The sequence below is a fragment of the Cololabis saira genome, chromosome 3, assembly GCF_033807715.1.
Source record: "Cololabis saira isolate AMF1-May2022 chromosome 3, fColSai1.1, whole genome shotgun sequence".
NCBI classification, from domain to species: domain Eukaryota; kingdom Metazoa; phylum Chordata; class Actinopteri; order Beloniformes; family Belonidae; genus Cololabis; species Cololabis saira.
Genome location: NC_084589.1, coordinates 27,718,065 through 27,830,234, shown reverse-complemented (window position 1 = coordinate 27,830,234; position 112,170 = coordinate 27,718,065). Strand labels below are relative to the sequence as shown.

General features: G+C 38.8%; 9 protein-coding genes across 17 annotated transcripts; 4 read left to right on the top strand and 5 right to left on the bottom strand.

Annotated features, from left to right (window-relative positions):
• Window positions 1–6,253: 6,253 nt before the first annotated feature.
• On the bottom strand, window positions 6,254–17,438 carry LOC133433652 (protein shisa-7). The gene is made up of 6 exons (XM_061716991.1): window positions 17,242–17,438; window positions 12,936–15,285; window positions 12,108–12,262; window positions 11,635–11,700; window positions 11,172–11,357; window positions 6,254–10,503 (listed from the first exon to the last, which is right to left on the bottom strand). Exons 2-6 carry the CDS (start codon window positions 13,700–13,702, stop codon window positions 9,539–9,541), a joined length of 2,139 nt encoding a protein of 712 aa, XP_061572975.1. The 5' UTR covers window positions 13,703–15,285; window positions 17,242–17,438; the 3' UTR covers window positions 6,254–9,538.
• Window positions 17,439–20,635: 3,197 nt separating this feature from the next.
• On the bottom strand, window positions 20,636–26,217 carry ube2s (ubiquitin-conjugating enzyme E2S). Its single transcript, XM_061716990.1, has 4 exons — window positions 26,038–26,217; window positions 23,302–23,449; window positions 22,309–22,499; window positions 20,636–22,217 (listed from the first exon to the last, which is right to left on the bottom strand). The coding sequence occupies exons 1-4, from the start codon at window positions 26,038–26,040 to the stop codon at window positions 21,849–21,851; spliced, it is 711 nt and encodes a 236-aa protein (XP_061572974.1). The 5' UTR covers window positions 26,041–26,217; the 3' UTR covers window positions 20,636–21,848.
• Window positions 26,218–29,003: 2,786 nt separating this feature from the next.
• Window positions 29,004–35,321, top strand: josd2 (Josephin domain containing 2). 2 transcript variants are annotated; one of them, XM_061718417.1, is made up of 5 exons: window positions 29,004–29,137; window positions 29,456–29,578; window positions 33,846–33,971; window positions 34,471–34,665; window positions 34,921–35,321. In XM_061718417.1, the coding sequence occupies exons 2-5, from the start codon at window positions 29,457–29,459 to the stop codon at window positions 35,030–35,032; spliced, it is 555 nt and encodes a 184-aa protein (XP_061574401.1). In that variant the 5' UTR covers window positions 29,004–29,137; window position 29,456; the 3' UTR covers window positions 35,033–35,321. The 2 variants fall into 2 exon arrangements, with proteins under 2 accessions (XP_061574401.1, XP_061574402.1); XM_061718418.1 differs by having other exon boundaries at window positions 29,127–29,255.
• Window positions 35,322–38,054: 2,733 nt separating this feature from the next.
• On the bottom strand, window positions 38,055–62,656 carry ttyh1 (tweety family member 1). Of its 7 annotated transcripts, none has more exons than XM_061716984.1 (16): window positions 62,315–62,656; window positions 61,630–61,787; window positions 58,523–58,688; window positions 56,896–57,125; window positions 53,738–53,849; window positions 50,686–51,023; window positions 47,435–47,530; window positions 47,247–47,319; window positions 44,994–45,069; window positions 44,767–44,822; window positions 44,403–44,495; window positions 43,483–43,575; window positions 43,251–43,390; window positions 41,708–41,881; window positions 39,351–39,429; window positions 38,055–38,305 (listed from the first exon to the last, which is right to left on the bottom strand). In XM_061716984.1, the coding sequence occupies exons 3-16, from the start codon at window positions 58,655–58,657 to the stop codon at window positions 38,228–38,230; spliced, it is 1,773 nt and encodes a 590-aa protein (XP_061572968.1). In that variant the 5' UTR covers window positions 58,658–58,688; window positions 61,630–61,787; window positions 62,315–62,656; the 3' UTR covers window positions 38,055–38,227. The 7 variants fall into 7 exon arrangements, with proteins under 7 accessions (XP_061572968.1, XP_061572969.1, XP_061572967.1 ...); XM_061716985.1 differs by lacking the exon at window positions 62,315–62,656 and adding an exon at window positions 62,120–62,237; XM_061716983.1 differs by lacking the exon at window positions 62,315–62,656 and having other exon boundaries at window positions 58,523–58,727; window positions 61,630–61,949.
• Window positions 62,657–63,137: 481 nt separating this feature from the next.
• leng9 (leukocyte receptor cluster (LRC) member 9) lies at window positions 63,138–70,055 on the bottom strand. 2 transcript variants are annotated; one of them, XM_061716981.1, is made up of 8 exons: window positions 70,024–70,055; window positions 69,030–69,159; window positions 67,384–67,483; window positions 66,921–67,057; window positions 66,497–66,823; window positions 66,157–66,403; window positions 65,612–65,732; window positions 63,138–65,523 (listed from the first exon to the last, which is right to left on the bottom strand). In XM_061716981.1, the coding sequence occupies exons 2-8, from the start codon at window positions 69,121–69,123 to the stop codon at window positions 64,882–64,884; spliced, it is 1,668 nt and encodes a 555-aa protein (XP_061572965.1). In that variant the 5' UTR covers window positions 69,124–69,159; window positions 70,024–70,055; the 3' UTR covers window positions 63,138–64,881. The 2 variants fall into 2 exon arrangements, with proteins under 2 accessions (XP_061572965.1, XP_061572964.1); XM_061716980.1 differs by lacking the exon at window positions 70,024–70,055 and adding an exon at window positions 69,862–70,016.
• A 63-nt stretch (window positions 70,056–70,118) lies between these two features.
• On the top strand, window positions 70,119–83,078 carry flcn (folliculin). The gene is made up of 12 exons (XM_061716979.1): window positions 70,119–70,533; window positions 72,446–72,658; window positions 73,467–73,613; window positions 73,771–73,992; window positions 74,108–74,274; window positions 74,380–74,471; window positions 77,992–78,155; window positions 78,337–78,450; window positions 80,542–80,665; window positions 80,762–80,884; window positions 81,882–81,984; window positions 82,059–83,078. The coding sequence occupies exons 2-12, from the start codon at window positions 72,446–72,448 to the stop codon at window positions 82,264–82,266; spliced, it is 1,677 nt and encodes a 558-aa protein (XP_061572963.1). The 5' UTR covers window positions 70,119–70,533; the 3' UTR covers window positions 82,267–83,078.
• Window positions 83,079–84,210: 1,132 nt separating this feature from the next.
• Window positions 84,211–87,629, top strand: zgc:174888 (uncharacterized protein LOC558116 homolog). The gene is made up of 5 exons (XM_061718416.1): window positions 84,211–84,715; window positions 85,050–85,144; window positions 85,519–85,590; window positions 85,882–86,028; window positions 86,216–87,629. Exons 1-5 carry the CDS (start codon window positions 84,703–84,705, stop codon window positions 86,567–86,569), a joined length of 681 nt encoding a protein of 226 aa, XP_061574400.1. The 5' UTR covers window positions 84,211–84,702; the 3' UTR covers window positions 86,570–87,629.
• A 1,316-nt stretch (window positions 87,630–88,945) lies between these two features.
• Window positions 88,946–95,791, top strand: grwd1 (glutamate-rich WD repeat containing 1). The gene is made up of 7 exons (XM_061718414.1): window positions 88,946–89,175; window positions 90,664–90,781; window positions 92,226–92,391; window positions 92,482–92,692; window positions 93,166–93,311; window positions 93,850–94,041; window positions 95,262–95,791. Exons 1-7 carry the CDS (start codon window positions 88,953–88,955, stop codon window positions 95,568–95,570), a joined length of 1,365 nt encoding a protein of 454 aa, XP_061574398.1. The 5' UTR covers window positions 88,946–88,952; the 3' UTR covers window positions 95,571–95,791.
• Window positions 95,792–96,160: 369 nt separating this feature from the next.
• On the bottom strand, window positions 96,161–100,727 carry cdc42ep5 (CDC42 effector protein (Rho GTPase binding) 5). Its single transcript, XM_061716978.1, has 2 exons — window positions 100,587–100,727; window positions 96,161–99,813 (listed from the first exon to the last, which is right to left on the bottom strand). Exon 2 carries the CDS (start codon window positions 99,809–99,811, stop codon window positions 98,891–98,893), a length of 921 nt encoding a protein of 306 aa, XP_061572962.1. The 5' UTR covers window positions 99,812–99,813; window positions 100,587–100,727; the 3' UTR covers window positions 96,161–98,890.
• Between the last annotated feature and the right edge of the window lie 11,443 nt (window positions 100,728–112,170).

The following is a 112,170-nucleotide window of genomic DNA, read 5'->3' as shown; positions in this document are numbered from 1 at the left end:
TTAAATTTATGTGTCGACTCCATGAGTCAGAAAATTGTCTAATAACTGCACTCACTAACATCAAACGGAGTGATACAAGGTACACATCTGGACTATGGAAACATTGGAACAGATGTTTGCATGTATTTTAATGTGTGACCTGTAATTTTTATGTATTTTATATGGAACCTTTTGAGTCTGTAATAAAGTATTCATTCATTCATGAAAACATTGATATTAAGTTCTGAAAATAGATTTCAGACTGTATATTGGGACTGAACGAGTTATAACACAGATGGTTGGCTGTAGTACCTTCTTCGCTGCTGACTGACTGTCCACCAGACCTGATTTATGTGTTTTTAAGAAGTGCAATCATTTGGGAAAAATTGTTGTCATGACACTTACTACACATCTGCACACAAAATGTTGCGGCTCTGGCTTTTATTTATGGCGTTATTTGGTTGTAGTTTAATTTGTATTACACATTTATTGTGTGTGCAGTTTTAAAGAAATAAACAGGAAAAATTACATCTTGATTATGGTTGCCAAGTCCCTGAAAACTAAATAAAGGACACCTCATCGGCAGGGCCGGCCAACCCGATTGCCTTCACCTTTCATGACATGGTGAATTTTTTTTTGCCCCTTTTTTTGTGAGTGAAACGATTTTTTAACTATTTGACTCGAACCTGAATTGAATTCGATGCATATTTTTGAATGCCATGAACACATGGAAAACGAATTATTATCCAGCAATTAACTTCAATACAACATAACAAAATTAACTGAATAAAATAAGTATCTTTCTTAAACAGAAACCTGTCCTGCTTAACTTAAAATTGTATAAATTAATATAAAACAATAGAAAGAAAGCAGAACATCCATTCTGTTATAGTGCACATTTTTAGTGCAATAACAATAGTGTAAACAGAAAGTCTGTAGAAAACTTGTAAACATATTTGTGCCTCAAAGGTCATGACTGGAAGCTACAGTTGTAGTAAAACAGAAAAAAATAACTTATGAACTCAACAGCTCAATGCCATTTTCCATTGGCATTTTATGAAGATTTTTTGACTCTCACAGTAATACGTGACAAAGTGCGTCCCTTTTCAGCTCCATACGGGACACGTACTTACAGTTTTTTTCAATTGTTTACACGCTATTTTGAAAACTGGGTTCTTTTTTTCAAAATATAATCACAATTATCCAAACACAACACTCAATTTGTATAAGTCCTAGATTGTTTGCAAAATGACACACTTCAGTCAAAACATACACACTTCAGTCAAAACATATACACATATTTGTGAAAATGTTATTCGTTTTCATTTAACCAACACAGTCCTCAATGATCAGACATTATTGCAGCCAGTTTCACACTGCTGTGATAAATAAAAAAAACATTTGTAAAAAAACTAATTTTAAGAAATAGCATGTGCTAGATTTTTGGCCCGACATTGTTATGTAAGGTATAATTTAGATGTAAAAAAAAAAATAGTGACAAACACACAACATTCTTCATGATTAGTTTGAGATATAGGGAGAATGTACACAAATAGGCCTACTATAAACTTACCAAGCAGCACTGTGCAACACTGATGCTGCAGACTGAATATTTCAAGTATTTATTTCAATACTTACAGTATTTCTTACCATAATCATTTACAGTAATCAACCAACAATGAAATCAATGAAACAATACAATCCGTAAACAAATAAAAATTACTGCATGAAGTACATACACTTTGACTCTGAAAAAAAAAAACTACTGCAAAAGCAAAAAGAATACTGTAACCATTCATCATCTCTCCATCTGGCTGGATGAGGCCATAAGATTTCATCCACATCACAGGCTACAATATGTCTTCATTGGCAAGGCACCGTTGGAAGAATCGCCTCGTGTGACGAATCCACCCCTGCACAGAAGCTGCTTCGATATCATCACAGGCCTGCTCCATGGCCCGAATGAGAAGCAAACGATCATAGGGCCGCAGGTCGTACACCTTCCACCGCCATGCTGAAAAAAACTCTTCTATTGGATTCAGGAATGGGGAGTAAGGGGGAAGGTATAAGACTTCAAATTCAGGGTGCTCATGGAACCAATTCTGGACCAGAGCAGCCCGATGGAATGAGACATTGTACCTTGTACATTGTACGACAATGTACCGCATTTGGTCGACTTGGTTTAATGCTGTGACAATCTCGTGCAGTCTGTCAAGAAATACAAGTATTAGATTTGCATTATAGGGTCCCAGATTTGCCTGGTGGTGGAGGACCCCATTTTGTGAAATAGCAGCGCAAAGGGTCGATGTTACCCCTTCGCTGCCCTGGCACATTGGTGATTGCCCTGTGTCCAATTACATTTCTCCCTCTTCTTCTTCTTATAGCTCCTTCCATTTTTGTTGAAGACAACTCACCTGCTGCCTTTTATAGCACACCTGAGTGCTGCGTTTTCAAATTAGCACATGTGTGCTTCCACACTTGGTGGATGTGATTATCCAATTTGTTCATGAGTGTGGTCATTGGCAATCCGGGGCTTTGTAATGACAAGAAAGTAACCTCACAATCCTTATCTGTGGAGTTTTACAAATCACTGGGTGTAATGTTTTGCAAAAAGGGTGAATCAGACATTGTGTGTAATGTTGTGCAAATCTGTGGAGATGTTTTGCTCCTTGGAGTAGAATTTCGCAAATTGTGTGGAAATTTTTATTTTAGTGTGTAAACAATCGTAAAAAACTGTAAGTTTATAAATACGGGAAAATTACGTTTTTCAAGGAACGGTTGGCAACCCTAATCTTGATAAAGGACCTATTTCAATTCTGCACTCTGGATACTTGATGCCTTTCAGGCCTGTAGAAAAACTATATCATTTATTGAATGGCTTTAATATTTAGTCAAAATACAGAGTGGTAAGATCTTCCCTACAGCTGATAATTGATGACCACAGTGTGCATTTCTCTCTCCTACCTATGTGGTTTGAGAAAGGTGTACCTCCAGCTGGAAAACATTGTGCATGATATAATAAAAGCTTGTATTAACATTTGATTCTGTTCACTGGTTTTCTTATGGTGCACCAGACAAACGAACACGAGGATCTTTCAGTATAATGTGTGTGATTATTGGATTGTTACTTTTTAAATCTCTACATGTTGTGCATACTTGGAAGCCAAGAAATCTGTACATACATCTTTCCAGATTAGGTCTGATCCATCAGGCTACAGACTTGACTGTTTGGGTCAAAGTTAATCAGGATTTTCAGACTGTTTTAAATTTACTGTCCAGTGATTCCTTAGCAAAATATATCTCTGCTAATCCAACAGTAAATAATCATTATTGGGAGCTACTATAAGTGAGGCCTTAAACCAAAGTGTTAGCCCAAGTGTTATTTGCTGGCGATGTTTGTTTTTTGTTTCTTTTAGATATGTTATTGAGCGGAAGAAGTAAATTACACCACAGAACAGTGCCTTCTTTTTTTGAAAAATCAATTTCTTCTTCTTCAAAAGCATTTGATGTAAGATTTCAACCTAAATAAATTTCAATTAAAAAAAAAAATCTCTCCCAGTATCAATGGCATTAAGGCCATGTTGTTGATAGTTTTTATTGCACAATTTGTCTTGTATCTACACTGTGCAAAACTATAGAGGGACACATTTTAATTATCATTTATTATGGAGATATAAGATAATAATATTTTTAAGCATATCCTCAGAATTTGAAGCATGTTTCAAATTATTGCTTTATTATGAGTAACAAATCTTGTACCCACAACATATTGGGCCCTTAACACTACAACTGAAACACACGCAGTAGTTCGTATTTCCCATCTACTTTTTCATCTCTGTCAAGTGTGAGATTCCCATTGTAGATAAAATTCAATCATTATGCCTTCTTAGTTTACAGTATAAATTTGTAAAGAGATACGGCAGTTGAGAAAGGGCATCATATGAGAAGGCCAAGGAGTCACAAACATTTTCTTTAATCTTGACGGGTTCCCCAAGTATAGTCAAGAAAATCATCAAGCACTGATGAAACTAGTTGTTTCTAAAAAGAAGGGGGGGGGTAATTTTCCTTAGAGAAGTTACCAGCATCAGAAATCACTAGGTAACAGCTCCTGAAATTAGAGGCCAATTAACAAAAACATCTTCCCATTTGGTGTTCAATGACTCAAACCTTCATGATCAAGCTACTACAAAGTAACCACTATTGAAGGAACCCTACAAAAATAATTAAAAACAAGGCTAAACAAAGGAGAGGGCAGCATTAGATGGCCTTCACCTTCACAGCCACTGAATCTTTCTATCTCAGACATTTTGGGATGAGTTGGATCATTGAGTGGAGATCAAGTCCTCAAGTGCTCAGAACATGTGGGGACTTCATCAGCCCATGTCCAAAACTTGACGTTACTTCCTTATTTATTACATCTGTTTTGAAAAATCTGTCAATCTATGCAATCTGATTGACTCACAGACGTGCTACTGATTCTCAAATTGCACAACTTGAACACCAAATTGCGTCCTTTTTGAAGTCAATCACAAGCAAGCATTAAAATAAAACAGATAATCACATTTCAGGACAGTTGCTGTATTGGCCAGACTGCAGAAAAATAATAGACACTAAAGCCATGTTTTTGGGGTTGTGTGATTTCAGAATTGATATAATAAAGGGGTAATTGAGTGTCATGCAAGTTTGGTCTGAAGTTATACTTGTGATTTCAAATTGAATTCCTACTGTGTGCCCATTCAATTTTTGAAATTGTGTATGATTTCAGACCAAATTACTCCTATTTTAGTGCCATCGCAAAGCTGGTATTTTTTTACATAACTGTGAAAAACTATCATCAAGATGGTTTAATGTCTAGAAAATAATAAAAATAAAGCAAAAAATAGTGCGCCCAAATATTTGACAAGTCTTAAATAATCTCTCCGTTGTGTGTTGACACATGCTCAACAATGATGTGTTTGAGATGTGTTTAATATAAAGTCAGACCAGTTTAAACCAGAAAACTACAATTACAAAGCAATGTCTGATTTTCATTTGGCTTTATTTAATAGAAAGGTAACAACAAATGTATCCAGGTCTGTAAGACACCCTGATCAACGCCTTTATTCTCAGTTCACACCTGAGCCACTGAACCTCCTGGTGGTGAAAAGTGCGAACTGCCGCAGCAGCTGCAGCTGTAGGAGCCCGCGGCCTAAATCAATCATATTTGAGTGTGTTGTGTCTGCTTTAAAAAAAAAAAAGTTTCTGTATGAGCACATTGGCCATCACTTGTTTTTATTTAAGCCTTGACTCATCTCAGTGCAATAAAAGGATCCACAAGAGGTTTTAGAAATGAGCTGCATAGCCCTCGCCTCCCCGTAAGGATCCAGCAGGTGAGATATGATATAACGCCGCGTTCAGATGATCGAGAGAGAATTTCATTTAAAAGTAGAAGTGTGCGCTCCCAGCTGAACTGTGGTTTATACAATATCTGAAAGCCCGTTAACATGGGATTTTAATACAGACCCACTCTATATGTTTACAAAAGCACAGAAAACTAAATGGCTTTTTTGTTAATGTATATGTAGCTTCTGATTTGACTCCTCATACAACGCTGTGACGACTGATATTACAATACTAATTTCATAACATATTGCTACCGACCAAGCCTGTTATTTACAGGCTGTCCACGTTTGCAGAAACCGTTCTCATTCTGGTCTGAATATGTTTGACACTTGAAATCTTATTTTGTGTTTTGGCCTAAATATGGAATAATAACCTGGCGGTTTTTGTCTTTTTTGTGAACTTTTAACCCCGTTTTTTGCACTCTGCTTAATTTATCTGATTAAGATATCTACATATGAAATACATGATGGACTTTTTAAAATTTGATTCACTGGAGCTGCTCAGAATTGTTAAGACTGTTAATTTTAAACAGTTTCACACAGTTGCACATTATTCCTTCACTAGTAATAATCTGCTTCAATTGATATTTAATCAAAAAGAAAAAATGGCTTGCTAAATATTGGACAGATACATTTGAGCTGACATACACTTGACAGCTGTAACAATGTTTTTGTCGGGACTCAACAATGAATATGAATATCATGCAGAATTTCTCAGTATGAATGTGTGACTCAAAAAAAAAACAATAATAATATTCTAATAATATCAGAAAATACTTTATATCTGAAAGAATAGACCCAAATTGCTCATCGATTTAGTTCCGACTCTACCCTGAATTATAACCACAATAAAAATGACATACCTCACACTCCACAAAACATTTTTCCCACCAACTTTATTATGCAAATTCTTTGTAAGTCACTGTCTTATCCAAGGGGATCAATGCATTGAACAATAGCAAAAACGTGTTGAAATTTATAGGCATGAAAATAAATTCATGAATTTTCATTACTGGACACAGTCCCAGTTTATTTCAAGTGGCCATTAAGCATCCTCCCTCTAAAATGAATTCATAATGGTAAAAACACACACCATATTCATTCATTTCTCACTGAAAACAAGCTTCTCGGTGTTCCTGCCTGCGTATTAGTTCTCCGTTGTGAAAAAAGAAGTAACCCCTGTAGCTATCTAGGAGCCCATGACGATAAAAAGACAACAAAATGTTATGAATTTGGCACTCTACAATTCATTAAATACTAACACATATTTTTTTTTGAATCCTCAAATTAATGTCGAAGAGATCACTCAAAATTTCTGATTGTACTAGCTATACAAAATACAATACTTGCACAAATTAGATTAACTATTTATAAAATTGTGGTGATGAGCTTTGATGGTTATGGCTTGTGAGATATTACAGACTTTGCTACAAAACTTTTGTGGCTCTATTCAAAAATAAAAGAAAATCTAATACAACTGTATGTCGTCTGTCCTATTTCCCTGAAAAAGAAACTGCACTCAAAGCTTTCAGTTTTCCATTAGGGCTTTTGTTTTTCTCCCAGTTATGAAATAAAAATCCATCCAAACATACATACATTATGGCATCATGGTTATAACGAGTATAACGCACGATAAATTAGAGCGTCAGGCTGCTGCAGCAGAGACAGCAGACCACGGCCCCTCCCAACCTCACCTATCCCTCACCAGCTGTTGACGCACAGAAGGCTACAGATTTTCTTCAATCCATACTTTTGTCAAAGAGTGGAAACCTAAGTACTCACTTGAGATCAAGAAGTCATAAGGCCGGTGTCTAGGCACAGCACATACAGCTGAAAAACTGGCCATGTAAGTATCGATGACCTTAAAATCCAGGCATGCTGTCAATGCCTCTTAATGAAATGGAGCTGGCATGCATCAAGATTTGGAATGTTTTAAAAACTTTGAGACCAGATGTATGAAAAACCAACTAGTCATGAGGATGCTAGTTATCTAAAAACAATAAACACTTAAATCCCACCAAGTAAAAGAACATCACATCATAAGATAATTGTTAATAATAACCATAACAGTTATAATAATTACTAATAATAACACTCCATCATATTTATAACAACTACATTTATCACTGTGTATAGGAAGATTGTCCAAATGTAATCCATGGTTCTGTACCTATCTCTGTATCCTTTCACATGGCTGAACAGAAAAACAAATTTCCTTCTTTTAGCTGTGTAAGAATTAAAAAAATAAAACAAAATTAAATCAGATTTTGGTTGATAAAGGAAAAATAAATAAAAGAAAACACCTCTCTCAATGCAATACCCTCCATCGATCAGTCGCATTCAGCCGTGCTCGTGCAGAATGTAAACCTCAAGGACACGACACAAAGCAGGTTCGCATCAGGTGCAAATATCAGGGGACTGATTTGTGCAAAGTTTTGTCTCTGTGGGTCTCTGAACTGTGCTTAAATTGCTCTGGTTCTTTTTTTAATCCCTTTTTTTTTTCTTTTTTACACATTAATACTTAATACGTCATGACAATATCAACACAAAATCAATAGAAATAGTATTTTATATGGACCACATATATCACATACTAAAGTATATAGGATAGGTTAGCCCTTAGTATAGATAAGCATTGTTATTGATAAAGATTTTTTTTTAAAGATTTTTTCCTTTTCTTTTTTTTCTCCTTTTTTCAGTTGTACTGGCTGAAGTGCGTTATTATACAGCAAGGTCTTTGTCTTGGAAATGGGAAGGGCTTCCTAACCATCTGAGTCTCTTGCGGCACGTGAAGCCTCAGGTCAGGATAAGGCCTCGGGTCGCCCTCACTCTTGACTCTTGACATTTTTGGCTTGTTCTAAAGCCAACCCTTTAACTGTACAAAACATCACTGACACGTGTAATTTGTCACCTGGTGATAATAATCAAACGGTGATTGTCAGACCACCTTCCTCTCTCAAATTTTCTTTGTATTTCCGTAGATGGCTTTGAAGGACAGTTGTGGAAGTGCAACCTCTGCGTCATGCTCTATTATTTGTGCTCTGTTTGAGAAAAAAGAATAACGAAAAAACACTTTGCTCTTCACATACAAATTATATTACAGCAAGTTGCTTCTTCATTAGGTAAACTGAACAGATATTGTTTTTAATCTCTTGATTCTGTAACTTTGTGTCAACATCTTTGCGTGACGTCACGGCTGATGGCTCTGTAATATTTGGTAGCCCACCATTTTCACTGGTACGTCCTGATCTGTAAATGGGAACATAACAGAAATATCTTCCATAACACGGTCTAATATAAGCTTACACCCCTCTAGCTTAACAGTGATCAGAGCGCGAGATCCTCTGGTGCTTTTATCTAAGGTCACATGGAAAGCGAGGCAACCTAGGCAGCAGACTGTTAATGTGGGAATGTCCACAGTTTAATTCAGGTGCCAATACCATCAGGCTGTGGTGTCTCAGTTGAAAACGGCCCCCACCTTGTCCACTCAGTTACACAGGAGTCTTCATTAGGAAGAAACAAACTCAGTTCAGTCTCCCTGTGTCAGGATGACGTTTGTTCAGGAGAATGACAGCTCTCAAATCCCCCACTTTGTCTTTGTGAATGACCTGGTCCGCTGGCCTTTTCTCTGACGACATCCACTTTAACCAATCATCGTCAGCCAGGGCTGAGCACGTCAAGAGTTCAGGTAGTTGGCTCAGTTCTCTGAAATTCTGTAATGAAATATTCCACATGCTCCTCTGCTTCTTTAAACCTTTTTTTTAATATATTGTATGGTTCCCTATCTAATATGGCTCCTGAGTACTTTTTGAAAAACATGTATAAAAACTAAATCATGAACAAATCATCTGTTGGTTTTGTATCACCCATTCAGTCAGTCTTTCTAGAAGTAATGGCACTGCTGCATATGGCAATATGGCAAATTCTGATACAAAATATGGCTAACGTAGGCTATCACAAACATGGAACAGCTGTTCCCAACCTAGATTTTTAATATTATAAATAGTCATATTCAAGCTAATTTAATTACAAGAGGAAACTAATCTGAATAACCTGAACACATACTGTTACTATACTTTATACTCCTAGATGTATTTCTTGTAGTATTATCTAATATTTAAATGCAATCTATTCCCATCCGTCTGATAAGTGTTAGACTCTACAACTAGGCATAAACCTCACACCGTCACCTCATTTTTACTCCCTGTCCTGATCCCCTGACTGCCTCCTCCACCACTTCCCGCTGACCCCCCACTGCCTCCTCCTGGTATGAAATGTAACTGCTCAATGGTGTTCTGCCTTTTTGCTGCAAAAGCCATCCTCCTGGCACTGTGGCCCCCTAGTGTTCCCGTTCCCATGACGACCCCAGCCCCAGGCATCTCCCCGGCCCAACCCATGCCCCCACTCATGTGCCCCGTCACGCCCGTGTTCCTCTCCTGCTCTCGTCCAGACGTGGGGTGAGAGTTCATCTTGATCATGTGATGCCGGTCAAGGGACGGTGTGGCACAGACGTTCTGCTGGGACTGGGCCTTCTGCTGGCGAGGCAGCGTGGGGACAACCCCTCCTGCTCCTGCTGTGTGGGCATATGGATCAACAACACCCATCCCACCGACTCCCATTCTTTCCTCCAAATGGTCCGGAGACATGAGCAGCCTCTCTTGCCTGTCTTGCCTCTCTTGCCTCTCTTGCCTCTCTTGTCTCTCCTGCCTATCCTGGGTCTTCCTGGAGAGGGTTTGCGTGTTGGAATTCTTGTTGGAGGCAGCCATGGCTTTGTAGTACTGGTGTTGCTGGTTCTTGGACAACCTGGACAGCGTCCCAGTGTTGCCTGGGACGTCACCCATGTTGAGCAGTTGGTCATTGGATTTCACTTTTCGAGGTTTGGAGAGCGTGTCGTAGTTGGGATTGTACTGGGATTCCGGGGGTTCCAGAGGGTATGGATTAGGAGTGGGTGAGGCCGGCATGCCAGACGGTGGCGGTGGGATCCAAGGACGGACTGCGTGCCTGGGGAGGGTTCCTCTCCCACTGAGGGTGTAGTCTCCACCCCAGTGAAGGTGGTGCTGAGAGGACTGGAGGGCCGGCTGGGCCGTGTGAGGCCGACGCTTGGTGGTGCAATAACCAGACGAGTACTCGTCAAGACCTTTTTCTGGAAGCCAAAGACATTTTTTCAGATTTAAAAAAAGTAAAAATAAAACATACCGTATTTTCTGGACTATAAGCTGCACCTGCATATAAGCCGCATCCGCTCTATTTTTAAAAAAATAATAAAAAAAAGATATACAAGCCGCACCTGCTCTATTTAAAAAAAAATATGCAAGCTGCAGATATTTATGTTGTTAGATTAGATATTTACTACATTTACAGAAGGATTTTGAACTGTAAATGATGTACATGTTTGTACCTAAATAGATCCTTTCCTTACAGTGTCTTTTAACACGGCAGCAACTTTGCTGATTAAAACGGGACAGAACCAAGAGAAAATAACCGGTATTTATTTATCTGTTTGAAATCTGCTTCTACCTACTTCTATCTGCTAAAGAAGAAGTAGCGTATTCTTCTTTGCATTTATTTTGTCTTAGTTTTGATTCTAATTCCGGTTAAAGCGCCCCGAGCGGTGCAAGAAAAATCCACAGAATAGAAACCTTTGTATAAGCTGCATGGTTCAAAACCTAAAAGTAGCGGCTTATAGTCCAGAAAATACGGTATATAAGAAATAATGATGCATGTTGCATCATTGTAGGAGTCTCCAGCGTTCGTAAAACAGCAGAGTAATGAGAAGGTGTTTCATTTGTGGAAAAGCATGATGGCACCTACCGAGGCGTTTGAGCGAGGAGTATCTGTTGAGCTCAGGCTTGGTGGCGCTCTCATAGGAGGGTGGCAGCTGGGCCAGGTTATGCAGAGAGTGGTGGAAGGCAGGCTGGGATTTGGTGTTGTTGTGCTTACTGGAGAGCAGAGTGCCTCCAGCTGCCAGCTGAGCATTGTTCATCCGAGGGGTGCGCTCTACAGAGACCACAGTGAGAAAACGACTGTGTTAAATGAGATTTGCTCCTTTGGCTAGCGCATCGCATGTAGCAGAGTGTGAATCTGCTGACGTTCAACACATATATATTTCCACTAGCTTTGAACACTAACACAAGAACCCGGAGCTAAGATAATCATTATCATTGTTGAAATGAATGAGTCTACTTTAGAGCTTAAAATGTAAGTGAATGGAGTAAAGGAAAAATCACAGTGATTATCATTTACACCGAAGCCCTGATGTTACCAGCTGCCTTACCGATGGTTGCGGTGTGTTTGGGGCTGGAGCCGGATGAGTGGATGAAATTGTGTTGCAGATTGCCCACTGCAAGTCAAAGGACAATAAGGTAATCAGATCAAAAACAGGCCGTTTGAAACTGAATGGAGCTCTAACATAACAAGATTGAAGCTTGCTCAGTTATCTTTACTCGGTTATCCTCAGATTCATTTGCATTTAACTACTTCATTTTGGATTGAAAAGTTAACAGTTCTACAGAGGGAAGTCAGAAGTATATTTCCACCGTCATATATTTCCACAGTCATCAGAAAAATACAGAAACTTTCATAAATCCTGGTAGTGAGACGCCGTAGAAAAAATAAATAAATAAAAATCCATTCATGTACAGATCTTAAAAAATAATGTCCCCCTTAATACAGAAGATGCTGTTACAAACACTCTGCCAAATGATGTCACGTGTATTCATTAACACAGCAAAAGCCCTAGGCTCTCACATCTGTTGTCTTTGCTAGGCAGTCCTGGGGCGTAGAGATTTTTTGGAGCTCTTCCTATCGTCCCGTGTCCGTCCCCAACGGTCAGAGCCACGCTGTTGTTTCTCTCGTCCTGCTGGACGGGGCTGGACTGGTGCCGCAACATGTCAACCAGGGCTCTACCGATGCAACAAGCACAAGCAAGAAAGGAGAAACTGAACGAAATCTACAATAAGCTGAAAACCGCTGAAATCAATACACTCTATTTACCAGCTTGATACCACATGACATTCATCAGGAGGAAACGTGGGAAATACTTTGATGTTATTTGATTACCACAAAACACACGAAACATAGCGAGAAATTCTACAGAATTTGTTCTCACTATGGAGATATCAAAGCATATAAAATGTGAATGTTATTCTTTTTGTAAGAAAATCAGCCATCAATAAAATCATATAATTCAGTGTGCAATAATACAAATAAACCCTGTACAGGATTAAAAACGGGGATAGAAAATGGATGGATGAATGGATAATACAAATAAGGGGCCATCAAATGCTATAATTACATCGACAATTATCGTCCTCCATATCCAAGACAAAGTTTCACCTTTTCAAAGACCAAACAGTACATGCTAAATGAAAAGCTGGTCCATATACAGTACAAGATGAGAGCCATAAAAAGAATTAGAGCGACTACTTTCATATGAAGAAGATCAAATATCTTTCAGATGATGACTAATAACATTATGCTAAGCCCAGTTCTAAAAACACATCCTTATTACACCATCGGATCAGGCAACAAATCCAGCAGTCTGAAGTGATGAAAGGAAAAAAAGCGGAGCCTCACCTGGGCATATTAAGGTCTCTCTGATTAGCTTCCTGTTGGACCTTGTTGAAGACCACCTTGATGCCCACGGCAACAGCCACCATGAACACGATCACACCCCCGATGACAAAGCCAGTGTTGTGGCTCTGCTGTTTCAGTGGATCAAAGTCTGGGTCAGGACCTAAATCCTCAGGTAAGATCATGGCATCCGTCTGTGGCTTGGCCCAGTCTGGAGAGTCATAGTTTTTACAGGCCTCCTGGTCCAGTTTCCGGCCACGTTCTGGACAACAGAAACGGTAGTGGCAAGTTCCACAGCAGTAAACGTAGGAGTCCTTGGAGCAGTTGAAAGCACTGTCAAAGTGTCCCATTACATCATAGTAGCCCCTGCAGACCTCAGTCCATGAATCCATCATGCGCGGTGGAACGGGTGCTACCTTGGCAGCACCTAAAGGCGGTGCGAGGGCCTCTGATGATGTCACATTCTTGGGGAACATTACCTGGGGCATGGGTCTGGGAGGTGTCTCCAGAACTGACTCTGAGGTTTGTGTCAGCTTTTCGGGGGGTTTGGGCCTGCCTTGGAGAGCAGCTGGCCTGAAATCAACCTGGATGGCTAGGAGCAGAAGCGAGGGGCTGGACTCAGACTTGGGCTGCTCGGTAAATGGTCTCCCTGAGTGGTCTGTGAGCTGAGGAGGTGGGGACGGAGAGGTCTCCACAGTGGTGGTTAATAGGGCGATGAAAAGGGAAAGAAGGGAGACAGAGAGGACTCGGAGATTGGTAGTGGGCGTCATTTTTACATGACTAAGACATCTATTTTCTGTTGTTGAGTCAATGCAGTTACAACGTTGTATCCGCTTTTGCAATTTAACCCACTAAAATGTCATGTGAACTATGCATATAGCATGTTCAGCCTATTGGGTATTGATAATGTATCCGTGCTTTTATTCAAAAATGCCTGATAATCAAATTGGATTTATGTTTCTTTTTATCTCAGTATTCATAATGGCTTTATATTGTTAGAAATAGATCTGGAAGAATTTTTGTAAATAACAAATCAAACTATAAAAAGTTTTGTGTGTGTCAATAATTGGTGATGGGAGTATATTTTTTTTTATAGAGAGGAACAATTAAAATGTACTGATTTCATCTCCTTCCCTCTGAATAAATAAGTCAAAATATAAACAGAGAAGTTCATACATTTACTCGCCACTGCTCCGTTCCATACATCCCACTGAAGATCAAATATTGGATGTACGAGTGGATGAAATAATTACTTATAAGCAAAAGGTTCAGTAAAAATTAGCTGCAAGTTTTATTCAATATGGCATCCTGTACATTCCTGTGCTGATCGGGGCACTTGAACGTTAGTGTATGGCCAGCGTTTTGTTTAGCTTTGTCACTCCTGGTTAACTATTATATTATGGCACTGTGTGGGCACTTATTTATCCTGCAAGCGATTAGTCTCTGGGAGGGGGGTGGGGGATAAAACATGCATGAACTGTATTTGTTGATATGAATTTGGTGCTTCTCAGCCTTTTAAACTATTATTTGTGACTGCACCACTGATTGGTACTGTCCATTAATGCTGTCTAATTTCTTTTTCATGTTAACTTGCTCCAGGCACTCATCACAACCATCGATGCAGGATCTAAATCTTTTCTACAAGTGGAACGCTTTGCTTCGGTACTTCCCTGGCACAGGCCATTACTGTGACTGGACTGTGGGTGATAATGAGGATGGGCTCTGCTTATGTGCAAGAAGACTGCAACAACAGAAAACTAGGACTGAGCGTGAACCAAAAAAAATCACTCCCAATCTACAAAATATACTGCAAAATCGGGCAAATGTCATGAATTTAGTCAACTGTTTGATGCAAAATGTTGCCCATGTCACTCGGCTATATCACTAATTAGATCTGAGATAAATTGCACATCGCTTCGACATGTGACATGTGTCTGAGGGGTTCAAAGAATATCACTTTTGTTAAGAAATATGTAAATGCGTGAAGTTATTGTGTTGGAAGTGTTTGCAATAATAGACAGAGGCAGATCTCTCTCCCACAGAAATTATAATTATATGTAATTATCAAAACGTCCCTATCTGTAGCAGAGAATGTGGGCACAGATGGGGGAGACAGAATGCTGAAATCACCGAGGGCTCCACTTGTTTCAGTTACATGCTCCTCTAACCTTCTGAGGAGAGTTCAGTGGAGGAGGAATCAGAAACAACAAAGCAGCACTTTGTCCACTGACTATATTTCCAGCTGGGAATATCTTGTCTCTGCGTCTTTGAGAGTTTGTGCTTGATTTCCAGAACCGTCTTCTGGGTTTATATGTCGACAATCAAATCTGGAGCATGCCGCCCAAAGTGTCCACTGCAACACAAGTGACAGACATTAGATTAGATCAAACTCACTGGCTCTTGCACGCACAGGTATGGATAGAACAACAGATGTTTTCATTAATTACACTTCATATGAAGATGTCTGTGTCAGTGTGCTTGTTTGTTTGCAGAAGAAACACTCCTGAAAAGCCAGCGATGGAGAGAAAGAGAGCAGGATGAAAGCAGGGTAGGGATTTAAACGAGCAAAAGAGATGGTGGCGAGCGGGAAGAGCCAGAGGTATAGATGCAGAGACGACCACGAGTGGGAGGGCACCGTGTGGGTGGCATAGAATCAAGTACATTTCTCCCAGCACTTACCAATACAACATCGCACAAACAGCACCACCAAACAGATCTGCAAATGCAGGTCTGTGCAGCACGCAAGAACAGAAGAGCGCTAATCAAGACTGTACATCAGCCTCTGCTTGAACAATTAAAGATGGTAGAATTTGAAACAAAAAAGAAGGAAAAGGTATTGTGTGCATGTGACACACTACAATGGGCTTTCTGTAAACCTCCTTGTAGCAAGTCTCTGCCTTTCTCCTTTATTTCTCTTGCTCCCTCGTTCTCCATCATTCTGCCTTTCTCTCTTTCTCAGATTCTATGCGTGGGTTGAGGCAGCTAACTCTCTCAGAATAGCAATGCAGCTCTGTCTGTGTGTGTGAGTGAAAGAGGCATTGAAAGAGATGGGAGGCAGGATCCAATCTACACCCATTAGCCAAACCAGATTTTATCACATCTGCCCATCTTTTGCTCAACAAGATGACACTGATGCCTTTCACAGTCATCTGTGAACATTTGCTCAATTTTCTTGTATCATATCCTCCGCCCTCTGTTTGCATTTACTTCTGAGCAAATGCTCCAATAAATGTCTATCTTAGAGTTTTGTAACAACAAAGGTCCCAAACTTGAAATAATAATTACATTTATGGAAGACCAGCAGTAATGTTCCCAAAATCCTCAAGTCTTAGATTGTGTCACAACCTAGAAAAGTGTCTCAACATTCCGAGCCTTTATCTCCCTCCAGGTCCAGCTATATTGCAATGCAGTGGAGAAGCCTGGATGGGGACTAAAGGATGAAGTCAACACCGTGAAGATGCACATCCCCGAGGTGCACGGCCACTGGATGGGGAACAAACTGATTTCCACGGATTCCTGAATTTGCAAGTGACTGTATCAAAGCAAACCAACCACACAGTTACTTTCACTGCAGGCTGCTGTCGAGCCGCGTGCACGCTCGGGCTTGCAATCATTTCAACAGGTGTTTGTTGGAAATGACACAAAATGGCCACTTTTCTTTCGCACACGCCGCTCCAAACCGCATTGTGGCGAGAATCAAAGAAAAAAATCCTGCATGCATTCCCCTCGGGTGTAAAGGACATGTAATTACAGTAGAAGGCGTCTTATCAGTTAATGAATGCTGCGCAGTGCCTTTCGCAGCAGCCGACAGATTTGGACATCCCCCTCCTCAGACCACATCATTAGGTTGATAAGTTGCAACTTGCAACAAATAAGCAAGAAGCGGGTTAGGGACATGACTTGCATGTATCAGTAGGATAAAAGTGCGTGGGTGTCGCCGTGCCGGTGTGTGCGTGTGCATGCACTTCAGCTGGATCCGTCCGTGTGTGCGTGTGTGCGTGTGTTGGTGATCTTTAAATGTCCATAATGTCTTCAATGTGTCGATTGTTGTCGATGAAAGAGTTCAAGTGATGGAAAAAAACAAACTCGTGTGTCCACAATAAAGCCTGCGTGCAGATGTTACTGTGGCGCAGCTTTCATCCAATTGTTTTGTTTGACTGCCTCCAAAACAGCTGGCGCGCCTCAATAGATGCTACATTCTTATATTTTCATGCACACAGATACAAAATGAAAAAGAAAAACCAAAGCATCGCTCAAGTCTGCTGCTGATGTTGCATTATGGAAGAAGGTGCATAATGTCGTGTCTTACCTGTGCGTTGCTCTGAGGTTTGATGCTGGAGAGCCTGCGCACTGTATCTCTGAGAGCTTCTCCGATGGCAGCCTGTTATTGTAGGAGATGATGAGGACAGATTGAACGATTGCAGAGTTTACCACCTGTTTTAAATGTTCGTGTTTGCCGATCTCGTTCGCTCTTGTTGTGTCTCCATTGGGCTATTGATAATCCATCAAAGCTTGTGAAAAGGGGGAGGGGGGGAAGAAAGAAAAAAAGAAAGAAAGACAGAAAGAAATAAAAGGCGTGCAGGAGTCGAGAGAGGGAGTCAGTCAGGGAAGATGTTCTGAGATTTTGTCATACATGTGACAACTTATCTGACACTGCATCGGAATAGCTTGCAGCACAAGTTTGGAGTATAGGCTGTAACTATCCTGCAGAAGATGCGCAAAAACAAAAAGAAAGCGCGTCACCGAATTATTCCGCGATAATTGAACTTTCTCACTGTAGAGCTGTCAGAAGCTGTTTCTCACAATCATTTCCAAGGCGACAGGTCTTCCAGCCTGACTGCGACTGGCCTCACGGAGGTCCGCTGGTGGGGGAGCGCTGTGATTGGTCCGTCAGACTGGTGCTGAGGCTGAAGCCTGATTCATGGTTCCGCGTTAAAGCGACGCAGAGACTACGGCGTAGGGTACGGTGTAAGCAGTACTGGAGTTGAGGGGGGATGAGGGGGGATGAGGGGGGATGGCATCCCCCCCTGAAATAAAAACGGTCAAAATCATCCCCCCTGTAAAACTGCCATCCCCCCTTTCCATCCCTTATGTCATTTCATCAATGAATGTGGTATTACTGCTATTTCAACATTTAGAGTCATCACCAGAAAAATAACACCAGAAAATTAACTTATTTGACAATTTTCACCTGTTTCAAGTATATTTTCACTTGAAATAAGTAGGAAAATCTGCCAGTGGGACAAGATTTATCTTCTTATTACAAGCAAAATAATCTTGTTCCACTGGCAGATTTTCAAGTGAAAATCTACTTGAAACAGGTGATTTTATTTCCAGTAATGAGTCTTGTTTTAAGTTTAATGAGATTTTTTTACTAAAATTAGACATTTTAACTAGAAATAAGACAAATATTCTTGTTAAGATTTTAAGTTTTTGCAGTTATCCATTTTACTTATCCTGTGAAGGACAGAGGCATATTGATTAGTTCAGAAAACTGTTTTTTATTGTTGTGTTTTGATGTATTTGATGTAAGCCCAGTGGATATTTAAAGCTTACAGAAGGCTGCATTTAACTGCTGCTATGTCATTCCTGCAGTATTTCTGCAGGGGTTTTGGTCAGTGCTATTATTTGTAATATATTATATTATTTGTAATCAGCACAAATTATCTGTCCCCATATGAGAAAATCCACCACCCCCCCTGATTTTTTTTTTTTTTTTTTACAACTCGAGTACTGGGTGTAAGCATTGCGTTGGTGTAACGCGGAACCATAAATCAGCCTTGAGGTCCGGGCTGCTCGGTGCTGCCGGTCATTAGGCCCATTCAACTGGTGGGGATGAGCATCTTCTCTCCCCTCTGCTCTCCTGCTTACACTGACTGACCCCAAATATCTACATTTCACTGGCTCCGATAAAAATGTCGGTCAAGACTTTCATATGTCCAAAAAGTAATAAAAAAAATAAAAAATTTAAAAAAAAGACAGAGAGACGGGAAAACACACAACGTACGATTCAAAGTGCAAGAAAACATTTAATATTTATTTTAATATTTAATGGAAGACCTCCAAGATCCAAAGATTGCATGTGCTATTTTTCTTTTTCTGTGCACACGCGTGAGGGAGAAAAGGACACACTGTTGCCACAGCAACTGTGTCATTATGTTGGTGGCAATTATGAAAGCGATGAAAACGGGGAAGGGGAGAGGACTGGCGCAAAAGCTTCAACATACTGAAGCGTGAACGAAACTGTCAATTAGACTCAGACCTTCACCGACAATTCAGGTCTTTTTTTTTTTTTAAGGCCAGTTTGGGCAGGGAGCAGAGAGAGAGCCACAAAATGTTGAGGAAGGAGGTATTATTTGAGATCCTGCAAGATGAAGTCTTGGCTCTTACTTGCTATGATTTCACCCGTCCCTCGGCTCAGTCACGATCTTCGCATCAATGGCACTCTAATGAAACTGGATTTAGGTTTATTGATAAATCTGGAGCAGGGATTGTTAATCGGGATCTTACACCAGGCTTAAAAGGATGAATCGTAACACAGAAAGAGGGGCATCAGTCTGAATGCTGTATATCACATATATAATAGAAGTGAAGGTATGGAGTTCAGTATTTATAGAGTATTTTCAAAAGGTGGACACCAGGTGGTGAGCACTTCCAAAATGGAGCTCAGGGAAGATGTACATGAGTATGTGGAGCCCCAGGTGTCTACGAAGGGCCTGATAATTACCTGCATGGCAGGCTGCCATTTCTACATAGGTGGGTGGGCTGCTGCATCTCTGCAGCAGAGGCCAATAAAGCCCTTCATTAGATGATCCAATGACGCTCTGACTGTACATTTTCACTTACTGGTTTGCTGGGGTGGATGCAATTAGTTTTCCCCTCATGATTATTCCATCAGAACAAGAGACCACTATAAACACAATAACGTGCCATTTTATATTACTGCACAGTAAAAGCATCACCCCCCCCCCCCCTATACATTCACTGCACTATCTTTAACATGAACAATAACACAAACCAGCTGCATTAAATAGTAGGGGTGGGCAGAAATATCGATATGGCAATATATCGCGATACTTTTCCAGCTGATTCAATATCGATATTCAAAATTTGAATATCGATTTTTTTTTTTTTTTTAAATATTCTTTATCCCCGATTTTTTTCCCATTATATCACCCAGTGCTCCTACCTAAGTGACAGTCCTGGGCATTGCCACTCTCTACCAACCCCGGGAGGGCCCTGCACTGAGCTCAGGTTTTATTTCACGTGACTGATCACTGTGCCTGTCCTTGGTTTTAGTACCCATCTTTCTTGTGTTTATTATCATTTGCCACATAATTAAAGCAACCTCATACTAAATTTAATGTTAATTTCATATGATGTAAATAATATGAAAAACATATACAAATATGTTGTAACTTTAGCTTGTATAGTTATAATAAAACATTGTTTTGACTCAGTTTGTCCCATGAATTGTCACTATAATCTGAACGTGCAACTCGGATTTTAAGATCCATCACTATCATCTGATGTACATATATACAACTTGGATTTTAAGATGTGTAATGCATTTTAAAATTTTTCGGTGAACTATGTAGAATATAATAATCGGGATATCGCAATGTGTATCGTATCGTGGCTCAAGCATCGTGATGCGTATCGTGAGGTCCTTCCCAATACCCACCCCTATTAAATAGGACTCATTTTTCATATCACTTCTTGTATTTCAACGTTTTATTAATTTAAATAATTTAAAATGGACACAAAATATCCAGCCAACAGTTTGCACCTAAACATGAGTTTAAGAGGCAATTTCCATCCACACTAAAACAGCATTTGAGTGCATAACCTTGAAAAGTGTTAGCCCCACATGCATTTAAAAAAAAAAAAAAAATCCTGCCAGTGAAATGGATGGGGGGAATAACTGTCAAACATGGGTGGCTTCTCCAGTATCCACATGGCTGATAAGAGAGCAAGGCATTTGAGTACACACTGCGTTTTTGGGGAGCAGGGGCTGTAGATGAGTCACACCACAGGATATGTAATACAGAAAACAGATGGTTTTTTTGGTATGTTTGTTTTGTTTTATAAAAGTTCTTCAAAAACCTACCCTGTTCCCTTCCAGCCACTGTTCTACGTCTTCGCGCACAAGCAAAACACTTTATTTAGAAATTTAAAAAAATACTGGACAGTGAAACAATTTCAGAGAGAAATGAAATAACAGACTTCATATACTCCATTGCTACCTTTTTTCCATACCTTTACTAAATTTAGATTGTGAAAAATACATTTTACAAAAGATGTTACTTTTGCAAAATAGTAGCAATATTTATCTCCCAATGGTGAACCATGCATACATTTAAGCAACGTTTTCCATATTTTCTTGAAGCTCATTTTGAAAACCTGATTTTAAATTTACTTAACATCATAGTTGAGACTCAAGAACAAAGCAGGCTGTACAGTACACAGTACCATCACAGCAGCCGTAATAAAGAAAAACCTTTAAAAATAGCTGGTATTAAGTGTAAGACAATGGGACTTATGTCTTGTTTTTAGACATCAGAGGCCATATTTTTTACACAGTGAAAGCCATTATATGTCATTCTGTAAGAGTGGGCCAAATGAAAAAGACAAGAAATGACAGGATTTTTGTCGTGAAAGTGTGTACTTTCTTTTCAAAGAGAAAACTGATATTTTTCATTATATCTTCAGGTATAGAAACAATTAAACCTTTAATGCCAACAGGACAAGCAAAACTGGTGGCAAAACAAAGGGTACAAAATCTCAACAATCTCTTCTCAGAGTAGAGTGAGAAAAAAACAACAAAAATTTGGTTAACACACTTCAATATTTATATTTACACACTCTCTCTCTCTCACTTACACACACAAACAGACAGATTATTTGAATGAAGTATTAAAGTCGCCTCAGCGCACGCTTTTTATCTGCTTTCTTTTTCCCTGCTACATTATTAAGGCTACTACTGCTGTTACTATTGCTGCTGTTGGTACTAGCTCCATTAACTCCGTTACCCAGACCTGCTGGTAGAGCTGCCACGCTGGGTCCCGCTCTTTTTGTAGGGTCACCTGCATGCTTCTTCGGCTGTGGGCCATCATTTGGGTCTTGAGGTACCCCAGAAGTACCACCAGGCCCACCCAGGGCATGGATTTCTGTAAGAAGACGGGCACGGGACTCATATTCTGCATAGTCCTCTAACAGCAAGCGCCCAGCTTCTTCATTCAGAGCCGATTCTGGGTTTGGATGGATCAGAAGACACTTGATGGTCTGTTGAAAAAGATTTTAAAGATACATTTATAAAATCACGAGACCGACACATATTATACTCAGAACAGCAAAAAGAGATGATTGATCTTACAAGTAAGACATGTCTGAGGCCGAGTTCTGCCTTCCAGTCCCTCTTCAACACGTTGACACAGATCTCTCCTTTGTGGCCCACGTTGGGGTGAAAAATCTTGGTCAGGAAATACCCCTTGGGTGGAACAGCAGGGAAGTCCTTCCCGAGGACCAGACGCATTCGGAAAATGCCACCAGCAAATGGAGTTCCCTCTGTCAGAGTATAAAGAATTTATCACATGAACAGTATGTCCTGACTAGTGATGTACCAATTACAATTTTCCAGGCAGATGGTGATTGGATTTTTGTATGTTTGACTCACCAATTCTGATAAATTCAAAATTTTTTCTTAAAACAAAATAATGGATAAGATCATTTTTCTGATTTAAAAATCAACCATGTTCATATAAAAACTTGACGATCAATTATACATTTTTTCCAAGCAGCAAGAAATTAAAATGTCTTCTCCGATTATCGCTTGAAACCTATAAATAAAATGCTCCAGGTTATTGGATAGAGGTATTAGTTAAAAGAAAATGTAACTGAGAAGGAATTACAGCTTATGCCTCTTTATATATCAGATTGTTAAAGTGACCAGTGTTTATATTAAAAGGTATATGGTATTTTCAAGAATAGTGTGCATGAGGATTTGAATGTTCAAATTGTTGATTCCAAAATGTCTGGCACTCCCAAGGAGAAGCTGCTGAACAACAACTCGATAGGATGACCTTTAATTTTTTTTTTTAAACTTTGTTTATTCTTAAAAGTCTTGATAAAACGTGTATGTTTGTACTCCAATGCACCCGTGTCAACTTGACATTATGATAAAATAATGTTTGTGTCTGGCAAGAAGTTCAGAAAATTCTCCACTGCTCAGATATTGATTACAAATATTAGTCAAACTGAAGACCTAAATGAATAAAAAGGATAAGACAGATATATTGATAATACTCAGTGGTGAAAATAGTAAAAAGGATCTTTCTGTCAGCCTGATATGACACATTAAAATCTTTACCTGGTCCTTCAATGGACGTGTGGAGTTCAGTTATGTCTTCGTCACTGGGATAAATCTTGATGCCCTCAGGTGGGTCTGCTGCTAAAGCTGAAACCTCTTTGTAGACCAAGCGAAGAACATGAGGTGGCAAATTCTCCACATTGGAGTTCTGCAGAAAGACATAGCAGGGATTAGCACTGAAGTAGTTTTGTACAAACAAAGATTCACTAGAGGGCTTTTTTTTCCCAGTGTGGGGAAATCATCAAGTGCTTTCCTTAAACTTTTTGGATAAGAGGATGAATTTTACAAGTAACTAAACTGTAAGTCGTATATTGACAATGGCTGCCAGATCAAGTTTAGTTGCACATTTCAGTTTGACAGACAGTCAAACTGGGTTAAGTTAGGCTAAGAGGTGACATGCTTGGCTGTGGTTTCTCAAAATTGAGTTAGCTCTGGTATATTAGTGGGTGCCCGATTTGGCTAGGGTTTGGGTGTTTGGATCAGGGCCAGTCTGATCTGGGAACTGGCATTTTAACTCAATGCAAACTGAAAATACAGCATGTGTTGTGACCTGAGATTTGGTTAAGTAAATATGGTTTCAGCACCCAGACCTGGGCATGTCATACTCAAGCTCAATTTCCTCCTAGTGTGATGGATTTGGCCCACCTGGCACCTGAACACTTATTTCTAGAACATTTACACTTAATGCTAAGAAACTTAAGTATGATCTGTTTCCCAACCCTGGTCCTCTGCCCCCCCTGTCCTCTATGTTTTAGATGCTACCCTGCTCCAGCACACCGTGATAGAAGTAGCTGTGTCATCAACAGAGTTGTGCAGACCTTGGTGACAAGCTAATGAGGACCATTCATTAGAATCAGGTGTATTTGGTGCAGGGAAACATCTAAAACATGCTGGACTGGGGGGCCCCCCGAGGACCAGGGTTGGGAAACACTGATCTAAAGTCTTAAAAAAACGGTTGGGAAATCACCTTCAATGGGCCACATACAGGACTGTCTCAGAAAATTAAAATATTGTGATAAAGTTCTTTATTTTCTGTTATGCAATTAAAAAAACAAAAATGTCATAAATTCTGGATTCATTACAAATCAACTGAAATATTGCAAGCCTTTTATTATTTTAATATTGCTGATCATGGCTTACAGCTTAAGAAAACTCAAATATCCCATCTAAAAAAAATAGAATATTCTGGGAATCTTAATCTTAAACTGTAAACCATAATCAGCAATATTAAAATAATAAAAGGCTTGCAATATTTCAGTTGATTTGTAATGAATCCAGAATGTATGACATTTTTCCATTACAGAAAATAAAGGACTTTATCACAATATTCTAATTTTCTGAGACAGTCCTGTACACGTATTTATCACGTTATTTGCTATTAGATCTCATATGTGTAACAAGCATAGCAAGACATTTGTTTAAGGATATCCACACACTGTTGGATACATTGCTTTTAAAATATTTTTGAGACACTCAAATCAATCAAGTTCCATCAGCGATTACTTTTCATAATTTTTTTCTGTTATCAGATATTCATTCTTATTCCGTTAGAGGTGGGAAGAACTTTCATTTACCTCTTTGTCGTACCTGCAGTCACCAATCCTTTATCAAATTCCATGGCCCTCAACTCTGGAACTGTTTAGATAGATCTCTTAAGTTAGCGTCATCCTTAAAAATGTTTAGAACCAGCTTAGTGGGGTATCTTTTATATAGACAAAATTAACAGGCTATTCGTACTGAAATGAAATTGCCATTCCATGGATATTTTTGTTTGGGTGTTTATTGCGTTTTTCTTTTACCTTTTCTTTTTCCTTTCTATTCTTTTTCTATTGATTGATTTGTTTTGGTGATTTTGTATTGAGGGGAGGATTTTTGTATAAGCCCTTCCGGCTTCTTTTCCTCTCCTGCACAAATTATTTGTCCTTGTATGATAAAATTACTGTGTTATCATTGTGTGCAAATAAATAAATAAACAAAACTGGCAAAATAAATAAATAAATAAATGAATATGATGATCACTTCAGACGCTCTTTTCATCTCTCTCTCTAGCGAGGGGGGAGGGAGGGAGACATTAGCATCTCAAGAGGAGTGAGAGTAAAGGCTGATTTATGGTCCCACGTTACACCTACGCAGAGCCTACGGCGTACGGTGCGCGTCGCCGCGTACCCTACGCCGTAAGATACGCGTAGGCTCTGCGTCGATTTAACGCGTAACCATAATTCAGGCTTAAGAAAGGGAGAGACAGAATCAGTTTTTCATCCAAATAAATTGACAAATAACTACAAAGATAACCATAAAGTCAAAACTGCATTGTTTATCTCTAAAATAGCAGCCTTTACGATACAAGTGCCTCCATGTAAAGATAAAAACCCAAGGTAGCGGTACTCATTTAGTCTTTTCGAGCACGAAAGTCATATTACACCCTTTAAAAATGAAGATATTTGTAAATTCTGTTTCTCATCATCACCAAGCCGAGAAAAACCTTAACTTTACGATAAAGTTAGCATTACAAGGCTAAAGTCAATGCTTCTTGCATGGTTTTAAAATTGTGATACAGTGTAAGTTGGAATAAACTAATTCCTTGCCATATTTACATTGGGATAACATCTCATATTAAAGACCACAGACCTAGATCCAGTCACAGAAATAAAAGTAAATGGACTAAACCTTCGACGGCTGAATAGGAGCTAGCTCCCAGCGCTAGCCGCTAGCTCCAGCTCGCTCGTCTTGTCTTACCATCTTCGAGAAGGAGATCTGTAGGGCAGCGGCTTTCTGGCAGGCTTCAGACAGAACAAGCCGTTTCAGTTAAAGTTTTTTTAAAAATATCTGAGGTATAAACTTGGCCCGGTTCCACTGATCACTGCTCTTTTCTTCTTTACGTTGACACAGGAACAAAAATACGATCTTCAGTTTAAGCGAGTACAACCGACCAATGGGAGTCACGCTGGCGGCCTACGTCACAGAGGATTATCCAATGGCGAGGCCGGGTTTTCGTGACGTCACATTGAAAAGACCTATCAGATACACACGGTTAAAAGAACGACCGTGATTGGTCCATTCAAAAAACTCACACATCTGATCAATACTGAAAGAAAAAAAATGTGATTGAATGAGATGCAGGCAAGAAGCCAAAAAAATTGAACAGAGAAGAGCCTACAGCCTATCAAATCTATCAGAGACCTAGATAGAAAAATAGTTAGCAGAATATTTTGATTATTAGAGCAGCACTGATAGAAAAGATAATTGAACTTGTTAGGATTTTATAAGATTAAGATTCAAGATAAGATTCAATAAGATTATTATGAAATTTTTAAAGGTTTGAAGGGTTTTTCTATAAGATTCTTCACTGGTGGTTGCTACTGTTAAGACTTTTCAGCTGTTTTCTCTTCTTTAGACAACGCAGAGAAACAGCTGTTTTAACACTGATGGGTCCCATCCGGTTTTGAATAGAATAGAATAGAATAGAATAGAATAGAATAGAATAGAATAGAATAGAATAGAATAGAATAGAATAGAATAGAATAGAATAGAATAGAAGACTTTATTGATCTCCCAGAGGAGAAATTCAGTCGTTCAGCAGCCAAAACACACACATGCTTTATACAAAAAAAATTAAAATAGAAATAACCAATAAATAGTTAAATAATAAAAAAGAGCAATATAAAAAGTAGAAAAGGAGTATGTACAAGAGAGAGAAAAAAAAAAAACTCAACCAGGATGCAATCAATAGGATATGGCTGAAGGTGTGACATGTTTGGGTGTCTTTCCTCACAGCTGGCTCCACAGATGGGGTTCACGTACAAAACACCTCCCTTTTTAGTATAAATACGACTGGGTCGATGACCACCGTGTACATTTCTCTCCTACCTATGTGGGTTGAGAAAAGTGTAAGTGTAAGTGAAAATATTGTGCATGATATAATATAAGATTGTATTAAAATTTGATCTGTTCACTGGTTTTCTTATGGTGCACCAGGCAAACGAATGTGTGGATCTTTCAAACTAAGGCTGCGTTTCATCTAATCTTTCAATTGAAAAAATTCAAATGAAAATTGTCACCAAAGGAAATGCAGGCTCTGACAGGAAAGTACAAACATTTCACTTAAAAAAAAACAACCAAACAGACAAAACAAGTTTCCTTCAGTTGGACTTTTCTCACCCAAAGACTGAAATAGTATGTTTAACGTTACATTTTGTTTATCTAAATATCACATAACATTAAGAACTCCATTGCCTTAGTCAGTAGCATGTTCTCATTGATAAAATGAGAAGATGATTTGATTTATTTTGTTTTTGTACATGTAAAAACAACACTTCATGAGAAGTTTAAGAAAACAAAACAACAAAACAAAGAATTTCATCCTTTAAAACTTGCTATTTTGATTTACATGTGCCAAAAAAGGAGTAGGAAGAAGTGTAAACTTATTTAGTCCTACCCCCATTCACTGATCATTTAACCTGTATTTATAAATATTCACACACTGTACTCACACTGCTAAATAACAGTATTATTATTATTATTATTATTATTATTATTATTATTATTATTATTATTATTATAATATACTGTAATTATACTCACACACATACTTATACATACATACATACTGTACGTACCGGTACATACATACACATTGAATATTTCTATATATTTGTACAGACATACCCATATAAATATTTATATAAATATACTTATTTACACTATACTGTATCTGCTCTATATCTACATATATATCTACTTACACACATAATCACACCACACATATATATATGTATACCCATACATACGCATACACCCATACATACCTACATATATATATATATATATATATATATATATATATATATATATATATATATATATATATATATATACACCTATCTATACACATGCATACATACACATATAATTTGCTGCCCATTTCTGTACATAGATATACACAGATCTACCCATTCACCCAATAGTGTTATATCAGGCCCCTAAAAGCCGCTAAACCCCTTCCTCTTTGTACCTCGTGAGAAACATGTTTTTATATTTGTATATTTATACAACTGGTTAATGTTTGGACATTGTTTTAATTCTGAATCCATTCTGTTTAACTCTGGCTGGATATTATTAAAGAAATATGGACGATGGAAAGACTGACCCATATCCTGAGTTTGAGGGAAGGACTCTTTGAGAAGAGATGGCAAAAGTGGACATTTTATCTACAGAAAGCATAAGGATGCGGACCTCTTTTTTTTTCTTCCTCTTTTCTTTTTTTGGATAGATTATTAATGTGCTAACCCACAAGTTTATGTTTGTTTTTCTACTTTTTATTTTTATTTGTTTGTTTGTTGCACGGTGAATATACAGATAATTTTTGTGATCTGGTAAAAATGTGCAGTTGTAACAAACTGAAAATCTAATAAACACAAAGTGACAAAAAAAAGCCATACATTATAAGTGTTTTAGAGTCTGACCAAAATTAAAAACAAACTCATCCAATGTAAAGATACACTATAAACCAAAGTGTCACTAGAGGGCGCTATTACACCGCGTCACAGACATGTGATTTGCTTGAAAAGGTTTGGATGTTTTGCACGTAGCCAACCCGTGACCCTAAAGTTAAAGTTGTCTGTAACCTGTATTTTATTCTGTCTATCCATCTATTTTGAGAGCTCATAAAAATCGATTGACGTGATTTCATATATATATATAAAAAAAAAAAAAAAAAAAATCCTATGCACGAGGCTCAACAACAACATCCCAACAAAAACAACAGTTCTGCTTCCGGGTTCTGGATGTAGCCGTCAGTGTCCAGCATCATTCTCTTAGAGAACCGCTTCATCAGCAGGTGAGGGGTTTGGTCCACTCTTGTGGGTCAGCAACAGTCCACTTGGCCGTTGTTTTAACCAAACCGATCAGCCGAACAGTGTGTGTGAGAGTGCAGTCAGCAGGACGGCCAAGGGAAGGTGAGGAGAGCTAAGGCTGATTTATGGTTCCGCGTTAAATCGACGCAGAGCCTACGCCGTAGGCTCTGCGTCGATTTAACGCGGAACCATGAATCAGGCTGTAGCCTGCGCGGGGACTGTCTCAGCATCGAGCTGGGTGGATGGGTTTGTTGATGCTGCTGCTGTAGTTGACGCTGCCTCGTCTCTGTGTTTATGGTCAGGATGGGGGAAGCAGAGGTTTTCCACGAGAAGCAGCGGTTGGAGCTGTGTGCGATCCACGCACTGAACAACGTGCTGCAGGAGCGGGTGTTCACCAAGGAGACCGCCGACGACATCTGCAAACGGTGAGATCTGTCTCTGGTAGGGAGGGTTTACCCCAGCAGTCCCTGGGCCAGATATCAGTACCACTCAAGGTGACAAAACCTGCTTATCATTTTTGAACATATCCATGTCTGTAGATGATAGTCTGTTATGATAACCCTTCCTGAGTGGCAGCTGTATTGATTGATTGATTGAAGAATGTATTAGAAGAGTTGCATAGGATCAGGTACAGTTTCATGACAGTACAGATTCGCTGATACAAAGTCAACTAAAAGGCATTATTCCAAGAAAGCATTACACTTGTTTACATTGGAGACCTTTTTTTAAATTCATATAACATTGAATGACATACAGGTAAGCAGAGGTGGACAGAGTACTCGACCCCAGTACTTGAGTAAGAGTACAAATACTACTGGTCAAAATTTACTCAGTTACAAGTAAAAGTAGCTCAGTCAAAATATTACTCGAGTAAGAGTAGAAAAGTACTTGCTTTTAAAGGTACTTAAGTATCCAAAAGTAAATGCTTTTAAATTTACTTTAAGTAAAAGTAAGAGTAAGAGTAAGAGTACATTTCTTATTTTCCACATCAGTAAATTACTATATTTTTTCTAAATTAATTTAAGGATCTTTTAACTCTTGTTTCTGAGAATTAACTCTTTGAAACCAGTTGCACTGATGTGCTGCTTTTAGAACCACAATGTTATATAAAACCTGCAGAAACACCAAAAACAAATCAAATGAATGGGATCATAAGAGGACAGCAGATGATGCAGAGTTTATTAACAATCATGAACTGAAACCAAATGAACCTGCACCATCCAACTAAGTCTGAATCCCCCTCAAAGACCACTGCTTTACAAAAAACTACATCTCTGCTTTCAATAACTCAAACGCAGGCTACGTTGGCGGTATCGTTTTGAGGAGGCACTGTGATAGGTCTCCTCCTTTGACAAAAACAGCTTGTGTCCAATAGGATTTCAGGGAAGAAGAAAAGAGAGCAGACCTGAAAGTAACGAGTACTTTTCAGCCTTCCTAGAAATTTACTCGAGTAAAAGTAAAAATATTTGTCTTGGAAATGTATTCAAGTAAGAGTAATAAGTACCAAAGAAATCTAATACTCAAGTAAAGTACAAATCCCTGGATATGTACTTAAGTACAGTACTCAAGTAAATTTACTCCGTTACTGTCCACCACTGTGTATATGATATTTTGGTATGATAACCCTTCCTGAGTGGCAGCTGTATCAGTTATCAGTTCATGAAGTTATCCCCCCCTTCAGAAATGTACATTTTAGATGCTGCTGCATATCCTGGTTTAGACTCATGTACAGCATATCTGTCAATGTTTCACAATATTGTCTTTGCTTAAAAGGTCCCCTTTAAAAAGACACAATTCATTCAAGCTAAGATAGTTATAGTTTATAGTTATAGTTATAGTTATAGTTTTATTTGGATCCCCATTAGCTGCAGAAAAACTGCAGCTATTCTTCCTGAGATCCTACACATTTATATCAAATTAATGAGTGGTGATGCTTGCTATGTTGAGTTGGGTTTTTATTTAATTAGTGATTTGATTTGATTTTTTAAGGATAAAGGTAACATGTAGACTGCACCTTTATTTTTATTTTTTCTTATTTCTTGAGGAAATTTTGTTATCCCCATGGAGGCAATTTGTTTTACTGTCAGTCTTTTCTCTTACTTCTTGCTTTCATTTCATTACTTTAATTAATCTTTTTGAGGGTAGGCAAATAATAAACTTGCTTCAGCCTACCCCTTTTTCGGTCTAGAATCTAGATGGTATTTGTATATTGGAAAAAAAAAATGTAATGTTTTCTTTGAACAGTGTATTAGTTTTCTTGTTATCATTTTTATTCTTTTTTTTTGGCGATGTCATGACCGAAATAAACTAAAACTAAACTAAACACATAATATACAAAACAAGACAAACATTAAAAGCAAACCTGAAGAGGTATTAGAAGAAAAAGAAAAGAAACATAGAAAAGAAAAAAAGTTTAAAAAAAGTAAATTCTACTACAAAATATATTCTAGATGTCTGTCAAATAAGACCAGTGCTCCTTTTGACACTCACATTTAAGGTTACAGTCATTCTGAAACATTAAGATGTACTGCATTTACAATACAAAATCATATCTTCTTTAAATAGCATCAACCAATTCAAACAATGTATAGTCATCGACAATGCTGTGGGTGTATTATACTTTTCCTGAATCCTTATGGTCCTGTGAGTATTCCAGTTTTTGTATTTTGTGTCTCTGTTGTTCCTAGATGACACAGGGCTAAAAGATAGTATATCCTTTAGGCGAAACTTGTGTAAAAATGTGTGTTGTTTATAGTTTAAAGAGCTGCAGTGACCTCTATGTTGGTCAGAAAGATTCACATCTTAGCTTGAATGAATGCTTAAAATGATACCAAAGACAATATTGTGAAACATTGACAGATATCCTGTACATGAGTCTAAACCAGGATATGCACCAGCATCTAAAATGTACATTTCTGAAGGGGGGTGGGTGTCTTCATGAGCGGTTAACTATGATACAGCTGCCACTCAGGAAGGGTTATCATACCAAAATATCATCTAAAGACATGCATCTTTTCAAAAATCGTAAGTAAGTTTTGTCACCTTGAGTGGTACTGACAAATGAAATTTTGGGCTCTGGCCCATGAACTACAGGTTTCACAAGGAATGCACACTGCAGGGATTTAGAAGAAAATCAAGTGAAAACACTGGCTACTTACACATGTCCTGATGTTGATGTGCATCTTCTAACTTGGCTTCAGATCAGAATCAGAATCAGGTTTATTGACCAAGTTTGAACATGCCAGACAGGGAATTTGACTCCGGTTATTTCGCTCACTGTACAGTAAAATAGACAAATGATAGCTTATTATAATAATTATTATTATTATAGATACTTATTACATTACCAATACTCCCCTGAGTGTGTTTAGTCTGGATAAAGGAGACACACTGGCTCTGGTGGTTTTGACTGCAATCATGAAGCTTCAACCATCTGCAGTCTTATTCTGTCCAGGAGTCTGTTGTGAACTATCCACTGATGATCAGTTATTGATGATGACGATAATGATAATCATCATCATCATCATCATCATCATCATCATCATCATCATCATCATCATTATCATCATCATCATTATTATCATTAAGAATGATCACAGCGCAGCACTTACAGCTTGCATGAAAGGCCACAGTTGCATTCAATTAAAAAAAAACAGTTAAGATTTCATTCTTGGAATTCAAGCATACAGTATTTGCTGATAGAAAAGTACCGGGTAAGGATAAGGTCATATGTTAGTGGCAATTATAATATTTAGATGTTGTTTTTTTTTCATGAATTCAGAGTTTTGGATTAATTTGCGGCCTCAACGAAAAGGCTTGCAAGGGTGTCTGACCCATTTATAGCTGAGCGTTTGATTAAGGCAAATATTTAAATTAGTTTTACCTGCCAGTGTTGACATGATTATTTACAATGAAATGGTTTAAAAAGATGGAAGAAAAGTGCACTGAGTATTGAGAAAATAATAGTATCTTCTCAGAATGAAAAGTAGAACTTAAACTATTTTATTTTTATAATTTTGGTACTTTAATCACAATCCAGGCCCTTCAAAAGAATAGTGTCTCTTTATCTTTATTGTATGTATTTGATTAACCCTGTTTCACCTGCCAGACATATTGAAGGTTCTTGTGATTAATTTTGGACTAGATAAATTGATGACAATTAATAGATAATCTGCTGTCACAAATGATGCTGTCAAAAAATACTGAAAATGTTAACCTACCGCTTCCACATGGAGCGCCAACGCATTGTTGTTCTTGCATTACTAATAAAACTACAGATTTTTAAATGTAAGATTAACATCAAGAGAAAAAAGCAGTGGGTCTGTTTTTTTTATATAGGAAAAAGGCATTGTGTTTAGACAGACCAATGTTTGAATCCATTAGCTTTTAGTGTAATTGAACATGACCTTAATTGAGTCATGGTACTGCTGTTTTTTTCTTTTGACAAACAAATTATATTTGTTTGAATCAGAGAGGAAAAACAAATTATATTTGTTTGAATGAGAGAGGAAAAACAAATTATATTTGTTTGAATGAGAGAGGAAAAAAAGTGATTTGTTACCTGGGTTGTTTTGAAGAAAAGATAACAATTATAAACATATTTGAAAAGAGGAGGCCTTCGCATTCATGGTAAGACTTAAAGTGAGCTAAGTAGAATATGCATTGAACTTTATTTTCTTTCCATCTTTGCAGCTTGGCTCCTCAGTGTGTTGTAAACCCTCATCGGTCAATGTTGGGCACGGGAAACTATGACGTTAATGTCATCATGGCAGCACTGCAGAGCAGGGAACTGGCTGCAGTGTGGTGGGACAAACGCAGGTGAGGAGACGCACTAAGCCCTGTGTGATGAGACATTTTTACTCCAGTAATTTCAAGCCCTTTTTGTTTCAAAAGCCCTTATCAAAGAGATGTAAAAGTTCTTATAAATTAAAGGTGCACATTTCTTCTTTATTGATATGAAATGGATTTTTGGTTTTGAGATGGATGATTAAATTGTTAAAAATTCCCGCTGAAGCTCTGTTTTGCTGTCTGAAATGAAGGACAAAGACATTTTTGTTAAAGTCACAGAATATTTCAGTAAAACCAGTACAGCAAATCCCTATGCAAAGCAAACCCAGGCTATGTTGTAAATAAGATATGGCTCCCTTCTCAGTAATAATCCTCTGCCAACGCTATCTACATGTCATTTTTTTAAATATTATTAGTGTAGATTCAGGAAGTTTATTGAGGTATTTTAATTATGAAAAAATATTTAAAATATCTTCAGAGATGGAAGTTTTCTTTAACATTTGCCTTTATGTCCTTTGCAAAAATCTAGGACGGTTCAGAGCCTTTGTGTGTCAAAGGTCCACGGCTTTATTCTTAATGTACCTTCACGAGTGTCTTTGGGGATCGTCTACCTACCACTCCGAAGGCGGCACTGGCTGGCTGTTCGGCAAGTTAACGGACAGTATTACAACCTGGACTCCAAACTGAAGAGTCCTGTCTGCATCGGAGGAGAAGCAGAACTACGGTGAGAGTTTGCAACCCGGTCAACATTCTTGAGCGTACTGGAGCCGACGTATCGTCTGTGTGCCGGCTCTGAGTTAGATCACATTTTGGCTGCTATGTGCCACTTTAACTCTTTCTCCGTGAATGACTCATCTCCATATGAGTGGTCACATGGGAGTTACTTCACTTGTTTGTGTTTGGACGCTGCACGCTGGCTCACTGTCTGTGGTCTTGTAAAAAAAATCAGCTTTTTTGTTTTTCTCTGTGTTTCTTTCAGTACTTTTCTCAGCGAACAGTTGTCTCAGGATGTGACAGAGATGCTCCTGGTTGTCCGAAAAGAGGTGGAAGAGGACGGTTCATGGCTCAATTCTGACATCCCCAATAATTAATGACTTTGTGTAGCAAAATCCTCTTACAGACTTTTTCTTTTTTTTTTTTTTTTTTAAACACCTCAAAGAAATCTCTTCAGGGAATGCACTAAAATACATTTAATAGCTACACTGACACACCAAGGAAATTCCAAAGAGAAACAGAAGCAAAAGTTTACTCCTGAAATGAAGAACTTTTTGATTGTGACAGCGGTTGAAGCTTTTGCTGCTCTACCGGCATTATCCTTTCTTCTCTTGGTACTTTCTTTTTGAAGCTGGGAGGGAGCATTGTATGATGTCAAAACTGCAAGTTTGAGAGCAACGTGAGCTAACTTAATAACATTGAGTTGTGATGAATGATTATTTTGTTTGCAGTTATTTGCAGACATTGTGTATGAAAAAAAAAAAAAAAAAAAAAACCTAATTTACTCAAACTTTGATTAGTAACTTATCATCAAATTGAGAGTAATTGAGGTTAATTTTTCACCTAAGCTGCCATGGTCTCAGGGTTGGGATCATTTTTTACACTATATACAATGTCAAATCAAATTGTATCAATTTAGTAGCTGCACCATCTCTCGCTTCATCTTTGTTGTTAACCTATGCACTCTAGAAGGAGGTTTGTAAGCACTAATTGTCCGTGTGTGCTCATACAGGCACAGATACCACATCAACACAGGAGGATTTATGGTTTAGCGAGATCACTTTGTGACACTGCAGACCCTGAGCTTGAAGTGCCACAAAGTCGTTTCCCTTTTCACATTGTCGCGGTAACATGCTGGAGTCCAAACCTGAGAGAGACAGTTGGAACATACTGAGCACTCGATTATAGATCCTTAGTGGAAGGAAATACTTATTTAAAAGAGAGATGACTAAAGGATTAAATCTGTCCTTGTTGACATAATCAGATTTGGAAATAATGGCAAATAGTTTTGATTGAAGACACAAGACTATATGATTTACTTGCAATGTTTTTATAATCCTGCAGCAGTTTAAGTCTGTTTTTATCAAGCTGCTCTAAAATGTGTCTTTATGCTGTTGGGATTTTTTTTTTTTTTTTGAAAGGTCAACATTTTAAAATGTTTGACCTTTTTTTTTTTTTTTCTCCCAAAGTTAATCCTGCACATTTCTTTCAGCATTTTCTTTGTAGGGTTTCTTCCCCCTTGATGTCACAGAGAATTAATTTAATGCGACATCTGCTAGTAAGCCTGTGTACCAGCTGGAATTAAATATTGTCTCATTCTCTCAGGGTTGCGATTGGAAAGAATGATTTGAAAATTGTCTTCTGCAGCAGGATACTCAACATTGTTTGCAAGGATTATAGTCTTATTTTTCTCTAGTGAGAAATCTCCAACCTCAGAAGCGTGCTCCAGTTGGTCTTCAAGCGACAACTCCGCTCTGTTTTTTCATGAAAGCAGACATTCCCAGACTGAAAACAATTTGGGTTGACTCGTGTAATTGATCATCATATTCATTACACAGTGATCTGGATTATTAGTTTGTGATGTCAGATCATCCCGAGTTATCCTCAATATTTCAAACCTTTGTACACGTCCCAGGTGAGTCAACTAAACCAGTGTCCCTGGATGTTTCTGTTTAAAACATCTCAGTTTTCCCTCTTGGTTAGCTTTTGCAAATAGTATTTGAAACATGTGACTCCTGTGATATGTTGCAGTAACCATCACGCCTTCTTTTTTACTCTTTTTGTTAGTGTAAGGACATAGTTGAATTTGAACAAGAATGAAGATGATGCAGAAAGTTAACTTAGTTTACAGTGATGGATTGCTCTGAGAATCCATGCATCGGATCTCAGTTGTTTATACTTAACTGCTGAATGGAAGCTAAACTCGATGGAAACATTTTAATGTGCGAACACAGTTAACACTATCCTCATCACCACATGCAAAAACGTTGGTTCTGTGACTGTGTGGCTGCTGTTTTGTTTGTGTTTTTGTCTTTCCTGTTGAACTATGCATATCCAGAAGGGTAAGTGCATTGTCTCTGATGCACACTAGTAACTAACTTACACTTGAACCTAAAACTCAAACGGTTCATATTGTTTATGCCTATTTATATTAAACATTGCCCTCTTGTTTTAAGTATGAATTTATTGCAAAGCATTCTTTATGCGTTGTGGACATCACATAGACCTACAGAAACGATGAAGACCAGTTTAGGATTATTCAAGTTATGTTTTATTTATATTAGACTCTCAAGTGTAAAAGGATGCCATTCAAAAGGAGCATTGATAGCCATAAAAACTCAATCCAAAGAGTTAACAAGGTCAGTTGGGGAGGAGGGGGTTCAATGAAATCTCAAACCATACCATATATACACAAAACCTCTCACAGAGATCTCAGAAACCCAATGCTATACATAGTTATTATTGCTTGTTACGGTAGAGCTACTGTAGCACCAGTAGCAAGAAACATATTGCTATGTACCTGCTGTCATTGCATGGGATTTGTAGTTCTCCACTCTGAAGACTGGAGTGTTCGCTGTAGTTCTCCATTCACTCATTAACACAGGGTCTTCACAGCCCTCAGCTATTTATTTTATTATTAATATTTTTTTTTTAGAACAAATGTTCATGACTATTGAGATATTATAGACAGTGAGATATACAGAATACCATAAGGTAATACAAGGGAAAATACAGAATTGCCACCTATAAAAAGTAATAGTACAAAAAAGAAAAAATATAGACCAAGTGAAGAAACTGCATAACCATACACAGAAAAAAATGTGTTGTGTCGCTACGTGCCAGTGTTTTTCTACACAATATTCATATAAAAACATGAAGAAAAAAAACAAAATCAGTGGTACAGATACATGTAAGAATATAAAACTACAATGTTGTAGCATCAATACCATTCTGACTTTCTTCATCACTGTTCACATTTTACACAGTTTGGACAAACAAGGGAAAACAATTTAGACCAAGTAGTCCTGGTTTGTAGTGTTGCACAAACAACCAGCATTATCACAGCTGGTTACATTAGCAGCCCACTCACAACTGCTTCTTTTAAGTGCTTTTAAGAAGAAGAAGAAGAAGAAGAAGAATGATTTATCAGTGGTACTGACGTTATGCACTTTAAATTCACACCTAGCATTCACTTTATTTAGATTAGTTTCTTTTTCATGTCATTAAAGTGTCCATTCATATGAAAACTAGACGTTTTTTCTATACATTTTCTAACAAAAGAAAAACAAAACTCAGCGCGAATACAGGTTTCTCGAATGGGAGGGGTGTGATTGATTTCCCCCGTATCCAGTCAGCATGCTGGGAGAGTACTGTACGTCCGTAAAACATGAAGAGATTCAGCAGCAGGAAAGATGTGGAGATGTTCAGATGTTAAACAGAGAGAAAAAAAAAAAGTGGGAATATTTGTTATTCTTGTGTGTGAACAGAAACACATTAAAAATAGCCAAATCATGTTTACTACACTAGCTGATCAGATGGCACCAGTGCAATCAAGCAAATTAAATTCAATCAAAAATGTTTCAAATTCATTCAAAATAAAATATTATATAGACATTTCTGTAACTGATTTAAGCGAAAAACATTGCACCTTCTGTCTTAAAATAGTTGAAACACATTAGCTACATGCAAATTATTTAGAGTCCCTAATATGAAATAGGACAAAGACAACATATCACATGTTGAAACTGATGGTGTTTTTTTTTGGTTTAAATTGAACTGAATCGAACCTCTTCAGTTACTGTCTCACTGGTTAAACTGATGAGTGATACTCCAATATTTCAGCATCACTTTTCCATCCATCCATTTGCACCCACTTATTCCAATCCATGGGGTCAGGGGGCCACAGGGACCCGCTGGAGCTGATCCCAGCTCCTGTCTGTGTACCTGTGTAAGGCACAGGTACATCCTGGAGAGGTTGCCTGACCTTTGCTTTTTTCCAGCATTTTTTTTTTTTTTTTTTTTTTTTTTTTCAGTATTTCATTTTTTTCTTTTAGTCCCTCTCCAAACCTTGCTGGCAACAAATTCAAAATAAGTGCAGATTTATAGCTGTCAGTTTTAACTGTGATATGTTACTTTGCGCTTTGCTTCATTTGATATAAGATTTTGTATATTCGGATTTACCCCAAAAGTTTTTGAGAAAAACGTCCTGATATCTTAATCGTTATTATCATCGTTGCAGGTTTTTTGAAGTGCTGATATACAGTAAACACGAACTGTAAGCCAAGATGTTTTAAGGTTGGGGATACGCTACCGCGCTTGTCCGTTTGCCACTAGTTATCAGAGTAAGCGCGAGCACTAACAGCAATGAGAGAACGCCACAGGTAGCGATGGTACCACAAGTACAGAGGAACTCACAGAGGGGGGTGGGGACTGCCTGTCAGTCAAGGGTAGGCTCTCATAGCCAGGGTTGCCATTGGAGGAAACGTTTGGAGTCCTGCATAGAGATAGAAAGAGACAACGACAGAATAGAGAGGGAGAGGAGTAGAGGTTTAAGAAGAGAGGGAAACGGGGGTGAGACACATTGAGAAAGACAGAGGGGATGGGGGCCGCGGGGTGACGGGACCCAAGGACAGGTAAAAGGAAAGAGGAGAAAGAGTGATTAGAAATAAAGTGCGGAAAAACACAGCACTTAGCAGATTTAGCAGGTGTTACGTCTACTGGTACTCAAATAAGGCGCTGTGAGCACCAGCAGCAAGCACACAGTCCACTCATGACTGATGCACATCAGGATTTATACAATCATCTGCAATTAAATGCATTTAGGACTGATTCACCAGTGGCACTAATGAACTGGTTGTTTTTTTTTTTTTTTTTTGCATGATGAAACCCAAAAGCCTTTAGAGCAGATTCAGTTTAGAGGGGACTGTGTTGTTAGTGCTAGCTGACTTTCTAAATTTCCTCAGTATGCTTGCATATTTGTGATCAATTATTTATGGAAGCAGTCAAGGTGAGCAAATGGCATTAGCATAAAAAAATGAACTATTCCAGATTAGGCAAACCCCATTAAACTTCTCTGACGGAGAAGAGAGTGAAAGAGGGAGAACCAGACAAGGAAGTGGAAGGGAATAACGGAGAGAAGCAGCAGGACGGATCCAGAGAGAGAGAGCCTGAGAGGTGTGGACACCACGGTGAGGAGACAGATGAAAGGGGAAGCAGGAGAGGTGTGTGTTGAGGGGAGGTTACCTATTGTCAACCTGAGCCTCACATCGCCGGAGTTTTTACGAGCGCAGCCTCGTCAATGACACCCCCCCCCTAGCACAGCAGTAGCATACTGCTGTTTAGGAGACAGGACGCCATTTGAGACCAGATCTGGGAAATGACCGAGCGGCCTACAATCGTCTGTCCTGAAACACCCGACAGACGGATAGACAGACACACAGACAGACAGACCGACCTCTGGAGTTGTGTCTGTTTCACTGCCTACGCTCTCGTCCATATTGACCTGTCTGTGTGTCTGTCTGCAATGCATGTACTCTGTGGGTTTGAGCTAATCCTACATGTGTCTGTGTGGACAGGAGCTTGGAAAACTAGCAGTCAAACTATCTGATCTGCCGCCTCTTGTGTGAAGACGGGTAAACACTACAACCTACATCTACTGTGTTGGTCATTAACATGACTGTGAGATAGCTCTGTGTTTTGAAGGGTGGGAGTTTGATGTATAATTGCCAAAACAAAAAAACAAAAAACTATGTCTGCACTAGGGTTGCCACCTTTCAGAAATAGAAATAAGGGACGTCCTGATTTCAGCAGCGCAGGAGCCAAAAAAAAAGCCCCAAAACTTCTAAACTGAATAAAAATGTGTTTATTTGATATGAAAAAACTAAATGCTTTGATTTAAAGTTTAAACTGCTTTAATAGCATTGAACTTGCATGACTGTACAGACAGACAACCATACTAGCAACTGAAATATCCTCCTATGCTGTGTACGTCCACATCAGCCCAGATGTAGAATATAGATACAGGTGAAGAATATGGTGTAAAAGTTAATTTATTTCAATAATTCAAATATAATATGGTGTAAAAGTTAATTTATTTCAATAATTCAACTAGAATATGGTGTAAAAGTTAATTTATTTCAATAATTCAACTAGAATATGGTGTAAAAGTTAATTTATTTCAATAATTCAACTAGAATATGGTGTAAAAGTTAACTTATTTCAATAATTCAACTAGAATATGGTGTAAAAGTTAATTTATTTCAATAATTCAACTAGAATATGGTGTAAAAGTTAATTTATTTCAATAATTCAACTAGAATATGGTGTAAAAGTTAACTTATTTCAATAATTCAACTAGAATATGGTGTAAAGGTTCATTTATTTCAATAATTCAACTAGAATATGGTATAAAAGTTAATGAAAATACGGGACAAATCGCGTCCCGTATTAGTTCAATACGGGACGCAACATTTTTTTCTCAAATAAAGGACAATTCCGTATTATACGGGACGGGTGGCAACCCTAGTCTGCACAAAGTCATCCCGACAGTGCTCAGCGCTCAGTCAGTCTCTCTGTCGTGTACTCTGTGGTGTCATGCTACTTCCTGAGCCCTAATCTCAGCTGCCTATGCGTCCAGATATAGAAACAGAAACACAAGACTGATGGGAATAAAAACTGCCTCTCAGAGCAACTTGTTTCTCTTGCAACATCTGGGATGTTCTGTCTGCCTGTCTGTCTGTCTGTCTGTGTGTCTGAGTGTCTGTGTTACTCACGGGAGGGGCGGCGCGCTAGAAAAGGGGGGTGTCCACCCGGCCCCCGGGTAATTATAGAAGGGGGTCATGGCCCCTCGCTGAGACCCCGAGGACGAGGATGCCTGTCTACGTGCCTGATGGGAGGTGAAGGGGTCCTCACTCTCGCTGTCCGAGTCGTCGTATTCCTCTGATTCACTGTTGCCACCAATGAAAGAGAGAGAAAAGGGATGTGTGTGAGCAGGGAAATGACAAGTATCACTGTGTCTTCAGAGTTGGTGAATTTATTACTATGGTTACATATTATAAATTTAAAAAAAAACGTTTTTCAGAGATAGACATCTTCATGCAGTCATCTCCATTTGTTTTCTATCACTTTTATTTTTAACTTGGTGTTTAAGTAAATATTTGTTGCCATTCTGTGTCTTTTTGCAGTCAATTTACCGAATGGTTGTGTGTGTACTAGGGATGGGCGGTATGGACAAAAAAATTTATCACGATAATTTCTGGCATTTATCCCAATAACGATAAAAAAAATACCAATACAAAAAGTGTCATCAACGGGAATCTTTCTTTCTTTCTTTCTTTCTTTCTTTCTTTCTTTCTTTCTTTCTTTCATTTATCCCAATAACGATAGTTCTTTCTTTCTTTCTTTCTTTCTTTCTTTCTTTCTTTCTTTCTTCTTTCGTTTTTACCGTGAGATGGCAAATTCTTACCGTGGGGAATTTTATTGACGGTTTATCGTGAACGGTAAAATATCACCCATCCCTAGTGTCTATCTGTTGTTTTGTTTGTATTCTTGGGCCATTCCTGTAGCCAAAAAACACTTAGGGATCATTGTTATCTCCATCTTTAGTCAAACAGAACCCTCTTATCACAGTAATACTATAAATAAAAGTGCTACATAATGTATCTTTCTTTAATCCAATTTGGTCACTCTCCATTAGCACATACAGTAGGTGATAAGACTGATGGTGCCCAGGGCTCATCCCGAGGAGGATGATGAGGTCATCTCCCTCTAATATATTATGCACATATTCTGCAAATGGTCCAACCACAACACTAGTAATCTAATGGAAATCCGTACTATTGCCAGAAATCCCACATTGCCTAATGGTACAATTAGCTGAGAACATTTGAAAACTTTAACTTGAACTTGAACTTTGAAAAGTTGTAAGACAGCCAAACCTCTCCTGAAGCACATTCCAGTATTTCTGTGCTAGAAAATTTCATTGTGTGGTATACAGAAACATTTGCCTTCTGTAAATGTGAGTTATTGTTAGAAGAGCAGAAAAAAAAATTGGTAAAAGGTTAAATAGATAAGTAAACATTCTACCAAACACTGAAGACAAATTTATCATCATCAACCCAAGACCCAGAACCTCTCCTTTTAGCAGTGTTCAAAATAAACAGGTGTGAGCCTGAAGGAACATTAGAACCCACCTTCTACTTTTCATATACATAATTGTGACAGAAGTTGTAGAGTTTAAACCACACACATTCTTTTTAAACATCTCTGGTGTGTACCAGAAAAAACACAAATGCACACAGTCAATACTGTTCCCACCTGGGGAAGCTCCTCCAGGCACCAGGCAGAGAGCAAAGGATAGCAGTGAAGGCCAAAGCTGAGAGAAAAGAGTAGAGGGAGAGGTAGAGCAATCCCTCCATCCCGTCATAGCACAGGCCTTTTAGTGAGTCAATGTAGTCCTAAAACAAAATGTAAGAAAACTTAAGTAAGAAATCAGAAAATATTAAATAACTGGCTTTATAATTCAAGTTTTCTACTCATGTCTGGTTACCTTATTGAGACCTCTACAGTTGAGTAGTGCCACCAGCTGATGAAAGTTGCCCTCAGTGGAGTTGAGTATCTGTTGAACCTCCCTGAGCGATTTCTGATAATAATAGTAACAACAACAATAATAATTAAAGCTGCAAGCACCGATGAACGGGCCCTCGCGCGTGCAATTTCCACCAATAAAGGTCAATGACTCAAAACCAGGTCCGATGACACCACCCACGACTCTATGTCAAACCATTGAAAAGTTATTGCAGAAAATAGGAACTATCACATATCGACAAATCAGATGAAGGGGGGGTGCGCTTATTGGCATCTATCGTCGCCACGGTAACGCTTTTGACTGAGAAAAGTAATGCCCATTGTCGCAGGATCACGATGCACATTTTGATGTATAACACACCTGGGTGCACGTTACGGTTCGTGCGAAGAAACGGCAGAAGAAATGACATAAATTGCGCCAAAATTACACAATTAATTCAAAATGGCCGACTTCCTGTTCAGTTTCGGCCATTGGCGCCAAGAGGCTTTTCTTTAAGTTGCGACATGATACAGGTGTGTACCGATTTCCGTGCATGTACGTCAAACCGTATTGTGGGGCTTGAGGCACAAAGTTTTCTAGCGGGCGCTGTTGGGCCATTAGGCCACGCCCATTAATGCAAACTATTAAATATCACATTTTTCGCCCGGCCTGGCTTGCGTGCAAAATTTGGTGACTTTTGGGGCACGTTTAGGGGGGCAAAAAGGCCCTCATTTCGTCGGAAGAAAAACGAGAAAAATTAAAACATTTCCTAGAGATACAATAGGGCCTTCGCACTGTCAGTGCTCGGGCCCTAATAATAAATACAAATGTAAGAACAACCATAACAAGATGGTTCATATGTAGCATTAAGTATAGTCTCTGTGCTCAAATCCTTTACATACCTCAGCTTTTGGGAACTGTGGGAGAGCATTTCTTTCCAGACTGGAGAGGTGTGTGTGGATGTTTGAGAGGGCCCTCTGGGACTGGGTCAGCAACTAAATCCAAAAAGTCAGTGCAGGGAGTAGGATCAAGAGCTTTTACTTTGCATGGTTGCTGAACTTTGCCTTTCCTATCTTGATATTGTGGCTATTTCTCTGACTGATGAGTTATCAGTGTGTGAGAGAAGGACAGATGGCAACAGCTGTGCTTCTTCCTGACTGTGAGGTAATCACATTCAGTCTTCTCACTCTGAAGTGTGCGAGCCACATGCCTGCAGTCTAGTGATGTGTGTATGTTTGAACATGTGACTGACAGTGGTCACGTTACCTGCTGAAATGGACTGTTCATGCGCCTGTTGCAGGTGAGGTAATAATCCAACACTTCTGAACGGCCAGCAAAACAGCGGGACACAAAACATGATTGCACAGTAGAAAAGAACATTCATCTATCATTCAAACAGATTCGCTGACAGAAGCACATTTGGTAGGTAAATGACACAGCACGGAAAACAAGCAGCTCTTCCAGAAAGTGTCACAGGGACATTGTTGCTGTACCTGAGCTCGTCCCCGTGCTGAACTGGGTGGAGTTGAGGACGAATATGTTTGGATCTGAGCAGAAGTCGCTGAGAGCCTGGCAATGTGGGACAAAGTGGCACAGGGAATGAAAGAGGATGAAATGAGGCAGGGGAGAAATGGGGAGAGAAATTGAGAGGAGAGTCCAAAGAGGGAAGGTGAAGAAACATGATCACAGGGGGGGAAAAAGAATTAGACCGACTAACAGATTTCATCCTGCAGATATATGACACCAGTGCAAAGATATTGGCTGATATTGATCTTGGTGCAACTCTGTTGTTCCCAATCAAGTGTTTTTTTTCAATAGGGCATCCATTCTTTTAAAGATGATATGTGATTTTTATCACTTTTTATGTACTTGAGAGCATGTATCTGTGTGACTGAAGTGACTACCAAATCAAGAACTTGCACAAAACACACTCTTTCACTTTTGATCAGAGCATAAAAATATGCCTTTGATTAAACCGTACAGGTTTGCACAATGTGACATCACAGATCAGAGTAGAATTGCCCAACATCGTCATTCTCACATTGAGCTGCACTTGTTGTACCTCCAAAGCAGATTTCTACACCTGCAGGTAGCTGGGTTCACACCATCTCTGGTTTATTTTCACCAAAACATGTCTCAGAGTTTTCATTAAGACCATCAGCTTTTGGAATAAAAGAAAAAAAGACAAAAAGTGTAATATACAGGACTGTCTCAGACAATTAGAATATTGTGATAAAGTCCTTTATTTTCTGTAATGCAAAAATGTCTGGATTCATTACAAATCAACTGAAATATTGCAAGCCTTTTATTATTTTAATATTGCTGATCATGGCTTACAGCTTAAGAAAACTCAAATATCCTATCTCAAAAAATTGGAATATTCTGGGAATCTTAATCTTAAACTGTAAGCCATAATCAGCATTATTAAAATAATAAAAGGCTTGCAATATTTCAGTTGATTTGTAATGAATCCAGAATGTATGACATTTTTTTTTTTTTTTTTTTTTTTTTTTTTTAAATTGCATTACAGAAAATAAAGAACTTTATCACAATGTTCTAATTTTCTGAGACAGTCCTGTATATCCTTAAACCTCTCTATACAAGACTGCATCTATGGGGCTATTTTTGAACAGGAATACACTTCAATTCAGAATCCTCCGCTTGAGATCGGTCCACCAGAAGAGGGTGTGAGAGACACGCAGAGAGTCTGGCAACTGATTGGGAAAGCAAGGACCGGGGGCAGGATAGAGCAGCCAGGCCCGCAGCTGGCCTATTGTTTCCCTGTCAGTGGCTAGGGACAGAGCGGCTCTGTGTGGACCCACAGGCTTTGGGACATCTCCTGCCAGCCCCACATGACACTGAGGCTCTTCAGCTGAGCAGCGAGCACAGAAAAACACCCACCATTTACCCTGTTAACACAGATCAAAGCAGCCTCCCTCTCAGAGAGAATGGCCGCACTTGAAAAGTGAAAATGAACCGTCCTCTGTTGCAGAAATAAACATGCTCTCTGAGTTTAAAAAATGTCAGAATGTTAAAAGGTGGCCATCCCGTTCCAGTAAAGGAACAGCACACTGCTTTCTTACTAATATCAAGGTCCGGAGTTAAAAGAATAGCTGGAACTTTGCTTGTGTGAAAGCACATCTAACATTCACAGGAATACGTTCACACTTCTTTTTGTGTTTATTTAAATGCCAAAGGCGCAAAGGCATAGCAACGGCTTCAAGCACGCACTGCTGACAGAAAGCTGAATGTTTCCCCTCTCTGTCGATCTCCCTCCTTCTCTGAAAGTCATCACAAGATACACTTTCTCCTTCTTCCACTCCCCCTCCTCTCACTCGCCGGAAACCCACTCTCTTCATCTTCCATCTTCACTTCTTGAAGCCAAACGCCCACAAACTTGCAAGCGCGCTTGCGTGTAATACACAGACTCCAGCGCACAAACACACTTTGTTCACAAACACGCACACGCACATTGAATTTTTAATCTCTGCCCCAGTTTCCTGCCTTTTTGGTCTTCTGCCATGACTACAGCGTTCCCGAAGAGGCAGGTCTTTTCACTGTTTGGCACAATGGCCACAGGAATTGTACACATTAGCACGGACACACAGACATCCACTCTGGTCCGTCACCAGGGGTTGGCCTTCTGAAGCCGACCTCTCTCAGCTACTGCCTGCCAATCCCATTCCCCTTTTTATTCCTTGAGCTTTGGCGCTGCTCACCACAGCTGCTTTTCAGGGCCTACTCACCACCACAGTGGCCGTCTCCAAGCCCAGAGAGCCCCAGCTCAGGAAGAGCGCCAGCCATGCCAGCACGGTCATCCTGTGTAGGGAAGGGGCAGGGGACAGTACAAACTGCTCAGCTCACAGGACACTCCGACCGGCAGTCCAGTGTTTAGCATGCTTGTGTCTCCAGATCCAACACTGTGTTTACTTACATGATGAGAAGCCAGCGGGCCTGCTTCGCCAGACCCAGCAGGATGAACAGACACACTATGAGGTCAAGCAGCAGCAACAGCACATATGACAACCACCTAAAATGCACAGACAACACAAAAAGAAAACCATTTTACATTCTTGCCAATACAATTTAGAAAAAAAAAAGACATTTCAGGCTTTTCCTTGCATCCAACTGTGATAAAAAAAAATGCACAGGGGTGCATAAACTGGAATTTTAAGTAACAGCATGTCCTGCAGGGTTTTTCCCCCATAATGATGAAACTAAACCTTGTGTTCAACTGCTTCTATTAACTCCTTTGAAATGTTTTAATCAGTATATATTACCCAATGCAGGTTTTAATTTTGCTTCTAAATCATTTACAAAATTGTGACTTAATAGATTTGAATGAGATCATGGAATGTATTGAATTTTGGTGCATTTCCTTTTAACCCAGCTTTCAACTTTTTTGACAACTTGAGTGGGTTTTTTCTTTTTTCAGTTAAAATACTCAATTATGAGAAAATGTGCAGTGAAAATGCATCAAAAACCGCATTTCTCCTCACTCAAAAACATTCACCGACAATTGTTCCAAAAGCAAATTATCCTCCGCGTTTCAGATTTCAAACTACTGGAAAACAGCTCAGTGGTGAGTCTCAGAAAGGAAAGTAATAACCACCAAATTTAGTTCCAAAGGCCAAATTATTAAAAAGTAAATCGGTCTTAGGAAGTATTAACCATAGAGCTTGACTCTGAAACTTTCATGAACTTAATAGAAGTACTTGCATTAATTTTGTTTTTCAAGAAAATCAGCTTTAAAGCTTTCCTGAGCCGGTGTGGAATGACAGCTCTATAACACAGAGCTCCTCAGCATTTTGCCCCGTGACTCCAAAACATAAACTCTTACTGCCGACTTTGGTCTGAGGGAGAAAGTGAGTTATGAGCTGCTTTTCCTTGTCAGGATGGTGCATTTTAATTATTTTAGACCCCTGTTTTGACCAGAAAATCAGTAGCAAACTTTTATATATGTTATTAACCAAAGTGTTTCTTTCTTTGTTAAGCATACATGTGCAGTTTAAAACTGACTTCCCTTGTAGATTTTTCCACCTGATCTGGGATTAAACACACTCACTGTTAACACCAGGAAGTGTTACAGGATTATGGGGATTCTGCAGATCAATAAGTGCTCTTGTAGTTTCATTGAGAAGTTATACTATTTAAAAATAACAATGCAGGTTGTTTATCAGAATGCTGTTATTACAAGTTGACTGGATCTATCAGAAGAAAGATTTACCTGTGATGTTTATTCATCAATAATGAATGTTTTCTTTCAATAGCATATGGGATATAAAGGCATCCTATCAGCCTAAAGCCTGAATTAAGGCTGAGTTATGGTTCTGTCGTTTTGACGCAGAACCATAACTCGGCCTTTAGAGAGAAGCCAAATTGCAATTAAAAGAAACTTTAACAGTCACATCTTTACTTTATTTATAAGATGCTTGGCGGGACATAACGTATGTCTCAGCTCAACTCCAACAGGGGGTAGAGGTGTTAAAATTGAAACTTGTACGTGATGAAAAATATGCCAAATCACCTAAAAGATTTTAAAAAAACTCAGCCTTTAAAAAGAAAAAAAAATCAAGCATAAGCTGTCACAATTTATTGGGAAATTGGTAACACATTTCTTAGAGCCTGAGCAGACCAGGGAGTGACTGTCTGGCCATTCAGTAACTGAATGGAAATACTTTCTGATGAACTTTGGAGTTGTTTTTGACCAGAATTTTATCCTTTGAATCACACATTAATCGAGTTTCCGATACTGGAAAACTAGTCTCTGTATTTAACACTTAAAAGTTTCCCTGAATAGTTTTCAGCAGATCCAAAATTCTGCAGCAAGAGTTGTGATGAGGATATGTCAACAGAGTACATTTGTGGTAGAACAGGGGAGTTGGAGTTTATCAGGTTCTTCTCTTGTGAAACCAGCTCTCGGATAGTGTTTGCGAAACAGACACTGTCTTGAACTTTATTAAGATTGGGTTTTAGACTTTCCTTTTTGATGCAGCTCATGGTTAGAACTGACTTGAGTGTCCCAGTCCATCTCATTAGTTGTCCTGCTTTAAGTCTAGACTGCTGGGGGACCTGCCGCAATCCACCGGGCTCTCTCCTCACCCTGTCCTCGTTACTCTTCTTTGCATGGATATGTCACTATTAGAGCAATTAACACTGTTCTTTTTGTGTCTCATAGGGAGATATTCCTGGATGAAATTCTCTGCTTTTGTCACCTCAGACCCCTAACCTGTCAAGGGAGATGGCAGTCCTGAGTCTGGTTCTGCTGGAAGGGTTTTTGCTCTGTCAATTAGGTTTTTCCTCTCAACTGTTTTGTGCTTGTTCAGGATAAGGATTGAAGAGAGAAATCTGTTGGGTTCCTTAGCAATGCTGTTTTTGTGAATCTGCATGATATGAACTTTGCATTCAGACTCTACAGGAATTAAATAGATTAACTGAATTAGAGTGAATTTGGGTTGGGTTGCAACTGAGCTGGACTGAGTTGGAATTGTCTCCTGTGGGAAGCACTTGAAGATGACTTTTGTGGTGAATTAGTACCGTGCAAATAAAAGTGAACTGAACTGAGAGTCAGACCGCAGTTGGAGAACACAAACAGCTTCTAACCGAGCTAAATCTAAGTGAGGGGAAAGTGAAGCAACAGAGGAAATTCTGAGAGACGGATGAACTTTTTCTTAAAACAAAATATGAAGAAAAAAAAAATCCTTTTTGACCTGAGGTTCACTAGTCACCCTGGTGTTGCACACTTTTATGGACTTTCTAAAAATAATAAAAATTAAAATACTGCATAATTTGGTAGCAATGTCACCTGGGAGCCCGCCGGTACAGGCTGCAAAATTGTCATCTAAGACTAGGCTGGGCGAAAAGGGTTTAAGGAAGGTTTGCTTAAAAGACATGCTCCAGTGCAAGTTAGAAATCGTTGCATCAATAATGCATTTTTCATTTAAAACTGGAAACGGCATTATTCATTCATGTTATCGTAATTGATGATCTGCACATAGACCACACTGACATTTTTGCGTGTTCCTCTGACAACTTAAACAGTGTCTCTACTCCCTCTGATAACAATCCAGCTGCATACCTCTTTTTCCTTTTTTTTTTTAGGACAGTTTTTAGAGATGACCAATGAAATATAAAAAGAGAAATGAGTGTGCACTCAGATATCAGTTGTGCATTCAAATGCCTTGCCTGTAGTCCTCATTGACCATTAGTGTGTTGGCCGCCCATCCAGGGGAGAAGGGGTTGGGCAGTAAGCTGCTGGTGGGAACCACCGTGGGCACCACGGAGGGTGGAACGGGTGTCAGGGGAATGATGGACGCCCCGCTGACGCTGCTGTCGTTCCCCAGACCTGCATCCACACCGGGCCAAGCCAGAGAGATTGAGGAGAGAAGATTGATCACGTTCTCAGACAACCTCCGGCAGTTCCGCGTCGACACCAGGAACGGTTTGCTGCCAGAAAACAGCTCCTCCATTGAGGCGAGAGGGCCAGAGACAGAGAGCTGCAGTCCAGTAATTGTGTCTGAAATCTGTCGGGGAAGGAAGGAGGAAGGTGAGCTGAGTGGGACCTGAACCACAAAACAGACATAATGATGTTCTTGCAGAGACAGAGAACTTAACACTCCCAATGTCTGCCCCTCATAATCAATAACACAGCTGAGATGAAGGAGATGTGATCGTGCATATAACAAACTTTTAAAGGTGAAAGTCTGCATTTCAGAAAACCTCTAATGAATCTGGACTGAGGGCAGTTGGGAGGTTTCCAGTTTGAGTCTTGCTTCATGTGCCTCCGTTTTCTGCAGCTGTTCTAACTTCTATATTGAATTGAATTGAGTTTATTTACAAATAATTAAAAAACACAGATACAGATAATAATTGAGGTTTGTAAAATGGGACTCCCCAGAAGCTACCGTAGCTTATGAATAGGGGCCCAGTCACACAGCAGAAAAACTATAAATGACACATATAATACATATAAATACAGTATAATAACCTTATATCCTTATAACCTAAATAAGAAAAAAAAAAAAAAAAAAACAGATCTCCTAGATACAAATATATTCTTATAAAAATAATACATCAGGTATTGGTACATAAAAAATTTAACAAGAAACATAATTTGATAACAATTTTTGTTTTAATCTTTTTTTTTTAAATTGACTCTTTTATAGCACTACCAAGCTCATTCCAATTTTTTGGAACTTTGCAGGTTACACTGAAACTTGTACATTTTAGTTTCCTTTTCTTTCCCTTTAAAAGTTGTTTTCCCCTTGTGGTGTGTTCATGAGTGGGAACAGAAATGGGGATGAGATGACAGAGTCTGTCATTGAGTCTAAAAACTACAGTATACATTACACAGGCATTGTGGAAAATGTTACACTCAGTAAGTTTCAGAAGCTTAAAACCATAAAAAAGAGGATCAGAGGGAGCATTAAATTTGCTCCATGATATAACGCGAATCACTTTCTTTTGTAAAATCTGTAGTTTGTCAACATAACTTGGATATGTATTACACCATAAAACATTACAATAATTTAAATGAGGCTCAAATAGAGACCGGTACAGAGTTAGGAGAGCTTCAAGACGAAGAAAATTTAGATAATTTCTTTGTTAATTCATCAATATGTTTCCTAAAGTTTAAAAATTCATCCACATATATTCCTAAAAATTTAATAAATTCTACCCTCTCGATACCTCTACCATTTATCACTATTTGTATATTTTCAATATTACTTCGGTTTCTATTTGAGCAAAACAAAACATAGTTAGTTTTATTAATATTTAAAGATAATTTATTGCATTTAAACCAGGAGTGCACCTTGGTCAATTCTTCATTCATAAGGTTTTGGAGATATTCCAGAAACTTAATGATTGGTTGATTGGCAACTCTAAACTGTCAATAAGATAAGATATCCTTTATTTATCCTTTATTTACTCCAATAGGAGTAAATGTGAGTGTGGATGGTGGCTGTTTGCTCCGTCTCCGATTGCGTCTCAGCCAGGTGTTAGGGCTCCAGAAAAGCATTAGTGTGCCTTAAAATTAATTCTTCAAGTTTCTGAATGGCCGTCTACATCAGCGATAAAGATATTCTCTCACTATATGTTTTAATGATGTTCGTATAAAGCTTTGTTTTGCATATCATCTCCATTTCTCCTAACGGTATTTACTGTGAAAACTGTAGAATATGATTCATATCATCGTCATGCTCATCAAACCATTCAGCAGTCCTCGTGCCATAAAGATATATGTGTACATTGCCCTTCTGGAAAAGCCCTCTCCCAACAGAAATGTGATCCCTTGAATCAGCTGTGTATTGATTTGCACTGACACCTCCCTCTGAAGGAAGCCCTGGAGTCATAGTGAATCTCAAGGCTTTTCTTATATCTGTCAACGATCCATTTCATTTGTCATTGTGGATTGTTGGACATCTGATCAAATATGTTTCGGTCAGAAACAAACACTATTTTTTTCAGACATATTTGGGACTCTTGCATCTCCATCCATCTCTCCACAAACTGATCCTCAAGTGAAATTAAAGCCATGTCAGCCATGAATTAAAGATGCAGCAATAAAGTACAAGTACAGGACTGTCTTAGCGTGTATCTCAGCTTATATGCAAACAGCATATGGAAACTACATATTGTAGTATTTTGATATATCTTTTGTTCAAAACTGAACAAAAATTTAACTATTTTTCAATGTGTTGCCCTAAATACTTATCTTAAACTAAATCCTTTACGATGAACATTTCTGGGCACGTCATAACTATTTTAGAAGTTGTGAACATATGACAAACTATATAAATGTGATTGCACTGTAACAACAGGTGTGCTGTAATAATGAATAATAATGAATTATTGAATGTTACTTGTCTGTAAGTATGAGCAACATAAATAAAAAATGGCTCCATATGCAGAGAATGAAAACCTGCCCAGCCCAGGTTCAAATCCTGACCCGTGACCCTTTCTGTCACTTTACTCCCACCACTCTCACTCTCAGGTGCTCACAAGCGTGTTTCTTGAACCTTTTCTGACTGGCACCCACAACCCAAGGGAGGACATTTAGTACCCAGACACATAAAGCACTGTCTGACCACAGGAAAATCGATGAAACAGAGGTCTGTATCTGACCACATGTACGCATAAACACATTCTCCCCTCTCCCTCCCACACTCATACAAACACTGTGGAGCAGGGTGGACACTGTGCATGACATTTTATTTGCAACAAGAACAGCACTCACCAGCAGATCGATGGAAGCTAGCGTATAATTGGCTGTGAGAAGAGACGAGGTCAACTGATACATCCCATCATTAGCCTCGCTGTTGCCATAGAAACCGATGCCTATGGCAACACTGCAACAAAAAAAAAAAATAGGGGGGAAAAAAGAAGCATGAGAACATTGTGGGAGGGTGCGCATGTAACAGCAAGAGAGAAAGCAGGATTGAAGAGCAGATAGAAGAAGGATAAATGTAATGTTTAATTCAGAGTGTACATACATTTTAAATGAATGTGACATGAGGAGATAAAGCGGGTGAAGATGTGATATGTGCGGTATGGGTGAGCACCAGCAGGGAGAGCAGGGAAGGGAATATAGGGAGATGAAAAAAGTGCTCAATGGTGAAGCTCCAGAGTGAAAAAACATTTGTAATGTTAAAAACAGTGACACATTTACACATTTTTCTGTTATTCAACAATTTAGATTAAAGCGCAGGCCAGATGTTCATCAAATCCCCTCAAAAACAGGAGGAATGGTACGACCCAATCTCCCACATAGTATGTGACCCAGATTAGAAAGCAGGGGGAAAAAGGAGGAATGTGTCTGCATGTGCTTTGCATTTTGAACTGCCAAATGTGACCGTTGTCTAATGTAGCTACCTGCACAGTTTTTGCTGCCACTGTCTAAGGGCTCGCACTTCATATTTTCAAAAGATGAAATGGCAGCATTTCTGTTTTTCTTTCAGTCAAACAGAGGTTTTAATACTGAAGAAATCACTAAGTAATGTTACATAAAGGTCCATAAGAGGGAGACACTAACCACTCCATCAAACAGCAGCCTGTATATGATGACTATATAGCAGCTGGGATCAAATATGCAGCATACTATGGTCCATAGGATGATGTAGAATCTTTGTATATAAAAGGCGTAATAAATGGACTGGAACGTAATAATAAGTACTGCCGAACTATCAAAGTGCACTTTAACTTTTTTTTTTTTTTTTTTTTTTAAAGCCATTAGCTGTCTGCATCTTTGGATGTAAAAGAAAAAAAACAGCTGATGGGCAGCTGAGCTTTCCCTCGGAGTCATACTTCCACTAAATAAAAGAGTGTATGAAGCAGATTCCCAAGCAGTCCAGTGACCACAATGTACCGACTTGACGGCTGCATGATCACCACAGCTGCATCATGGGAGGTTTCTGTCTTGTTAACTCTTGGCAGAGATCATCATCACAAAAACTCACACATATACATAGAAGCAACTAAATCAACATACTTGGAGCTATTGTTGGCTGTGGTTGTGAAACAGTGAAACGACACTGTTGACTGTGTGGGCGACTAAAAACCACATGATCATGATCATAATGATGATGATGGAGGTGACTTCTAGTCATTCTCAGCCTCCCAGCTGCCAAGTATAATTTTAGATACTAGAAATGGATACATTATGCTGAATTCCCCCTCCCAACTCTCTGTCAGTACTTTAAATAGGAAAGGGGAAATAACTACTTAATATGTTTAGATTTTCTGCCGTTGCTTACGGTAAGACCACCAGCACAGTAGTGAGATGGAGTGAATCTCACAACTGGATCGTAATGATTTGTGGGGGGAAAGAAATGATTGACTGAACTTTCTTTGAGCAAAGTTTGTTTATTTAATGGAAATCTGGACTGAAAGCCAGCAGCTTATTGTTGTTGGTGGAATTGCACTTTAACACAATGTTGCATCTGCTTCGTGTCATTTATCAGTTATAGCGCATTTACTTCACCAATGTTTTGTTTGTCCCAGAACATTTAGCCAATTAAACTTTTTTTTTAAGAAGGGGAACAGAGCGGGAGACAGAAGCTTTTCAGAGAGAGGGTGAATAAAGATGTGATGTACAAATGTGCAGTCTGAGGGAAGGGAAAAAAAATCTAAGTTTAGAAATGTATATTAAGTTGAATCCCAAAATATTATTGCACAGCTATAAATACAACAGTAGAAAGCAAAAAAAATAAAATAAATTAAAACTAATATAAACTGATTCAAAAAATTGTTGTTGTTTTTTTTGTACTCTGATTTTTGATTTCTAGTGAGATAATAGATTATGTGAAGATTGTTTTAAAGGAAACCATGTAAACTACATCTAGCTTTCCTTTTGATCTGCAGTCTGGCTCTGGTTTACACCAGTGGTCCCATCACCTGGTGTCTGAAAGCACCTGTGCTTTCCCAAACACTTCTGTTGACAACATTCCACGTGGTTGTGTGTAACAAACCATCTGACACGACACATTCAGACTTAGTTTTTTCACCTCTCACCGGCATCTGAAATGTGACGAGATACTTCTGCATACTGTATAATGTAAGGCTAAAATGTTGGAAAAAAAGCTGGCTTAATTCGTAAAAAATCTTCCATCTCTAGATAATCAAAGCTGTCGATTAAATATAATTAAATAGAAAGTACAATGTTTCCCTCTGACATCTGGTGGACTGGTAGTGTAAAGTGACTTGCACAAGTCTTCGAAATGTGATGCATTTCAGAATGTTGCAACAAATGTACTTCATCACTTCATAATAAGCAATCTGCATCTTAAATATCAGCTCTTTGCTTAGTGGGACACATATATAAACAAACTAATGTGCGTTTATATGTGCCTTTAGATGTGCTAAGAGTTAAGTTGAAGTTCTGCATCCAGAATTGTTCTTTGATAGAAATAAATAATCATTAAAAATTGTGCATCTGAAGGATTTCACGCTTATAGCTGGTTGGCATGGTTCTGAATATTTAGCTCATCTTGAGAGTGAGCAAAAAATTATCAACATTAAGACCTGATAGAGAATATTCAGAATGTATATATTTTTTATTTAAAGCTCTCAATAGAAATTAGACTTTTTTCTCCACATGAGAAACCTAGACAGTGGAAGTTAAAAAAATTTAATTAAATTAAATATCCAATTTCACAACACTTAGACATATTACTTAAATGAAATATACTTGGTTGCATTCCACTACTAACAATGATTTTATACTGTTCTAATTTAAAGCTCTATTGATGTGTGGTTAAGTAATATTCCGGATTCAGGAGTTTTACATGTATCCAGAATATTTTCCTTGGGTAAAAGTTGAGAATATTTATTCCTCCACTAATAAAACCATCATTTGTCAGTTGCCATGAAATATAATGTCTGATTCCTCCTTCTCACCAGCACAGTGTGACAGCAGCAACCGCCATCCATGTGACACAGCAGATGCCCCGCCCCTTCTTCCCGCTATAACCGTGACCTGTGCTGCCATCTTCATCCTCCTCCTCCTCCTCTGATCCCTCACTCCGGTCACCACGGTGACAGCAGCAGTAGTGTATGAGGAAAGAAAGAACCACCAAGAGGGAGATGACGAGACCGATGGCTGACAAACTGGACAAAACCAGCAGGGTCTGAAAAGAGATGTGGAGGAGGATCAGCAGATGAGTCAGTGAGAGTTTGAAAAAAAAATAAAAATAAAAAAAATTAAAATGTCCCTTTAATTCCCTTTTTACAAGTGCAAAGGAGCAATTAATATGGTGAAACCACCAACTAATCCCGTAGCTCATAGCAATTGATTTAAAAATTGTGATTTAAAGGATGTGAGGACATAAATGATGTTTTCCAACGAAACAAGAACATTTGATGCATATTTGCATGCATGCACAACACGCAAATATACATGAAGTGAAAAAGGCACAGATTTAAGTCAAACAACTTGCAGCGACTCTTTACAATCCATGCTTATTTTAAATGCTTTAACCCATGAAACTTTGACATGTCCGTGCACCACAGTGGGTTTTAATGACGCTAAGCCATATCAGACGTTGCTTCTGATCAGGCTACATGTCATAAAGTCAACGTAGCTGAAATGCTTTTTGGTCTGACACATTTCTACAATATTATCCCTCGTCCATCTGCCCGTCTGTCACTCCCCATTCCTCCACCTTCCCTCAGCCTCACCTCCTGCTCCCTAAAGCCCCTCCCCATCACTCTGTTCCACCTATCCCCATTTCCCCACGTTCTCCCACTCTCCTCCTCTCCCCCACTCTCCCATCTCTTTCTTTCTATCCACACCACTGAATCTCTATTAATAATCTGTGACCTACTTAAATACATTCACTGCCACTCTCTCAGGCTCCCGCTCTCTCTGCCCAGTTTTCTGTTCAGCAACCCTCCTCGCATTACTCATTGCCTCTCTCATCCCTTCTCTCCGAGCGCTTTCGCTCTCTTTGTCTATCTATTCTGCAGGATAATTTGCACTCTCTCTCCCTACCCCACCTCCTCTTTGTGCTGCAGAGAAGTCCCAAACACTGAGACATGACTAGCTGGAGCGTTTGCATGAAAGCTTGTTGCAAGAGAGGGATGAAACAACCCTTTTCACTGCAGAAAAAAATCCATGCAGAGGCAAGTGCGAGTAGAAACCTGCAACTACATTCCAAAATTTCCCAAAATAGCCCAATTTTACACTGGTTTTTAAAGACTTCGCCATATATAAAGTAAGTTTATGACATGGATAATGACTATAAATGCGCTGAGAGGGGATTACAAGTGTCTAGTGGAATGCACTCAGTGATAATTAGACCAATAGAAAGCTATGGAAAAGTCATTTGAATGTCGGTGTGAAGGATATTTGGGTTGCAATTATATTCAAGGATTCATTAAACAATTTATAGCAATGTGACACAAATTACTCATCATCCTGGTACTTTATTGTAGAAAGCAGGACTGTATTTATCAAGTAGTGCAGCACCACAGGTGGGGCAGTGGTTACAGTTTTCTGAGAGGGATTGTGACAGGTGTCTGTTACCTGCTGATATTCCCAGCTTTCAGGGATGAAGCTGTTGTCCCTCATCTGCATGCTGAGGTCCAGCCGGGGCAGGGCATGACACACTCTCACCCATATTGAAGGGCTATAGCTGGGTACCACTGTCATGGCAGCCATTTTCTACTGCCAGTGGTTCCCCTCCTCCACCCTGTGGGAGGGAAGGCAGAAGTGTCAGAAGAGTCAGGATCTGTAGTAAGAACATGAGAGAAGAAAAAGGGCAAGGAAGGGTGAAGGCCTTCCTAGGAACATGGCAGAGCTGAAAACATGGCAAAGTCTCCATGGAAGTTAGTGCACATTTGTTTCGAGCATTTTGATGCATTTGTACATTGAAATCATCTTAGCAGTAGATTCCAGATTTTGCAGTAGATTTCCAGATTTAGTTAATTTTGTAGCACATTCTGTTTAAGAAATGTGGTCATTTTGAGTCTTGAGAAAATATTTGACAATTTAAGCCTTTTAGTTATGATCTGCACTACATAAATATGAATGCTAAATATCAATGCCTCTTTACAAACTGTAAACAAAAGGGGCGATTGTATAAAAGCCACACACTGCAGGGCTCCTCCACGGAGATCACATAAAGAAATAGAAGACATAAAAATAGAAAAGGGATAAACAACTGACCACCGTCAAATAAGGCCTTCAGTATATCTTACTAAAGTCTGTCAAGAGGGGAGAAAGTAGGATAAATATAGAGAACAAATCCAGTTATCCAAAACACACACTGGAATGGTTAGAATGAGCGAGCAGAGGCAGGAAGAGGCCTGGTGGGCTCCTGATACCAGCTGTCCTGATGACGAGACCACCACGGCTTTTCTGTTCAAGATAAAAACTTCTTGAAGACAGCTCAAGAGAGGCGAGAACAGAGGGAACTATTCACATCATTAAACATAAAAATAGTTATAGAGCTCAGCATAATACCGATATCCCAAGCAGCTCTGAATCGTTAATGTCAGACACATTCTGAATTGATCATCAGTGTTGGATTTTACAGTCTTTAAAAGCATCAATGGTTTATTCAATAAATAAACCTTTCAACAAGTACAACGTCAGTGAGGCTTGTTTCTGTCACCATTGATTCCTCACACAGTGGCGGCACACATGATTGTGTTCAATAACGGGAATGATAAAGGTTTTGATTTCACCACATGTCCCATTCATCACCAAACAACCTCACCATTCAGATTTGGGTCGGTCGTGGCCAAGAACAAGTTAACATTTCACCCACGGGCCAGACAGGGCTACTCTAAGCCCATTACGACAAGTCTGTTCACCTTAACGGTTCCAGCAGCTCAACTGTCACAAATCAAATCATTGCCAACAGTCCATTTCACTTATTAAAATTGTGCCGGACCTATTTGGTTCAAACAGTGCAGGAACAACCATTCACCGCAACTCAGCAGTGTAAACGAGTGTGAGCTCTTTGATGCATATTTGATGCATTTTGCACAGCATTCATTGTAAATTGTTTTATTATATAAGATCACTAATAAAATCTGTACGGCAGCTCTGTGGGAGACTTTTATCAGACACTTTTCTAGGTGTCATTAACATGTAACAATCAAAGGACAATTCTACCTCTTGAGGTTACCGCCATGAGCAAACTGGGCCAGTGAAAAATAAAGGAATATCAGATTAGTAATCAGTTAAAGTTAATCAAATACGAATAGCTGACATGAGATGGACATTGTACTGTGATATCAGCTCTTGCACGTACAGTACTAACGCAGATAAACTGGTTCGCCCGAAGAAATGCACAGTTATGACAGTGGGTCAAAGTTCAGGTAAGATTCTCTCCCAACCCAAAAGAGTGGTGGAGCAAAGCTAATGAGATGCTGATGGAAGCTGGGGGAGGAGGTGGAGGGGGGCCGCGGTTACTCAGCAGCTGTCACAGACAGGAAGCCTCAGAGGTGACGTGATATCTCCTGCCAGCTTGTTATTATGCCTGTTAACATTGCATAACTTAAGGTGAGTAAATGGGATCCTCGGCTAAGGCCGTAGAGGGGAAAGGAGAAGAACAAGATGAGACTCTAACCGAAGCTGGAGCTTTAATACAAAAATGAAAAAATTAAAAAATGTGAATTTGAATCAATGGTATGCATGAAAAAAACAAGGATGAAATCATTTGCCTGATACAAGACTCCATGATGTCTAGATGTAAAGAAAAGGGCCATTTTGTGAGGCAGCTAATGAGAACGAGACTGAAGCGCCTTCTGTCAGCTGAATTTAGGATCATCTTTAGGCCATCTGAATTATCTCTACTTGTTCTGTTTTCATTACATTACATCTTTCCATCAGCCAAGATAAATAATGCAATTCATTTACTGATGGATTGATGTGCAATTACAAGTTGCATTGTAAAATCTTTTATGATTACATCTCAAATAGTTCTCCAACAGCTTCTTAACAACAATCCCATCAGTGGCCACAATTTATGAGACAGCACTACATCCTCATGGTCCACTACATCATTCAGAAGAGATTAACAATCATGTTGTAGTAGAAGGCATCTTCGTCTACCATCTAAATCCCTTCAAATCAAAGGATTTTTTTCCAATTAAACTGCAATCTTCACATTGCATTCCACAGCTAAATGAATACATTGGTTCCAGACAAGTAAGTGCCGCCAGCCAGGCAAGTGGCAAGCTTGACATAAAGTTAAAGTGGACAAATAGCATCCACTCTGACTGAACTGAATAACCTCAACAAAACATTATCTTTTAGATTAAATTATCATTCTGAAAACTGTAATGGCTGGGAAAATCAGGGGATCCAATCAGCCCATTAAAGCCTCAGCCGCTTAAATTACATTTCCTAATATGTCCTGGGGAAAGGGCCTCAATTATGAGTGAGAGATGAGAAGATAAATATGGCACGATGAATGTGAATCCCTCCTGATAACCGTGTGTAATGGATTCAAGATCATACAAGTGCACTGGCTCAAAGATGTGCATGGAGCCACATTAGGAATGCACTGTACTTTACAGAATCAGATTCATACAGTGCATCATATTTCACTTAACTGACAATCATTTTTTTGCAGGTCCATCAGACAGTAAACAATAACGAGAGAGGGAGCCGTCTCTTACCTCTCTGTTGGCTGTTAGGAGTTTCTCTCTCCCTCCGTCTTTTATCTCTGCCGGTGTCCGTGAAATATTTAACCACTCAGAGATGTATACTGCCAGCCGTCAACGCTTGATGGTCTTGAAAAATCATCCTGAAAAAATGGCTTGAAGACATGCCAAACCTGTGTCAAAATGAGGAGAAACACCTAAGCTTGGATTTCTGGTAGCTAGTGAAACATTAAAATGCTCAATAATTGTGTGGTTGTCTGGTGACAGTGGAGAGGTGCTTGTGTTGATGGATGGGAGAGGAGCTTTCAGCAAGCACGAGTTGGTGAGGGAGAGAGAGAGGGAGGGATTAAGATTGAGGAGACACCCCTGAGGGACTCTTTATCATTGCACCGTACCCCTTCGTAGCTGAACGCCCAAGCGACTTCGCAACACAACAGTGACACAGTATTGCCCAAAGATAATTAATCTGTTAACAGGGATTAGCAGGGTCTAACCCCTCACTCACATCATTCCAGAGGCGCGCATCTAATGCCGACCCCCACAAAACATCCAATCGCGCCCACCAGCCCGACCAATCTCTGTCCCGTCTGCCAGGCTGAAACCTGACCAGATTACTAAAGCAAAGAACAAAAAAATACCAAAGTGCCCCCAACTGTGCTCGCAAAACGATGTGGAGGAGTGATTTTGAAAATCAACTCACATGTTGTCTGCAAAATAGGGAACTCCTGCCTGTAAGAGCGCTGAGAGGCAGAGATGCAAAGGAAAACCAGAGTCAGAGGCAAATAAGCACAGAGGGATGAATTTGGGGAGGGGGGAGATGCAGAGAAAGCCTACATGAAATACAGAGGATAGAAAAAAAAAGTGAGTTCCCAGGGAGGGATGCTGAGAGACAGAAGAGGGAGGGAAAAAGATGGAGTGAACAATGAATAGAGAGGGGCAAAGCAGCGTGTGATGGATTTGTAGGCAAAAGCAGTTTCCAGTGGAGGCTGCAGGAGAGCATCAACACTGATTCAGTGACAAGGAGGTGGAGGAGAGCATGCAAAAATCAGTACGGAAGAGACGAGTGCCCACTGATGGAGATGCTCTCTGGGTGATTGCAACGAGACAAGCAGAATGAAGACACAGCAGTGTAACACAGCAAGAAGGAGTAAAAACAGTACAGTGTTGTTTGCCTTCCGTCAGAGAAAGGGGGCAGAGGCGAATGAGAGGAGAGGGAGGGGGCGGCGTTAGTTTTTCTGTGTCACTGAAAGAGAGTGGGGGAAGGGAGATAATGCGAGCAAGGGAGCAAACAGTAGAGAGCTGGAGAACACGCTCAGTGACTCATATAGGCTATGTGTAGTGTATATTTGTGCATGTATCAGGGAAAGTAATGGGGGAGAAGACAGAAAATTACATTATGCATGCAAGAGTTCAGCTCACGGAGAGATTCCACAGCCTCCGTATATCTGTGGGTCAGAGCACGGCAACAGCAGCATCCGTCACTCCCCCCCGTGATAAAATATCACCACTCGCAGGGCTTCAAGAAACCAATTTAATATTTAATTTTACAGCCAAACTAGTAATAACAGTAATTTGTAGGGGAGAATACAAAGTAATCAGTCTTGTGGAACGCAGTCCATACAATATTCATATAAAGCAGATTGCACAAATCAAAGTATTGCATGCTGTACAGAACTATTCTGGTTATTGAGAACTTTACATCAAAGTTGAGTTTTGCTCTCATCAGCGATTTATCTATCTGTAATCTTCACAGCAAGTGTGTCTGTTTATAAAACGATACTACTAAACGAGAGAATGCCAAATAATGTTCTTATTTTAAACTTTGTAGATGATTTCAACTGTGAATGAAACTACATGTTGATGAAGTTGTCATTTTCTGAGCCTTCATAGTCTGATTATTTGTGGCCATAAAATGCTGTAAAATCATATTAAAACTGTCATGTTTCAAAGGTTTACCCTTAAACAACAGAAGTGAAGTATCATGTTACTGAGGAAATTTAATTTAAAAAATAAGCTTAAAGAAAAGGCAGATGGGTCTTTGGCTGTGTAACTAATTTTCTCATTTAGAAGTGACAGGTGGCGGTTCACTGTTTAAGGTTCACCTGATGTTTTGAAAGATAACCGAGTCAAATTCCACGTCTTGTTTGCCCTGACTTGGCCAAATAAACATGATTCTGAAGGCTTCTGGACTCTAGTGCCACTTGACAGCATGTAAACAGGAAAGCAGGGGGGAAAGGATGACATGCACTAAAAGATCACTGGTCGGGCTCACCCCGGGCTCACATTGATCCTGAGATCTGCTGTCTGTCACTGACCAACCTGGTCCTGCCCTTCACTGAAAATCTACACGTACACACTTAAAAATCTCTGTTTCTATCAGTTAAAGACAGAAATGAAGACTGAAGATTCTGGATTTTAACAAGGAAACAGGAAAATAAAGTTTATATTGTAGTCATCTGTACTTTTATTAATTTGAATCCATATTAGTAGCTTTGTTTATCAACTGTCTGTTTTATGTATGGGTTTTTTTTTTCAATATTGCTTTAGTTCTGCACACTTCTCCCCTTATTGCATATTGATTATTACATGTCAGGCTCTAATTCTTTTCAGGGATTTTATTAGTAAATTTTTTTTATTTGGTTTTCTTTTAGTGTGTCAATTTTCTTGTAGTGTTTTAAGCAGTTTTAATCAGCTTGGATTGCTTTAATTTAACATCTTCCATCACCTTGAAATGAAATCACTTTAATGATTTCTTGGGGTAATGGGGCAGATTAAATAAGATTATTTTTCTTTCTGTTCCCTTTCATTCAAAATTTAGGAACGTTTGTTTTTATATCAAATTGTTCTTTTACTTTAATCAATGAATGAAATAAAGAATACAAATTAAAAATGAAGTAATTCTTAGCGTTTTTAAATATGGGATTTAAACATAAGTGACTTGTCACATGTGGATTACTCATATAGAATTATCAAGGTGCACTTTAACGTAAACCTTTAAAAGAATACAGTAATTCAGAAAAATAAAACCCTCTAATCTGAATGTAATTCAAAGATACCACATCAACATTTTACAAACGAAAAGTATTCAGTATGAATAAATAGTAGTCCTGAGTAAGGTTTCATTTAAAATGTTTTCTGATAAATATGTCACAAAGGTATTTCAGAGTATATTTTATCATAAAAAAGGCCACGATTGCACCCACATATAGATTTTAAAAATCTCATACAGTACTAACATTTTCAGGATTATACTTTAAAGATACTTCATCATCGAAGAGCTACTGTGTACAATGTTTCATAAAACCCATCAAACCCCGGGCCTCTGACGACACAAAGGTGTAAGGTGTTAACTGGAAGACGACCAAAATTCAAACCCTTTCCCACCTTCAAGTCCCCTACCGCTTGAAAAGTCCTTTCCTCCACAGTACGTTCCACCTTGGCTAAAGTGAGGTGGTACCGTGGGTTGTAGGAGCTCCTGTGGAGCCAGCCCTCGTTCCTGTAGGCCTCCTGCAGACCGCTGTTGAGCTGCTGGAGGGGAAGCTGAGGCTGCGGGCTCAGGTACAGCACCTTCCCATTAAAATGCTTCAGCTTCACAGGAAAGGTCACGGCAATGGGTGGGTTTCGATCCAAATAGGCAAAGCGACGGAGAATCTCTCCAGCAGCTTCCACCTCAGCTGGACAGCGCAACACCAGGAGGCACAGGGTGACATGAAGCCTGGAGGCAGTCTGCCAGTAAGGAGCAGACGAGGGTAGAAGGGCCGTGATCTCATCCTTTAGCTGCTGGAAACAGGAGAGGACAGCGGGAGTGTTGGCCCTGAAGGAGATGAAGTGAGTGGGTTGTTTTTTAAGGGGACGTCCGACACACATCTCCTCTCGCTGATCCAGAGGCCCTAATGGATCCTGGCTCATCTGTAGGGGGTCCAACACGGGAATAAGTGCATAAAACATCAACCGTGATAGCAGAGATTTAAATCTAGGTAAAATATGCCATACACACCCGAGTGTTTTCATTTCCATCGCAGCTTTCTTCCCATTCTGGGAAACTTTCCTCTTCCCCTTCGTTTTTCACATCAATCTCCTCCTCTTGAAAGGATGTATTTTGCTCAGTCAAAGTCTGTCTAAATTCAAAATAAATGAGAATTAATACAGACTGCTTTGCAAGCTTTTCACAATAATAAAATGTTGATTTTTAGTCTTATGCTTGTGTTGTTTTGGTTTTTTTTGCTAATTTCTTTTTACATGTATGTATCTCACAAATGAGTACCGGTATTTATTCAAACACTGCTAGATCAGCTGTCCTCCAGATAAAAATAGCTTGTGAATAATCCATTCAAATTGTCTGCTCTTATTTAAATCCCACTTGTTACTAAAGCCCCCTCCATGTATTCTCATGCACACCATCAGACCCCCGGCTTCTCTTTCATAAAAACTTCAAGTTTTCATAACTTCAGACAAACTGAACAGGGTTCACAAATGTTAGATGCTTTTAATGTTTTTTGAAGGAATTTCTGTATGCTGTGAGTGAAAGACTAAACACCACACCTGTTTGTGGACTCCTTCGCAACACATGTCCCACAAGATTCCTCTTGTGCCTGAGAGTCATTTCCTCCCAAATGAGTAGAATTACAGCCGTGAATCATCTCATTCAGCTCCTCTTCCTCCAGATGTGTCTTCTTGATATGAGTAAAGACTTCCTTTTCACCCTCGCCCTGCCCTCTAACAGCAGCTGGCTGTTCGCCTTTCGTTTCAAAATGATCTTGTTGTGCTTGGTCATCTTGGTTGACTTCCTCTAAAACATGTGGTCATATTCAGTCAGTACAATTCTGCAGAATGTTTCAGGTTAAAAGTACAGTAATGTGGGAACGGAGGGTCTTTTTTTCACCTTTTACTTCTCCCACCCCTCCAAAGGGGGGAGCCAGAGATTGACCAGTGGAACCAAAAACCCTGTCAGTCCTGGTGTGCCGGTCCCAGACGCGGTGCCCTCTGTAGGAAAAGTATTGGATCCTGTGTCTGGGCAGGGCCAGCTCAGAAGAGAAATCACAGTCACAGGGGTTGATGTCCCAGTTGAACTCACAGAAGGGGCGCTCAAGGACTCCAAGGAAGCGATCCACGTAGCCGACGACAAATCCTGATGAATCTACTGATGAGTCCCACAGGATTCGAGAGATCACATCATCTGCTGTCCGCATACGAGGCTTTTTGTTCATCTCTGCCACAGAGAAAAAGTTTTAAACATTATAAGAAATAAAACAAACAAAAAAGAAGACTGGCTTCAAAAGAATATGTTGCCATAATCAGGGAATTACCTTTCCCCTCATCATATTTTGGTTTTGCCCCTTTATTTCCACCGCCCTTTTTCTTCTTGTGCCTTTCCATCTTTTCTACATCCTGTTTTTCATCTGGGTCAGGAGATACTGCCCCTGAATCATCAAGCGATGGGTCACTGAGGAATTAAATAAAAAGAAGTGGAAAAAAATAAAAAATATGCACTTGACACATGACTACCTGTGCCGAATGATAAACAGTTACAAGTCTATATAAAATGTAATCTGAAAGATATTTTGGTTTTGCAACAATTTTACTTTAGTATGTTATTTTAATCTATATGCAGCTTAGCAGCAATGCATTAGCAATGATTTACACCATCTTAAAAGGTTCACAATAAGATTGTAACAGTCATATAGAAATCAAAAGTTAGTGCCTGGATTTCATAAGAATGTATCCATTATCATTTCGGTAACCATGGTGAACAAGTTAAGGCAAGCAGACCTGTGAGATGAACGACATTTGTGGCCAAAGTGACACTTTCCCATGAGGAAAAATTGGCACACTTTGACTATATCCTCGTTCTGCTCTGTTACCGGTAACGCTGCAAAACAAAACAACAGCAAGAGAGACATGGGAATATTAACTGCAACAAAGTCGAAGGAAAGTCTGCAAATGACTTCATGCTGACTTGTAATTTAGGTGTTCAAAGTAACACTTGGGGGGAACCACAAACCCCTAAGAGAAAAACAACTTCTTAATCTTCTTTTCCAGTGAAAAGACTACAACTGGTTCAGGAATCTATGACTTTCTGACAGTAACTAAAAGTTATGTCAAGTATCTGTGTAATTTCACATTTGTCTGGATTAAAGTCCAGTAATACAGGCAAAGTCTTCTATTCCCCAGAAGGTTGGAGTGTAAACTCTTGACTCATCTGCTAAAGCCAGAAGTTTTTCCAGTAGATCAGCTTAGCAGGAAGTGACAATATTGGCTTGTCCATTACGTCATTCATTCATCTCCCCTTATCTGTGTAAGCTGGTCCAGCGATATAATCGTATAATTACCACAATTCACGTTACTCATAGGGCACCGTAAAAAAAATAACGGTAGACATCAGACTGGGCTTGTGAGTCAATTACTAAACGGCAAGGCAAGTCAAGGCAAGTTTATTTGTATAGCACAATTCAGCACAAGGTAATTCAAAGTGCTTTACATCAACATTAAAAGCGGCAAGACACAATTAAACAGGAAATAACAAATAAAATGATAAGGAAAGAGTTAAAATAATAAAAAGCACAAGTTGTTAAAAGTAAGGGCAGTAGAGTACAGCAGGTAAGTATTTAAATTAGGAGTACGCTTCAGTAAACAGTAATGTTTTTAGGCCTGATTTAAAGGAGCTGACAGTTGGAGCAGACCTCAGGTCTACAGGAAGTTTGTTCCACCGGTGAGGAGCAGAATAACTGAACGCTGCCTCACCTTGCTTGGTTCTGGTTCTTGGGAACCACAACAAACCAGATCCAGATGAACCTCAGGGGTCTGGGAGCTTCATAGGAACTTACAGATCAAGCATGTATTTTGGTCCAAGACCATTCAGTTCTTTGTAGACCAGCAGTAAGATTTTAAACTCTATCCTTTGACTCACTGGAAGCCAGTGTAGTGATTTCATGACCGGTGTAATGTGGTCCAGTTTCCTGTTGTTTGTTAGGACTCTGGCGGCAGCGTTCTGGATCAGCTGCAGCTGCCTGATAGATTTCTTGTTAAGGGCTGTAAAGATGCCATTGCAATAATCCAACTTACTGAAAATGAACGTATGAATAAGTTTTTCCATGTCTTGTTAAGATAGGAACGCCTTAATTCTAGCAATGTTTTTTACGTGGTAATAGGCAGATTAAGTGATAAACTTTAGATGGCTGTTGAAGTTCAGGTCTGAGTCAATAATTACACCAAGATTTCTGGCTTGATTTGTAGCTGTCAATGACATGGAGCCAAGGTGAGCGCTGATCTTTTCCCCTTTCATTTTTAGGGCCAAAAATGATCACCTCTGTCCTTTCTGCATTTAGCTGGAGAAAATTCTGTCACAAAAACAGTAAGAGTGGCACACACTCTTACTAAGTGGGTCTCTAATTAGCTGTTTCTCAACGGTGACTAACCTGATGGAGCCTCCTGGGCGTCTTCACCAGTGTTAAGGCTGGGCTCAGCTGGGCTCCCACCTGTCTGTCCCTCGTCTGGCCCACCTGAAGCCATGCTGTCACCGGGACGGGACTGTTGTGTCAGTGACACCTTTCAGAAATAGAAATAAGGGACACCACAATTTCAGCAGCGCAGGCGCCAAAAAAAAGGGACATCCCCAAAACTTCTAAACTGCATAGAAATGTGTTTATTCTATATGAAAAAACAAAACGCTTTGATTTAAAGTTTAAAGTGCTTTAATAGCATATTTATGTCCACATCAGCCAAGATGTAGAATATAGCCTACAGGTGAAGAATACGGTGTAACAGTTAATTTATTTCAATAATTCAACTTAAAAGGTGAAACTAATATATTACACAGTCTCATTACATGCAAAGCTAGATATGATAAACCTATTATTTTGATAATTTTGATGATTGAATTGGTTATTGATTTCATAAAATATTCTAATTTTTTTATTTTTTTTATTTGGGGTTTTCATAAACTGTGAGCCATAATCATCAAAATTATAACAAATAAAGGCTTGAAATATCTCACTTTGAATGTAGTGGGAAATAATATATTTGTTATACCTTAAGTTGAATTTACTGAAACGAATGAAGTTTTGCAATATATTCAAATTTTTCGACCTTCGCCTGTATATTATGACTGTATATATCAATAAATAAGAGCATAATATGTGTCCGTATTGGTTCAATACGGAAGGCAACTTTTAATTCCCAATTACGTAACATTTCCGTATTTCAAGGGACGAGTGCCAAACCCTAGTAGTGTCACTGTCGTGTTTTTACCTTGCTGGTCCTGTCAAAATTAGAGAAAACGTGACGCCAGTAAACGTTGTAAAGTCCCTTTTCAAAAACTCAAATAAAAGTTAATCGTACACGCACAGAATTCAAAAACCACTTGAGACGGTCTCGAAAATGTGGACTAAAAGAATAAACTGTGATACTAACCGAAAAAAAACCAACGTGGATTCTCCAGTGACCTTTGACGCCTTTTTCCTCAGATGGGATTGTGGGTAATGTAGTTCCAAATTATCTCTAGGTTATACGCATGTACCTTGATCGTGTTACAACAAGTCTGATTTTGGAAATATAATCAAAGAAAGGAAATATGTATCAGAATTTACTATCACCTTAAAATGTGAGATATACAGTATTGAATTAAACGGTTGAAATTGGAAGGAAAATGAGCTCATTGTGCAGGTATGTGTCATTTGCGCTGGAGCGCATGACTCCGCGTCACGTGACCGCTGTGTTGTTGTTTGCTAACAGTTACACGCAGAGAGACAAGAAAGTGTTAAAGAAAAATCATTTTAATTCAATCAAATAGTGCCTTTTTCGAAATAGGACTAAACCCCGATTCAGTTTTGGTTTACACGACGGTTTCTGTCAATGTTTTCGAGCAGTACGAGTCACGGATGTGCTGAAGCAGCAGTGGTTTGAGCCGGCTCTTATCTGAAGGTAAGACTTTGTGACTCTATTGTAGGGTTGACAGCAGTCCCTTGAAAAACGGAATCGTTCTGTATTTATATGTATGGAGCTGAAAAGGGACGCACTTTGTCCTGTATTACTGTGAGAGTCAAAAAATGGTCATAAAATGCCAATGGAAAATGGCATTGAGCTGTTGAAGTTCATAAGTTATTTTGTTCTGTTTTACTACAACTGTAGCTACAGTCATGGCCTTTGAGGCACAAATATGTTTAGATGTTTTCTACAGACTTTCTGCACTTTTGTTATTGCATTAAAAATGTGCACTATTACCAGTACTCGAGTTGTAAAAAAAAAAATCAGGGGGGATGGTGGATTTTATCATATGGGGACAGATAATTTGTGCTGATTACAAATAATATAATATATTACAAATAATAGCACTGACCAAAACACCTGCAGAAATACTGCAGGAATGACATAGCAGCAGTTAAATGCAGCCTTCTGTAAGCTTTAAATATCCACTGGGCTTACATCAATACATCAAAACACAACAATAAAAAACAGTTTTCTGAACTTATCAATATGCCTCTGTCCTTCACAGGATAAGTAAAATGGATAACTGCAAAAACTCAAAAATTTTAACAAGAATATTTGTCCTATTTCTAGTTAAAATGTCTAATTTTAGTATCTTCACCTGTTTCAAGTAGATTTTCACTTGAAATAAGTAGAAAAATCTGCCACTGGAACAAGATTTTTTTTGCTTGTAATAAGAAGATTAATCTTGTCCCACTGGCAGATCTAATTATTTCAAGTGGAAATGTACTTGAAACAGGTGAAAATTGTCAAATAAGTTATTTTTTTTGGTGTTATTTTTCTGGTGATGACTCTAAATGTTGAAATAGCAGTAAAACCACATTCATTGATGGGATGAAAAAGGGGGATGGCAGTTTTACAGGGGGGATGATGTTGACCATTTTTATTTCAGGGGGGGATGCCATCCCCCCTCATCCCCCCTCTACTCGAGTACTGACTATTACAGAATGGATGTTCTGCTTTCTTTCTATTGTTTAATATTAATTTATACAATTTTAAGTTAAGCAGGACGGGTTTCTGTTTAAGAAAGATACTTATTTTATTCAGTTCATTTTGTTATTTTGTATTAAAGTGAATTGCTGGATAATAATTTGTTTTCCATGTGTTCATGGCATTCAAAAATATGCATCTAATTCAATTCAGGTTTGAGTCAAATAATTAAAAAATTGTTTCACTCACAAAAAAGGGGCTAAAAAAATTCACCGCGCCAGGAAAGGTGAAGGCAATCAGGTGTTCTGAGATTTGTTCCTACCTAAAATGTTTTCCTACCGTAGCGAAAAATTATAATAAATAAAATCAATCAAACTTTCTTGCTGGATGCTGCAGTTAACCTTTGGTGGTCTGTCCATTTCCTGCTCTACCTGTTGATTTCCATCACTGCTTTTGGCACAAAACTGTATAATTTCTCCAGCTGTTTAATACAGCTGGAAAAGCACATTCACTCACACACAGGCATAAAGACATGCATTTGATTTGTCCCTCAAACGTATATGCATTAAATACTGTCCATACAAAGTATTAAAATACAAGAAACTAACCTTTTCTTTTCCGCGGCGATCAGGTAGCAGGATATTATGGCCTTCTGAAGTCTGAAGTTGCTGCTATACGCATGCGCAGTCAACTCGAGTAGGAAAAAATTATGGGTAGGAAGAAATCTCAGAACACCGGCCCTGCCGATGAGGTGTCCCTTATTTAGTTTTCAGGGAGTTGGCAACCCCACTCTATTGAAAAGTCTCTAACTATCTGGAAACCAAGGTGGCCCCCTGACTTTTAATGTTCACGTTTAAATAATAATTTATACTAAACACATTTTGAATCTGGAAACGTGTTTGTTTGTTTTTTTTTTAAGATGAATGCTCTGGTAGCTCTTTGTCACTTCTGTGAGCTGCATGGCCCACGGACACTGTTCTGCACCGAGGCGCTACACCCTCCATCCCCAGACCCTTCATCTCAAGCAGGGGCCCCGGTGCCCGGGGACAGGGACAGAGACGGGGACCGGGAGGGTGAAGGGCTGACTATGAGAGCCAACAGCTCAACTACACAGAGAGGAGAGATGTGTGAGGTGAGTACAGGATGGGGACATATAAGTCACCGGAATTCAATTTTCAATTCAATTCAATTTTATTTATATAGCGTCTACTACAACAGAAGTTGTAATAGTTGCTCTAGGTGCTTTCCAGAGACCCAGAACATGACCCCTGAGCAATTATTACATAAACATAACATAAACAATGGCAGAAAAAAAACTCCCCTAGTGGGAGAAAAACCTTAAGCCAAATGGTGGCAAGGAAAAACTCCCCTTTAGGAGGGAAGAAACTTTGAGCAGGACCAGGCTCATAAGATGTGCTATGAGATACTTATAATAAATAAAACATGAACATGATTTTTGTCTTGGAGAATATACAGGACTGTCTCAGAAAATTTGAATATTGTGATAAAGTTCTTTATTTTCTGTAATGCAATTTTTTTTTTTTTTTTTTTTTTTTTTTTTTTTTTTAAAGTCATACATTCTGGGATTCATTACAAATCAACTGAAATATTGCAAGCCTTTTATTATTTTAATATTGCTGATTATGGCTTACAGTTTAAGATTCCCAGAATATTCAAATTTTTTTAGATATTATATTTGAGTTTTCTTAAACTGTAAGCCATGATCAGCAATATTAAAATAATAAAAGGCTTGCAATATTTCAGTTGATTTGTAATGAATCCAGAATGTATGACATTTTTGTTTTTGTAATTGCATTACAGAAAATCACAATATTTTCTGAGACAGTCCTGTAAAGGCTACTAGTTGTTCATTTTGCTGATACTCATTGTCCTTAAATCCACCTCAAAGTTCTCAGTTTCCTGTTTTCTGTTTCTGACAGGGATGTCGATCTCTACCTGCATCTCACCCAGGCTTCGTGAGCATCGATGATGAAACAGGCATTCGCTTCCTGAGCCATCAGCACCCCAGACAGCCTCAGCTCTTTAGTGTGGTCCGCCAGGCATGTGTTCGTAGTCTCAGTTGTGAGGTAAACGGGGAATACATCTCAGTGTATACGTGTTAATTATTTACACACATATATATATATATATATATATATATATATATATATATAAATTAGGTGTTTGTGTGTGTTTTGTTAATCATTGGTCCCCAGAAGGTTATTTTCTCTTTTTTGTCTTCAGGTGTGTCCTGGGCGGGAAGGGCCAATTTTTTTCGGAGATGAGCAACAGGGGTTTGTGTTCTCACACACATTCTTTATCAAAGACAGCTTGGCCCGGGGGTTTCAGCGGTGGTACAGTATTGTTATGGTAGCCATGGATAGGATCTACCTCATCAATTCCTGGCCTTTCCTGTTACGTCACCTCAAGCTTACCATACAGAGCCTACAAAGCACTGCTCTAAAGGTAAAGTTTTAAGGCGGACTTTTCATGCCTTGATCAAGTTTGGGTAAATAAATACTCTTCTAGGCATATGTATCTGTGAATGCTCCTAATGTTTTGCCATTTGTCTTTCCATCAGGTGTTTGACAGTGAACAAGGCGTTTGTCCCCAGCGAGCTATGAGGATGAATAGTGTATTTTCACCTGCTGTTTTCCCACACCAAAGGAGTGGCAACGCGGCCCGGTCACTAACTTCTCTCACCCAGCATCCCAATCTCTGGGCCAGCCTTCACTCCTCTTTCAGCTGGTCAGTCAATTGACTGAAGTCCCACTGTGACAGACGAGCTGTTGTTTGTTCAGATCTGTAACTGCTACCTGCCCATGCTGATCTGGGTTTTGACTTCATCTCCAGGTTGCTGAAGGCTTGTGGGAGTCGTCTGACAGAGAAGCTCCTCGAGGGGGCGCCCACAGAGGACACGCTTGTGCTTATAGAGAGGCAAACAGGTAGTTCCGACTTTCTTAACTGTTCCATAGCAGAGCTGTTATTTTCCCATCTAATGTTACTCTGTATCTGAATAAAAGGCAACAGCAAAATTCAATTCAATTTCATTTTATTTGTATAGCGTCTAATACAACAAAAGTTATCTCGAGACGCTTTCCAGAGACCCAGAACATAAACCCCCGAGCAATTATAACATTAACAATGGCAGGTAAAAACTCCCCTAGTGGGAGAAAAGCCTTAAGCCAAACAGTGGCAAGAAAAACTCCCCTTTTAGGAGGGAAAAACCTTGAGCAAAAAAACATTAGGTAATTAAATGAAATCGGGCAAAAAAAATAAGATAATTATTTACCTGGGCAATTCCCTTTGGGAAAGGTTAGTATTGTTGATAGTGGATGATGTCAGCCAGTGTCATGTGTTTGTACAATTTGCAATAGTTTCATCATCATTAGTCTGACTTTCACAGCCTGTGTATGTCTGAATCACATCGTCAATCAGTACTCTGTTGTCTGGACCAGAAACACAGTGATTCCTTTTAGCATTACACTCAAATACATTGCCTTCCCAAATAACAGTTTCAAAAATTTTAGTAAAGATTTAGAAAGTGATTTAAAAGATTCACAGGTACAGAGGTGATATTATATCAATCAATATATCATATCCTATTGTGTGATTTGATTTACTGGGATGTTCCAAGTGAAAAAGGATCTTCCACAGCCTTCATAGTTACTTTATATTCACAAACTTTTCATATTAAAAAGTGAAGTGAAATTATATACAAATTATATATGTGAATAAATACATAAATAATACATTTTGAATATTTTAAGAAAATGCCCTGTGCAGTTCCATGTGAGGACCTTTCTTAGAATATACATAATCTATAAAAGTAGACAGTCCATAACTAGTGATGTCTGTTTTGACAACGAATTTCTTCTCAAATGAGTCTTCGTGTGAAATAGCGTTGCTGTCAATGACAACATCACGAGTAATAACATCCAGACGGTGAGAGCTTTGGAAATGTGAGGATCATAGACAGAAGGTTGCACTGTCACCATGTTCTTACATCAGCCGGGACTTTCGCTGCTCTCATGTCATGTTCTCCGATTAAATCATGTTCTCCGATTAATCATGTATTTATTTATTTATTTATTTTTATGTATAATACTGTATACTGTTGCTGCTGACAAGTACATTTCCCCGGTGTGGGATAAATAAAGTATATGTAATCTTAATCTAATCCAAAAGGCTCGGGGTTAGCAGTGAATGCTTAACAGCTCCAGCTTTGTGAGATTTTGCAAAAGCAAGGCATTCAGTTGTGACAGGGTGACGGGTCCAAAAACAAAAACATGAGGAAGTGTTTAAAAGCATTACATTTTATTTGAGGTATAGATCTATGTGATTCAGATAAGTAAATCATGAAGCTAAAAGATTTGAATACATGCATTTCCCTCCTCCTCTTTGAGATCTGAAGGATGAAAGGATTTGGCTGGTAACTTAAAATTACTTTTTATTCAAAACCTTTAGGAAGGCAAAGCTTTGCGACATGTTTCATACTCTAACTTCATTTGAGTCCAGAAAAAAAATGTGTTGTGCTAAAGGGTGGATTTAAAGCTGAGATCCAAGATACAATTATTGTCAGTTAAAAAGTGATTTTGCATCTGTTGGGCCCTCGCCTGAAGGGACCCCACCCTGGAATATAGAGTGTTGATATTAGTTGTTCTAAATAGCTAGGATCAGAATCAACTTTATTAGTCTAGTTGTTCACTCTTACAAGACATTTGGTTTCAGCTTCACTATATAAACTATGACAAGAAACTAGGAGCAATATATAAACAGTGCACATATATATATGAAAAGCAAAATACTAGAGGAGTCAGTGCTAAGTCTCCCATCTGCAGCGCCACGATCACTCTGTCTTTCTTAAATTTTGTGTTGACTTGATTCATTTCTTTAATGGTGTACTGTAATCAGTACTCGAGTTGTAAAAAAAAAATCAGGGGGGATGGTGGATTTTCTCATATGGGGACAGATAATTTGTGCTGATTAAAAATAATATAATATATTACAAATAATAGCACTGACCAAAACACCGGCAGAAATACTGCAGGAATGACATAGCAGCAGTTAAATGCAGCCTTCTGTAAGCTTTAAATACCCACTGGGCTTACATCAAATACATCAAAACACAAAAATAAAAACAGTTTTCTGAACTTATCAATATGACTCTGTCCTTCACAGGATAAGTAAAATGGATCACTGCAAAAACTCAAAATCTTAACAAGAATATTTGTCTTATTTCTAGTTAAAATGTCTAATTTTAGTAAAAAAATCTAATTAAACTTAAAACAAGACTCATCACTGGAAAAAAAAAAATTCACCTGTTTCAAGTAGATTTTCACTTGAAATAAGTAGAAAAATCTGCCAGTGGAACAAGATTATTTTGCTTGTAATAAGAAGATAAATCTTGTCCCACTGGCAGATTTTCCTACTTATTTCAAGTGAAAATTTACTTGAAACAGGTGAAAATTGTCAAATTAGTTATTTTTCTGGTGTTATTTTTCTGGTGATGACTCTAAATGTTGAAATAGCAGTAAAACCACATTCATTGATGAAATGACATAAGGGATGGAAAGGGGGGATGGCAGTTTTACAGGGGGGATGATTTTGACCGTTTTTATTTCAGGGGGGGATGCCATCCCCCCTCATCCCCCCTCAACTCGAGTACTGCCTGTAATCACAAGCTCCAAAAAAGCTTGGATGTCAGCTTTAAATCCACCCTTTAGGACAACACATTTTTTCTTCTGGACTCAAATTAAGTTGGAGTATCAAAAAAGGCTGAACTTTTTTTCCCTGTAATTGATTCAGTAGCTGTGAAATTTGGTTTGCTTCAACTATTTTGACCTATTTTGACTCAGTGATCAATATATAACTGTTTCCAAAGCTATAACTCTTTGACATTTTTTTTAATACATTTTATAATCAGTAAACATATTTTGCACAAATCGTTTGTATCTAGAAACAAACATCGTACTTGGTTTGAATGAATGTGGAATCGCCTCAGAAAGAACTGAATGCCTGCCTTGTTGATAAAAAGACGGGTTCTGGTTGGTGACTGGGAAGAATGACAGCCATTTACTTTTTTTTGTGAGTTAGTGCCAGTGAAAGATTGAACATCGAGGCTGTATATAAGAGTGGAGGCACAAATACACACAGATTTACAAACTCAGTAGTCTTAACTTATTCTATAGTAGGTGTGCTGCTCTATCATGTGCCGGCTCATATAAACAGCAGCTGTTAGAATAGGAATTTAAGCAAGTCATGGGTGAGAGGTTATGAGTTTGTTCGAAAAATAAGCATTGAGTGGCATTGTGCATACCACATGGCAATCTGAAAATAAATGATGATTTAGACCTTTGATGGTCCTTTGTCACGATGACTTCCTGTGGAAATTCCCTGCATTAGTATTGAGACTGCTTGAAAACATGACCGTTTTCTTTTTGTGTCATCATTTCTATACAAAAGAGCAAGAGGAGGAAATGAGCTGTTGGGAGGGTGCAGAAGGAGGTGGATCCAAGTTGCAGCTGCACCAATCAGAGGGCAAGCTGGGCCTCAACTTTGGATATGACGACTCGAAATTAGATGAAATACCTGGTCCAAAAGTGAAGTCGCTGAGGCATTTAAGACAGGTACACTACTATTGTCTTAACATCTTGTTGATCACAACAAATTGAACTTATTGTAGTGAACATGTAGCTTACTGCCTTCATTTCATGCATGTTGGTTAATATTTATTGAAGGATTTGATTCTCATTATTCTGTCATCTTATATACTTGTATGTTTAAGGCTATTGCTTGCTCGTATTGCAGGTCATCGGTGCAGCTGACTTTCGACAGCTAGCGTGGCATGTGCTCATGGGAAATCAGGTCATATGGAGATGTGCAGAACCCGGGTTCATCCAGTCAGCTTTTACAGTGCTTAAGGTAATCTTGTGTCCCTTATGGTTCAGAGATGATGTATACAGTAATGTGAAAAAAGAAAAAACTACAACCTCTTTCTTTATGTAAAAGGACATACTTTGAAAAAAATCTGGTTGTAACCAACTCTGAAATAAACAATGTCTCCCAATACACTTACATTATTTATACAACAGAAAACAAATTCCACCCTTACAGCTGCCCAACTGATTCTACAGTAAGAAAGAGTCATCACTAGAGGGAAAAAAAATAGAGTTTGCCCGTCTTCCCTGGTATGGACGTTATAAAAAAGTCATGGCACCACAGTTGCATCTGATCAAACCACAAGGCTTCTGAATCTTTGCCTTTTAAGGAAGACAAGACCAAAGTCATCATGTGTGGACCACAATTCAACGCATCATATGTAGTGCAAACCAAAAATAGTGTATAAGCACAAACATCTGTCACCAAGTGTGAAGCGTTGTGGTGGAGGGGTGATATTTAGAGCTTGTTTTGCAGCCACGGGATGTTGGCACCTTTGCACTCACTGACTCAATAGGCTCTTACATACTGGCGTTCTGTTACATTTCCGTAAAAGTGGGCCACCAATTTAACTCCATTTGCCTTTAGATACTGGCCAAAGGAAGAGAGGAAAATCCCACAAACGTAAATCTGTACATACATGAAACCAGCATTTCAGAGCCAAAGTCTGACTCCACATTGTGTGCATGAAATGAGATAGAAGAGGTCAATCACGTTCATTTGCTCATATTACATACATGACCAAAGTATGCAAGAGCAGTACTCGAGTTGAGGGGGGATGAGGGGGGATGGCATCCCCCCCTGAAATAAAAATGGTCAAAATCATCCCCCCTGTAAAACTGCCATCCCCCCTTTCCATCCCTTATCTTATTTTCCCCAATGAATGTGGTATTACTGCTATTTCAACATTTAGAGTCATCACCAGAAAAATAACTTATTTGACAATTTTCACCTGTTTCAAGTAAATTTTCACTTGAAAAAGTAGAAAAATCTGCCAGTGGGATAAGATTTATCTTCTTATTACAAGCAAAAAAATCTTGTTCCATTGGCAGATTTTTCTACTTATTTCAAGTGAAAATCTACTTGAAACTGGTTTTTTTTTTCAGTGATGAGTCTTGTTTTAAGTGTAATAAGATTTTTTACTAAAATGAGACATTTTAACTAGAAATATGACAAATATCCTTATTTTGAGTTTTTGCAGTGATCCATTTTACTTATCCTGTGAAGGACATAATCATATCGATAAGTTCAGAAAACTGTTTTTATTTTTGTGTTTTGATGTATTTGATGTAAGCCCAGTGGATATTTAAAGCTTACAGAAGGCTGCATTTAACTGCTGCTATGTCATTCCTGCAGTATTTCTGCAGGTGTTTTGGTCAGTGCTATTATTTGTAATATATTATATTATTTGTAATCAGCACAAATTATCTGTCCCCATTTGGTAAAATCCACCATCCCCCCTGATTTTTTTTTTTACAACTCGAGTACTGTGCAAGAGTCACATGTGAAACCATCTGACAGCCAAAGCTCGGTCAAAACAAGACAATGATCTCAAGTACAACAGCAAATCTAAAAACAGAATGGCAGTAAAAGATCAGTGTTTTGTCAAAGTCCCAACTCAAACCTGACTGACAAGCTGTGCCAGGACTTTTCACTAGCTGTGCATAAAAGAAATCCCTTCTCTTGAATGAAACAAAGCAACATTCCTTTACAGTGATGTGTGAAAGTGATAATGTCTTGCAGAAAATGCTGCTAAGTTGATTGTGCAAGCTACTGATTCACAGAGTGTACATCATTTTTAACACACTACTTTATGTTTTACCTTCGTTTTTTATGTGGCTGTATTTCATCAGCCATTAAAAACAGTTCAGTGCAACATGGTGAATACAATAAGATCTAATTCTTCATCTTGTACGTTTTCAATAACAATTGAGTATTTACAATCACAGAATCAACAATCACTGTATTGTATAACTTAGTCCTGTGCTTTTCTTTCTTTACCATGTTATATATGTTCAATTTAACGTGCTTTCTAGTTGACTCTGTCTCTAATCTGAATGTTTGTGTCCTTATCAGTCTTTGCTTCCCGTAGGCTGTGTGCGCTCCGTGCCATACAGTTCTCAGTACGAAGAGGCCTACAAGTGCAACTTCTTGGGTCTCAGCCCCGATGTGCCTATTCCAGCTCATGTCAGCTCCTCAGGTATAACACATTCTCCAGATCTGAGCGGAAAGTTTCACTTTCAGCATTTCAGTTTGTGTTTGTAAGTGAAGTATAAACTTTTATTTTGTCGTGTAGAGTTTTCGGTGCTGGTGGACGTGACTTCAGACAGAGGTCATCAAATCTCTGCTTTATGTGAAGATGTCTGCACACTTTATCAGTTCACGATCAGCAGTGCAAACACCCAGCCAACCGACAGAGGTGAGTGTCCACGCCTTAAATAACAGCCCACATGCACCCGCAACCCTTGTTGTGAAAAGTGAAGAGAATCAAATCGGGGCACAGCTGCACTGGCTTAAAGTGGCTGCGACTCAGAGATCGTATCGCAGGTAGTGGATTTTTCACTTATTTTAGTGTATTTCTCCCCCGGATGATGTTTCTCCGAAAATGTGTAAAATGCATCGTTTCCAATCCAGGTGTTTAACATTTAACTTTATTTGTTTGGGAATAATTGCAGAAAGCTTGACTATTGTCTAGTTTGTCTAGTTTTTCCCACCTCAAACAACCCATTAGCAGCAGTCTTGCGCTTGACACTGAGAAATTATACTAACTTATTTATGTCCTTTTTTTTTATGTAGAATTTTTAAAAATGGTTTTTTGATTAAGGTTATCCAAAGTGGCATTTACTTTATCATTTTATTTTGTGAAAGCAATTCTCTTTGTTTGATTTGCATCAGTTTGATGAGATGATAATCAAATCATGATTGAGGGACCAGCACCTGCGATGAAGCACCTGTAATTTAATTGTTATGAAATATGAACAATGACAATAAAGAACCTTAATGATCTGACCAATAAGAGGACACCTGGCCTCACGGGAAGACGACTCAAAGAGATGGAAGCTGACACTAGATGATACTGTACTTTAGAATACAAGGAAAAGTAATGTCTTTTCTAGGCATAAAAGCATGTGTACCACTATTTGTGGACATCACAAAAACTATTACTATGAGTTTTGCTTTGTTAAATGAACTCATGTATGCATTCATTAAGATGTAAGACAGAGAAGCATTTAATCTTTAAGCTGTAAAGTGATTTGTCAATAAAGTAAACCTGGGATCTGGAACCACATCAAGGAAACTAATTATGTGGTCGTTACATTTTTCTTTCTCTGCCAGCTTTCTCTCGTGTTGTTGTTTTTTTTCCATTTAACATATATTGATTGCAAAACTATTGAGTGTTTGTCTTTTTCTTGCAGGTCCAACCTTACTGAACAAGCTTGAGGTGGCTCTGTCTAATGAGAACTTGTCTGTGGATGTCGTGTCTCACTGCTTGCTGTGTTTGAAGGAAGAGTGGATGAAGTGAGTAAAATTCCTTCGTTTTTATTTTAGTTTTCATGAGGGGGCCTTCTTCTCATGAATTATTTCTGTTTCAGTAAAGTCAAGGTGCTGTTCAAGTTCTCCAAAGTAGACGGTCGAGGAAGGGAGGACACGCAGAAGGTTCTGGCCATACTTGGAGCCACAGGGACCAGCGAGGAGGACAATGTCCGGCTGCTCAAATACTGGATGACTGGACTCAGTAAAACCTACAAGAGTCATTTAATGACAGCGGTCCGAGGAGGGGAACGGAGCCTAAGCCAGTGACAAAGAGAGGAGGAGGAGCAAATGGAGGGGAAAAGAAAAGAGAGCTGAAAAGAGGGGTGACATGCTAAAAAAAAGGGAAATTTGAAGCAAAATATCTAAGTGCTAAATGAAGCAAGCATGAATCCTAATGGACAGTTTCCTTAACTGTTTGGGAGTCTGAGTTGAGTGAAAGAGAACAATGAGTGAATGACAGGAATGATTTTGCTCATCCATTATTGTCTTTTTAAGTAATGAAAGACCTATTGTGTACAAAACGGATGATTATCCTGCACAGATTAACCCATTGATTAATTTTGGATAATGCATGGGGATATTTTGTCAAATGAAATCTTGTCTTAGACTTGTTCTTACTAATATGTAAATATTACTTTATTAAAAGCATTTGCACTTTGTTTACTCTTGCTGATGTTTAAAAATGAAATAGATTAATATCAGGCTTCCTTATTAATTCTACAACTAGCTCCATCTTGTGGTGAATGGAAAGAGTAATAAGGGTGAAAGTGTAGTAGAGGAGGGGATTAGTTTCTCCAGCAGCTCCCACTCAATTGTTTGAGTGGCTCTTGGCCAATAAGTCCCAAGTGATGTAAAACAAGACTTTTAGTTTTTTTCCTTGTGTCCTGAAATGTACAAAAATGGTTGCGTAACGAGGCCTCGGTCCAGTACAGCCAACCACATCAGGAGGATTTTGGCTTCTTAATGAGCCAGTCACACATTGATCCACTCTGGGGTTGTTTTTTTTTTTTTTTTTTTTTTCATAAAAGTAATTTGAGCCTGTTGCTTTGCTGGAGTTCGGAGACTTAAGTCAATAAAATTCAACAACATACGGCTTTGTTTAAATCAGGTTGGATTTTTTTATTAACGTATTTTTTTCATTCCTTGACCCCAAACTATGTGATGATTATGCTAAGAAAAAGGAAGAGGAAAAAAAAAAAAAAGGTCAAACTCAACTCACTAGTCCACATTGAGAGGGAATATTGAGTTTGTGGATATTGGCTTGACTGTGGTTTTCCTTTAAACAGGAATGTGTTGACTAATAGTTCTGCTATTACGATACTCAACATTCAACCAAAGTCTGGATTTCATTTGGCAAGCTACTTTAGTAGATGCATAAACATAATTTTTAGCAGCTTCACAAATTATTCTTTCAATATGTATGTGATGTATGGAACAGGAAGACAGCACAGTGACTGGATATTTATATCTGTCATTCCAACACATAGTACAGGTCAAGAGGTTTTGAGTTGATGGTGCCTCGGGGAGTGTTGAAGCTTTGCATGCCGAAAGCCTGCTGCTTCTCTCCGGCTTCACTCTCCCTTCAGAGGAGATGGGACTTTGTTTTTTGACACAAATACGTCCTTCCTTTCATGAGTAATTAACGCCTCTCTTGACACCTAAGTAAAATCCAAAGCAACGTGTTGCTTCTCATAACCTGTGGGCACAAAACAACACATTACAGACAAGGGTGAGCACAGATGAGCACGATATCAGATGTCACTGAAAGCTGACACATCTGTGCAGCTGTTTTTATCAGCAATGACCAACGAGAGCTGTCACGGAATGACTTGCATGTTTAGCCTTATGCGGTGTTGCAATCCTGTTTCCAGTTTGACGAGGAATGGGAGTCTCACTTTATTTGGAAAAAAAAAAAAATTTAAAAAGGAAGAGAAAAAAAAAAGGGCCATGTGATGATTAAACAGGATGATACTGACTCTGTGGGGATAAAATCGAAGTGATCCACAGGCACAGAGGTGTGGGGGAGAGTACAAATGAAAAACATACGCTCCAACTGCATGACTAAGCCTCCTCGGCCCTAGTTTGGAAAGGGGGGGTGGTGGTGGTGGCTGGGGAATGTGGGGAGCAGGGGGGAGGGGGCTGGGTCACTCAATAGCGAGGTAAAACGTGTGGAGATGGGAGGGGCTGAGACTTAAAGGGAGCAGACAGGCAATCCAGACAAGCACTTTCACTTTGAGTGGAGCCTGTGTATGACTGAGGATACAAGGAGTGACAAGGGGAAGAGACACAGAGGAGGACGGGACCAGCGTCTTTAATACTTTATCCATTAACCAGCCTTAAGGAACAGAGGAGTGGTGGAAATTCAGGAAAATTCTGTGCCAGCAGTGAAAGAAAGAAAAAGGGAAAGGGAAAGGCTGCAGCCACTCAGACACTACTGGGAAAATCCAAAGTGAAAGAGCATGTTGATGTGAGATGATATTTGAGGCTTGTTTGGGAAAGTACCAAAAGAAACCAGGACAGGCTGCAGAAAGGATGTGAACAAGATCACCAAACATCAAGCAAGTAAAGAAGTGTGTTCTGTCAACGACCTCAAGAAGCCACAGTGGAGGAGACTTCCTTTCACAGACTGACACAGAGCTGCATCCGTGTACTTGCTCTCGAGAAGAGAAATGGAGAAGTGTCCATTCTTAGAAAGATAAAAGGATGTCACTGCCAGGTGAGAAATTAGAAATAAACTTGTCTTACATGACTTTCTGTTTAAAGTCTGTGTATAAAGAATGTACTTGAATAAGTGCTTATTGCATAGGCAGATTTTTTTGCTCTCAGTTCATTGTGTTACAGACACATTTCTGGCATGTTAATTTAATTAGACTTTCTGCAAAAATAAACTGTTTCATGCCATTTTCTGCACAAATGGCCAATTGACACAGGAAATGATGTGATGTTTCATACTAGGTATGCAGTTTGAACAAAGCTACAAACCACAGAAAGTTTCCAGCAATTATCTGAATGTACTGTGCTGCTTTCTTTCTCACTCATGTCACAAACAGTTGTACTTCTGTCAGTCCTCATTGTCCAATGTGGTGGATGTGACTTTGGTGTGGAAAATATGAAGGCAACCATCGACTCGAATCCAACTGGATTTGTGAGTTCTTGATTTTCTACAATAATAACAATACAAATATCAATGTTGTAAGCTCTCATGTAATGTACCTTGTACCTTGGCTGTCAGTTTAAACACTTCAAACCCTAAGGCAACAGGACATTTTTTTTGTTTTTTTTTATAAACTGACAATGTGCTGGATTATCATATACCTCCTGTAACAAGTGTCAGAGTCAGGGAGCTTAAACTCTGTGTAGCTTCACACATGTGGACCTCTTAAGAAATCTGTGAGAATTACAGAAGGATATTGCAAGAGGTTATTACTATATTTTACTGTATTGACCATAACGGTAGAAATTCAGATTTATTTCATCCTATGAAGTTTAATTGGGTCTTTGTCCTCTCTCTCATTTCAGCGGACAGTATTTCCGAAGAATTATAATATTGTCCACCATTATACGAGAAGCATGCTCTGCAAAACTGATCCGGTAAGTTACTTATCAGGTAAAAAGAGGAAGTGAGGCCTCACATATTGCAGAAGGCTTGCAGATTTTATGGGCTTCTAGTTTCTATAAATGCAGACTTGATCCTCGAGGAGACAGTGTGGTTCCTTCAGCTGGATAATAAAGCCTTTCTTTAATTTTTAACTGTAAAGATGAAACTCAGTGTGTTGACAGGCTTTTGCAAAGGTGTTGTTATTGAGCACTTGATATACGTTGACTTTTCCTGTGTCATGCATGCTCACTTTGGGCTTAATGTGTTGTTCTGTCCCTCTGCAGTGTTGCGTCTTCCCCGCTGCCGTGGTACTCCTGGACTCCTGGCATGTGCTTCTCAGAAACCTCTGGGATGAGCACGTAAATCACTCCTTAATCCTCGACCTAAAGCAAACACTGGATAAAATTGTTGCAAAGAACAGGAATATAGAGGTGGGGCTTTCAGTTTTGATAGTGAATGTGAAATGGGATTGTGTGGCACGTGACCAGTTACTGCTTAATGTCCATGTTTTTATAGCACTTCAAACATTACTTTTCGAGTCACTTATCTCCGAAGTCATTCTGCTCACGTGGTTTTAAACTTTAATTTGCTAAATGTTTCCTTGTTTCGTTGTTACAGAGGTTCCAGGAGGATACAGATCTTTCACAATTGGCCACATTACAATCTTCTCCAGAGGAACTTTTAGCCTTCACATCAGAACTTTTTACCCGGTGGCTCGAGGTTGGGTGTTTACCTTCCATTGAAACCTGCTCACTGCCCACATTGCCGCCCTCTGTTGAGAGAAAAGACTATGGTCCATCGAGGGAAAGACTCATGACCACCCGAACCATCGGCAGTGTGGAACATGGACAGCACGACACAATGATAGACATTGCACCACAACTGTCGAATGGAGGGTCTCGATCACCGTCCTGTTTTTCCTGTGCCTCCAGCTTCCTGCTAGTCGGACTCTGCTGGTTGGTGTTGCCATAGTAACAAAAGTTAATTTTGCACATGAAGTCCAATACTTTTTTTATTACACTGAACTTTTGTTATCTTTGTGTTTTGTTGCAATACGTTTTGTAAACATGGAATAACATGTTTCATTTCATGTCCAAAGTTAGCTCCAAGTATTCACTGTTTAACAGTTTATTGTAATATCACAAATACATAAGGAAAAGAATTAGCCACCTTCTCTTGAGTAAGCCACAGGCTGCAGCTAATTGTGCTTTTCATGCTAAAAAGAGATAAATCCTGAGCTCTCCAATGCACATAAGCGTTTATCTATGTCGATTTGTCACTGTTTACAACAATTGTTATGTAAGATGTTTCAGCCTATTGCTGTTGTACATAAATGTAAATTAGACTCATTTAGATAGTAAGCGTTTGATTTAACTGACCAGATGCATTCAGAGGATTGTAAGCTATATTTATTATGGTCTTTGTTGTTTTTCATCAAAGATGGAAAAGTGCATTTACTCAAGTAAAAGAGCATAAAATCTGAAGGAAATATTATACGTTTTCTGCATAACTTTTATGTGGCGCTAAATGGATATTTAACAGATATGATGCAAAGTTGATGCACTATTATAAACTGAAATAGCAAAATACATGCACTTCAATGTATCTATATTTCCAGCCAGATCATACAACATTACGGTAGTATGGTAGTAAAGCTATGACAGGGAGCTTTTTTTCTGCTTTTGAATTATTTTGCTTTTGATACAATTTACTGACTTCCATAAATGATTTTGTACCTTTACAGTGTGGTAATGCTACTTTTTCTTCAGTAAAACATCTCAGTATTACCTCCATTACTTTGTGTGAGTATAAACATGTACATTTTCAGCTTTGGTTCTATCTGCTTTAAAAACAAAACAAAAAAATCTTTGTTTATAATCTGGAATTCCAGCGGTAAGAGTGTGCATTCATTTGAGCTGAACCAGGACAGCTGGCAAAACTAATCTCTTAAACAACTTCCGATGAATCACAACCTAAAGACAAGTTGCAAATGCAAGAGAAATGAGCTGTTGGCGCCTTGATTATCTGCCATCTGTGGGAATCTTCTCCAGAAATAAAAGAGCACGCTTTACAGTCACACTTGCCCCTGCTTGTCACGCCCACGCTTTCAATGTGCGCGGTTGTTCTCAGGACCTTCCTTGACATTTCATAATCTTTGAAGTAAACCTTTTTCAGAGGTCACTTAGGCAACGGGCTTGTCTCCACTGTTGAATATTTGCATTGATTTTACATCATAACGTAGAAAGGGATAAATGCAATGGAGTAGTGATAGTTGAGTTATGTTTTTGGACGAATTGGGTCTGAGAAAAAAATATCAGACAGTTCTTCCTAACAGCGGACAGCACTGTTTTGTGGAGTGCGTCACTGTTTATGCTACAGTCAAGTGCAAATGTCGATCATGATTATTCGGGTGTCTCTTATACACAGGTGGACAGTAACGGAGTAAATTTACTTGAGAACTGTACTTAAGTACATATCCAGAGGATTTGTACTTTACTTGAGTATTAGATTTCTTTGGTACTTATTACTCTTACTTGAATACATTTCCAAGACAAATATTTTTACTTTTACTCAAGTAAATTTCTAGGAAGGCTGAAAAGTACTCGTTAATTTCAGGTCTGCTCTTTTTTCTTCTGCAGGTTTTATATAACATTGTGGTTCTAAAAGCAGCACATCAGTGCAGCTGGTTTCAAAGAGTTAATTCTCAGAAACAAGAGTTAAAAGATCCTTAAATTAATTTAGAAAAAATATAGTAATTTACTGATGTGGAAAATGAGAAATTTACTCTTACTCTTACTTTTACTTAAAGTAAATTTAAAAGCATTTACTTTTGGATACTTAAGTACCTTTAAAAGCAAGTACTTTTCTACTCTTACTCGAGTAATATTTTGACTGAGCTACATTTACTTGTAACGGAGTAAATTTTGACCAGTAGTATTTGTACTCTTACTCAAGTACTGGGGTCGAGTACTCTGTCCACCTCTGCTCTTATATATTTTATTACTATTATGTATGCTACAGTCAAGTGCAAATGTCGATCATGATTATTCGGGTGTACTATATATTTTATTACTATTATTTCAGCGCCAGCCATGGGGCCACTGGCGATCCACTAAACATGAATCCGTTTGTTTCTACTTTTTCCTGAGACAAACATTTATGCAAGTCCGATCTTCTCTGGCAAAGAGGCAGCGGAGCGCCAAAGAGGCCAGCTGAATTCCCGTAAATGGGGTGGGAGAGAGAAAGGGGAGAGAGGGGGAGAAAGGGAGAGAAGGCCAGGGAGGAGGGGGAGACCTCAGCGCGCAGGGTGTTTAAACCACGTGGGCGCCACGTGGTTTAGACCGGAAGTACCAAGATGTCTGCGCCCGACGATCACACGCTGGCCGAGGAAGAAGCCGAGCAGGCGGAGATGGACGACACCGTCAGCGACGAGGACGAAGGGGAAGACATGGAAGAGGAAGGCGCGGACGAAGAGGGGCAGAGGAAGGTTTACGTCCCCGGGATAGAGCCATCCGAGGCCGCGGAGGAGCTGGAGATGGACCGCTCCGCGTACCGCATGTACCACGAGTGTCAGACAGGCAAGTGGGAGCTGATTTATGGTTCTGCGTTACACCGACGCAGAGCCTACTGTACGGCCCGCGTACCCTACGCCGTAGAGTCTGCGTCGATTTAACGCGCAATATAAATCAGGGTTAGGGTTGCCAGCAGTCCCTTGAAAAACGGAGTCGTCCTGTGTTTATAAACTAAAGTACGCGTCCCGTATGGAGCTGAACAGGGACGCACTTTCTCCCCTATTACTGTGAGAGTCAAAAAATAGACATAACATGGCATTGAGCTGTTGAGTTCATAAGTTATTTTTTTCTGTTTTACTACAACTGTAGCTACAGTCATGGCCTTTGAGGCACAAATGTGTTTACAAGTTTTCTACAGAATTTCTATTTGCACTTTTGTTATTGCACTAAAAATGTGCACTAATACAGGATGCATGTTTTGCTTTCTTTTTAATGTTTTATATTCATGTTTACAATTTTAAGTTAAGCAGGACAGGTTTCTGTTTAAGAAAGATAACTTACCGCGGTTGAATTGGTTTGATATTGGATATTCGACATTCAAAGACATCCATTTAAGTTGTGATACATGCCACCGATTTTGGTCATATTGTTTGTGATGCGTTCATTGTCATCTAGACTATATATCACAAGAGAGTAATTATTATAAAATCATATTATGGGCTGATTTAATGTGGTTTTATGAATTCAACACCCATAAAACTTGGTTTTATGAATTCAACACCCATAAAACTTGTGATACATACCACTGATTTTGGTCAAACCACTTGTGATGTGTTCATGGTCATCTAGACTATATATCACAAAACAGTAATTATTAAAAAATCATATATATGGGCTGATTTAAAAATCATATATATGGGCTGATTTAATGTGGTTTAATGAATTCAACACCCATAAAACTTGTGATACATAACACAGATTGTTTTATGTATCACAAGTTGTATGGGTGTTGAATTCATTAAACCTCATTAAATCAGCCCATATATATGATTTTTTTAATAATTACTGTTTTGTGATATATAGTCTAGATGATCATGAACACATCACAAGTGGTTTGACCAAAATCAGTGGTATGTATCACAAGTTTTATGGGTGTTGAATTCATAAAACCACATTAAATCAGCCCATAATATGATTTTATGATTTTATACTCTCTTGTGATATATAGTCTATAGTCTAGATGACCATGAACACATCACAAGCAATATGACCAAAATCAGTGGTATGTATCACAAGTTAAATGGATGTCTTTGAATGTCGAATATCCAATATCAAACCAATTCAACCGCGGTAGATAACTTATTTTATTCATTTTGTTATTTTGTATTCAAGTGAATTGCTGGATAATTTGTTTTCCATGTGTTCATGGCATCCAAAAATATCCATCTAATTCAATTCAGGTTCAAGTCAAATAGTTAAAAAATTGTTTCACTCCAAGACACCGTCATTGAATTGCTGTGCTGTAAACAGGATGGTTTTGTCACGTGTGCCCAGGTGCTCCTTGTTTGAGCTTCGACGTCATGAAAGATGGAGAAGGAGAAGGCAGGGATCAGTTCCCCTTGTCCATGCTGCTCTGCGCCGGGACGCAGGCGGAGACGGCCCTGAAGAACAGGTACAGGCCTGCTGAGCCAAGGCCATGGCTGTTATTTAGCCTCCCGTACCGAAGCACAGAGGGTTTATCACAAAGATAAGCTTGTACTTTAGCTGTAGGTCAGCAGTAATGTTCACTGACTCATACTGAGCTATTGCTTGTCTTTTGCCTGGGGGAGGAAATTCTGCGGAGAGAAAAGAGAGATCCCTTTAGCTGTGACGTGGTTATTAATATTCTCCACTGGTCTGTCTGGTTTCAGTTTTCACAAAATTGACAAACTTGGTTCAATCACAAGAAATCTCAACCCCGAGAGATCTGTCATCCCACTGCTAAATGTTTGAGTTATACTTCTGTACTCCAGTTGGAACCTGTACTGTAGGTATGCCACTGGCCTAAATGCCCCTCCCTAGAACGGTAATAGGACTGCAATTTTATGTTGGTTTTTTTATGGTAAAAAAATAGCCAATGCTCATCCTGTACAGACAGTTTTGCTGTAATTTTCAGTTTTTTTTTTTCTTTTGTCAATCTGTGCATAGATCCAGTCAGTGCAGCGATCATGCAATGCACTGCATTTCCAACACCATCACTTCACAGTTGCAGTCGTTTTAGCAAAAGGCATGTTTCAGCTTTGGCTGCAGAACTGGAAGTGCTTCTACCCCACACAAAGTTGACATCATTCAACATTCAACAGTGACATAGAAACCCTCCCCCAAACCACCCAGCTTCTTGGGAATGTCATAATACATAGGTACAAATGCTTAGAAAGGTTACAATTTGCATAGCTTTGCACGTATGTATGGCAGAGGCAGAAAGCCGGCTAGACTGAACTTGGAGACACATTCTGAATCTGTAAAAATGTACACAGATGCAGGAACAGTTTTCGTGATCACATTAATGCAGTATTGCAACACATTTTGAAGTAACAAATGACCCACATCTGAATGTGAGGACACAACTTTGTAGGGTAGGAAGGAACAGCAAACATTTAAAAAGGTTATGATTATATAAAGTAAGGTCATTATTAATTCAGTATGTAGTAATTATGCATTTCACATCAGTTATGCAGATTAAACAGAAGTATGCTCAAATATATATTCCTGGTTTTGCCTGTATTCATAGAATATTTTTTATAATCCATTTAAAACAAAAGCTGTTGAAATCACTGGCATCTACATCAGCGGTTGATGGTCATGGAAACAAAATCAAGTGTATGTTTAAAACCACAGTTTGTTTGTTTGTTTCTCCCACTTGAGGTGAACTGTTTGTTTAATCGTAATGTGCACCACATAGTCGCCTACTGGTAATTTTCCTTTCACGGCAACATTCATTTCTACCTTAAATGTCAAAGGAAACGTGGTCAGAACTCATTCAGACCACAAAGCGTGAGGTTGTCCCCACCGTGTACTTTTACATCCGTCTGCAGACCTACAGTAGGTGTAATTAAATGCATTTACATTTCTTGCAGACTTCTGGTCATGCGCATGCACAACCTTCATGGAACAGAGAAAGACAAAGAGGAGGAGGAAGAAAGCAGTGATGAGGAAAGTGAAGATGAAGAGGAGGAGGAAGATAAGAAACCACAGATGGAACTTGCCATGATGCCTCACTACGGGGGGATTAACAGAGTTAGAGTATGTTGTCGTATTTATTTCTTTAAATCAAAGAAACGGCACAACGATTAATTGACTCATGTCGACTAACTTTCGCTTCTTGGTTTCCAGGTGACCCGGTGTGGACAGCCGTCGCTGGCTGCTGTGTGGTCAGAGAAGGGGCAGATAGAAATATTTGACCTGAAGTCTCAGCTGGATGCTGTCCACAGCTCCGCTGCTATGGAGGCCTTCATGCAGCAGCAGAAGGAAGCCGCCGCGCTCTTCAGTTTCTCTGGACACATGAGTGAAGGCTTTGCATTAGACTGGTCTCCTACAGTACCTGGTAACCGAGTCTTATACCTGCAAGTACATTTCAGAAATAAACTGGTGCTAGATGTTGAAAAACATGAAAAATAATTGTCGATGGTGAGACACTTGCCTGCAGCACTAACAGCCAAGCTTCATAGTTGTTAACACTTACATTGTTACCACAGCAACCCATGTAAATAAATGGATGTTGCTTGGACCCTATTGCATTGCAGTCACATATATTAAAAAAAACAATAGAGGATGGTGTGTCCTCACTGTCTGACTGCATAAAACACATGTGCAGTCATGAATAATTCTGACTTGTGATGCATTTAAAATGCTTACATTTTAACACCCACAGTTCCAATTTAAGAAAAAAAATGAAACTGGAACAAAACCTTAAATATGACATTTATGAGGTCACGCTTTTCAGTAAAAATTCTGCTTAAAACTGCTGTGCACGTGCTGTCAGTTACCAGTAATTGTACTTTTGTATTTAACGTGCAGGTCGTCTCGTCAGTGGGGACTGCAAAAAGAACATCCACGTGTGGGAGCCCCGGGAGGGCGGGACCTCATGGCAGATTGACCAGAGACCTTTCAGCTCCCACACCAAGTCTGTGGAGGATCTCCAGTGGTCGCCCAACGAAGCTACGGTACGTACAACCATTGTGACATCCCTGGTCTGACTTGGGTAGCTGGTTTTAACCGTCTGCTCTACCTGAGCTCCCTTCCCACCAGAGTTGAGTGACAGATTCATGCTTAATGAGCACATTTATGACGAGTGTAAGTCTTAGCTGGAGCACAACTGAACTGGCTGAACTGTACTGTTTAGTTTGGAAGAACAAGGTGTGGTGGAAAAATGAGTGATTGGAATGAATATAACAATGTTGACTGTGAACAGAGCTCCTGGCGTTGCTGCAAGTTTTGGATCAACAGTGTTGAAACTAAGCTGTTGTAACATTTAGCTCTTCGGCATCTAGTCGCCAAACTAGTTTACAGACTTGCAGGCGATTCTCTCTCTGCTTCCATCCATATACACTATATGTCAGGTTTTATGGGGTTGTTGACTAAATTTATGTCACTATAATTTCAGGGTGATTACACTTGCCTTTTATTTTCTTTATATATGTGTATTACATTTTTCAACTCGGCCTCAGATCTCTAGATGTGAATATCGTTTTCTGCCACCAGGTTTTTGCATCTTGTTCTGTGGATCACTCTATTCGTGTCTGGGATATTCGCGCCCCACCCAATTCGATGCTCTCAGCTGAGGAAGCTCACTCCTGTGACATTAATGTAATCAGCTGGAATCGGACCGAACCTTTCCTCCTGTCGGGGGGCGACGATGGACTTCTGAAAGTTTGGGACCTGCGACAGTTTAAGGTGAGAATGAACAGGAAATGATCCAGAATCACCACCAAACACATCTAAGATGACTACACCTTGGGTTGTGGGTCATTGTCAGCATAAGTCATCTCAGAAAAGTACCCTACAATTATAGTTTCGTGGAAAAACAGTGTTTAGGCCTTGTTTTATTACACCATTTTATAATCTGCCCAGTTCTTGTCATGCCAACTCTGTCTAACCACGGTAATTTGTTAACATCTTATCTCTAGAGAACACAGTGGTTTAACATTTACGGCATGTCTTATTTTTCTCCTTATTGAGTAATTAGCTTTTCATTTACCTTTCGTAAAATTATGGAAATGTCCCGGTAGGCTTGGCGCCCTCACATAAATAAGCTGGTTGAAGCCACGGCCAAAAATATATGCGTCTCTCATTATCATGGGGAGTGAAAACGGCAACTAGCGTTCTTATCAAGAGGTTTATGTTTTTGTAACTTGGTGTTGTGTGACCACAGCTGTAAACTACACACAAATTCAGCAGACCTAGTTAAAGCTGCAGTCAGAGATAATGGGAATGTTATTGTAATCTTCAGCGGAACCTTTTAACCCCGGCTTTCAGAGTCGGACTCTGCGTGCATTATAAAAGAATGCTCACTGAAAATTTCAGCTCAATTAACTTCTCTTCTCAGCTTTCCGTGCCTCGAGTACACTTTAGTGACACGTCGCAGTCGATTTAAACTCAAGACTTGCCTTTAGCACTGTCTATACTAGGCTATGAGTAATCATATTAAATCAATGCTCTGATATTTTTTCTTGTGATTCAAACTCTTGTAGAGTTTTACAAAATCCCATCCCAAAAAGAATCTTAACATTTATCAGTTCCATATTTTCACGACTGTCACTAAGACCATTTTGTAATATCTATTCCTACAATAGCAAATGTAAGAATAGATAAAGATGAAGCACAAAAACAATCCAAAGTGGTTCATTCATTTTGCAGATTGAATATATTCTGTGTCGAACTGCAAAAGTATCTATTATTTGAAGCACACCAACTTCAAAAAGCCAATTTAAGACAGAATTCAGAGCCTAACCTCGTCCCTGCCAGCTTCAAGTTGCATTATAAATATAAAAAAAAGGCCAGGGTAATGTAGTTGGCTTAAGAACGCCACATTCGTGTCACTCCACAAACCTTGCAGACACTCATGTTGTATCGTCGTCCTGCCATCACGCCTCACTGCTCTCCTCCACCTGCAGACTGGCCACCCCGTGGCGAACTTCAAGCAGCACAGCGCTCCCATCACGTCCGTGGAGTGGAGCCCCATCGACTCGAGCGTGTTCGCCGCCTCCGGAGCAGATGACGTGATCAGCCAGTGGGATCTGTCCGTGGAGTCGTGCGACGTGGGTGCCAGGGTGGAGGGGGTGAAGGACCTGCCCCCTCAGCTGCTCTTCCTGCACCAGGGCCAGTCAGAGATCAAAGAGATACACTGGCACCCACAAATTCCTGGTGTGATGATCTCCACGGCCCTGTCAGGGTTCAACGTGTTCAGGACAATATCTGTGTGATGAGTATGAGTGAATACCTACGCCTGGATTTTGAGTAAAACGGAGGATCGTTGCATTCAGTAGAATACATTTACCGTAATATGCACATACATGTACATAACTTTATAATGTAAGTAATTCTGCTTTTATAACATGTCATTATAGGTGCCCCATGTTGTTGCTTTTGAGCTGTATGTTTTAAAACTGCAAACTGTTAAAGGTATCTCTGGTATTTGATACCTAAAATAAAAATTTTAAAAATTCTAGTTCAATACTTGTACAGGGTTTTTCCTTGAGTAAAAGAGAACATAATTTCAAGAAAAATAAGGAATGTTTGTTGCCCTTGATTGTGATGGGAGGTTGATTATGTGCTCACAACACTGATCGATCTCCATCATCAGGTGCTGGTATCACGGCACAAAGCAGTCAAATATAATGCTAACTGTTAGAAAGTACAAAGACCTTGGGTTGCAAATGGGAAATATAAAAGACTAGCTAGTATTTTCATTTTCACAAGCATAATGCTTAAATAAAACTGATAATACAGGTATGTTTACAAACTCCATTTTCCAAATAGCTGGAATTTGATTTGAACATTTATTTAATAGGCACAATAAAAATATTTTTCCATCTTAATTGAGCTGCTTCACTGCAATAAAAAAGGAAAAGTAAACCATGATTTTGAAGCCAGCAACACTCTCCAAAAAGGCTGGAAGAGAAACAAAGAAATGTTTACAGATTAAGTAACACTCTTCTGGAAGATTCTACAATCAGCAGATTAATTAGTGACAGATGAGGATGTCAGTGTTTGGTATTAACCCTCTCAGAGCTGATGCAGCATGTGCTTTTACCTAACAAACCCGAAGCCACACACATATCCATACATTTAAAACACATCAGTTGGGATATCTACACTAAAACACTGTTTAAACCATCAAGTTAGATTTCATTTTACATTTCTAATTTACTCAAATATTTAGACAAAAGTATTTGTTGGATAGATTAGTTTCCCAAAAAGTCATTAGGCTATAAAAAGTTTTTTTAAATGAAACCATAGGTCGGAATGGGTTTTAGGAGCATCCACCAAGCAAGGGTGGGTTGTTGTTCTCCACATTAAGGTGCTAAACTCTTGTCAGAGAGGAAAAAAAACCCCAGAAGAAAGCCAAGTTCAAAAATCATTGCTGGGTTCCATTGACCTTCAAACTGAGGTGACACTTCGAAACAAACCGTTTTGACATGGAGATCAATTATAGCCAGATGGACTCAGCAGTATTTAAAGAAAAGAAAAAAAAACAAATCAACACAGTCCGCCTCTGCATCCAGAAATGCAATCTGAAACTGGATTACGCAAGGAGGAAGCTGTACATCAACTTTGTGCTGAAAAATGCAGGGGTACTTTTAAGTTTATCTTAGATGGGCAAAGAGGACAGTGGACATGTCTTTTATCAGGACGCCATAGTGTTAAACATTCTATGTTCATATTTTTATTTATTTATGTATTTTCCTTTTTTTCTGTATTTTAAGCTGTGCAGTTTGTATGTATGTGAATTGGTAAGTAAGTGTATGTAAATATGTATTATTAGCAATACTGGATTTCTTTTCAAATGTTTTAAAACTGCACCCATAAGAATAGCTCTCAAATTTCATTGCACAAAGTATTTTGACAACAAAAGCTTTTTATTCTGCTGTATTGTATTCCATGACCAGGAGTCCCTGGTTCAACTTGCTTTGATAAAAAAAGGATGTCAGATTCTTCATGAAAAAGATGAGAAACCATTTGGATTATTATCAGAAATGAATATAAAAGCCAGCATCTATTATGGTGTAGGGTTGCATCACTCCTGATTGGATATTTTACTTCCACATGTGACACAGAGGCGTAACTTTGAAAACACGTAATATACCATTAAGGTAATGTCCTTTCCTGCGAGCTTTGCGGTTACTAGATTTAATGTCAGACCTCATTCTGCACAATTTATGCAGTCCAGATGTGTCTCCTGAGACATGATGGACTCTTTGGAAACTAGAATCTTGTATTAAGCAAGAATGGGCATAAAATCCTATTGGAAAATTGCAACAATTAGCATCCTTATTACCAGTCCAGTTGCTGTTTATGGTTTAATGAGAAAGAAGGGAGATAGTCTCTCTACCAGTGGACTTTGAACATGTTGGCATCAAAATCTACTTTTATTCCGGTTTTTAAATGCAGCTGGCTTATGAAGATAGTAAGAATCACTGATCTGTTAAATAAAGGGCTTTGTTGATGCATTTTTAAAAACTTTATCTGGAAATGCAGTTTGAACCATGATAACTCAGACATTGCTTTTTTAAAACTGAAATAAGACAAAATAAAATAATTCAGGGGTTGTAATAATTAAATCCCAATAATTACTTTATTGTTTTCACTGTAATCTTTATCAAATCACAGGATAACTGATGTATTTAAACCAGCATTTTTAACAGGTGAGTCAAAAGGTATCTCCCTTTTACAGCATTATGATACAAAACACAAAAATAAAGCATGATATAAGCAAAACTAATGAACAACACACTGCTAATTCTGATTTATGATTGTTTTTTAAATGTTGAACTCCCATGATTGTCGCAGCCCTCTAATGTTAACCGAATCCCACAGATAAAACAGCTCTTGTGAGTTAAAGACCTTATTTTTTTTTTAAGTTTCCGTTGTGGTTTGGTCCAAACTAAAAATTCTCCAACACCAAATCTGGAATGTGTTGAATTCACAGTAATTAAGGAACAACACTATCTCTGAGGACTCTTTGTAAGCTTTATAAATGGATAAAACAGAAGACAGAGAGACTGTTCTAACCAAGAAAAGCAATAAAGGACTATTAAGGCACTGATGTAGCACATGGTACAATAATGTAAGCGTACAGCTCCCTTTAAGGCACTGAAAAATAAAGTTTGATAAACACAGCACCTATAATGTATGGATTATATATCAGATATAAGACATAGAAGAAATTAACAATCACATTTTCTGCACAGCGACAGTCTGTAGGCAAAGCTTTGAGCTGGATGAAGTGAACCAAAGTGCTACAAAGTTTTCACTGTTACATAAGTGTTACAACATATTTTTGGTTTAAAAAGTCTTTTGCTAGCCTGTTACCTTAGTAGATAAAACTAAAAATGTATTTTCCAGTTCTAGCAACATTGTCTTAATTGTACCCCTCACGTTTTTTTTAATGTCCAGTTTGCATACAGATGTTTCATGTTTAAGCCTTCCATTCAATGATAGATGAGTTAAGGAAAATACAGCATACTTTACGTTTCTTGACAGAAAATACTGTATGTTTCCTTAAAAAAGCAATGGCTGTCCTCTATAAACCTATTTCATCATCAGATTCATCTTCAAATGTGTAGCCCCGTCCTGCTTCCTCCTCCTCTTCCTCCTCCTCCTCTGAATCAGTCTCTGAATGGCCGCTGTTCACCCTCCTTCTGTCCAATGGAGTGACTGCATCATACTCCGAACTGTGTGATGAACCTGGACTGGGTGGTAAATCTGCTCTGTGATTGGTGAGCTCGGTTTCACCAACCGGGTTCTTTTCCCTCTCGTTTTCACCTCTTACTGGACTGTGACAAGGCAGCTGATCTTCTTCCTGGTAGTCAAAGGCATTGCCTTCTTCCTCTTCAGACGCCTGGCGAATGATTTCCTCTCTCTTGTCGCTGAATCTCACTTTTGGTCGTAACCCTTTGGGTTTGATGTCATTCCCATCTGGTATCCTCCTGTCTCCCATCTGGTTTCCATCCAAGTTCTTCACATTCATCGCTTTTTCTGTGTTCACGGGCATCCCCATGGCCCCTTTGCCTGGTTTAGCTACCACTGTGGAGGTGCCACTTTGGTGACTGGGCACATCCTCATTGCAGTCAAGTGTCAAACCATCCATCACCCCTAATACATCCCCGAGCATAGAGGGGCCCAGATCCAGATCCAGATCCAGATCCATGGTGATTGAAGACATTGACTCAGAGTGGTGAAGCTGATTGTTCTGTAGGCTTCCCGGAGCATCCGTGTGAAGATCTCCGTGGTGAGCTGACACCTCCGGGTCTGCAGCTGGAATGTTCCCTGAACCCTCCGGGTCAGGATTGGGAGGGCTCGGCCCTAGAGTGGCCAGGAAGGAGGTGTCGCCAAAGGTGTCCCCTCCTCTTCCAATGTGCATGGTGTGGCGAAAGTCATCCAAAGGGGCCGAGATCATGGTCGGGTCCAGTCGAGAACCCCGAGTTGACTTGTGAAGCGGCATGACTGCAGAGCAGAAAGCAACGTAAAGAGGATGAATTATCATCTGTTAAAAACCGGTAAAAAACAGCAGAGAATGCAGAGGGCGGTACACTACCGCAGCCATGGTGCAAGCACCTGATAAGACAGGGCAGAGTGAAAAATCCACCATGTTGTGTAATAATGTGGGAAACCAATGAGCATTTCGGGTCTAGTGCTGCTATGAAGGCCATGCTGAGACTTGTACTTGAAGTACACCGTGTAGTGTTAGCACATAGTTTTCTCTCCCCTCAGGGGTGTACGTAGACAAAAACAAGACTTGCAACCGTCTCATCAGAAATGACTTCAAAGCTCTCAATCAGCTTAAAAACTAGATAAATAAACTAATAACAAATAAAACGCCTTCTGAAGGCATCAAAACAACATTTTAACTAATAGAATTTGCAGTGGAAGCCTTTATTAACTTACAAGAAAGGTAAAATCTAAGGAGTCCCTTGTAACATTTAATACACTGAAGCCATCAGAGACATCTGTGGTAAAAGCACGAGTGTGAATGAGTGAGGTCATTTGGAGAGGAGGGGGCTCACACGCCCAACCCTCAAAAGACTTTACCAAAAATATGAAGGTAAAGAATAAAACAGAAAAAAACTAAATACGTGTTTTAACAACTTTAACTACAACTAACAAGGTCTACGAGTATTGATCAAGTAAGAGCAGCGTTAATACTAGTTCAAAACGTATCAGCTTATCTACTCAGTTAAATAAGTATCATCAAAACATCCCAAGTACTGAAAACTTACTTTGGTTTGGTAAAATGGTATTTTCTTTATCTTTGGTTGGCTTCCACTACAGTATCCAGGTTTTTCATCTGGGTTTTCGCTTTCGCCTTCCTCAGAAGTTTTCCCTCGCTCTTTTCTCGCCGTCGTTTGCCTGTGTGATTTTTTTTCCTTTCCAAAGGGATGGGCACAGCTGAGGAAGTGACGCGCTCTTCATGGCGAGACCTCAAGGCTCATTTATGGTACCGCGTTGAATCGACGCAGAACATACGGCGTATTGTGTGCTAGGCCGCGTAACCTACGCCGTAGGCTCTGCGTCGATTCAACGCGGAACCATAATTCAGGCCTCAGAGTCGCAGCTGGAATAACCGCTGTTACCGACCTGAGCACAAATGGTATTCACTCGGTTTTTTTTTGTTTTTTTTTTAAATCTTGAAATACAATGACAAATTAAGAACAAAGGCAACGTACAAATACTACGACGGAGTATTAGGGCCAAACAAAAAAACAAAAAAAGGAAATTACGAGAATAAAGAGAAGTCATAATGTAATGAGAATAAAGTCGTAAAATTACGAGAATAAAGTCATAATATTACGAGAATAAAGTCTTAAAATTACGAGAATAAAGTCATAATATTAGGAGAATAAAGTCGTAAAATTACGAGAATAAAGTCATAATATTACGAGAATAAAGTCGTAATATATTATAAATATATAAATATAACTTCACAAGATGCTCAATATTCCTCAATTTAACACAGGGAGAAGAAGCTCTTCCTGTTAGAGTTCTCATAAATTATATTCTCATAATATTACGACTTTATTCTCGCAACATTACGACTTTATTCTCGTAATGTTACGACTTTATTCTCGTAATTTTACGACTTTATTCTCGTAATATTACGACTTTATTCTCATAATATCACGACTTTATTCTCGCAACATTACGACTTTATTTTCGTAATTTTACGACTTTATTCTCATTATATTATGACTTTATTCTCGTAATTTCCAATTTTTTTTGTCTTAGTTTGGCCCTAATACTCCGTCGTAAAATACAGATATTCCAGCACCAAATTGAAAAGAAATAAACAAAAGAATATAAATAAAGGACAAGACAGTTGAATGTAAATTAAAGAGATAAATAAAAATCAAAACAACATAATGTGCGAGAGTAGATTTCATGTAAACTAATTCAGCGATTTACAGATGCTGATGGTCTTTTGTGCCTTTGTGTTTTTTGATGAGTAGATCGTCCTTTTTTGACTACAAGGAGTTCAGGCTTTCTGTGGATGAATTTGCACTTATGTATGTGAAACTTTGCTAAAAATAAAGACAGATTTATAAAAAAGAAAGCGTCCCTATGTTTTTGATTAAAATTATGAAAACCAAAAATAACATTCTTAAAATAAAGATGAAAATCAGTAAAGACAGAATCAGCCAGAGGTGGAAAAAGTACTGTAATTGAGTAAAAGTATCTTTACTTTGCTTAAATCCTACTCAAAGTAAAAGTAAAAGTACTCATTTAAAGATTTACTCGAGTAAAAGTACAAAAGTACTTCATTTAAAATGTAATTTGAGTAAAAGTTACTTTCAGTTATTTAATGCAAAAAAAGGATGAGTCACGAATCAAATCCAGCACAAGTTGTTTTAATTAACTTCGAGGCATATTAAAGTACACATACACACTTGTAAAAGCTCAGCTGAGCTCAGTAACATGATCCTTTTACTTCCGCATAACAGGACAAAAAGGACAGTCACAACCTGTACTGTAAAGTGCAAACTATTTTCAGTCATATTGTCCAACCGACAACACTAAAACCAGAATCAAAGTATTCAAACACAAAATAAAGTGCCCAATGCCCGCAGGATCCTGCTATTCACAATAAACCAAAATAAAATACCCACAAGATCTTCACCATAATTTTTGTACTCAGTAACGTGAGGGGGTTCAAATGTAGCAAAGTAAAATACTACATATTTCAAAAACTACTTAGAAAATTACAAATTACTAATAAAAAGTACTCAATTACAGTAACGTGAGTAAATGTAATTTGTTACTTTCCACCCCTGGTCTTTTGTGCCTTTGTGTTTTTTGATGAGTAGATCGTCCTTTTTTGACTACAAGGAGTTCAGGCTTTCTGTGGATGAATTTGCACTTATGTATGTGAAACTTTGCTAAAAAATAAAGACAGATTTATAAAAAAGAAAGCGTCCCTATGTTTGTGATTAAAATTATGAAAACCAAAAATAACATTCTTAAAATAAAGATGAAAATCAGTAAAGACAGAATCAGCAATATACTTGTGGAAGTCCCTCCAGAATTTATAAGTGAATTCACATGACCAGAATAAGTGAGAATATGTTCCAGGATGCCTTTGGCAAAAAGAACAATTAACATCTATATCATTCTTAAATTTTGATAAATATTGTTTTGCAGGGTAGAATTTGTGTATCAATTTAAAAGAGATCTCTTTGACTTTATTTGTTAGAAATAATCTTTGTGGTAACGACCAAACTTTTGTCCACCCAATATCTGTCACGAAATTGAGCCAATAGAATGTGGCTGGTGTTAATGGAAGTTAATCCGTCCTGAAACATGGCTCTTACTTTGGCCTTTGGAAGCTTACCAGATGAGAAGCAAACACTACCAAGAAAAGACTGTGACACCTCAGGGGGGTTTCATGATAGGGGAGGAGAAGTGTAGGAGCACCTGAATAACATGCACAGACCAGAATAGCATCAAATACGATATTCACTCGTTGGGAGCAGGAGACTTTTATAACTACGTTGACTGGAAGTTTGTGTGATTTATAAAGGAGTTATATGGTACCTGTGAGCTTTTGTGGTCTGTATGTGTCAGCTAGACTGTATGAAATTACCCGGCCAGATGCCATGAAACCATGCCAAGATTTTCTTTTTAAATGGGGCCTGTACGGGGGGGTGCACTATCCTTTACCCCAAAGAGCAACCTAAACCTGCACAGTCTGAGTATTATGTCTGTCTTTCTGTGTGCACACACAAATGTAAATTGTAACAAAGTCCAGTATTTACCCGTCTGCATTTGAGCCAAGTTTCTGTTGTTTTTGTAAACTCACAGTGTGACGTCATATGATTGTATCCACCTGTGGTTTATTAACTAACTCTTATTTTACTAACTATTGATTTTATTTTTAATATTATTATTATTATTATTATTAGTAGTAGTAGTAGTAGTAGTAGTAGTAGTAGTAGTAGTAGTGGTAGTATTAGTAGTAGTAGTAGTAGTAGTAGTATGTGTAAGGATTGTAATGTTTACTTTTTTACTTTTTAGCATCAGCTATACTAATTAGATACTAATTAGGCTCTCAACAGTATTTGGTGTCAGAATGGGGTGAAATATAAAAAACTACTAATTAACAATATTTTAATTGATTCTATTGTATAAGTTTGTCTTGGATTCATCTGCCCAAATAATCTGATTCCAGGACACGTGGGGCTTTTTTTTAGACATTTTAGACTAAACTGGCTCTCTTCTTCTTGACTGTCAGCAGTTGTTTGGAACTTGCTCTGTATATACATTCATGAAGGTGTTTTTAGATTGAAGATTTTGATTATGATATGCATACATATATCATACTCTTGGCATCTGTTGTTGACTTTTCATCACCGAGGATTCCTTGATATCATCTTCCGTGACCTTCCAGGTCTATTGATGTTTTTGAGCTCATTAAGTTAATGCTTTTTTTTCTTTTTACAAATGTACCAAACTCCGGATTTGGCCACATATAAGGTTTTTGCCATCTTTTTTGTAGATTTACACTTTAGTTTTATTTTTATGTTTCTCAGCTTAACCTTTGCCTCCCACTCTTGTGTTGCGATCAACTTAGACCTCATATTGGTAGCTCTAGACAAAAAGCTGGCAAATGCCAACTCAATACCTCATATCACCTCCAGATCTTTTGTCTGCCTCATTTGTTTTGAATTAACCAAGAAATAGATTCCACCTGGCCAAATTAACTTTTATTCAGTCAATTGTCCAGCTATTTTCTTGATAACGGAGCTTATTGGCTTAAAATCTCTGTAATTCCTAAATGGTAAAGCCATGTTTTTGTGAAAACTAAAAAAAGATTAATTTCAAATCTAATGTGATGCAGTACAAAGGCAAAATAATACAACCTTTTAATTGTACAGATACATGTGATCCTAACTGTAAAACCTTAGATTTGAAATACAATATACTTTCTTTTTAATGTCAATAAGCTATGTGTGTTAGTATAAGAAAGATCTTGTCTTTCCCTTTTTCTTCCTAAAACAGCAATATTATTCATACTCTGACAAAAGTCACTCAAAAAAGAGGACATTACAATTTTAGAGCACCATTAAAATATTACATTTCTTCTTTGTTCATAGCGTTCGTTTGCATCGACCTTGAGTAATCCCTTCATTAACTGATAACATTATGATGTTCTATTCATGTGTACCCACTGAATAGATATACATACACATTTTGGAATATGATAGTTATACATAATACATACAATACATAATGAGCATAAGGAACAAGGTTTTAAGCACAGCCGTTTAAACTTAGAAGAATCAGCCCGCATAATGCTAATTACTGGTGTGACTGCAAATTCCCCCAAAAGTCCTAAAGTCCTAAAGGGGGAAATATCTGAGTGGTAGCTTCTCCAGGCTGTTTTCACATAACAAACTGATATAAAGACTACGATTGGGCTATGGCAATGTAGTAAACAAACATATTTATGCAGTGAGTCATTACACATATTTGCAGTAAAAATAGAGTGCAGTTATGTTGTGATTTATGAAATGCAGTCAATAGCATAAAAACCTCCCCCACAGCTCCACCTAGTCATTAGCATCTTATTTTTAATGAGTGGCTGCCGCATAATTACCTCATATATATAGCCATGTCCCTTGCACACACACGTTCAAGTGAGCGATCCTCTTGAATAAGATTGAATAAAACCTGGATTAGGACCAAGTAGTACAATGTTTTTTGAAGTGTAAATTATCCAGCTTCCTTCCAGGGGTTAAAGAAACAGAAATTCCAGGTATTCAAACAATAGTGCTGGGGTAGTGAGTCATTGTTTGTGAGATCTTACAACAAGTGCTCAACATACTTGTGTGATGATGTAGCCAACAAGACAACTTAGAACCAGTTATTCGTTGTGCAGGAACATGTTGTAGTCCACTGAGAAGTGGTATGTAAATTAAACAAAATACTGTATGTCATTTATTTGAAAGTTGTAATTCAGGATATGACCAACATAACAGTTAACATTTACGTATGTAAACCCAAGGACTCTGACCATTTACAGTTATCATTTTTACTGTAGGTGTCCATATCAATACCATGCTTAATTAAAAAAACAAACAAATTAAGTACAGGAAGTTTTAAGGTGTTGAACATTGTGGTCCAGAAAATTGTTTGTTTTCCCGTCTATTGGGGAATTTGGAACCCTGCTGCTTATTTCCTTTTTGCCACAAATACACTGCAACCAATAAAAATATCAGCTAACTTTTGGATTTTACAGAAACATCCAAAAAGATTTTGGGTGGGGGGGTGGTGTGGGAGAAACTCCTTGACAGGAAATGACTCCCCTGCCTGTGATATACACACACACACACTCTTCCACACAAATACATATCCTGCAGCTGTGCAAGCTTTACAGCAAGGACAAATGAATCTATGTAAACCCTATGGAGCTTGTGAACCATGAAGAAGTATATGATGATGGGTGAATTAATAGCTGGCCAACATCCAAAAATATGAGTCATCGCAAGTTGGTTTTTTTTTGCACTTATTTTACAGTCCTGTTTTTTGACATGTGAATACAAAAGTCTGCAACATGTATTCCATATTTTTGCAGAGATTACTCTATCAGCTCCCCAGGGAAGACTTGAAAATACCCTAGTAAGCACAGGTGTAGCTACACAGGTAAACACCACTGAGAATATCTACTGTATCTTCATTTTCTGGCCTACAAGTTGCTTTCTACATATGCTAATGGATCCATTTACATCCAACTATATGTAGTGTTATTGTCAACACATCAACAGTTACCATTATGGTAGGGAGCCTCATCTGTTACTCGAAACATCCTGTAAACAAAACACTGTGATTTTAGTTTTATACTTATTGCAGCATGAGCTGTACCCAAGTATTACTTTAGAACATTTCTGCTTTCAATAACGCATCTCCCACAAACAAAATCCGTGCAAGGAACCTTTGTGAACAGCAGCTGTAGAGAATGAGCAGAGAATTACATTTGCACTTTCTCTAATGTTGAAGTGTAAAAATTGTCTTAGTGAGGATTGCTTGGCACTGTCATGGTAACAGTGCAAAAAAAGAAAACAGTGACTTGATATTGAGATTAGCGTAACATTTTTTTTTTTAACCATAATGGATGACTGACATGGAAAACTTACCGAATAGACCAGCCAGACTCAGGAGAATGAGTTAGAGGCCCATAACGCTTAGAACTGGTAACATTTCTCGATAGTGAAATCGAGAAACCACAAAGAGTTGCAAAACAACTAAGTGAATCAACTAACCACAAAGAGACTCATAACTCAAAATAACAGCATTTAGACTGAAAATTATGCCTCCAGATTGAATATTTATAGACTGACAATAATCAGAAACAAGAATGGGTCGGTAAGACTCAAAAGTGCTACAAAGGGACTCTAAAACAACCACAATGACTGAAAATAAAGATTGACCACAAAAAAAAAAATCCAGGAATATACTGCTGGATGAGATCATTCAAAAGTAGACACATAGGAGAAGTGTTACAATATATGCATAATATATTATAGCACTGATTATAAATAAATTGTCCAGTTTGTAACAGTCTTTCGACCTGGTTTAAATTAAGGGGATGGGAGTGAGCCTTTAAGTTTAGTAATGTCATGGCTGTGGGGTAAAAACTGTTCCTCAGCCATAACCTACAGGTGTACACAGCTTCCCAGAGAGTAGGGTGAAGAGTCAGTGATCTTCCAATATTGGAAGCTGGGTGCCGGTGATCCACTGGACCGTCTATGATGCGCTCCATGGCCTTCCTGTTCTTCAAGGTGCAGTCAGAGTACCAGGTTGTGAAGTAATGTGAGATCACTGATTCGATGGTGCATCTGAGGATCTTTCTCACCCATCACTGAAGTGTTTGAAACCATGTCAGATCTTGTCTGACGGTCTGAACTGCCTCCACCTTCTAACCACTGATCCAACCAGCCTGGTGACTCGATGCCTTTGCCTTCGGCAATCCACAATGAACTCTTTCGTTTTCTCCGGGTTCAGGACAAGTCTGTTGTCTTGGCTCCAGTATTCCAGGCTCTCAACTTCTTCCCTGGCTTACTTGTTTCAGTTGTGTCACCTGCAAACTTGAATGTCACAATAAAGGGTTTTGATTTACTTTTCTTTGCATTTTTCTTGGGTTTCCAGTGTTGATATATCTACTTTCTGTTTCAGTTTGAAAGTCTGTTTCTTGGTGTGTTAAGAACTGGTTTGAATGCTTTTGTTCCAAGCTGTCCTGATTGTTCACACCTGTGTCTCGTCATTATGTGAAGTGTGAGTATATTTTAGACCAGTGTTTCCCAACCTCGGTCCTCAAGGCCCACTGTCCTGCATGTTTTATATGTTACCCTGCTTCAGCACACTGTGATACAAGTGGCTGTGTCATCAACAGAATTGTGCAGGCCTTGATGACAAGCTAATTAGGACCATTAATTAGAATCAGGTGTGATGATGAAGGGAAACATCTAAAACGGGGGTGTCGGACTCCAGTCCTCAACGGCCGCAATGCCGCATGTTTTAGATGTCTCCTTGCATCAACACACCTGATTCAAATTAATGGTCGTCACCAGCTTGTCATCAAGGTCTGGACAGCTTTGTTGGTGTCACAGCTACTTTTATCACGGTGTGCTGAAGCAGGGAAACATCTGAAACATGCAGGAATACGGCCCTCGGGGACTGGAGCCCGACACCTCTGATCTAAAACATGTAGGACAGTGGGCCTTGAGGGCCGAGGTTGGGAAACACTGCGCTAGACGTGTTATTGCCTCTCCAGTGCCTGAAGCCAAATTGAGGGGAGGGAAGATGACTCGGGAAGCGTTATCAAGTGGTTCTACGTAACATGACAGCCCCTCCATCTGTTTGGTTAGTCTCGCTGGCCTCACCAACATCAGAAGAGTTGGCTAATACAGGGGATGGAGCAGGTTGTGTATCTATACTGAATAACAATTGGAATTTCTGTAACGATTTTCCCCAAATCGGGTTGCACAAATATGACCAGCAGTCTCCCTCTGACACTCTTGCTAATATGTTCGTTGAAAACAAATAATTTCTTTCTGAGGCTCTTCGGTTTGTTTATTACCAGAGTTGTATGTCCTGCAAAGCTGCAATCTGTCATTTTAGTAGCCACTTGCAGATTATGGTTCTGTAATATGCCGATATATGAAATCCATGACTCTGAGGATGAGGTGCTCACAGACATCCTCATCTTGTCATCAACAAATCCCACCCACAACCTGCCACCCTGTGTCAGATGGGTTCACAATAGTCCTGACATGTGATTTAAGTGTACCCTCAGAGGTGAGTTATTCACGGGGCCAAATCAACACGCCACCCTATCTCAATTAATGTAAAAGGGACAAGCAACCCACTAGATTCGAGTGTTAAACGGAGAGTATCGGCCAATGTAAAAAGGGGTTATTGCCTTCTCTTTATGCCAGTCTGTTTGTTTTGACACCTCTGATTCTTCCACATTTTCACCCTTGCTCCCATGACACGTGACATAACATTGGAATCATGTATGGTTTTGCAGTAATATTTGGAGAGGGAGTAAAGTAGAGGGCTGAGCACGCAGTCCTGCACTGCTCCAGTGTTGAGTTTGATGGTACTGAAAGTGTGATTTCTTGTGTGCTCTGACTGTAATCTGTTTCTATTGGTTAGAAAGTCTAGGACCCATCTACACAGATGTTTATGAGACCAAAATTGTTACGTATCGTGGGTTGACGGTGTTAAATTGGAAGCTGTAGACAATGAACAGCATCCACACATAACTGTCCTGACGCTCCAGGTGTGACAGTGTAGAAGTGTAGAAGTGTAAAAGGCCACCAATGTGGTGTCCTTATTTGACCTGTTTGACTTGTGTAGGCAAATTGTAATTGGTCCAGAGAAGAGGAGATGTTGCTTTTGATGTACGCTAGGACCATGTAAGCACTTAATCTCTATGGGGGTCAGGGCCACTGGACAATGGCCATTCAAGGTCTTGACTGCTGCTTGTTTTGAGATGGAGAGGATAATTGTAGACTTTAGCCAGGTAGGGACAGTTAGCTTGTCCAGGGAGATGCCAAACAGACAGGTGAAGACTGCAGTCCGCTGTTGATAAGGCTGAGATCCCTTCTAACGTCATATAATAATAATAATAATAATAATAATAATAATAATAATAATAATAATAATAATAATAATAATAATAATAATAATAAATCTTCATCATCATCATCATCATCATCATCACCACCACCACCACCACCATCACCGTCATGCAGTTGGTCATTCTGTCAAATTAAGAATGTTTCTTGTAAATATGTTTCCAGAGAAGCTCATCCGGGGATCTAGAACTGTGCCTAGATATTTGTAGTTCTCTACAGTTTCTATTAGTTGGCCATCCAGCGAGACTGGCAGTATAGTAATGTCAGGTTTAAACATGCTTATTTCCTTTGCCTTGTCTACATTAATTTCTAGCTGGCTAATGTGACACCACTCTTCAAGTGCCAGTGTGAGCAAGATACACCATGTGGATCTGATTTATGTAACAGGGCAACCAAGGCCATATCATCTGCATACTTAATTAGTTTAAAACATTGCTCGTTGATCATAAATTCATTAGTAAAAAGCGAGAATAACACAGGGGACAGTACGCTTCCTTGTGGGCAACCTGTGCTCACAGTGAGCACCTCTGATGTGTTCTCCCTGGGACTAACCCTTTGTGGGCGACAGGAAAGAAAGTCCCTAAACCACCAAATTAGGCTGGGATGTACCTTGAGATCAGCAGCCCTTTTCAGCAGGATATGGATCTTCATTGTTACGTGTTAATACTCAAAGCAAATAATGGCACCTCCTGCAGGCTCTGCTGGGTTTGTTGGTGCAATTTCCCCATGTGCTATCTCACATTCAGCTGTGTTGAGAAAATATCAGGCCATCTTTTATAAGTCCAATAAAAGTGCTATACCTCAGTGAGCCATTTTAAGCATTTCAGTGTGTGTTATTTTGTGTGATTTGAGTAGGGAGTAAAAGGAGTTCAAAATGATTGAATAGAATATTGTAAAGCCACATCAGAACACCTTTATCGAATACACCCTGAGCCTCTCAGATTGTATTCAGCTGAGTTCAGCTGAGTTGAGTCAATGTTTGTGCAGAAAACTGAAGAAAGGCCAGTAAATCTGCTCCACGATAATTGACATGTTTTTCTGTAAAACATTTCTTGATTTGTGGGTTTTGTAATCCATTCCCCCCATGCTCTGAAGATTTGGAACTGTGCTCACAACAGTTACTTCATAAATTAAATAAAAGTGAGCAAGGGCTCATCTGTGTATCATTCACCCTGCACTTTTTTTTAATTTTGTTTAGAACAGGCAGTAATTTTTCCTTACAAGCATGAAGAAAATCCCAGCAGAAAACTTTGATAATTTAGTGAGACCCAAGGACATATTTGTTAACACATTTAAAAACAGTTGTGTAGATATGCATATACATCCCACATGGCATAGAAATTTAGTGTCTAAGTCCTTCTTTGCAGGCTTCAATCTCTACGTAAAGCCAACCCCTAGCAACTGATTGAATTATCACATGTAACAGGCAACATCATTTTAAATACTTCAGATTCAGATTCAGTTTCAGATTACTTTATTAATCCCTTTGGGCGGTTCCCCTCGGGGAAATCGACATCTCCATCTCACACACACAGCACTGTCATTTACAAATCAAACACCCCAAAAGCCAAACACCCATATAAAGATAAAAAATTTAAAATAAAGATAAAAATAAAAATAAAAGGTAAAAACTAAAATAAAAATAAAAAGTGCAGTCCCATAAAAATAATTATATGGATAGAAAAAGTGTTTTGCACTGTCCTGGTAATAATATATATAATCAATATAATATATAAGATAAGATAAGATAAGATAATCTTTTATTTTCTCCCTCAGTGGGGAAACTTATTTTGTTGGCAGCAGCACACACATGCAGGGGAGGGGTAAAAAGACTAAAAAGTAAAAATATAAAATATACCGGTATAAAAAATACAAATATATATATATATATATATATATATATATATATATATATATATATATATATATATATATATATATATATATATATATATATATAATTTGTAGTTTATTTTGAGTTTGTTTGTCATTCCTATACAAAAGTTTACTATTAATCTAACCATATTTATATTACGTGTAACTTAGACGAGTGGAACAAATATATATATATTTTTATATAATTAGTTCAGACACAATGTTCCCGCCTACCCCGTATGATAGACAGGTTAACACACTAATAACAGGGCTCTGACCTCAACCTAACATAAAT

Excerpts from the sequence above, each read along its gene's own strand:
- ube2s (XM_061716990.1), bottom strand. Across the intron at positions 22,500-23,301 it reads CACGTCCATTGAAGGACCAG|AGGGAACTCCATTTGCTGGT; the intron begins GTAAAGATTTTA and ends ATACTCTGACAG. Across the intron at positions 22,218-22,308 it reads GCCTCAGACATGTCTTACTT|ACCATCAAGTGTCTTCTGAT; the intron begins GTAAGATCAATC and ends CTTTTTCAACAG.
- LOC133433652 (XM_061716991.1), bottom strand. The coding sequence starts at position 13,702 with ATGACGCCCACTACCAATCTCCGAGTCCTCTCTGTCTCCCTTCTTTCC. Across the intron at positions 11,701-12,107 it reads GCCTAGCAAAGACAACAGAT|TGGGCAATCTGCAACACAAT; the intron begins GTGAGAGCCTAG and ends TTTGACTTGCAG. Across the intron at positions 10,504-11,171 it reads CTCCTCGCTCAAACGCCTCG|AAAAAGGTCTTGACGAGTAC; the intron begins GTAGGTGCCATC and ends TTTGGCTTCCAG.
- cdc42ep5 (XM_061716978.1), bottom strand. The coding sequence starts at position 99,811 with ATGCCGCTTCACAAGTCAACTCGGGGTTCTCGACTGGACCCGACCATG.
- flcn (XM_061716979.1), top strand. The coding sequence starts at position 72,446 with ATGAATGCTCTGGTAGCTCTTTGTCACTTCTGTGAGCTGCATGGCCCA. Across the intron at positions 72,659-73,466 it reads AGAGAGGAGAGATGTGTGAG|GGATGTCGATCTCTACCTGC; the intron begins GTGAGTACAGGA and ends TGTTTCTGACAG. Across the intron at positions 74,472-77,991 it reads GCTTATAGAGAGGCAAACAG|AGCAAGAGGAGGAAATGAGC; the intron begins GTAGTTCCGACT and ends TCTATACAAAAG.
- ttyh1 (XM_061716984.1), bottom strand. The coding sequence starts at position 58,657 with ATGGCTGCCATGACAGTGGTACCCAGCTATAGCCCTTCAATATGGGTG. Across the intron at positions 53,850-56,895 it reads GCTGCTGTCACACTGTGCTG|TGTTGCCATAGGCATCGGTT; the intron begins GTGAGAAGGAGG and ends TTTTTGTTGCAG. Across the intron at positions 41,882-43,250 it reads GCCTGGAGGAGCTTCCCCAG|TGAATCAGAGGAATACGACG; the intron begins GTGGGAACAGTA and ends TGGTGGCAACAG.
- josd2 (XM_061718417.1), top strand. The coding sequence starts at position 29,457 with ATGGGGGAAGCAGAGGTTTTCCACGAGAAGCAGCGGTTGGAGCTGTGT. Across the intron at positions 29,579-33,845 it reads GCCGACGACATCTGCAAACG|CTTGGCTCCTCAGTGTGTTG; the intron begins GTGAGATCTGTC and ends CCATCTTTGCAG. Across the intron at positions 34,666-34,920 it reads GGAGGAGAAGCAGAACTACG|TACTTTTCTCAGCGAACAGT; the intron begins GTGAGAGTTTGC and ends TGTTTCTTTCAG.
- zgc:174888 (XM_061718416.1), top strand. Across the intron at positions 85,145-85,518 it reads ACTCGAATCCAACTGGATTT|CGGACAGTATTTCCGAAGAA; the intron begins GTGAGTTCTTGA and ends CTCTCATTTCAG. Across the intron at positions 85,591-85,881 it reads TGCTCTGCAAAACTGATCCG|TGTTGCGTCTTCCCCGCTGC; the intron begins GTAAGTTACTTA and ends GTCCCTCTGCAG.
- grwd1 (XM_061718414.1), top strand. The coding sequence starts at position 88,953 with ATGTCTGCGCCCGACGATCACACGCTGGCCGAGGAAGAAGCCGAGCAG. Across the intron at positions 90,782-92,225 it reads GAGACGGCCCTGAAGAACAG|ACTTCTGGTCATGCGCATGC; the intron begins GTACAGGCCTGC and ends CATTTCTTGCAG. Across the intron at positions 93,312-93,849 it reads GGTCGCCCAACGAAGCTACG|GTTTTTGCATCTTGTTCTGT; the intron begins GTACGTACAACC and ends TTCTGCCACCAG.
- leng9 (XM_061716981.1), bottom strand. The coding sequence starts at position 69,123 with ATGGCTTCAGGTGGGCCAGACGAGGGACAGACAGGTGGGAGCCCAGCT. Across the intron at positions 67,058-67,383 it reads AAATGTCGTTCATCTCACAG|TGACCCATCGCTTGATGATT; the intron begins GTCTGCTTGCCT and ends TTAATTCCTCAG. Across the intron at positions 65,733-66,156 it reads GCGAAGGAGTCCACAAACAG|ACAGACTTTGACTGAGCAAA; the intron begins GTGTGGTGTTTA and ends TTTTGAATTTAG.